We start from the raw sequence: 144,179 nt of genomic DNA, 5'->3' as shown, positions 1-144,179 counted from the left end.
CAACCTATCATTTTCCTAAGTGATGAACATAATCTGAAAACTTAATTTAACTAACAACTATGCGAAGTAGAGTAATACTAGTAAATTAAAGGATATCACATCATGATCCTAAATACATTGGTTATAATCTTACGGCTCTCATTGTACACAAGGACCTTCATGCGTTCACAGACATCCCATTTTCTTCTATGACAACAGAAATGCTTTGAGGCTGCAATGAAGAATATATGTTTATGCTGACTTCTTGCCCTTCATAGAAGTAAATAAGAGGTAGTGTAAGAACCATACACATTACATGGAAGTAATTCGAACAACTTTATTTTCACATAATGTGATTAGATTCAGCTTGTCAGTCTATTTCTTTCTGAGTGTGGGGTTGCACTTTATCCCATATTTTCTAGGGCTTTCTTACTTTAATATAAAATCACTAAGGAATAAGAATTTCTGTTCTATATTCAGTGGTTGATATATATATATATATCTGTAGATTTGTTTCCCAGGGTTTTCTCACTCTGTCTTCACCTGCCATTGACATATCTCTTAAATAAATCATGAGAAAAACATTGGTTCTGTGAGTAGAATCCTATAAAGTAATTGTGATACTTGATGTGAAAGCCACATGAGAATCTGTCATGGTGATCCTAGGCCTTGAAATGGTGCTTCCATTAGACAACTCATAAGAAAGGTCTCACTAAGGTGAACTGACAAGCCTGAACTGTGAATCTGAATGTTACTTTTTCTTCCAGAGTTCATTACTTTATGGAATATTTGAACCCAACAAACTGAAGGAAAAGATAGGCAGTCCAGCTGTAGAATGAAAACTAAAATTACAGTTTCATTTGCAGAATGAAAACTAAAATCTAAGCTCACAGTGAATTAATTTGAAATATGAGCCCCACTCCCACTTGTATATTAGTAAGATGCTATCTGCCTTGCCCTCTTAATTTTTAATGTAACATGCTGGTAAGCTCTTTCTGAAGCCCCCTCCAAATAACAACAACAACAAAAACCACCCCCAGTGAGGCAATACCTTGGCATGGCTGTAGGGCTTGTGTGCTCTGAAGAAGACTAGAGCTATGCCAGAGGTCCAACCATACTGGATGGTCTCATCAGAGGAGCCAGATGAAGAGTGCCTCTCCCATTAACAATATAGTGAGATGTAACTTTAATAAATCTATACCGGATCGGTCGTCGCCCAGGTCAACAAGGACCGCACCAGGTGCTGGAGTCCCTGGACATCTGATGGCAAGTGGGCAACAGGACTCAGGATCTTCAGTTGAGCAACCAGGGCTGGACACTGCAGGTTTACTGGAAGAAATGTCGCATAACTGGAAAAAATATACAAAAAATGCCAACAAGGAAATAATGATTTGCTATTACAAGTCTAGTCCAACTAGAAGAGGTTATTTAAAAAGAATGTACCAAATTTGGAAAGAGAAGCATCCAGATACAGAAATAACAGAACAAAGGCTAGCAGACCAGAGAAGATTCATAATAAGAAATAAAGTATTCACAGAAGTTGAGCTGGAAGAACCGCAAAGAGCAACACAGGCTCAAGATATGGAAGAAGAATTACCACCAACTGAAGAAGTTGCTCAGGAGCAGGTCAGGGAGGTGTCGGAACTAGAGGATGCCACTGTTGCTAAACTGTTTCAAAATCAAAACCAGGCAAACTCCCCTTTGCCTTCACCTCAAAAACCCAAATGCCGTTTAACAGAAAAGCAACAAGAACTAAAGCAAAAAATAACTGAGCACATGAACCAAACAACCACCACGGTTTGACATCCAGCTCTAAAAACAGTTGCCAAAAGACAACTTACTCAGGCATTAAAAGATGTCAATGCTGCACTTGTAGAAATCACAACCAATAATTTGCAAGAAACCAACCAACTAATGTACAGTGCAGCAACAATAGCAACACAAGAGCTCAGATATAAGATCAGTGGACCTGTAAAAAAAGAAAGTAGTATGTCACCTAAATGGAAGATTAGATTAGGAAATAAAATCACCAGTCTTACATCAGACGCTAATAAACTGAAAGATATGAAAGACAAGAAGCTGAAAAATGAAAACATCAAACAGTATTTGATCCAATACCACCTAGATTCAAGAAAAATTAGAGAAGTCCTGGAAATAATAAAGCAGCAAATAACAGCAGTGTCAAAGAAGATTAGCAGATATGAAGCTAGAATTACACAACACAGGCAGAATCTCCAATTCCAGTTGAATCAGAAATGTTTCTACCAAAGCATAGAAGGAGAAACTGCAAGAAACATAGAAACACCAAATAAAGAAGAAACAGTGCAATTCTGGGGGAAATTATGGGAAAATCCAATAGATTATAATAAAAAAGCAGGCTGGGTAAAAGAGGTCGAAAAATGTAACCAACACATGCAAGATCTAGTAATAATACCAGAATTAATAAGTGAAAGAGCAAAGAAAATTAAAAATTGGACTGCACCAGATAACAACGAACTGCATGGCTTTTGGCTTAAACACCTAATAAGCCTTCATAAACAACTATCAAAACAGTTCAATCACATTTTGCAAGGAGGTGATTTTGAACAATGGTTAACAACTGGGAAAACTGATCTCAAAATGAAAGACCCAGCAAAAGGTGCAGTTCCAAGTAATTATAGACCGATCACCTGCCTGCCAACCATGTTCAAATTATTAACTGGAATAATAGCAGATGAAGTAATGCAACACTTATTAACTAATAAGCAGCTTCCAGTTGAACAGAATGGAAACTGCCCAAACACCAGAGGCACAAAAGACGAGCTGCTGATTGACAAAATGATTTTAGAAAATTGCAAGGAAAGAAAAACAAATCTAAGTGTTGCATGGATTGACTACAAGAAGGCCTTCGGCTCATTGCCTCATACATGGATACTAAAATGTTTAGAAACAACTGGTGTCAGCATAAACATTCAGATATTTATTTAAAAAAGCAATGAGCACGTGGAGTACACAGTTAACAATCAATGGTGAGACACTTGGACAGGTTAGCATTAGAAGAGGTATTTTCCAAGGGGACTCACTATCACCTCTGTTTGTAATCGTCATGACTCCACTTTCACAAATACTAAACAAGACAGGCCTCAGATACCAAACATCTAAAACATCAAGTAAAATAAACCATCTGCTGTACATGGACGATTTGAAGTTGTATGGAAAGTCCCAGTCAGAAATCGAATCCCTGCTGAACACTGTCCGTATATTCAGTAGCGATATAGCAACAGAATTTGGACTAGACAAGTGTGCTGCATTAATAATGAACAGAGGGAAAATAAGAAAAACAGAAGGAATAGAACTGCCCAATGTTGCTTCCCAATGGAAGCAACATCAAGAATCTGGAAGAGAAAGAACATTACAGATACTTGGGCATTCTCCAGGCTGTAACATTGCACACTCTGAAATTAAAAGAAAAATTGGAAGTGAATACATCAGGGGAGTGGGAAAATTCTAAAGTCCAAACTCAATGGTGGGGACACCATAGAAGTCATAAACACCTGGGCTATACCTATTATCAGATACACTGCAGGAATAATAGACTAGACCCAGGCAGAGCTAGAGATGCTAGATCGTGAGACCGGGAAAATAATGACCATCAGTCATGCTCTGCACCCCCACAGTGATGTAGATAGGCTATACTTCCCTCATAGCTCAGGTGGAAGAGGAATGCTGCAAGTCCATCAAACAGTAGAGGAGGAGAGTAGAAGCCTTGAAGACGATATAAAGGACAGTGAAGAAGATGCACTTAAAATGGTCAATAACGAGAAACTATTCAACACCAATGAAACAAAGCAGGCCTATAAGAAAGAACAAGTCAATAAACAAGCAGAAAAATGGGAAAATAAGGCACTGCATGGTCAATATTTACACAATATAACTGGAGAATCAAACATCACCAAGACCTGGCAATGGCTTAAGAATGGCAACTTGAAGAAAGAAACAGAGGGTTTAATACTGGCTGCACAAGAACAGGCACTAAGAACAAATGCAATAAGAGCAAAAGTAGAAAAATCAACAACAAACAGCAAATGCCGCCTTTGTAAAGAAGCAGATGAAACAGTGGACAGCTTGGATGGCTTTAAAAGGAGGTTATACAAATTCATAGAGTACAAGTCTCTTAATGGCTACAAGTCTTGATGGCAACTAGTCTTGATGGCTTCCCACAAGCTGGAGATGTTAGTTATATTGTGACTGTTAGTTATGTTGCCACCACTCCTTGTTTCCTTACAGACCTGGGTCTGAAAAGGAACCTCCTTTTAATTGGCTACTAATAACAAAATAGTCTGGTGGGAGGCATTGTGGAAGAGATATACTGAATGATATTCTCACTCAATAGAATAACCAGGGTATTTCTAACATGCACAATTTGACTTTATCTGGGTAGTTTAATGTTATAAGATACACTAAAGGAAAACACACCGGAACATACAGAATGGGCTAATTCAAAGGCAAAAATGTACTATCAGTTATTTATAATGTAACTTAGATTCTCTTTCGCTTAGTAGAGATTATTGCCAAAGACTAACAATTTTATTTATTTATTTATTTATTCATTCATTCATTCATTCATTCATTCATTCTATTTTTATACCGCCCTTCCAAAAATGGTTCAGGGCAGTTTACACAGAGAAATAATAAATAAATAAGATGGATCCCTGTCCCCAAAGAGCTCACAATCTAAAAAGAAACACAAGATAGACACCAGCAACAGCCACTGGAAGCATGCTGTGCTGGGGGTGGATTGGGCCAGTTACTCTCCCCCTGCTAAATAAAGAGAATCACCATGGTAAAAGGTGCCTCTTTGCCCAGTTTGCAGGGTAACAAGCAGCACTGCTAAATCCACTGAGAAAGAAATTTCTCTTCTCAGAGTTAACTGCCTGAATCAGCTCAGAAAGAGAACAGCCAGAAAGCAACTATTTCCAACCCCTTCTCCACATCTATGCGTTATAATTGGAGAAGATAAGTCTTCTATTGATTTGACAGTTTCTGGAGCCATTCTTCTCGGCCGTTTAAGTTCTTTTTTTGGTACACTTACCAAGACTATATAACTCCTGGCTACAGGAATTGGCACTAATACTAGTTGCCAAGGAATAAATTCTAGTTGCCAAGGAATAAATTCTAGTATGGGTATACAAATTATTTATGAGCATTTGAAGTACCAGAGTTTATCTAGCATAGTTTAGTTTATCTAGTTAATAAATATTTTATCTGATCTACCTACACACTTGCAGAGTATTATGAATATTATGATTTGAATATCTTGTTTCCTAATGAGAACCTTTCTCATGATAGATTTTTTAAAAAAGGGTAACAACCTAATATATGAATACATCTTTCCATCTAAGTGTGTTAATACTGGGTGGTAGGAGATTATCTGTCCAGTTGCATTTCTCCATGTGACTAATTAACAATAATGAGGAATAGGAATGTATTTTAATTGAATATTATAATACAATCCTATTCCTCATTGTTAATAATAAAATTAACAAGAATTCATAAAACCATTTAAATCTAAATTCAGTTCAAAAATAGCTTTAAAAGTCCAATCCATGGGAATAAGTGTCCCAAATCACAAAATGGATAGGATGGAACAAACCCCAAAGATGCTATGGAGGTTCTTGGAGATCCAAATCAACCAAATGTTAGTTTCTAAGAAGGAGACAATCAATGTATCAAATGAAACCAGGTGTGTTTTCACCCAAAGATGGTCATCCTCAGTGCAATCAATTAGAACAATATTTATTTCCTTGTATGAAAGCGTATAAATATGAATAATTGTAACTGCTAGCAAAGCTAAACAGAAGTGTGTAAGTCTTACTCTTTTCCAGTACCTATATACACAAAGCTTTGCTTTGCTTTACCCACCCCCACCCCAATTCCTTACTTCACCCTTAAAACTAGTTACTAGGACCAGCAAAAGTCAGGCCTCTGTTATAACTCTTTGCTTCCTGCTGCAGGGGGACAAGTAGCCATCTGCTGCATCTTGTCTTATATGATTTTTTTTCCTTTCCCCATGAATCCAGGGAATAGTGTGGGTGTTCCTAGAACTGTCATTTTTGGGGTGGTAGTGGGGTAGAGGAATGTGTCCATTACTGCAGCCTCAGAAAAGACTAGAAAGAAACACACAATACAAAAACACAGCCATGCATACAACACAAATGCATACAAATACGGAAGTACAGAAACATGCACACAAGAAAACAAGCACACCCACACACAAACACGCAACACATGCATCTGTACCCACACAGAAACACAAACACACGGACATGCAACACAAGCACACAGACACATGGAAATATATTAACACTTGCTTGCAACACACACACATGCACACACGGAGAAACAAAAGCACTTCCACACGCAAGCTCAGTTAGATACAAATTCAAAGACACAAACCAAAACACAAACATAAACTTCCTATTCACAAACAATGGAAATTCAGTGGTCTGGTTTAAGAAAAGTTAAGGCTATTTAAATCTGGCTCAAGCTCCCAAAGCCAGGAAATTGGAACCTGAGGCTGATGCCTTAGCAGAGTTGGCAATCAAAAAACCAATCTTAATCCCAAAGACAGATTGCCATGCCCTGTGAAAATTCATTCATCCATCATATCTGTATACCGCCCAAAACACAAGTCTTTGGGCAGTTTACAACAAATCAATAAAAACAACAAGTAAAAAGGTTAAATTTAAAACTTAAATTGTTAAAACTATTAAAAATCATCAGACTATTAAAACAGTATCCAATTAAAAGCCTGGGTGAACAAATGTGCCTTGAGTGCTTTTTTAAAAGTTGCATGAAATGGGGAGGCTCTTATTTCAGCAAGGAGCATATTCCAAAGCCTCAGGGCAGCAATGGAGAAGGCCCATCCCCAAGCAGCCACCAGATAAGCCGGTGGCAACTGCAGACAAACCTCTCCTGATGATCTCAATGAGTGTTGTGGTTCATAGCAAAGAAGACATTCACTTAAACAACCAGGGCCCAAGCTATTTAAGGCTTTATAGGTTATAACCAAGACCTTGTATTTTGCCTGGGAACTAATTGGCAGCCAGTGTAGCTCTTTCAAGATAGGAGTGATATGGTCTCTCTGAAATGACCCAGAGACCAACCTGTCTGCTGCATTCTGGACCAACTACAGTTTCCAGACTACATACAAAGGCAGCCCCACATAGAGCTCATTGCAGTAGTCAAGTCTGGAGACCAGCAGATGTACTACTGTTCTGAGGTCATGAATCTCAAGGAATGGATGCAGCTGGCGTATCGGCCAAAGCTGATAAAAGGCACCTCTGGCCACTCCTCAACCTGGGACATCAGGGAGAGGTTTGTGTCCAGAAGCACCCCAGACTGCTTACCTGTTCCCAGAGGCATATCTAGGGAAAATAGCACCTAGGGTAAGCACTGGAATTGCGCCCATGTCCAAACATCTGACACCCATCTTTCAGATAACTTTACCATAATATCAGCTCAAAAATACAAGTCAAGCTCGTATTTCGCTTTCCTTTCACTGTCTCTACATCTGGACTGAATTTGGTGCAAATCGAGGTCCACAAGTCAGATCTCTTGCACCTCAAATGTTCATGTGTCTGTCATTTTGAATTGGGATGGATGTCATCATTACAAACTAAATCATTGAGTTATCCCTGTTGGGTGATCTCATAAGCCTACTGGAAAGTAGGCTAAGAAACAAAGTTTAAAATAGCAGCAGCTTAAGCACCCTATTTAAAAAGCAGTTATTTAAATAAGCGCTTACAGGAACAAAAGAGTTTTCACTGTCCATGAAAGGAGAGCAGTAATGGTGCCAGGGGTTTTTCATACAGCAGAGTTTACTACAATTTTGAAGTTGCCCAAAAAACCCACCGCAAAAAGTGGATTTTTTTTACCCTGGATATATATTGTGCTACACTCTAACACACAATGAAAAACCTGAATCATTTGTGTAATGCGCCTTGAGAGCTTGCAGGGACTTCGAGGTAAATCTAGTTAAGATGTGAACACACCCCCTCCATTCTGGCGGAGATGCGAGCTAAAACCCCTGTGTGAAAAAAACGCTGGGTGTTCTCAGGTTCATATGGGAAGAGGTTGTTCTGGAGAGGAGAGCTGGTCTTGTGGTAGGGAGCATGGTAGTGGTAGTGAACACTACTTGTGGTAGTGACCCTTTGTTAAGCAGGGTTCATCATTTGGATGGCCAACTACTAGTACTACTACTATTTATATACTGCTTTTCAACAAAAGTTCCCAAAGTGATTTACATAGATATATAATACAAACAAAGCAAGAGAGAGAGGTGGCATTAGTAGTGCACAGCCAGGGAGGCAATAAAGACAAGTAAATGTGTTGTGGTTTTGCACTCACTAATTATAATGGCCTTACCCCAGGGCTCTACTCAATTACTAGCTATGGATACTAACATTTATTATATTGCTCATCTGAAGTACACAAAGTGTTCCAGGTCCATGATCTAAGTACAATATCGTGGAGTAGCAGACTTGATACATATCTGCAAGGCTCCCTTTATTTAAAAAAACAAAACAACAAAACAGTTACTTTTCCTTCCTTCCCACACATACACACACTCACTTACTTTGCAAGGCAAATAGCATGTGTAAACAACAATTCTCTATGGCAGGGAAAAAGGCAAGACCTGCTTAAAGGTGCAAGAGGTTTCCCATGGCTACAATTCAAGCTTAAAGATGCTTTCAGGCAGCAAGCTAGCCTGAAATGACTCTGAAGAGCTTGCTCAGGCTCTTCGGAGCTTGAGGCCATGCCCCTTTGACATCACATGCATAGGGGTCATGGCCTCAAGCGCCAAAGAGCCTGAGCAAGCTCTTCAGCGTCATTTCAGGCAGGGCTTCCTGCCTGAAAGCATCTGTTCTTCCTTTTTCTCCCTCTCTGGAGGGAGAGAAAGAGGAATAGACGCTTTCAGGCGGTGAATGCTGCTGGAAATAAGCGGCAAGTGCTCACTGGGGGGGCCTCTCCAGACGGCAATTGGGGGCAGGGGTGGGGCAGGCACTTTGAGCCCCCCCTCTGCAGTAGCGCCCAGGGCACGTGCCCTGCCTGCCCCTCCCTCATTACGCCCCTGCCTGTTCCTTCTGGGGAAGTGTGACCCCATCCAGAACAGGCAGATCAAATTCAGCTCCCGAGTTCCAACCCCACATGATAAGTACCTCTGTCTTATCTGGATTCAGTCTCAGTTTGTCTCATCCAGCCCATCACCATCTCCAGACAGGCATTTAGGGAGGTTATCCCTTCTCCTGATGTTGTTGACATGGAGAAGAAGATTTGGGTGTCATCAGCATGCTGATAACACCCTGCACCAAATCTCCCAGTGGTTTCATGTAGATGTGAAACAACATTGGAGAAAATACAGAGCCCTGAGGGACACTATACCGAAGTTCAAATTTTAAAACAATAGTCCCCGAGGGACACCATCTAGAATCTGCCTGAGAGGTAGCAGTGTCTCCCATCTCAGCCCCCTCAGATGCTCGAGAACGATACTATGGTCGTTAGTATTGAAAGCTGCCAAGAGGTCCAAAAGGAACAACAGAATCACACTTCCTCTGTCAATTCCCAATTGGAGATCATCCATCAGGCTGACCAAGGCAGTCTCCACCCCATAGCCCACCCAAAAGCCAGTATGAAACAGGTCTAGATAATCAGTTTCATCCAAGGTTGCCTGGAGTTGGGAGGCCAACACCTTGCCTTGGGAGTTGGGAGGCCAACACAATTACCTTGCCCAACCACGGAAGGTTGGATACAGGCCTATAGTTGCTTAACTGAGGTATCCAATGCAGGCTTCTTCAAAGAGGTGTAATAATTGCCTCCTTAAGGCAAAGAGGCATCTTGAGCTCCCTCAGAGAAGCATATATGCTATCTACTAGGCCTTTTACAACAACCCCACTGCCAGATAGTATAAGCCATGTCGGGCAAGGGTCAAGAGAACAGGTGGTAGGCCGCACCATTCCAAGCAGCTTGTCCACATCCTCATGAGTCACAAACTGGAATTGATCCAGCCTGACCACATAAGAAGAGTTGCTGGACACCTCTGATTCAGACACTTCAGTAATTGTGGGGTCTAAATCCAAGTCGATTCAAATATGAGAGATTTTATCCACAAAAAAACTCATTAAACACATCATAGCAGGTAATAAATGGTTCCAAGTTCTGATTCAAGGGAGGAGGGGCACTCACTAGCCCTCTCGCAACCCTGAACAACTCCGCTGGGTGTGAACTTATGGACGCAATACTGGCTGAAAAGAATTGCTTCTTTGCCACCCAGAGCGTAGATCTTCAAATGTGCTTTATGTTGTAATCTGTTGGATCCAAGTTGAGTTTTCCTCCACTTGCGCTCCAGTCATCTACCTCGCCATTTCAGCCCCTGTAGTTCTTCCGTATACCAAGGGGCCAATTTTGAAGTGGATCAGATCAAACGCTTAGGAGCAATCATTTCTACTGCCCTGGTGAGTTTGCTGTTCCAATTCTCCACCAGGGCATCAACAGTATCACCTGCAGGAAAGAAAGGAAAGATTGTGCCATCAAGTCAGTGTTGACTCCTGGCAACCACAGAGCCATGTGGTTTTCTTGGTAGAATACAGGAGTGGTTTACCATTGCCTTCTCTTGTGCAGTATGAGATGATGCCTTTCAGTACCTTCTTATATTGCTGCTGCCCGATATAGGAGTTTCCTATATTCTGGGGAAAACATGAGCGGGGATTCGAACCAACAGCCTCCTGCTCCCTAGGCAGGTTGCTTCCCCGCTGTGCCATTAGAGCCAACACTAATACCCTCCAAGGCTTCTTGGAACCCTACTGGATCGAATAACACGCTTGGGCAGACCATTCTAATGGGCCCCTCACCCCTGCAAAGATGGGGTGTGACTGTGAGTCTAACCTCAACCAGATGTTCGTCCGTCCTAGACAATGGGGAAATCAGAGGAGTCCCCAACCTCGGAACACCACCCTGATCTGAGTGAAAGACCAGATCAATAACGTGTATCCATCCCGAGACCCCTTGGGATAGTTGTCACGGCTGCTATGAACTCCTGAGCCGCCCCAGACAGATTGGTCCCAAAGTGAACATTGAATTCCCCAGCACCACAAGCCTGGGGGACTCCAATGCCAAACCTGAGACCAAGTCCAACAGCTCAGCTAGGGACTCCATTGGGCAGCGGAGCAATTGGTACACCAACAGAAGTCCCAATTTATCCCTGGTCCCAAACTTAGGTATACACATTCATTATGGTCAGACACTTCAACAGGGATCCTGGTCAGGGAGAGGTTATTCTTCTTATAGACCACAGCCACTCCACCTCCCCGCCCACATCCCCACACCTGCTCTTCAACAGAGTACCCTGGAGGGAGAATCAGGGACCAGACTGGGCCCCAGCCTCCCCCAGCCAAGTCTCAGTAATACATACCAGGACTGCCCCTTCATCCAGAATCAAATCCTGGATGGTTTCTGACTTATTCTGGACAGACCTGGCATTACAGAGGAGCAAGGTGAGGGTCTTTGGGAGGTTGGCACTGCTCCCCAAGGTCAAAGAACTGGCAGGACGGCCAGAAGGGAAAACAGCTAATAGATTTCTGACTTCCCTTCCCCTGTAACAACTTGCTGACCTGCCAACTTTACTTTTTCTATTGCCCACCACCACCAGAATAGCCACTACATAGTCAGTGGAGACTCCCCCTGTCTCCCCATCCCCAGACAAACCAAGACACATCTGAAACACCCAGGACCTAAGTGGGTCACCCAAAGGGGTGACCTCCTTTGGTGTTGCCCCTTGGTTGGCGACCTGCTGGTGGCAGGCCTGCTGCCACAGGGCAACATCCCTTTTATAAGCCCAGAAAGATGGCTAGTCTAGGCAGATGGTCCTCAGGAACTGCTGATTCACTCCCCCTGGCCTCAATCATTCTGTTTCTAGAAACATTAACATCACTTTCAAATACTGGCAAATGTGAAGCTCCAAAACAAGTCAACAAGTAGAATTAATACCCTATTTGTTGATTTCCCTGTCAGCTCTCCTAATTAAGGGCAGTCAGGGGCGTAACGATGGGGGGGGGCAGGCAGGGCACGTGCCCTGGGCGCCACTCCGGCGGGCCACGTGGGGGGGCGCCAAAAAGTGGCATGCCCCCTGACACCCCCTGGATCACGCATTGGTGGCGGGCGGCGGGGGGAGTGAGCGCGGAAGTGGCAGGCGGTGGCGGATCACCGAGTGCGGCGGTGGCGGGAGGTGGTGGCGGGCGGCGGCGGATCGCCCAGTGCAGCAGAGTGACGCCAAGGCCTGCCGTCTGGCCCGGCGTCGCTTCCCAACTGCACAGGCACGCCTGCGCAGTTCATAGGGCATAGAATGAACTGCGCAGGCGCGCCTCGCAGTTGGGAAGCGGCACCGGGCCAGATGGCAGGCCTCGGCGTTGCTCTGCTGTACTGGGCAATCTGCCGCCGCCCACCACCGCTGCACTTGGCGATCTGCCGCCACCCGCCACCGCTGCACTTGGCGATCCGCCGCCGCCCGCCACTGCCGCGCTCACTCCCGCCACCGACACACTCACTCCCGCCGCCCACCACCACCCGATCTCCTGCCGCCCGCCACCGCCACGCTCACTCCGGCCAGCCCAGGGGGGCGCAATTTCAGGGGCAGAGCTTGCCCTGGGCGCCGTTTCCCCCCGTTACGCCTCTGAGGGCAGTCTTACCAGTTTGGGATGTTGGAGCTGATTTGGAAATATATTATGCATGGGAATATCTTGGAATAGGGGTAGCCTTCTCTCTTCCTCCTGTGGTTTAATACTAGCAATTTAGTTTCAGAGTTGCATCATCTCTAACACCACAACATAAAGATCAATTTTGTAGTATATTTTTCTGGTTAGATTGTGTGTGGATAAAGTTGATTGCTGAGAGCATTCCCATTGCTACTTCCCATGCATGTTTGAGGAGAGTGGAAAAACATGTCACTGGTTCTATTTACACATTAAGTTTAACACGTGTACAATTCTGTATGCATGTACAGTTATTTACATGCAAATGTACACTAGTACACTTCCTTTCTGTACCCTGTGTTTTGAAATGCATGCACAGTCATTCACAGAAGTGCATACCCACATGTACAGACATCTGTACGCACAAACGGTATGACTAGGGGGACTGTTGTTTATCATTCACATTCTTCCTCAATGCCTATTTCTTTGGTAAATACTCATTTAAATTATTAATCTCATTAATATGTTCCCTAACAGCAGGGATTTGTTTATTTTAATTATTTATTCATTACATTTTATATTGTCAATGCAACGTGTCTCTAGGCAGTTTACAAAAGTTTTTAAAATGATCAGCAAAAGTTTTGTAAGTGATCAACACTTAAAAAACATAATTAAAAAAAACAAGACAATTAAAACAATCCAGCACCAAATGCCTGTTTTTAAAAATTGTGTCTTTCTGGCCCTTTTAAAAACTGGCAGAAATGTCAAACCCTGCACCTCAGCAGGGAGTGTGTTACAAAGCCCAGGAGTGGCAACCAAGAAGCCCAAATCCCGTTGCCACTAGATGAGCTGGTGGCAACTGCAGGTGGACCTTCCCAGATTATCTTAATAAATGGTAGTGTTGATGCCAAAAAGGGCACTCCTTTAGGTGCCCTAGGCCCAGTGCCTTAGCCATAATTGAAAAAGTTGGGGAAAACAAATGTCCCTGAGGGAGGAGAAGCCTGCTGGATGGACAACAGCTTTGCTTTCCCCCCTTCCATTTGTGCCTTTCTGAATCAGGTGGAGGGCAGGGGCCTATCCTCACTTTTTGTCCCGGGACCCACTCCAAACTTTCTATGCCTCTGCCTGAGCCTAAGCTGTTTGGGGGGGTTTGTTGAGAAACCTGCAGGCTGCACTTGCTCAAATAAAAGATACCGATCCAAGTGTCCTAACTGTGGCATTCTCACAACAGAGGCATGGCCACATCCCAAAATGCCAGTGATCATGTGCAATTTTGTATGAAGCCACAAGTAAAGTAAATAAGTGTGAAGTGTCAAGGAAACCCCTTTGGATCAGAAATCCACAAGGTACAATTTGAGGATCAAACATTTTTTGTGCAGCTGTATTTGCTCACAGTCCTCCCACTCCCACCATCCTACATCACAGTTGTTGTGTATAAAAGTCCTCAGTCTCTTTCCCATCCCATTGATCTCCCTCCCTCCCCTCCCTCCCTTTCTCACCTATGACTTCAATGGCCCATTAATGCAGAGATATATCTGATTATCATTATGTGTGATGATTGTTACAAATTAAATGCTATGCCAGCATAATGAATCAATTAAGTAAGTAATAGCCATATGATAATGGCTTCCTTAGGCCCTGCTACTTCTTTGGCAGCAAGAAGATGCACTTGCAGAAAGAGTCTGAGAAGAAATTTCAGCCTAAAGGCAGAAGGCATAGTACCTACTTTTTAATGATTAGTATTTAATGTCCCAGGATTAACCTTACTGGCAAGTTAATATTTATAATGGCCTCCTGAACTTTTTATTATTATTATTATTATTATTATTATTATTATTATTATTATTATAAATTCAGATTATTTCACTCTCTTAAGAGTAGCAGCATAGTGGCACACTCAAAGCCACAATGCCAGTTTGTATTGGTTTTGCATAGGTTACCTTTCTCCATTTGTGATTTAGGATTTCATTACTCAAGAAAAAAGCCAATCATCTCTCTCCCGCTGCTGCATGTGCGTACAAGTGGCCCTCGTTATCCACGATTTTGGCACTCGTGGTTTTGCGTATCTGCAGTCAGGCTAACCCGGCTACATTATCTGTGGTATGCGGCTTCGCATATCTGTAGTTTAGAGCAGTTCTGCCCTTGCATGGTTGTGCTCTTGCTGCAAGAGCTCATGGGTTATGAGATGAGTTTGGAGGACAGTGGACTGCGTTGGTCTGCTTATTTTGAGTTTTTGTGCTTCTAAAAGCCATTTGGGGTAGCATTTGGCAGCATTTGGTACCCTTAGGGAGCCATTGGGAGCTTTCAGAAGCCATTGCTCTGGAGCTTTTTGGAGCCATTTCTGTGGTACATTTGGGAACCTTTTTTGAGCCATGCCTGTGGAGCTTCTTAGAGAACTTTGAATATTTTGGGGAACTGTTTGTTCATTTCCTGGAGCCTCTTACAGCATTGTGCTGACCTCTTAAGATGCTTATTATAATTTTTATGTATTTAATTTAAATTTTGATGAAATTTTATTTTTAATTTCAAATTTCAAATGAACAAAATTAATTTTGATAATCACAGTATTGTATTATTTAATTTAAATTGTAATTAAAATTCAATTTAAATTAAAAATTGATTTCAATTATCCACTGAAAATTGATTCTTCCCTCACTCCTTGATTCTCACACTCTTCTGTGTATGTTTACTTGAACTGGATTTCATTTTGTGCTGCATCTCTGGCCAACCTACCAACCAATCAGGCCAAGGGGTTTGTGTTGCTAAGTGCTGGACTTCAACAGTGGGGTGAGGAAACATTATGATTGTGCATTACTGGAGAAGCTGGGGGTGCATTGCTGGAGGAGCTGGGGAATGGGAGAGTAGGAGAGCTGAGGTAGCCAAGTTACAGTGCCGTGCTCCTTCCTTATTTCTGCCCTTACCCTATCTTTTTGGTGATTTTTTTGGTCATTCTCCTGGGCTCCGGAACCTATTGGAGGAGAGCTGGTTTTGTGATAGCAAGCACAAATTGTCCCCTTTGCTAAGCTGAGTCGTCCCTGGTTTGCCTTTGAATGGGAGACATGTATGAGCACTGTAAGATATTCCCTTCAGGGGATGGGGCCACTCTGGGAAGAGCATCTGCATGCTTGCATGCAGTAGGTTCCAAATTCTGTCCCTATCATCTCCAATATAGGGCTGAGAGAGACTCCTGCCTGCAGCCTTGGAGAAGCTGCTGCCAGTCTGTGTAGACAATACTGAGCGAAACGGACCAATGGTCTTACTCGGTATAAGGCAGCTTCCTATGTTCCTAACCCCCCAATTCTCATTGGCTTAAGTTTCCTGTATCCACAGTTGTAGACCAGAACCCCCACTAATAACAAGGGCCACCTGTATATAGCTTAGAGATTCCTGTGTCAGAGGTCAATATTTCGGGGAAATGTTTGTTCTTCTTCACAGATTAGTAGCACTTGAAAAGTTGTTCCTTCTTAGCTCTTAACCTGGCAATGAGAATAGCCTTTGGGAAGCGGACTGGATATAACTGATATATCCAGCTCTTTGAAAATTTGCATTGGCATTTGTACCTGCCTTTGAGGTCATATGACTCACAGAGTTCACTAACAATGGCATGTGAAAGATTGTGTCAAAGATAACACATACTATAAATGATGCAACACAAACACAGGGAATTAAATTATGAAAATTCAAGTCTGGGCTTCACCTATCTAATTTCTCAATGGAAGGAATACACTTGTGAAGGAATGAGGCCTGAACCCCCTCTTTTGATATTGATTGAGTGATCAATTTGATTTGATTTCTACACTGTCCTTCCAAAATGGCTCAGGGTGGTATACATTAAAAAAAAATTAAAATCAATTAACGATTAAATGTGAAAACTGTAAAAACAACATAAAACCATTATTAAAACAGTTTGTAAAACCCTGGAAAACCAGGCCGAACCTTTATGGTTTAAAAACAGTTGAAAAACCCTAGAAGGCCAGGCCAAACAGATAGGTCTTAAGGGTTCTCCTGAAGGCCAATAATGATCTCAGATTGTAGACTTCTGCTGGGAGTGCATTCCACAGGCCAGGAGCAGCTACAGAGAAGGCCTGGTTCCGAGTTGCCACCAGACATACCGGTGATAACTAGAGACAGACCTCCTGAGATGACCTTAACATATGGTGGAGATCATGCAGTAGAAGGTGCTCTCTAAGGTAACCCAGACCTAAGCCATTCAGGGCTTTAAACGTAATAACCAGCACTTTGTATTTTGCCTGGAAGCATATTGGCAGCCAGTGGAACTGTTTCAGAACAGGCATCATATGGTCTCTCCGGGTTGCCTCAGAGACCAATCTGGCTGCTGCATTTTGAACTAACTGAAGTTTCCGAACTACATACAAAGGCAGCCCCACGTAGAGCGCATTGCAATAGTCAAGCCTGAAGGTTACCAGATGATGCACCACAGTTTTGAGGTCATCTTCTTCAAGGAATGGAAAGTTCACAGCTCCTGTTCCACAGTTTGGTTTGGGAGGGAGAAGAATTGTACTGGTTTAATTTTGGAGGGAAGAAAGGTTTGATTTGACTGGGTATGTTTTAAAACAATGGAGGGAACTTGAGTTGTTTTGATTGGTTTGTCTGAAAAAATGTAGGGGGAAAGAGAATATAAGGAGGCTGCTCTCAGCAGATTTTTAGACTGCAAGTTGGATTACTGAAGAGAGTTCAAGTGAAGGAATTCAAGGAGTGCAAATTACTGTCACAGTCAGAGAGAACTGGAGCTGGTGCTGGAAAGAGAGCTGAGAAATCATGAAAGTTATGACTCTTTGGAGGACTGAACCGCTTCGAAAGCAGCTGAAGGAACAGTCTGGCATTGAATCCCCAGAACTAGGAGGAAGAGCAGGACCTGAGGCTGAGCAAGGGACAAGCCAGGCTTGCTTCAGAAGCTGACCAGGGGTGATTGCAAGAGAACTGAGTGAGGCCCCAGTATTAGTGCAGGATAGATTTGATGAATTTTTCTCTTATTTGATTTATCCCTTGTGCTCATATGGTTGCTGTTTGTTTGTTTGTTTGACTACATTTTCCAAAAGAACCATTGTTTTGAATTGAACTATTTTAAAGTAAAGTTTTCTTGTCTAGAAGTTAGAAATTGGTAGTTTCTGTCTGTTTTCCCACCCCATGCTTAGAAGCCTTTCCACCCTACCCAACTTAGAATGAGACAGAGAGGCGCTTCATATGATTGCTGTGAAGCACCTCAGTGAGGTCTGCGGGGAGAGTGGGCTTAGCCCTCTCTCCCCGCAAATGGTCAGCGGCGGAGCTCTGGGCACAGGGCATCCTGGAGAGACCCCTGAGCCTGGGAGGCTGCTTGCAGCCTCCCAGCCGGGGGTCTACTTGTGTGTTGTCACATGACACACGAGCAACAAAATGAGGTTAACGGAGTGCCTACTCCATTAACCTCATTTAAGAGGAGGGTGTTTTAGGCAGGCTAGACACCTTGGGAGCGCTGGGCTCGCCTGGTGGTTCCCACGAGCACTGAAAGGCGGGCTAAGATCCCTTAATCTGCTTTCCAGTACTCGTGGGAATAGCCTCAGAGGTTTGGAAGGCTGTTTTAGTAGACACAGCCAGAGGGAGCAAAACCCCCAAAGTCTACTTGGTGGCAGTGGAGAAGCTTAAGATCACGGGGCTGGTTGAGACCGGGCTGTGACAAATGATGGCAGCACAGTGGGATCTGTGACACTTGGTATCATGTCCTAGGCTAGAGATGGGAAATTGGAGTTGGAATCAAACCTGTTGTCAGAAATACCTCCCTGGGAATGGGATATCTTAAAAATCCCCCTCAACCTCAACCTACCCAACCTTTAAGATGATCTGTAATCTGAGGTCCAGCTCTGCCTCCCCAGCACTGTCTGCAGTATGGCCATGAGGGAAAACATTTTTTTCTATTGCAGCAACAAGATGTTGCCACAACTTACCATGGTGCCTCAGCACCAGTCCACACCACAGTTGCCATTTAGCTTTTTAAAAAACACAGGAGATCCAAAGATGGACAACAGTTAAACAAATGCTTGTTCAAGTACTTTTCGTGTGGCTGAATGGTAATTACAATTGCTTTATGAAAAGTAGCTCAAACTATGTAGCTAAACTACTTTTGTTAATAATTAATGAACAATTTAACTTGCAGCTTAATAACAACAATAGTAATTACTTCCACTCAGGGAAAAGAAATCCCCCATTATTTCAATAATTCATTGTTTATTATCCACTGAAAATGCTGCCAGACATGTCTGTGATTATCAGCAGAGGGTGTGGCAACCCCCTTCCAGTCCTACAGCTCATTGCTATGATCATGCTCAGTATGCAGCATCCCTAAAGCAGCTGACTGCACTCATAATATTCTAGCAGTTTAGTCTCACCTAATGGCGTAGCGGGGAAGTAACCTGCCTAGAAAGCTGGAGGTTGCCAGTTCAAATTCCCACTGGTGTGTTTCCCAGAATATGGGAAACTCCTATATCGGGCAGCAGTGATACAGGAAGATGCTGAAAGGCATAATCTCATACTGCGCAGGAGATGGCAATGGTAAACCCCTCCTGTATTCCACTAAGAAAACCACAGGGCTCTGTGGTCGCCAGGGAATTATTTGCACTTGGTTTCAGGTTTTGGGGTAAACGTTAAGTGAAGCCGCTTCGAAGTACACTCATGGCATTGAGGGAGGCAGTCCCTCCCTTTTGTTCTCGGTTTTGTTTTGAAACAAGTTCACATGCCATGCTCCATGTTTTACTTCTAGCCAATGTGGGGGGTGGGAGGGAAAGAGCTCCTGCAGAGATATATCTGCATTTCTGAAGAGAGTATGCCTCTTATCATGCTAATGATTGTAATGATCAGTGCCTCTCCCATTTGCTCCAGCGTTTTCAGAAAAAGTAGCTTAAAACCAGCATTTAAAAAACCTGTACATCGAGATAAGCTAGAATTTGTATCACAAAGCCTTGTTTGTGTGTGGAGTGGGTCCAAGAATCTCGAAGGGACTTTGAGGTCTGTTTGGCTGGTGTGTGAACGCACACATGCTCTTCTGAAGGAGATTTGGGGCAGAAGCCCTGTCTGTAAAGCCTCCAGGAGTCGACATCAACTCGATGGCACAACCTTTCTTTCCTTAGTCTAACCTAGCAAAAGAGCAGCCGAATTGGAAGGCCTATTTGTGGTTTGTTGTTTAAAGCCCTGTTGAATACTTTCAACATTCAAGGGTCCTTGAAAACATATTTCAGAGTGTTCTCAAACATGCCAAAAAAACCCATACAGTTTTGTTTTGACCTATTTAATAAAGCTTAAACAATGTTTTTATTTTAAACAGGGGTAGATGAATAAAGTCCCTGAAACTACTTAACTAGTTCAAAGTATTTATAAAAGTGGTTCCAATTACTTTTATGACAATATAGTTAACTAGTAGTTAAAATAAGTTTTAAAGTAATCATTTCCAATTGTAGTTAAACTACTTTAAAAGTGGATAGTGCTCATTGATGGGAGGATACAATAAGATATCTCCCAACATCTCTTCTAGCTGTACACTAAGTCATAACCGAAAGGAGGCAAGAATGATATTAAATTATGGCTGACATCTATATTAAAGAAGTGCTTGCACAAATATGTGCTAGTGCAAGGCTGTTGTGCTATGTTGCATTCCGGACTAATGTTGCACTAACACAAACATATTTGCAATTGAGCAACAAGGTGCACAGTCTGTGGTATGCCTCATATGTTTTGCAGGGAACTTAGCATAAGAGTGCAGTTTTAAGCATCCCCATGCTATCCATCTTCTTTCACTAATGTAACTTTGTTCATTGTGCAAGCACTACATCAGTCTGGATGTCATCAGTCTTTCTCAAAAGCTAGCCTTTTCTTGCTCTAGCATACAAAGCAAAAGACTGTCCTATAAGCCTCGGTTTGGTAGGAATCACTTGGAACACTTCTGTGTGGAAACTGTTTGTTTGTTTTGTTAACTTATTGAATTTATATACTGCCTAATATCGAAATCTCTAGGAGGTGTACAGAATTAAAACATAATATAAAATATAAAACATTTAAAATTCATAAAAAGATAAATATCATAATAGATGAAAACACATTAAAATCTAAAAATATGGTCTCAGCTGAAGGCCTGGGAAAATAGGTACATCTTCAGGGTCCTCCTAAAAACAAATAGAGAAGGAGATGCTCTTATTTCAGCAGGGAGTGAGATCCAAAGCCCTGGGGCAGCCACAGAGAAGGCCTGCTCCTGAGTTGCCACTAAACGTGTTGGCGGCAACCATAACCGGGCCTCTCCAGATGATCTTAATAGGCGACAGGGTTCACAATGGAGAATGCGCTCTCTTAAGTACCCTGGACCTAAGCCATTAAGGGCTTTATAAGTAATAACCAGTACTTTGTATTTCGTTCGGAAACATCGGCAGCCAGTGCAGTTCTTTTAGAACAGGTATTATATGGTCCCTTCAGGTAAACCCAGAGACCAATCTGGCTGCTGCATTCTGAACCAATTGTAGTTTCTGAACCACGTACAAAGGCAGACCCACGTAGAGGGCATTACAGTAGTCAAGCCTAGAGGTTGCCAGCATATGTACCACCATTTTAAGGTCATTTGTCTCCAGAAATGGACATATATGGCATATTAGCCAAAGCTGATAAAAAGCACTCCTGACCACAGCTTCAACCTGAGAAAATAGGGAGAGTCTGGGATCCAGGAGCACTCCCAGACTACGAACCTAATCTTTTAGGGTGAGTTCAGAAAAGGCAGATCTAAACCATCTCTTGGATCCCGACCCCCTACAGACAGTACCTCCGTCTTGTTTGGATTCAACTTCAGCCTGTTATCCCTTATCCAGCCCAATATCGCCTCCAGACAGGCACTTAGGGGGATCATGCCATTTCCTGATGAAGTTGGTATGGAGAAATAGATTTGGGTGTCATCAGCATCTTGATAGCATCCCAAACCAAACTTCCTGATGATCACTCCAAGTGGTTTCATGTAGATGTTAAAAAGCATTGGAGACAGTATGGAGCCCTGTGAAACACTACACTTTAGCTCTAGTTTTTCAGAGCAAAAGTCTACAAGCGACACCGTCTGGAATCTGCCAGAGAGGTAGGAACAGAATCATTGTAGAACAGTGCCGCCCAATCTCACCTCCTTCAAGTGACCCAGCAAGATACCATAGTCAATGGTATCGAAAGCCACCGAGTGATCTAAAAGGATCAGCAGAGTCACACTTCCTCTCGATCGCCAATTGGAGATCATCCATCAGGCTGACCAAGGCAGTCTCAGCCCCATAGCCCACCCGAAAGCCAGTCTGGAAAGGATTGAAATATTTTGTTTCATCCAAAACTGCTTGGAGCTGAGAATCAACCACTTGCTCAATCAGCTTGCCCAACCAAGGAAGATTAGACACAGGTCTGTAATTAGCCAACTCTGAGGGGTCCAATGCAGATTTCTTCAAATAAGGTATAATAATAGCCTATTTAAGAATAGGAGGCATCCTGCCCTCCCTCAGAGAAGCATTTATGATATTTACCAGACCCCCTCTGATAATATGATTGCCAGATGAAATAAGCCAAGTTGAGCAAGGGTCAAGAGAGCAGGTGGTGGGGCGTACAGTCTGAAGCAGTTTGTCCACATCTTCAGAAGTAACAAACTGAAAGTGATCCAATTCAATCCTACAAGAGGGGTTACTGGGCAATATGGATTCTGTCATCCTCATTATAGCAACTTGAAAGAGAGTAATAGAATAATATAATGTCAGAGTTGGAATGTAACTTGGAGATCTTCTAGTCTAAATCCACTGCTCAGTGCAGGAAACAGCTACAGCATTCCTGACAGATGACTATCCCAGCCTCCATTTGAAAGCCTTCAGTGAAGCAGAGCCCATTACTCCATGAAGCAGACTGTCCCCCTGTCAAGCAGCTTTTACAGTAAGGAATTTTTTTCCTAATGTCTAGTTTAGATATTCTTCCTTGTAGATCTTTTTCTTTGTCGATTCAACCTGTTGGTTCTAGTCCTGCTGTCCTGAACAACAGAGAAAAAGACTTGTCCTTCTTCTGTGTGGCAGCCCTTCAGATATCTGAAGATGGTGATCATATCTTCCATTATTCTTCGTTTCTCCAAGCTAAACATACCCAGCTCCTTCAGCCATTCCTAGTAGGCCTAGTAGGTTTCCAGAGCTCTCAACATCTTTGTTGTCCTGCCTTTTACCATCTTTGTTGCCTTCCTCTGAATTTGATCAGGTTTATCAATGTCCCTTTTAAAATGTGGGGCCCAGAATTATGAGTAGGTGACCGCTGAATGGACAGCCTCCCATGAAAACACCAATTCATGGAATCCACATCGCAACGCAATTCCTCCCCACTCCACAACCCGGGCTAGGAGCTTTGGTGTTCCTAAAGGTGATCACAAACATGAACTGTGCTTTGTATTAGATGGTCTTTTTCCATTGTTTGATGACAATTTTTTCATATAATGGTTTGAGACCTAGTCACTTATATGAGACAGGAAATCAACACAAAGAGAATCTGTATATTGATCTGCTTAACTACTTCAGAAAGCATGACAGCACATGAAAATGAGATCCAGCTCCCACTGCCCACATTTAACAATGTATACGTGATGCGGACACAACTCCTAGCAACCATTTTGACTTTGCTGAAGGATTGTTTTCCTCACTGAGGAACCTAGTATTTTGCAGAAACAAAACAAAAATTACTACATTATAGGAGTAATGAAGACACCATTTGTCTGAATTTGCTGAGTTGCTAGGCAACATGGGGTAGCACAGAGGTTGACTATTTCTTTTATGTAAATGAATGAGGTCTTTATGTATATTGTTGGTTTAGGCTCAGACAAAATCTTATCAACAACAACAAAAAGAATGCACACAACCTTAGTTTATGATTGTTGGGCTAAAAAACATTGGATAGAACCCAAAAATGACAGGCTAGCTTTGATCTTTTTATCCCTTTAAAAACTGCACGACTCTCTTAAAACAGACATTTGCTTCTCACCAGGGGTTCCTTAAATATTTGAGAGTGTGCTGATAATAGGATTGGTCAGCATTCTAACTAAGGATTGGTCAGCATTCCTTTGTTCCCTCAAAAGAGCTCAGGTTAATTGTGCAACATCCTGCTATGTTGAAAAAGAAAAGTGCTGAGTAATGCTTGAGCCTTTTCCTATGGCTGATGCAAACCTGGAGAATTTGCATCATCATTCAGCAATACTAACTTGGTATGACAGGAGCTTATATATATAAGACCATGCGGAAGCTGAGCCCGACTTCCAATGACAGAACAGCAACAAGCTCGCTGTGTAAAGGGGCAGGTGTTTCTGACTACTATTTAGACAGCAGGGAAAAGTAAAAGATACCTGAAGAGTTTTATACCTGTTGGCACAAGTGGGTTGAAAGGCTACAGGCAGTGTGTGTGCGTGTGCGTGCGAGTGAAAGCAATTAGCTAGACAAAGGCAGAGAGAGGAACAAAAAACCTGAAGTGCCTGGCGGAGACTTTAAAAAAAAAATCTTTCTTGGAGTGTGTTGGCAGCACTGAAGCATGTTTAGGAAACCTCCTGTATCGACAGTTTGTAATGGCAGCTACCTACAGGGGCAATCTAATGGCAAGTTTCCCTCAGTGTACACCACTAAGGCAGCCCACGAAGACAAGGTAGTGCTGAAGAAGAAAATAACTCTTCTAAGGGGGGTATCCATTATAATTGGCACTATCATTGGAGCAGGAATCTTCATCTCTCCCAAAGGAATCCTCAAGAATACGGGCAGTGTGGGAATGTCCTTAACAGTCTGGACTGTATGTGGCATCCTTTCGCTCTTTGGTAAGTTTGTGAAAGTTTATAATTGATCCTTGGGGGCTGTCAGCAGATTTTTTAAAAAAATGTTTGATACTGGGTATCAAAAGCTTGGTTTGAGACATAGAACTAATACTGCTCCCGTATTTGGGAGTTTATCTTGCCGCTTGGCAAACACTCTAAACTCTACAGATTGTCACACAAAACTCTGCTGCACAGTGTTATAAGGACTTTTAAGACTGACTGGTATTTCTTATGACTCCCTGAAGTGACTGGAGAGCGGAGTCTCCTTTATCACATCATAAAGTTTGCTGTTTGTATTGGCTTTCTGTTTGAGCTTTGAGAACACGTTGTAACGTGCTTGTAGAGTGCTGGCAGCTGGGGATAAGAACGACTTCATCAGAACACTTGTGAAATGTATACCTAGACTGACCCAGTTCCCCATTGGTTAGATTCAGTTTTAAATGGTGAAAACTTGAACTATTGTTGGCAAGAAGAGAGGAGTGGTCTGGGAAGACACATATTGCTGGAACAGAAGTTCTGAGGCCCAGGTCTTCCTTGATTTAGTGGATGGTGATCTGGAACCAGTGCTTTAATTTTGGGGGTAGAGGGTGGGGTGGTGACGGCAGAGGGCCTTGGGCTTTTCTAGTGTCCCCACCCATTCCCATGTTTAGGGCATCATTTGGCTAACATTTGGGAAATAATCTTGGGCTTATGGATTTTGTTAAGGTCCCCCCTGCCTTCTAACACTAAATGTGTGGGAACTCAGGGGAATTTTTTAAAATCTTTATTATTACATCTGTAGTTCCAGCACTGAGCCATGACATTAAAAGTAGATTCTATAGCTTGCATATTAGGCCCTGGGAGTCAATATTAGTAGTTGTCTGATTTTTTTTTAAAAAAATTATTGATTGTATTGCTTTTTTAAAAAAAATCAGCTTTGCCAAAAGATTTTTTCAATTATACAGAGTACACAAAGAATTACATTCAGACTAGGCATATTTCTTAGCCTTAAATCTATCAAACAATGCGTTCCTTGATCACCTTAATAGGTTAATCTCAATGAAATCTCACATGATTATTAGCCCAGACTACTTATTTTCTGGTATTAGGAAGCAGCATCAAATCTTAGTTTTAAAAAATGGAACATATGAATGTCAGCCTGTGTAAACTCACAGTGCACTTAAAAGATCAGAGACAAGGCTTCATCCACCCTTGCCAAACATACAGCTGGACAAAGTCAGAATGAATTTGATCAGAAGCTGAACATATTGTTCCTGAGCCAACACTAATCTACAGGGACATTTGAAGGGTCAGCTTCACAACCAATAACATAAGTAGTAAAGTATATGGAATTTGCTTCTAACTGAATTTGAACATCTTTCTGTTGTGTGATTGAAACAAAAAAACCTTCTAGAAGAGTACATTTATAATGTTATATTTACATTTGTGTATTAAAGTTTCTCAAAAATGACTGGTACAGTAAAGATCCTCTTTATGTATGCTGTGCAGCTATGGTTACAATATGCCTGCCATTGCCTTTCGAGTGTTCCATCTTTTCCATCATGAACTCTGCAAGAGGAGATCCTATAAGAGAATTCTTAAATTAAAAAAGAAGGTCCCTGTGTAACTCCTAAAATGTGATTCTATGAAGTTAATTTAGAGATCATTAATTTAAGAAGAGAACTTCAAATAGGACTTCACATTTTTCAGAAAAAAAGAGTATGTGCTTATTTGCTTTTGCTAATTAATTTCATTAGATTATGTACAATGCTGGCACTTTAACTATTATTGGTCAGTACTATCAATGTCCACAGTGTAATGAAAGACACTTTCCCATGACAATTTTAACACTTATTCTATTGGGTATGGATTTTACTCTAGGTTAAAAATTTACAGGGACCAAATTTACAGGGCCAGACCAGCCACAAACTTAATAAGGGGAATGCACCAAGAGTGCACCTGTCCTGATTAGGAATGTGGCCGACGGTGATTCGGCACTGGCGGGGGTGGTACTTTAAGGGCGGAAGTGGCTGGAAGTAGCGATCGCGTGTGCGGACATTGCGTGTGTACGCACGCTCATCTGCTGTGCATGTGCACATGCGCAACGGGCAGCAGGGCGGCAGGGAGGAATACTGTCGCCCTGAGGGGGTTGAAAATAATGGAACGCCGGCAGGGGAAATGCAGCGGGAGGGATGAGTACTCCCTCCCCTGCCTTTAAAGTACCACCCCCCAAGCCGAAACATTTTGGAGGCCTTTATAATGGCCTCCAAAACGTTTCAGGCTCAAGCCTAGTCCTGATGTCCTCCAGAGCATTCATTGATCACATGAGGCTGTACCATTCATTTTGGACAATATTTTCTCTGCTCAGATTGGTTCACACAATTAAGAAGAGGGGGTACCAAGAGTGTGCCTGTCCTGATATCTTTCCTGGATCCTTACATCTTCTCAGTGCATTCCTTTATCCTCAGTGTGTGGGGAACTATATTTGTTCAAATTGCTGCACTACATCATCATCATCATCATCATCATCATCATCATCATCATATATTATTTATTCGATTTCTATACTGCCCTTCCAAAAATGGCTCAGGGCAGTTTACACAGAGAAATCACAAACAAATAAGAAGGATCCCTGTCCCCAAAGGGCTCACATTCTAAAGAGAAACATAAGATAGACACTAGCAACAGTCACTGGAGGGATGCTGTGCTGGGGGTGGATAGGGCCAATTACTCTCCCCCTGCTAAATAAAGAGAATCAACATGTTAAGAGGTGCCTCTTTGCCAATGTAGCAGGGGTTAGCACCACATGGAACCCAAATGGTGACTGACATTCAGAGCAAGGAATTACAGGTGCTGTGAGAGGGCAGCCTAATAGAATTTCCCAAATATCTGCACTAGTGCACTGAGGAAGCATCAATTTTTTATGCCCTCTCCTTCCTCAGGAAGCCCTCTGTGTGCCACCTGAAAATATTCCCCAAGGACTGTGCAACCTTTGGGACATATTTTTGATTGGTACAGAGGGCTTTCTGGGGAAGGGGATGGTGTCAAAGATTGCTATTTCCCCAGTGCACCAGTGGGGAATAGTTGGGAATTTCGCTTAGGCTGCACGCTCTCTCTCTCTCTCTCTCTCTCTCTCTCTCTCTCTCTCTCTCTCTCTCTCTCTCTTTTACTTGTTCTGAAGGCCAATAATTAAATCTAAGTGTATTTGGGTTGTGTATAAAGCGGTGGTTTGGATAAACTCCTCCCCTCCCCCCTACAATAAAGGCGTGCACTGGGAGGATGTCGGAATGTTCAGGAAAGATTTCTGGATGTGCATGCTTTCTGCAACTCCGTTTTTAATTGTGTGGTCCAGTTCTGAGGGGAAAATTGTCCACCACCCCTTTTTAGAGGAGGAATAGAAACCTAAGTAGAGCCACACTGGATCAGACCAAAGATCCATTCAATCCAGAATACTGGTTCACATATCGGCCGTAGTATTACTATTAGATGGTTTTCAAAGAACAATTATTGGTTATAAACACATCATTTGATTGTATGTACGTATGCTGATAAATTTCATAAAATTATGGTTATTGTTGAAAGAATTGCTCAGCTCTTCTTAGTTATTATTATTATTTATTTTATTTTACATTTATATCCCACTCATCTTCCAAAGAGCCCAGAGGTACATGGTTATGTTTATCCTCATCCTCACAACAGCCCTGTGAGGTAGCTTAGGCTAGAAGATATTTGACTAGCCTAGAGTCACCCAGTGAGCTTCTTGGCTGAATGAGGATTAGAACTCGGGTCATCCCAGTCCTAGTCCAACACTCTAACCAATATGCCAAAATATGAAAGTGATTAATCTGTATTTTCAAAGCTACATTTTATATTAACTACACTCCTATAGGTGCTCTCTGTTATGCTGAACTGGGAACAAGTATCAAGAAATCTGGTGGGCATTATACATACATCCTAGAAGCCTTTGGCCCACTCCCTGCTTTTGTAAGAGTTTGGGTAGAACTGCTCATCATACGGTAAGTCAGCTCTGTCTTTTTGGGGGGTCATTTTTCTGGCAGGAGGCTTTTAAAAGGCAAAAAAAAAAAATTATATACGAGGTGGGCGGACATGGTCAGATATGTTCTGTTCCCTAATCTGTACTTCTGCTTCCAAAGATTTTACATTTTTACATTGTTGGGCAACACAAAAAGATTACTTGCTCTATTAAAAAAAATTAAGGAACTTTAAAATGCACAGTTTAATACTTTATTTCATTGGATCTAGAAAGTTCACAGAGAATATTAAACATATGTGTAAATTAAGTCAAATAGTAAGTTATTGTTTTAAATAAATCCAGGCTTGGAACTCCTCAGTCTGAAGTGTAATGCATGCTCATTTTTATGGGGCTTATTTTCATGTAATAATAACCACATTTCAGCAAATTCCCTGATGTACCCACAAAAGGCACATTTGAGTGCCATTTGTGGGTGCATACAAATGTGCCATTTGTGGGTGCATCAGGGAATCTGCTGAAATGTGGTTATTATTACATGCAAGTAAGCCCCATAAAAATGAGCATGCATTACACTTAGGACTGAGGAGTTCCAAGCCTGGATTTATTTAAAGCAATAACTTACTATTTGCACCTACTATGTGCACTTGCAATTTTTACTTTATTTCCAATTCTGTAGGTCTTTCTTCAGACAAGCTTAAAATTTGGCTCAGTGGTATGAGTAGCAAATTTCTGCCAATAAGAAAGGAAACAAAATGTGCAAATGTACATGTGCAAATGCACATCTATGTGCAAATGCACATAGAGGGTGTGATGTGTGTAGAAGATCATGGTAAATGCATGTAAACACAGGAAACCTAAGAAGCTGTTTGTCAGACCATTGGTCTATATAGCTCAATAGTGTCTACACTAACTGGGAGCAGTTCTCCTTCCCAGCCCTACCTGGAGATGCTGTAGATTGAACTTGGGATCTTCTGGTGCTCTGCCACTGAGCTGTGTGCCCACCCCTAATAAATAGGAAGCAGCAGGTAATAGTTTTCAATGCATTTTCAAGCCCAGTGGCTGACAGCCTGACTAAAATACTTGAAGGAAGTCCTATTGAAATTAAGTACAGTGGTCCCTCTACTTACGAAATTAATCCGTTCCGAATGCACATTTGTAAGTCGAAAAATTCGTAAGTCGAAAAGCGGTTTCCCATAGGAATGCATTGGGAACGGATTAATGCGTTCCGGAGCCTAGAAAAAAGACCCAGACCCCCAGTAAGGCTTGCAAACTGCACAGGAACATTTCTTTTCAAGAATAAACAGGCAGTAAACAGGCAGGCAAGTCAAGGAAACCGCATGTAAAATTTGTAAGTCGAGGAAACCCCATCTAAAAATTTGTAAGTCGAGGAAACCCCATCTAAAAATTTGTAAGTCGAAAAAACCGCATCTAAAACCGGATCTAAAACTGCCGTTTGTAACTCGAAAAATACTTATGTTGAGTAGTTTGTAAGTTGAGGGACCACTGTAGTCCTTTAGGGCAGGGATTCTCAACGTTGGGTCCCCAGGTGTTATTGGACTTCAACTCCCATAATCCCCAGCCTCAGTGGCCTTTGTTTGGGAATTATGCGAGTTGAAGTCCAATAACATCTGAGGACCCAACACTGAGAATCCATGCTTTAGGGCAGGAGTTCCCAACCTGTGGTGCTTCAGATGTTGCTGAACTACAACTCCCATCACCCCCAGTTACAATTTATTGTGGCTGGGATGTTGGGAGTTGTAGTTTAGCAACATCTGGAGTAACACAGGTTGGTAATCCCTGCTTTGGGGTAACTCCTGAGTAGTACTATTGTGCAACTTAATATGTCAGCCAATATCACTGGAGAACAGATATTTATGTAGTTATTTCTAAATTAATTAATGTTCTGCTTTCTCTGATAAAAGGGTAAATGTGATATGTATATTGTAGTGCATTGAGTACTAGTGGGTTGGGTCTGGCAGGCTGTGGTAGCACTGTGAGTTGTGAAAGTGTAGGTGGGTGGGTGGTTTAGGACAATATATCAACAATAGTTAAAGAGGAGGATGACTGACAGGTTTGACTGATCAGTGCCTGTTCATGTGGATGTGTGTCCTAAACAAATAAAAAACTTCACTTGTGGTATTCTTCAGTATTATGTGAAAATCTGTCTTAGACTCAGTTTGAATGCTGTTGTCCTGGGTGATCAGAAAATATTATGCTTCCTCTACCATCTTATTCACTGTGTGGAAAAGATGTAGAGCTGGCTAAACTGGTTCAGCACTACTAGTATTTTCTCTTTCTCAGAGATATTCCATTAAGAGTCTCAGCTGCCCATCTGTAAAGAACAATTTGCACTGCTAGTCTACTATAATATCAAATAACATGATGTTCAGTTGTGGGAATTACTTGATACTTAGTAAGTGACTGGTGTTTTGGTAGCTATTATATCCATACAAACAGACAGAGTTTAAGTGGCTAGGTAGCTAATCCGTTTACCTGTAGTTCATTTAGCCTCTTGATCTATTTACTCTAATTCTGTGTCTGATAAGATCATATTACTAAAAATTAATTCTCAGAAGTGAAACAAATATACTTCCTCATTTCCTTTCCCCCTGCCCAGCCAACCCAGACAACTGATTGAGTTGATATTATTGCTACATTCACATACGTAACATGCTGCAGTGACATGATTAAAAGCAACTGAAGTGCTAAGTCACTATGAATTTGAAGTTTTTTCAAATGAGTCATTTTCCTGGCCACACTAAGCCTCTGAATCAGTTACCAAATGCTGACCCACATCAAACCCATAAAAAGATTGTATGGAAATAAAGGCAAAACATCTTAAAATCATTAAAAATGGCATGTGATTTGGGACAGGGGCGTATCTAGGGGTAGGGCAGGCAGGGCACGTGCCCTGGGTGCCACTTTAAGGGGGGCTTTGTAAAATTAATTTTTAAAAAAATGGCTGCCAAAAACAAAATGGCCACCGTGCATGCTCAAATGGCCTCTGTGAGGCCCTAGGTCATGCCAGGCCTTGCAGAGGCCATTTGAGCATGCGCGGTGGCCATTTTGTTTTCAGTGGCCATTTAAAAAAAAAGATTTTTAAAAATAGCCACTGCACATGCTCAAATGGTCCCTGCGAGGCCCTAGAGGCCAGTGGGGGGAGGAGGAACCTTTGCAAACCCCCCAGCCTTTAGGAAGCCCCCTGAAGGGACTAAAGGTAAAAAAATAATAATATATAATATAAGTCACTGTACACATATTCAGATTGGCACTATGTACAGAGAATCAGGGCTTGTGAATACTGAGCTGATGCTTATGAGCTAGGATTGTATTCATTTGCTCTTACTTTGCTTCTTGTGATAAGTGAGTTAAATGTGATGTCTTGCTAATATGGCTATTAATGGTGAGTTTGTCTTTGAATCAGTGTGAAATCCTTAATATTAAGGCCCACTGGGAGTTTCTTGCTCTCTTTCTCTCATTTTAACTGTCTTTCTGAAAGACTAGAATATATTCCAAGCAGTGACACAGTTTACTCTGCATATCCTTTAATTATTTACAGAGTATCTGGGAAAAGTCAAATTCTCCATTTATTTTTAAAACTTATGTAATGGTGATGCTACAATACATAGTGGAGAATTAGACAGGCACTTCTGTTTAGTTTTCCAAGTACACCTCCACTTAGTATTTGGGTATTTCATGAGCCCCAGCATACTGAAATTTGTAGTTTTCCAGCATTTTTTGGTCTGGCTACGTCCACTGCTAAATAGTTTTTTAAATATTAAAAGATTAACGAGCTTGACTTGTATTCTTCAGCAGATATTATGGTAAAGTTATCTGAAAGATGGGTGTCAGATGCTTGGACAGGGGGCGCAATTTCAGTGCTTGCCCTAGGCGCTATTTTCCCTAGATACGCCTCTGATTTGGGAGATATGCCTGTTTAAACATGGAGTGATGAAAATCACTTTGAAATAATGCTTTGGATTTCTGCTAGAAGCTAATTGGTAGTGTTACAAAAGTTGTTCCCTATTAGTTCCTATGAATTTATCAAATGCTGACCTAACCAAATATAGGGGCTATTCTCATGATTAACAAAAATTCGGCTAGGAGAGCCTAGCCCGATTTTTGTTAATCATCAGAACCGCTGGGCTCGGCTGCGAGCCCGGTGGTTCTAGAGCGGGTAACTCGCTCTGGAACCCCTGGTAAAAAGCAGGTTTGCAGAGCAAGTGCTCCGCAAACCTGCTTTTTACAATTGTGAGTAGCCGCGACGCGCCTTCGCACTGCACCTACTCATGAGTAGACCCCCAGCCAGGAGGCGAAAAGCCGCCTCCCAGCTCCGGGGGTCTCCCCAGTATGCCCTGCGCACTCGCGCAGGGCATACTGGGGCTTGTGGGGGCCGCACGGCCCCCGCTTCCCCAACCCCCGTCAGCTCTGTCATGGAGCCCGCAACCATGTAGGTGGCTGATCCGGCCGCCCAGGGCTCCCTGCCCACTTGTCTGCGGGGAGAGCAGGCTTAGCCCGCTCTCCCCACAGTTTCTAAAAAAGCGGGTCTCACGGATCGTGAGACCCGCCTCATAATGCGCAAACACATATTAGATGATATTATTGGTCGACATCCAGTCCATGGGTGCTCCTAGCAATCTGCAGCTGCAATGTTTGCCCCTGAATTGGTGCTCCCACTCTCCAAAGTGTGTGTGCTTTGCACTCTTGTTGGAGCTTGTCTGTGCTCTGGAAGTGCAGTGTTGGAAGAGAAACTTGACTTCTTGAAGTTAAGAAGAAGATTGAAGAAGAAAGAGTAGACTCAGAGACCAGACCACAGAAGTGAACAGCTGGACACAACATGGGTTAAGCCCTAGACTGAGTGAGTGTACCCCATTTTCACACACACACACACACACACACACACACACACACACACACCCCTCTGGAATTCTGTATCCTTGGGGTTTTTTCCTGTTTGGAGGGAGGTTTGGGGTTGCAATTGAATTTAAAAAGTTTTGAGTTGTTCAGTATAGAAGAAGTTTAAACAGGGTTTCTTTGTGGGAGGGATCCCCGTTAGCTAGTACTTGTAGGTGGTTAGAAGCACAGTGTAGCCTCATTGTTTTAAAAAAACAATTCTGTCTTTTTCCCCATTCCAAAGGTTCTTTTTTTTTTTTTTTGCATTTTTAAAAAACAGAAGCCTGTTCTCCAGCTCTCTGTGCCCATAATATAGCAGTATTAATATTCTCTGCCCAGCAGGCTATAGGCTCTGAGTGGGCAGGAAGGCACAGACTCTAGCCTCCTCCCTGTGCCCATTTACCCCTCACCCCCACCCCCAACTGCAGAATTCTGAGGCCATGGCAAAAATTAACCCTAACCCCACTAACCCTTCCGCAGAGCACACACGCACAGGTATACTATGCTTCCCCTTCAAATCTATGTTGTGCCTGTATTTTGAGGACCTCATAGATGGGCACAGGACAGGTTTGTTCTCTCTCTCTCTCTCTCTCTCTCTCTCTCTCTCTCTCTCTCTCTCTGGACTTCTTTTCAATTAAGATTGGATCATAATGATGATGCTAGAAGTCACAATATTTTTATTCAAACTAGATTGCTTGCATCTACATTAGGTTGTGCTGGTGCCACAGGCCTCTGATCTGTTGCAGAAATGTCAAAAAAATGCCAGAATGCCAAAATTTGTGTGCCATTGTTGTTGACATCACTCTTTTCCTTGTGTAGGTGGGACAGGGGCCAAACCTTGCTGTTCCACTGGCAGAATGGAGGGAGGTCAGGGCACATCTGATGAGTCCCAGAGCCGGCAGTCATGCTTGCGTGCAGGGAGAGTGGGCTTAGCCCGCTCTCCCCACAAAATCGGCAAAAGCAGGTCTCACTGATCATGAGACCCGCCTCACTATCTGTGGTGAAGAAAGGTTGCCAAACTTTGAAACCTCTTTTTAGGAGTTAGAAACGAAACTGCTTTATCCCAGCCATTCTGCAACAGATTTGCACCAAATTGGAGGGTTAGTATCTCTTGCCCCCTAGTTGATGTGTGTACGATTTCAGAGGAATTGGGTAGATACGTTTGACTTTATAAGCAGCAGAATGTTCAGGGCTAATGGAGGAATGTTGGAAATGCTCCTCATCTTTATATTGGCTTGATTGTGCCAGGATAATTCTAACAGTCACAATTACAATATATATATATTTTTGAAATAATAAGATCTGGGACATATATTTTGACTGTATGAATGGAAAGGTTGCCACCAAGAAATGTTTTCATGGAGCCTATAGAAATAACTTTCTTTGCTGCTGCTGCAATGTCTGATCAGCCCTAAGCCATTAGTAATTAGAAAGCTGTTTCACCCCAGCACAGAAACTGGGAGGGGAAATGCGCAAAATCCTCAAGTAAATAAATAGTTGGGCGTCTTGTATTTATTTGCATGTGCAGATATTGTTATCAATCATAATTTCTGCTTGGTGTTAAGATATCAGCTATTTGTGATCTTAATCTTTTGTTTTGATTGATGTCATCTAATCTGTTTTACAAGCTTTGCACTCTGTGTAGCACTGCATAAATAACTTTTCTGTTCACTTGTGAAGTGACCATTCTTTCTGTTCTTGCTTTCTCTTTCTCTACTGTAGCCCTGCTGCCACAGCAGTGATATCCCTGGCATTTGGACGTTACATTTTGGAACCATTTTTTATGCAGTGTGAAATCCCAGATCTTGCTATAAAACTTATTACAGCCGTGGGAATCAGTAAGTAACAGATTTTAGGGGGAAAGAGGCAGATGATGAAGCAGAAGAAAATTAGAATACATTCTGCGTTCAGTGTATTCACCTAGCTCAGCTGCATTAATTTCTGCTTGATGACCAATGTAATGCAAATTAAAATGAAAGCATGTACATACTCTGAGTTGTTCCCGTGATCTCAAAATAGATTATTCTTGTAGATACCTTGCAACTACTAGTAGGTGAAGCCCATCATTGACCAGGAAATATTATTTTACATAGATTATACTTCTAGGCAAATTCAAGAAATTAAATATAGAATTTCTGCATGTTTTATTCATGTGCTGGAAAAAGTGAAATAAAATAACATGTTGAAATTTGTACGATTTCAACTTCAAATATTAATTTTATTGACTAATTACCATATATGGTAAATTTGAATAATAGTAAATTTGAATCTGAGAAAAATCTGCTTCTCGGGCATGATGTTGCTTTTGAATTATTGATCTGATTATTAAGTATGAAAAATCTGTTCAGAACAATAACAGATAAAATCTGAGGATTATATTCAGAATTTCTGCTCCAAAAGATAATTAAAAAAAAACCTTCCTCCCAGCATATTCAGGTATAAAAAGTAGTTCATTCAGCTAAATTCAGTGGCAAAAAGTTGTAAAAGCAAAATTTGGTATCCGTAGGTAATTAGGAAGTATAATTTTCTTTTGCACAAACACATCCACATACAAACTCTTTAAAATACGTAATACATATAAGTGAATCTAGAGGCCCATTCACTCATTATCATCACTTGTTCAATGAGTGTACAGTGTACATAGGTACAGAGCTGTTGTATGCAGGAACAGTCATTCATGTTATGCTGAACACAGATACAGAAGTAGACTCCCTATCTGCGCCATGCATTTGAAGGGCTTGTACCCAGGTTCACGTTACAGGTGCAGTAATTACAAGTACAGTGATTCCTGCAAACACATGTATGAGTGTACAGCCATCTGTCTGCTCGTACAGCATAATGTCTGAATTGAGCTTATGTGTGTCAGGTCCAAGAGAGGGAAATATGGGCAGGTTGAAACAAACGGCCTATACCAGTTGTAGAAATAAAAGCCACACCCTCTTGACTCATGTCAGGAGTTAAGGGGGCAATTCTCACGATCTCTGAGAACAGATGTGGTGGTGGTGGGGAAGTCTCAAAAGAGCTTACGTTCCCCGCAGGCAATCCAAGGATTGGTGGTGGGTGCATGCTCTGTGCTTTCCCATGAGCTGCCCTGCTCCGTGAAGCATGGAGCAGGAGGGAGGGATCTCAGGCTGGAACTTGTTGTTCTGGTTCCCGGGGATTGTGTGGTGCATTGTGGGGATTCCCCCAGCAATGGGAGAGCACCTGTCAGTGCTTTAGCACCAGCTGAAAGCAGCTGGCACTGGCACACAGTCCGATAAATGGAGTTAAGGGAGCACTTGCTCCCTTAACCTCATTTAAGAGACAGTCTCCCTAGGTTGGTTTGCCACCAAGGCGCTGCCGGGAGCTTCTCAGCTCCCACCGGTTCACCCTGGCAGCCAAGCTGCCCTAGCTCAGTCTTGGCTGCTCATGAGAGCAGCCTCGAGAGTTATAGCTGGGGAATGCACTAGCAGCATCTGGATGAGGCAGAATAAAATACAAGTGAAAATAAGGCTGGATTAGTCAAGTAAGGCACACATGCAGATATAACAAGAAAACATAATGGCTGGGATGTGGCAAGAGCAGAAGCAGACTGATCCTTTTGTTGATGAGACTGGAGAGCTTAGGAGACATAATCAATATATTAAATAGCTGAATCCTATCACTGGAACCTGTGGCTCATGTCCACCTGATTCAGAAGATTCATTCTTAGGTCTTCAAAAGGAGCTTCTTGCCAGCTGAAGTATCTGCATGGAAGCACAGGAATAAGGAACTGATGTGTACAACTCAGACTATTGGATCATTGGCACATGATACCTTGATCATTATAGACTGAGAGAAAAAAGGAATTGTGTTATGTTAACAGTTAGTGACCATGAGCCTAACTGCAGAGTCAGAAACGGAGCTGTGGGGTGTTCTGTGTTTCCTCTTTATAAAGTGTTTTAGAGAGGAAAGAGAGAAATACAGATTACAGAGAAATACAGATTAACAACTATGAGATGGCTGCATATGTTATGCTTGATGGACATATCAAGCTTGACACCACATGGGAAAAGCTAGGCCCTTTGCTAGCCAGTAAGGCTGTTCATGGAATCAGTTTGTGTGGTTCAGTCAAAATTTGGACTGGCCCATGGTCTGAAAAGCAATTAAGAACATAAGAACAGCCCTGCTGGGGCTAGATAGGCCTGAGCCTATCTAGTCCAGCATCCTGTTTCACACAGTGGCCCACCAGATGTCTATGAGAAGCCCACAGGCAAGAGCTGAGGGCATGCCCTTTCTGCTACTGTGACTCCCCTGCAACTGGTATGTGGAGGTATCTTGCCTCTCAGGCTGGAGGTGGCCAACAGCCCTCAAGACAGTAGCCATTAATAGACCTGCCCTCCATGAATTTATCAAAATCTTTCTTAAAGCTATCCAGGCTGTCACCACATCTTGTGGCAGATAATTCCATAGGTTGATTATGCATTGTGTGAAAAAGTACTTCCTTTTGTCAGTCCTAGATTTCTTAGCAGACAATTTCATGGAATGACCTCTGGTTCTACTGTTATGTGAGAAGGAGAAGAATGTCTCTTTCTCCACTCTCTCCACACCATGCACAATTTTACAGACCTCTATCAAGTCTCCCCTCAGTCGTCTTTTTTCTAAACTAAAAAGCTCCAGGTGCTGTAGCCTTGCCTCTTAAGAAAGGTGCTCTAGGCTCCTGATCATCTTAGTTGCCCTCTTCTGCACCTCTTGGTTGCACCTTCCGCACCTCCGCAAACCCGGTTTAAGAGGAGGGCTAGTTTGGCGGGTTAATGGCCTGGAAGCCACCGGGCTTGCCTGCGAGCACGGTGGCTCCCACAATCAGGCAAAATCGGGCTAGGCTCCCCTAGCCCGATTTAGCCTGATCATGGGAATAACCCCATTGTCTCCTTGCATGAATTTTGCCAGAGTTTGTTTTCCTTTCTGTTCTTTTTATTCGGACAGGCCTTCCAATTTCTGAAGGGAGTCTTCCCCTTTATAACTTCCTTGACTTTACTTTTTAGCAATGCTGGCATCCTCCTGGACTTGGAGGTACCTTTCCTCCTTTTTGGTATTCATTCTAACTTGGCTTCTCTTATTGGGGTTTAAAATAAACTCCATGCATTCTGGAGTGAGGTGACTCTCTTGATTTTTCCTTTCAAGTTTCTTTTTACCAAACTCCTCATTTTAGAGAAGTTTCTTCTTCTGAAATTCAAAGTGTCTGTGTTAGATTTCCTTGATGATTCTCTCCTTGCATGTATGCTGAATTTGATTATACTATGGTCACTGTTCCCTAAAGGTTCCATGACACTTGACATCATGCACCAGGTCCTGGGTGCCACTCAGGATTGAGTTCAAGGTAGCCTTCTCTCTGGTGGGTTTCATAATTAACTGCTCTAGGGCACAGTCATTCAAAGTGTCTAGAAATGTAGCCTCTTTGTCATTACCTGACTGTGAATTTAGCCAGTCTATGAGGCTGTTGTCATGTACATACAAAACTGTGCTAGGGAAGCCCAGCCCAGTTTTGAATGTGTGTGAGAACCACTAGGAGCCGTGCGGCTCCCGGTGGTGGTACGGCAGCAAGCCTGCAAGTTAATCCTGGCTGTTAGCCAGGTTAAGGGCACAAACACACCATTAGCCCGGGTGAACTGATTGTGTGTCATGTGTCTGTGCCCTGCGGCTTTGCGCAGCAACCACACACCAGCAGCTTTTTGGTTGGCATTGAACTACTCCCCACATTGCACTGCACACTTGTGTGGTGCATTATGGGAGTTCCAGGGGCCTCCCAGTCCCCAAAGTTCCCTGATGCCGGCAGAAGCCAGCAGTCATCTGGGCAGGCAATCTGCCCACCCAGAAACAATGAGAGAATAATCTGTGGGGGAGGTAAGCTTTTTCAGGCTTCCTTCCTTCACCCCTTCAAGCCCTTCTCAAGGATCGTGAGACAGGGCTTTATGTGTGAGTAATTGACTGTGGACTGGCTCCAGTGAAGGGGGTCTGGTATGTGATCGAACCAGTTGAACTGGCCTGGGTCACCGCAGACCAGTTAGATCATGGATCGGTTTGATCCAAAACTGGTTCGATCAATCGGTTCGATCCTAACCCCTACTACCAGTGCTAGCAGAGGAAGGAAGAGTGCCAGTTGCCCTTAATAAATAATTGAAGAAACCTGATTCTTCAACCCTGTTTCTAACCCTCTTTATGTAAAGTGAAGCAAGTGATCACCTTACAGCCTAGGATATACCTGGGTTACACTGGATCCCAGGACCCATGTCACTATGGTTTCTTATGTCAGTATAATGTTAAGATTTTGTTTATGACCCTGGCCAATGATTTGTACTTGGAGAGCAATAGTGTTAATTGTAGGTTATTGATTGTAGATTCTTTCAGTGACTGTTGATACCTCTGATAGTCTGTGATTTGTGAGTCAAATGTGGTAGTTGATAAAAGCTTCAGTTTCTCCTCTTAGCTCCACAAATTTATCTTCTCTGACTTCCCTTCTGTACAATTAAACTGCATACTCCAGTGCCAGTAATTATGCAGAGACTTGATATAGTTGTGGGGCTGAATATGAAAAAGCTAACTGTAACTGAATCCCGTCAAGACTGAAATATTAATGTCCACAGGTCATGGAGAAAGCATGGACAGTTGCCATCCATGGGAACAGGCCTCTTTATGAAGGATGCATGTTACACAGGTGCTCCAAAGTCATACTCTAGCATTCCATGCAAAAATCACATCTCTCTCTCTTTTTTAAAGTCAACAAGATAATCTGAACCTGTGAATAGAGCATGCATGCACAGCCTACAGCTGGTATGGGCACAGATTCTATTTACAGTTGGGGTTTTTTGTTGTTGTTTTGTTTTTCTTCTTCACTGACATCCATATTAATGCAGTACTGGTGCTGTTAATGCTGTTTTGGTGCTAAGGGAGAGGGGCAATTTTTGTTGATCTCCTCTTCTCTCTGAAGCCTACTGTGCCTTCTTAATATATGTCCCCCAGGGCTGTGCCACCCTCAAGGACATATTTTCTAGTGGCACAGTGGGCTTCAGAGGAAAGGGGAGAAAGATAAAAATCACTCTTGCCTTGTAGCACCAGCACTGAGTTAGTCTGGATGTCAGCTATTTTAAATATTGAACATAAATCTATTTGTGCTGCTTTACTCTAAACCACCCAGAGATGTCAGTTTGGGGTGGTATAGAAATATTTTAATAAATAAATAAATAATCATTACGCAACTATTTCAACAAAGATCAAATATGAAGGGGAACAAAGGTACTAAAAACATCAGTTCATTTAATATGCTTGATGATAACAGTAAATTTAAATGACAAATTTTCCATGGAGAATTCATACATCTCAATAATAAACCTGGCAACGTTATTATTATTATTATTATTATTATTATTATTAATAAACTGCCTTGGGATTGTTTTAATGAAAGGCGGTATACAAATTTAACAATAAATAAATAAAATAAATTAGCTTTTGAAGCTCATATATTCTGTATTATATTAAATACAGAGTTAAATATTGTCTTGACAAATAAAGTCCAAATGATTTGTTTGGACCCTATTCCTTACATTCTGAGCCCTTTTTTGCTATTGGAGAAAGGGCTCGAAAGGGGCAAGGGGAGGAAGCCTCAAAATGCTTACCCCCCCCAGATGATCTTCCTGCCGTTGCTGGCCAGTGGATCGCCCACCCAGATGGCTGCTGGCTACTCCCAGCAGCATGGAGGTTTGGGGGCCAGGAGGTTGATGCAAGTGTGTGGTGCATTATGGGGATCCTCTTGATGCAGGCCAGGAGGCTACTCATGTGTTGGTGCTGTGAGGAGCCATGTGGCCCTGACACACAATCAGTTAGCCAGGGCTAATAGCACACTCATGTCTCTAACCCTTGTTAATAGCCAGGGCTCCCTAGAGGGTTTGCCACCAGACTGCCACCAGGAGCTGTGTGGCTCCCCGGTGGTTCACATGAACAGCAAAGACCAGGCTTAGGCAGTCAAGCCTGGTCTTTGCTGCATGTGTGAACAGCCTCACTCCTCTGCCAAGTTAGGACTATTCTTATGGAAGTTCCTGCATTAAAAGAGTAAATATAATGAGGCTCTTCTCATGATCCGTAAGAAGGGGGTTTGCAGGGAGAGCCGCTCTCCCCGCAGATGAGCAGCAGTCTACTCTGGGCGGCTGTAGTGGCCGCCCACATGACTTCCGGCTCCATCACGGAGCCAGAGGAGGCTGGGGAGTTTGGGGGCTGAGCATACTGGAGAGACCCCCAAGCTGGGAGGCTGCTTTCGAGCTTCCCGGCTGGGGGGTCTACTCATGTGTAGCTGTGACTACTCATGATTAAAAACCCCTCACGATTAAAAAAAAATGAGTAGCTGTGACTACTCACGATTAGAAAAAGGGGGGGAGAGGGGTACTGTAGCGGGTGACCCGCTTTGACGGAACCAGGCTCGGCTGTGAGCCCAGTGAGTCTGACGATCAGTGGGGAGCGGGCTAAGCACCCTTAGCCCACTTTCCACTGATCGTCAGAATAGCTTCAGTGTATTCTGGGCACCAATGCTTCATTTTAACACGGTGTTAGAAGGACAAATTCATGGATTTTCTCACTTCCATATTTCAGTTGCTGGTTATACACTATATAAGTCTTATATATATGGCATACATAAATCTTAGTTTTAGTAAAATGCCATAACAAGTTGGCCTCTTTCATATAAACAGAAAATTAAGGGCATGGAAAAGAAGTGAAGTCATTCAAGAGCATTGTAGTTACATAAGCAAATACATTCATTTTGTATTTTCTTTTTGTATTGACCTTGAACTTCCATCTTCTGCAACACACAAACAAATGATAGATATGTTTTTCCATCAAGGAAAAAACAGAGAAAGAATTAATACTTGGCTACGTTTATTTCTTTCCAAATTATATTAAAACTCAAAGCTCTATAGGAGTAACTGAATTAAGATTATGGGTTTTAGAGGTTAACGCCTAAAACATTTCAGGAAAAATTAACAGTAAGATGTTTAAAAACTGCAAGATCTCTGAGACAGAACTGGGGTTGAAGGCAGGAAATTCTATTGACAATATTTTTCTAAGTGACTAGAATCCAGCCACAATACGTGAAAAATTTGGAATGGGATTTGATTATTAATTTAATGGGAAAATTTGTTAGATAAGCCAGGATATTACATAGTAATTAAAAAGAAAGGATCGGTATTGCAGGAGGGTGTCATTATCCTAAAAGAATGACCCCCTCTGCAGAAGATAGAAGTTAAAGGGGTTGCCATGGGGACCAGATGAGAGGCTGTGATGAGTAAGTAGGATGAACTGCTGCTTCAGTGAAACTATAGACTCCTCTAGTAAGCTCATTGAAGGTAAGCCATACTGCTGTCAGGAGAGACCCTGAAAGACATGGATGAGGGAGTAATTATAGTAAGGTGAACTGGGAGGACTCAGGCAAGTGATAGCAAACTGCAGGAGAGGCTAATTTGCCTTTGGAGAACAAAAACACTTGGAACCCTATCACCTAAGACAGTCGTACGCCAGCCCCATCCTAGGCATACAAGTGAGAGCCACTGTTCAAATCCCCTAAGATACCAGCACTGTCATATTGTTAAACTGGAATAATAGTTTGATAAATAGAAAACCCATTGAGTTTTTGCAATTCATAAAGTTAAAGTGCTTAACTTTAACTCAAGAATTGCATTGTGGTTGGATGGTCCATAAAAACTATACATTAAAAACAGTGGTTCCCCAAACATTTGTCTGTTGTTTTCATATAGACTAGGACTGCAGATGATTTTTCTTCCTACTTGTAAATGAACCATTCATTCATTCATTCGTTTTCTATACCGCCCTTCCAAAAATGGCTCAGGGCGGTCTACACAGAGAAATAACAAACAAATAAGATGGAACCCTGTCTCCAAAGGGCTCACAATCTAAAAAGAAACATAAGACAGACACCAGCAACAGTCACTGGAGGTACTGTCATGGGGGCGGATAGGGCCAGTTACTCTCCCTCTACTAAATAAAGAGAATAACCACATTAAAGGGTGCCTCTTTGCCAAGTTAGCAGGGGTTCCAGAACTACTTGCCTTTTATTCTGCTAACAGTTTGCTTGGACCATGATAGGGTGTGTGTATAACCCTACTAATACCATTTTCCCAATTTAAGTCTCCCACCCTAGAGGTGCTGTTGGAGGATGATGTGACTGAATTTCCTGACCCTCCCCACCCTGATATGATTTTGAAAATGGCACAGGTGAAAATGGTTGGTATTCTCTCATCCTCTGTTGCTGCCCAAGAAAATTATAAAATCAAAACAGGAATGTATATTCACTCAGAATGAATTTCTAAATTTAAGTTCGTGAGCAAACACACTGGATACATGTTTAATCAAACACACTGTTTAACATGCTTGGTTTGAAGATGGTTGAGACTGTCATGTTTGAAAACCTGTGCACCTTATAATGTACAGATGTTGATGCAAATGCCTTTTTTTGTGCTCAGGCTGTGCATCACAATGCATTGCTCTCAAAATGGAACAGTGTGTTGGAACAGAATATGTGAGTTGGGTCATAGTTTTGCAAATGTGGTAGCACAGGGCACACCTAAATTTCTAAATCTTAAGCAAGTGTATGTATGTATGTATGTATGTATGTATGTATTTTAACATATTTCTATATTGCCCAAGACTTGCATCTTTGGGCCGTTTACAATAGAAATCAATTAAACAATTAAAATTATTGAAACATTAAAATCATTAACATTAAAATCATTTAAAACCTAACATTAAAAGTAGTAAAACTATAAATCTGATTAAAAGCCTGGGTGACTAAATATGTCTTCAATGCCTTTTTAAAAGTTGCTAGAGATGGGGGGGGGGTGTTTCCTATTTCAACATGGAGTGCATCCCAAAGTCCAGGGGCAGCAACGGAGAAGGTCCGTTCCTAAGTAGCCGGAAGTCGAGTTGGCGTCAGCCACAGATGAAACTCTCCAGATGATCTTAACAGGCGATTATATGCATGACCTCACACAGATTTCTAAATGGGAATAACATCTAGCCGTTAGCACCCCTCCTTATCAATCTTTCTCATATAGTCTAGTGACAGGTTGGTTTATACAGTATATGGACAAGTATGGACCCACAACAAAAAGTTGCAGCATATGCTTGGTGTGCATTTGTTACCCGAGGCTGTGGCTGAGCATGGTGAAAAAACAAAAGTTAGCAACAAAGACAGGAGTAACTGGAGATTTACTTAATATGCAATTTCCCCCCTGTTTTCTGGTTGCGGGCGCACTGGTGCTTAGTCCCAGCTCCTTTACATCATGTTGTGACTGTCTTGAGGGAGCTGTTTTCAAGCTGAGAAACTTCCTGCTTTTCCTGCTGTTCAAGCCCTTCTATCACCTCCTCATCACTGTGTTCCTTTAGCTCCATCTACCTGGTTGTCTGATAAGTGCTCTCTGAGTCCATGCACATTCCACTCCATTGAGTCACATTATGGGGTATTTTCTCCCTCACTATATTTCCATGTCATCCTGATGAGTCTGCCATACTTCCCTTTCACCTACAGGTGCTCCGTTATGTGTCCATAAGGACCATAATTTCTAGCTCTTTCCCGCTCTTTTTGCTTTCACCTGTATCCTTGTTTCGTACTGGTATGACATTAGTTCTGCTGCTACTTCAGTAATATTCCATGTGGTTTCAGAATTGGAGCAATAGGAAATTGGACTGATGAGTGTAACCCTGTGAATATTCCTTTAATTAGTGATTACATATCCATGCCATCTTTCTCGTCTTTCACCTTCTATGCAATGCCTGCTTTTCCTAGCATGATGCTGCCCACCTTTGCCTTTGGGCTTCAGTAGAAAAGCTTAAAAAACAACACTGGGTAAGCTGTCCAGGTAGCTGGCCATGGAGATGCCATTACAAAAGCAACCCTGTGTGTTAAAATAGTAAATTATGACTTCATCCTTTTCCTCTCCCCATGTCAAAACTACAAAGCCACAACAGAACTGCCACAGAAAAGACTGGCAGCATCAGTACTGGTCTGAAACTTGTAAACTTGTAATGAACCTTGCTATAAATACTGATAAGTGGTGCTTATAGAGAATGCTGCTGGATTTCTCACTTAAACAAGTGTGAGTCATTTAAGTAGTGTGATTTATTTTATTCATTGGCTTGTTCAGGAGGAAGGCCATGATGAGATGCCGTGTGAACTTTTGCCATTCTTACAGCTCACTTTCTTTTTAGCTATTGTCTGTTGGGAAATCTAGTACCCCTTTCTGCAAGGCAGATAGCTGTATTAAAATAAAAGTATTGTCGCCAATAAGGTCTCATAGAAGCGAATATGCTCAGGCTGCCCATTTATCTTTGAATTATACAACAGCATCCAGAGCAGAGTCATTGAACTCTGCTTTGTTAGGTGTTTGCTTTAAAATATCAAGCTGGTATTTCAGCTGTTTGCAGGCAGTTCCTATCATGGCTTCCTGCCAGCTGATACACCATCTTGCAATTAGCCTGACAGAACCATATTGTGAATAGATATTACAATGCACAGTGCTTTTCTTCTGTGTATCGCATCAAGCTTACCAAGCTTCTGCCAGACCTGTCTCTACTTCTGGCATTTTATAACCAAAGATGCACTCAGTTGTGAATCTAAGTAAATTAAGCCGTTCTCAGATTAAATTAATCCTTAGGTTGTGAAAGGTGCCGTTTCATACTGAAGAGCCTTGTTGATGAGATGTATAAAGAGATACCACACACTGCCATCTTATAAGTATATAGGAAGATGTACACGAAAGAGTTCTCTGTATACTTACCCATAAACATAATAAAAATGTGTGATCTACAAAATGAGAAAGTGACAAGATACAAATTCATTGCTTATTTGTTTAGGATTCTTGATTTTATAATTCTAACCAGGAAAGAATGCAGGGATTTAGTGTTTGTTAACCTTCAATATTCAGACTCAGAGCCTGTGTTATACATTGACCCAATTAAATGAACTGTGCGATGGTGCTTTTTAGTTAACCTGTGTATTCTCCATATAGAACCACTGCCAAACCTGATAGTCCTATGTATGTATTTTCCTTCTTATAGGCTAGTTTGCATAGGTGTGTCATTTGGAGTTTTCTTAAGTATTAAGTTATTGATATCGTGAATCTGAATATTGAAGCTGTAGATAGGAAAACTTCACATGCTGCTTTTTGATGACCTGGGAATCTATCCATTACAGAAAAACAGTAATATAAAAATAAATAAATACTACATACCACTTATAAAATGTGTGTAAAGTACAGAGGTTCAGTTTGGTAATTTTACAAAGATAAGCATCCTTTCCATATATATACACATTTCACCTCAAACCCACAGGTCTGGGCCAGGGTGCAATTGTGGGGGTGAGGAGGAGAAAGACCAAAGGATTCATATACCTTCTTAATCATTCACCACGAACCCACAAATCTGGGCCAGAGAGGAGGTGGAGAGGAGGAGGAGGAGGAGATGATTTTGCAAGCCCCAATGGATTCACAAAGCTTTTTGACCCATTCACAGTCTAACTGGGACACAACATGTGTCCCTTGCTCAGCAGCTCAAACACAAAACCAACTTGGACATATAGTGCAAGGAGAGAGAGAGAGAGAATTAAAACCACAACGCATGGCCCTTTTTTCACAGTTCTCATGCAGACCATTTGGATCACAAACCAACTTGAGCATAGTGCTTTTGTTCTGTTTTTTTAAAAAGAAGTTTGTTTATTCAGATGTAACAGTTCCACTTTTACTAGAGGTGATGTACTCTATGGACAGAGATAATCCTTTCTGGGAGCTTTACTGCACTAGGGAAAAATTCATTAAAAATTATAGGATTGACCAGTTTCCTTGAAATAAAAATACACAGAGCCCAGTGATTTTGGACTACATGTGTGTCCAATTTCAGACTCTAAGCCCAGCCATTCTGTAAATGTAATGGGTTGGGAAAAAGTGTGGGGGCATGCTGCACTTTTTAATGAGGGCAATGGGCAGATTCCTTCACATTAGGATGGAATGATGGTCCAAGCAGGGGCAGACGTTTTTGTAATTTTCTGGCATGAAACAAGCCACTTATATGAATATGAATATGATGAATATTTATATACTGCTTTCCAAGAAAAGTTCCCAAAGTGGTTTACATTGAGATAAATAAATAAAATGGCTCCCTGTCCCCAAAGGGCTCACAAGTTGAAAAACAGACACCAGCAACAGCCACTGAAGGGATGCTGTGCTGGGGATGGATAGGGCTAGTTGCTCCACCTGCTAAATAAAGAGAATCATCACTTCTAAAAGGTGCCACTTTGCTCAGTTAGCAGGGAGTTCTCCACACAGCAGACTTTACTGTGAGGATTTACTGCAAACTCAACACTATCCAAAAGGCCCGAGGCAAAAAGTAGTTTTTTTTAAAAATCCCAGATATAAATCGAGTTGCACTCTAAGAAGCAGTGAAAAACCTGAATCATTTGTGAAGTGCTCCCTGACAGCTTGCAGGGACTTCAGAGTGAATATGCTCAATATGTGAATGTGCCCGCTCCATTCCTGAGGGTGTGGAAAACTTCCAGGGGACTTTGCCTTCTTGTTTAAAGTTTTTTTAAAAACAAAAATATTTTAAAAACCCATTAAAAATCAATTTATTGACTGATCAACTTCAAAGGAGCAGGAAGCTCTGTCACCATGATTGCCCATTTCTGTGGGGAATTCATTACATTTGCACTGGTTTGAAACTAATATAAGTATAAATAAGTATAAGTTAAGTATGAATGAATGAATGTGTTTGCAAGGATGAATCACATTAGGCTTGTGCTTTGGCTGCTTTGAATCTGAATAAAGCGTATGGGTGAATGGCCTAGTTGCGATTGCTGGCATTTCTGTGACCAGCAGGCTGGGTCAAGCTACCCCTAAAATTTTGAAAGGGTGGAGTCCCAAGTGTTAGGACTCCTTACAGAAATAGGTAGGTTTCTTATACCCATGTCTGTGAATGCCTGCGAATGCCTGATCCCTACTAACTTGTCTCTATAGAGGAAGCCACAAACAACCTTCAGAAGTATTCAGAGGTAGAGAAAGCTTAATGTGAACCCTGAGCTTAATGTGAACATTGCAGAACTATAATTGTGAGGATTTGAAGCTTTTGATTATTTTATTCTGTCTTTAATTTTTCAAATGACATGCAAATCTACAGTTAAATCAAACAAAGATTACAATTGAATGGGGATGTGAAATTAATTTTCAGTTCAAAGACAGAATTATACGCACCCATCAATTATCAACGCCTAACAGTTCTACCAGTAAGGGGGAAAGCTTTAATATCTTCTTTTGAAAGCTTGCAAACAGATTTATTGGCTGGTACAATGGCAAAGAGAGAGTGGCTTAGCAAAGCATGTTGAGGAGAGTGTGGGAAGATGACAAATGTGAGTTGTAAGAGGGCTAGTTAAAGAAATGCTTATCAGGGCATCACTAGTTCTGCAAATGCCGAAAATACTTTGTGGAGAAACTGTCCCTTGACAGAACGCATAGTGCTTTTGGATAGATAAGTGACACTTCCCTTTAACTATTCTCTCTCTTTCTTCCCCTCCAGCAATCGTAATGGTCTTGAATAGCATGAGTGTCAGCTGGAGTGCCCGCATCCAGATTTTCTTAACCTTTTGCAAGCTCGTAGCAATTTTGATAATTATAGTCCCTGGAGTTATGCAGCTAATTAAAGGTATGAAATGAAAAATAAATGCTATTTTAAGTGCTTTTATCTCCCCCTTCCCACCCTTGTCCCTACCAAATAGTGCTTATGCCAGCAAAATCTCTTAATTAGTCTCTGCTTGTTCAACTTAAGCTCCACACTGTCATCTAACTAACTGGAAGTGGAACTATGCTGAGAAGAACTTATATTTACAGCAGCTTGCTGATGAGAGCATACTGAGGCTGGAACAATAATTTTTAAATGAAAGACCAATGAACTGCTCCTCTCAGCACAAAATGTATTTGGGGGGGATACTTTAGAAGGGGACTTCAAAACACTTCTAATTGTAGAGCTCAATACATAAGTTCTATTTACACATTCAGCTCAACACATGTACAATCTGTACAGTTTATGCATGTGCAGATCTGAGCACCTATCTATATCCTGCATTTCTGAGCACCTGTACCCAGGTTCAGTTTTAAAATGAAGCATATGCATTCATTCACACAAAAACATACATGCATTAACAAAAGCAGTCATGGTGGATTAATCCTTTCACCCATGTTGTTTTCCTATCAGTCTGTTTTTCTGGAGAGCCAGTGTGGTATTATGGTTAGAGTGTTGGATTAGGACCAGGGAGACCCAAGTTTAAATCCCCAATCAGTCATGAAACTCCCCGAGGTCATTCACACAATCAAAAAAGCGTGTTCTACCCAGGTTTGGGAGCTGTGTGCACTCCCAATTTTCAGTTGTGTGGTAGCAAGGTAAGAGGAAAATCTGGGTAGAAGATGGAAGTGATTGGTGGAAGCAAGATAGGAGAAAAACCTGGGTAGCTTTTCTTCCACACAATCACTTCTACCCAGGTTTCCCTCCTACCTTGCTTCCACACAACCAAAAATTGGGAGCACACACAGCTCCAAAACTGGGTAAAACACAGTGGACCGGGTCTCATGATCAGTGAGACCTGGTTCAGCAGGGTGCACGGGGAGGGAGCCCTGGGTGGCTGGATTGGCTGCCCCCCCCAGCACGGGGGCCACGTGGCCCCCGGAAGCCCCAATATGCCCTGAACGAGTGCACAGGGCATACTGGGGAGACCCCCGGAGCCGGGAGGCGGCTTTTCACCTCCCCTCCAGGGCTCTACTCGCAAGTAGCCATGGCTACTCACGATCAGATAGCCCGGGGTTGCGGAGTGCTCGCTCTGCAAACCAGGGCTAAGGGGAGGGGTATTTGATTTGGTTACCCGCTCTAGAACCACCGGGCTCGCAGCTGAGCCCGGTGGTTCTCACAATCAGCAAAAATCGGGCTAGTGGAGGCTAGCCCGATTTTTTGCTGATTGTGAGAATAGCCCCAGTTTTTGATTGTGTGAATGGCCTTTCCCTCCCTCTCTTAGGGAAGTTTCTCCCTCTCAGCAATTTTACTTAGGATTGGCTCTGGTTTTCCTAATAGTATGCAAGCACTAGTAGTAAACAGTATAGATATGTATCCTGTTGCGATAGGAATACCTTGTATACCACAAATATTATCCCGTGTTCCATCCTGATTATGCTCTACTTTCAAATATTTTAGTATCGTTAGTACCTTATTAAACAGAAACTAACTGCAGTACTTCATGTTTTTGTACAAAATTGCTTCCACAAAACCCATTTGCACCCCAAATCATTTCATAATATTCTTTGAGGTCATTCACACAATCAAAAATTGTATTCTACCTGGGTTTGGAACTTGTGTGTGCTCCTAATTTTTGGTTTTGTGCAAGCAATGTAGGAGGAAAACTTGGGCAGAAGTGACTGTGTGGAAGCAAGGTAGGAAGAAAACCTGGGTAGCTTTTCCTCCTACTTTGCTTCCACACTACCGAAATTTGGGAGCATACAAACCCAAGTAGAACTCAGATCTTGATTGTGTGAATGACCTCAGTTTTTGATTGCATGAATGACCTCTTTGTCTCAATACTTTCCCTTCATTACTAAAGTTTTTTTTTTTTAAAGCTAGGCCTTTTCTTTAACTTGAAAAAAGTTATTATCATCACAGAAGGCTTGCCTACACAGTAAAACAGCCAAAATCCCTAAGGCAGGATAATTCATGGAAAAACTGTTGACTGATAAATTTTCCCTTGTCTTAAATAACATTGTTTAGCTTCCTTTGAGAATTCTGAGCGTTGTCTTTTAGCTGAACCCTGAAATGAATTTGTCTTTTTTGAAATTTTGGGGCCAACCCTAATTGTAACGTAGGTGAAGTAGCTACAACGTACCCTGCAAATTCTGACAAATGTGCCCCACCATCCTCTGTGCATCCAAGATTCATTACAAGATAACAAGAGTTGGGGCTTCCCAATCTTGCAAGAGTTGGGATTCATATCACAAGTGTTGGGATTCATATCTCAGTCACAAGAGTTGGGATTCATATCTCAGATTGATGCAGGAGTCACTCGAAGTGGGAATATGTGATTGTTATTCTGGCCAAACAAAGAAAACATTTTTTTCTGGACCTATTTCTGTATTTCTAACTTATTTTACAACTCCCTTCTTACATATTGTACAAACATTGGATCCTGAAGTGAAGTGTGCAAAACAGATGCTAATCGATATGAGTTTGGTCCAGGTTTTAAAAGTGTTAATATTTCTATCAAGGTCCCTGCTTTGCTTCGAAATGTCCCCACTTTGCTTCAGGCTGAACCCTTTGCCCCTCAAAGTTTTGCTTTGTCTTCCCACCCCTCATCACTAGGGATGTGCACGAACCGGTTCAGTGGTCTATTCACAGACCACTGAACTGGTTCGAAAGACTGATGATTGAGACAGTTCGAAGGTGTGGGGGATAGATTTAAGGCATGGCGAGGGTGTCCTTACCTCCTCTGCCATGTTTCCCCTCTGGCACTGCTTCCAAAATCGCTGACACGGGGTGGCTGTATACCCTTGTGCCACCCCGGTCAGCATAATACTGGAAGTGGCCAGCGTGTGTGTGTGCACGTCACGCATGCATGCTGGCCATGCAGGTGCACTGGCCACTTCCGGTATTATGCTGACTAGGGTGGTGAGAGGGTACATAGCCACCCCAAAGCAGCAGTTTTGAAGCAGCGCCGGAGGGGGAAATGTGGCAGGGGAAAGGACACTCTCCCCCCACTTTAAAGCTACCCCACACCTCCTGGAAGTGCACGGAACTGGTTCTGTGCAGATCCCTACTCATCACCCACTCCAAAAACTACTTATGGGAACTAGGCATGAGGCGGGAGACAAGCCACTGTCCTCTACTTTGGTTCACAGCTGGAAGAGACCAGGCAGCCCTCTTCTATGGCTTGACTTTTAAAAGGACTTTTTTCTTTCCCCTGGAGTCCTGGAAATGGACAGATGCTTCTGGGAAATGTAGTTTTTTCTGAGGCTGTAGCACTCAACAGCACACTTTACTTTTAGCCATTGACTACAGATTCCAGGAGCACCCATTCCAGTCTCAGAAATCCAGGCAAAAGAAAAGAAAAAGTCATTCTAAAAGTAAAGCCATGGAAGACTGCTCCCATCCTTCTTCCTTGCAGCTGGTAGTAAAGGAAGAGAAACTGGCTGATTTGAAACTGGCCCACTGCCTGCAAGTAGATTTTGGGCCTTAAGTAGTTTTGGGCCTTAAGTAGTGCCTTAAGTAGTTTTGGGGGTGGGAGAGTGAGGGGTGAAGGGTCTAAAGTAAAGTTTTGGCGTGCTAAGGCTTTGTCTCACTTTGTTTCACTTCACCCCAGCTTTGGCACCAACCAGACTGTGCTTTGCTTCAGGCTAAAGTAGTCTGAAGCTGAATAGGCCCCCAAAGCTTTGGACTGGCCTAGTAATAAGTGTGGCCTTACAATTTACTTGGGTAAAATTCAAATGCCTTTAGGTATAACAAATTAAAACAGGATGAGAACACTTCAGAATTTGGCTGTTGAAGGTTGGAAAGATAGCAAGATTTGCAGCCTAAAGTTTCTTTGGAAATCACAGGTAAGATCATCCTTGAACAGCATTGCCCTTACACTATATTTGTAATGTTGTACAGTAGCTTAATAGGGAAAGCAAAACCATGTTGCTTGAAAACATTGCTAAAATGTTAGAGGAATGGATTTGCAATGGCTGTTGTCTGAGTACTCCCCATGGCAAATTTTCAGACAATCTTCTTTTGTCTGTCACAAAGGAGATCAGTCTAAACAAACTTATACTTATTTGTGGAAACTCTTTATTGTCGCTTCTGAGTTTTTGTGAAGGGGAAAGTAGCAACACTGTGCATTCTTGAGATAGGAATGTGCAAGTGCCTGTAGGGAAGGAATTGTTTTGTCAATAAGTTTCCCTGCTAGCTTTTCTTAAAATCAGCATATCTGCTTTCAAAACAATCTTCACAGGAAATTAGGGCTGGAGGGTAAATATTCTGAACAGTTGGTGGCAAACATGGGCACCCATCCTATTATTATTATCTCTGTGTAGCCACTTCCTGGGCACCATTTCCAATATGCTTACCCTTACATGTTTGTTCCGATAGAGAAGTTTTTCTTAACAATGTGTTTTTTATAGCTCAATATCATGCAATATGGTAACTTGCTTCATAAACAATTGAAACATTTTAGTCATTGTATTAAAATTTGTCAGGAGATATTTTCTGTGAGGCAGTGCAAAATGCAAGTCACTGCAGCAATCAGTGAGACTGACAACAGGTGGACCTGATTGGCAAACCGTAACAGGGTCAAGTGAGCTGGCTAGACGCGATTGGTCAGGGCCAGTATATTACAGAAGCCCAAGCAAGAGGCATTTATCCACAGTGGTCCACGCTGCTCCACTGTGGTCCGTCCGGCTGCTGTGATCTATGTGACTATTTGGCTGTATCCATGTGTTTCTGGACTGACTAAGGACTGTATGTCATGTGAGTGTTTTCTTAACTCAGTACAAGCTACCTGTGATTTTATCCTTGCCTTTGAGTGTTCTTACTACAGCTAAGCTGGGGTTAGCAACTATTATTCTGCTACAACGGTGAAGTGCCAACAAAATTGTATTGCTGATGCACGCTGGATAATTGAGAAAGCCACAGAATACAAGAAAGAAGTCAATATGTGCTTTATTGACTACAGAAAAGCCTTCGATTACGTCGACCATATCAAGTTGTGGAATATTCTTAGGAAAATGGGCATCCCATAACATCTCATTGTTCTCATGAGAAACCTGTAACAGGATAGGAAGCCACAGTCCAGACAGAACATGGTGAAACACAGTGATTCCAGTTCAGCAAAGGAGTAAAACAAGGCTGTATACTTTCTCCTTCTTTATTCAATTTATATGCTGAACATATACTGAGAGAAGCTGGATTGGAAGAAGATGAGTATGGTTTTAAAGTTGGAGGAAGAAGCATCAATAGCCTACGCTACACTGATGACACCACTCTGATAGCTGAGAGGTGGATGATCTGCAAGCTCTTGTAATGAAAGTCAAGGAGCACAATAGCAATAGCACTTAGCAATAGCACTTACATTTATATACCGCTCTATAGCCAGAGCTCTCTAAGCGGTTTACAATGATTTAGCATATTGCCCCCAACATTCTGGGTACTCATTTTACCGACCTCGGAAGGATGGAAGGCTGAGTCAACCTTGAGCCCCTGGTCAGGATCGAACTTGCAACCTTCTGGTTACAGGGCGGCAGTTTTTTTACCACTGCGCCACCAGGGGCTCTTGAATGAAAAAATGAAAAAATTGGACTACAATTAAATGTAAAGAAGACTTAACTAATGACAACAGGTATAGCAATCAGCCTCAGAATTGACAATGAAGACATTGAAGTGGTGGATACTTCTGCCTTTTAGGATCTACCGTCAACAGGAAAGGATCCAGCAGTCAAGAAATACGCCGCAGACTAGCACTTGGTAGGGTTGCAATGAAGGCCTTGGAAAGGATATTTAGATGCCGTGACGTGTCTACACCTACAAAGATTAGAATAGTTTGGACAATGGTTTTTCCCATTATACTTTTTGGATGCGAAAGCTGGACTTTGAAGAAGCAAGATAGAAAAATCATTGACGCTTTTGAACTTTGGTGCTGAGGAGAAGTCTTTTGAGGATACCATGGACAGCCAGGAAAACAAACAAATAGATCATAGAACAAATCAGTCCAGAATTTTCACTTGAGGCACAAATGTCCAGGCTAAAACTATCATGCTTCAGACACATTATGCGAATACCCAGATCCCTTGAGAAGTCCATAATGCTGGGGAAAGTTGAAGGCAAGAGAAGAGGACAACCAGCAGCAAGGTGGATGGACTCGATTACGACAGCAATGAATGCACCACTGAGAGACCTTAAAGGCCAAATTGAAGATACATCATCCTGGAGAGAATCTATCTATGTCGTCACTAAGAGTCTTCATCAACTTGACGGCACTTAATCAATCAATCAATCAATTTTTAAAAATGGCTCCTAAGAAAAACACCAGAAGTTAATTGAATGGTATGCAGAATAAACACAAGGATACCATCTGAATGGTTGCATCTGATCCATTTTCTATTGAATATACCACTTTTGTATTCAGTACTTGAGGTGTTGTTACATCTTTATTATCACATGACATATGATAGCCAATATATGACGTTTATTACAAATTTGAAATAATTCTGTTGAAGTCATTGGAGAAAATACAGTTTGAAACAACTATGCAGAAGAATGTTGGTGTCGAGGGGATTAGGCATTAATCAGATTGTGTTTTCATATGTCTATTTATTTGCCTTAGATGTCTCCTTTACTTAAGTATGAGGGGTTGATTTATACTCCTGAATTGGTTTGCTTTTGGGAAACAGACTTTATCTCAGACTACTGGAATATATAATCTTCACCCTTAGTAATTTTATGAATATTTGTAATTTTCACCCTTAGTAATTAGTATTTATTTATTAATTTAACATATTTATATACCATCCAAAACTTATGGGTTTTTAAAAAATGAATTAAAAAAATAACCTCTGTTTTTCAGGTGAAACTCAGCACTTTAAGGATGCATTTGTGGGGAATGCAGCCAGTGTTAAGGGACTGCCTCTTGCTTTTTATTCGGGGATGTATGCCTATTCAGGCTGGTAAGTAGTGTGGATTATATTAATTGATTGTTTGCTTATTGAACTCAGTGTGCCACTAAGCAGTCCAGCTAAACAGGTTCCTTTACATAAATTAGAGTACAACAGGAGTTTGTGACATGGATAATAAACTTATGATCCATACTGTACATGAATTTTCCCATAATGGGTTTCACTTGACATTTTCTAACTTTTGTTCTCATGCTTTAAGCCAGGGGTTCCCAAGTTTGATACTTAGGATGTTGCTGAACTACAGCTCCCATCCCCTCATCTCAATTTATTGTGTTGGGAGTTGTAGTTCAGTAAACATCTGGAGTACCAGAGATTGGGAACCCCCTGCTCTAAGGTTCTGCTCTTCCAAGTCAAAGCCTGTCATGACTCTGGATCTCCACCACTCAAACTGAGGGATGAGGTGGACAGTTCAAGGGGTGAGATAGGGTAGGAAGAAATGATGACCCAGATCTATGCCCCTAGCACCCGAGGCTTTCCCAGATGGCAGGCTTAATCACAGGATTGCATGACTAATTCTAAGTCGCATAGAAGCCTCAGCCTAAAGCTGAAATAACAGTTCTGGGGGTGTTCACATAGGGCTGCTGGGATGTGGTGTCCCCTTCATTCCTTTCTAATTTTTCCCCAGGGGCAGGTCTACCACTTGCTCCCGGGTCTTCCTCTGGCCAGTGGTTTTCTAGAGAGTAAGTGGGATGCCATGGCTCCTCCCCCCCCCACCACTGTGCACGTGTGGTGTTCGCTTCTAAGAATGTTCATTTCAATGAATAATTTTTTTAAATTTATTTTTAAAAATATATATATTTAAAAACTTGTTTTTAGGGGGTCTTTTGCAAGGTCATCCAGTTGGTGGACTCCTTCCATTCCGCCAACTGGGTGACCTTGTGAAAGACCCCTTAAAAACAAATTTCTGGCCCTCCTGGCCAGAAAGCAGCTGCAGAGGAGGTGGGGAGAGAAAGCCAAGCCAGCCGGGTGGTCAGAGAAGCACAGTGGCAGACACACAGATCCATTTTTCTTTCCATTTCATCTCCCCTCTCCCCGTGGTCTTGTAGAAGACTAGTGACTTGACAAAGATGGTGGTCTTGTGAGCACCTGCTCAGCAAAGTCAGTGGTCTTGCTGGTGTTCTGCAAGATCACTCAGAAAAATTTAAAAAAATGTAAAAATTTTTTAAAAAAGTCACAACTCTATCATTATGGCCCCTCCATACATCTCAGAAGAAATGTCGGGGTATTTAAAAAATAATAATCCAAAAAGCCTCCATAGAAAGTAGAACTTTTTAGCACTAGGATATTCAGGCTAAGCTCCAGTGCACAGGGGAAAACCCAAATCATGTATGGAGTGCTCCCTGGTGCCTTGCAGTAAATCCCTCTGATGTGTGAACATGCACCCACCATTCCCAGGGAACTTTGAAGTAAATTTGCCATCTGGGAAAGCCCCAGGTAAACCAAAGAAACGCATGCCAGCACACTTCAGAACAATGATTTTTACTGTTTACAAGTTGGGGCCACTTTGACAGAAAACCTTCAACGTAAGAGCCATTTCCCACTGCACAGTATTGCACTTTTCTCAGCGCTGGAAGGGCCCTTTAAGAGAGATGGAGCCCTCTCTTAAGAGCTCTGGAGGAAAGCACAGAGAAAGGCTACCCTTCTCAGCACTCCGTGCACATCTTCCAAGATCGTGCAGTGACTGAAGGGGGTTCTTTTTCCTTTAAAGAAGCTAGGCAAGGTGCAGCACTGATATTCTTGATAGTCTTCACATGTTGCCAGTCTTTACATGTTGTCATGATAGAATGGTAGTCTTCATATGTTGCACAGGGACTATAAAGAGTATTCAGTTTTGGCCGAAGCTTCACATAGACCCAATAAATGATTAGTCAGATCCAATCACTTAAGATTAATGGGTTACTGGCCACACCCACCCCCGGCCTTACAATGAATAAAACTGATTTAGAATTAGGGATGTACATGAACAGGTTCACCACACCCTTTCTGGAGGGCTGAACCTGTTTTAATGCCAGCGTTTGAGCCAGCTCGATATGCGGTGAGGGAGAGACCTTTAAAAAACAGGTAAGGCATCTCTTATCTGTTCACCCCTCCCCACCACTCCCCTCCCCAGCGCTCGATTTTGAAAGAGAAGTGCAGGGCTGAAGAGTTCCTTCCTGCAGCCCAGATTGGCATCGGCACACACATGGCCAGCTTGCATGCTGAGGCCAATTGGGGCTGCAGGAAGGAACTCTGCAGCGCCATGCATCTCTTTCAAAACCGAGCACCAGTGGGGGGATGGCGGCAGGGAGGGGGCGAAGAGGTAAGGAGTGCCTTACCTGTGTGCTTAAAGGCACCGCCCCCTGTTGGCCTCAGGTAGTTCATGAACTGTTCGTGCACATCCCTATTTAGAATAACTGAAAGTCAAAGGATAACTAAAGCAATCGTTTATTCATTGCCTTTGAATAACTTATTATACAAGTCTGTTTTGCTTATCATTTGAATGGATCAAGCCAGTTGCCCTGAAGATGAGTCACACAAATCAAACTGATTAGGCCATAAATTATTCTCAGTGCACTTTGAGGTCTGCTTTGCTTTGCCTAAGCTTAACCCACCCCAAAGAGATGTAGTGAATATAAAGTAAGAATTATGTTGTGTGCTGAGGGATGCAGTATACATAATAATTGTTTTGAACTTTGTTTATATAGGTTTTACCTCAATTTTGTTATTGAAGAAGTGGAGAACCCTGAAAGGTATGGGTCTCTCTTTCCCCGCTACTTAAAATTTTTTTTTTAAATTTTGTGCTGTTCCAGAAAAAAATATGCTGTGCTCTATTCAAATAATTTTGTATGCTGATCAGGTTGCTTTTCTCCTGCAGACTTAATGTCTATTTGACTGTGTTGTTGCTTGAAGTTTTGCTATTTTTGACTTGGATTGACCTGAGTAGGTGTGAAGCTTTCCTGTGCATGGAAAGCAGAAAAGAAAGTAGTTCTCTGGGGCTCTGATTCTCCTCTTCAGCAGATGAGTAATTCTCTGTGGAATCATTCCATGGACGTCACTGACATGTCCCTGAGGGAGGATCAGGCTCTGAATGCAGCATTTTGTGACAGAGCTTTGACTGTTTAAATATTGATTCAAACTGCTAATTATACACTGTGTATCAGTCTGCTCAATCTCACCACACTAAGGCCCAATTTAAATATGACAAGGCCATGTATAAAACTTACCTATGTAATTGTTCTATGTACTGTAGCTGTTGCCACGTTTAAAAGGCATTTTGCACATCTGTCAGGCCATTCACATGCAGTGGCACATGCCAACAAACAAGTTATAGAAGGATGTTTCACTGGTATGCTAACGTTGGCACAAATGGTCCCATCTATACATAGTTGTTGTTGTTGTTTTTAAATGAGATGGCAATTCCATGGAGCACTTGAATGGGTCAGCGTTTGCTACGTGAGCTTGAATTGAAATTGGACTGGGCAGAGCCAGCATTTGCAGGAGCACATGTGCAGGAGCTAATGTAATCATCTGCTATTACAGCATACTGTAATTGGAATTCTATGGCCCTCCAGTTGGTATACGCAACCACAGGGTTGTTACAGAGAGCATGAGATAATTGCATTTCCCCAGTCACTTTGGACAGAATGTGCCTTATTCACATGTCTATATCAAATGGTTTACATGTCTATATCAAATGGTTTACATATACATACAAATTGTTTACACCACACATCCATGAGGTGATGCATGGATATAAGTTCTCAATTCAGCTCAGTTTCCTTCTGATCTCTGAATGAGCACCTCTCCTAATTACCACCTTGTGACTGTTCATTCCTTATATTAAGAGGTAACCTATGCAATACCTTTAAAACACTTACTTTGCAACGAACCCAAAAGCAATGGTAATGTAATACCTTTTATTAGGACCAATATGCAGTGGAGGCTCTTCACTTAGGGCAAAGGAATTGTTATGCAGTCTTCATTTGATTAGACTGAGCTAGGTACAAAAAGCTTCCAGTTGAACCAAGAGTTACTGGGGCACAGAAGCACTGATGGCTTCCCTTTGAAAATACAAGGCCCAGATTAGATGACCTTGTATTTTCGTTATGGTCTTAGCCACGGGGATGGATGTGTGGTCCAGGTATTTTCCCCTTTTAAGGTAGCAACCCTGGAAGTGTTTCTGTGTGTGCCATTTGAATTAGGTTTATGGCGTGGGTAGACAGGGGCTTTAACTCTTTACACTCCATGCTACATTCTTGCTAAAAATTGCCCCCCACAACACCTATTCGTCATTCATTTGTTGCAGTGGCATGATCAAGGGCAAATAGCTGCTGGTGGGGGGCGGGGCGGGGTTCTATGGGAACACCAAAGGGGGTTGCCCCTTTGGGGGAGCCACTTCGGGAGACAGCGAGGGCGAGGGCCTCGCTCTTGGCCTAGGTATTTGTATGGGGGGGCATTTAATAGTGGAGCTTCTGTTTTAATTTGTCCTGGGTGAGACAATCTTAGAATGTGTCTGGGCTTAACTGGAGAGGGGGAGACAGGGGGCGTGTCCACTGACTGTGGGGCGGCCATTCCGGTCGTGGTAGGGAACAGAAGAAGGAACGTTGGCAGGTCAGCGGGTTGTTATAGGGGAAGGGGACTTGGAATCTAATAGCTGTTTCCCCTTCCGGCAAAACTTCTGAGGTGTGAATTCTCATTCTATCATAGCAAATGAGATATTTTTCAATTAAACAACTCTCATGACCCCACTTTCACTTTTTCACACTTTCCTTTACTATGAATAATATGAGGAAGTAATCAATTTAGCACACTTCACCTTATGAAGACAAACCTCATACAAATAAATTCACCATAATTCACCCCTCTGCCCAATCACTCTTAAATTGGGGATGGGTGGTAACCTCCACCCATTAGGCACTATCTACCAGCCCACCCCACTCCTTTGGGGCAGATCCACTTTCTGCCCCCAATCTGCCCCAAAGACACCCAAACTTCAAAAATTCTCAAAAAATCAGCCCTCTGCCCAATCCCCCTGAAATTGGGGTGGTAGCCTCCACCCATTAGGCACTACCACCCCACCCCACTATTCTGCCCCAGGCCCCACTTTCTGTCCCAATATGCCCCAATCTGCCCCAAATACATGAAATTTTCAGAAATTTACCAAAAATCAGCCCTTTGCCCAATCCCCCTGAAATTGGGGTGGTAGCCTGCACCGATTAGGCACTACCACCCCACCCCAGTACTTTTGCCCAGATCCCATGCTATGCCCCCGAACTGCCCCAAAGTCACTAAAACTTTAAAAAATCGCCAAAAATCAACCGTGAACCGAATCACCTGAATTTTTTGTGCCCGAAATTCGGGTGATTCGGCTCGTGCCCGAAAAATATCGGGGGACATCGGGGGTGATTCGGTTCGGCCCTGAATCACCCGAAATTGTTCATTTCGGGCACAGATTGTTCTGTGCCCGAAATTTTTTGCACATCCCTAGTCTCGGGGCCGACGCACATTGCTGGTCACACACTTTATTTGGTCTTTCACTCTGATCAGGGTGGTGTTCCATGGGTGGGGAATCCTATGATTTCCCCATTGTCATGGACGGACCACCATCTGGTTAAGGTTGGACTCACAATCACTTCCCACCTTCGCAGGGGCGAGGGACCTATTAGGATGATGCGCCCGAGAAGGTTATTGGATCCAATTGGATTTCAAGAAGCCTTGGAGGGATTTAGTGTTGGCTCTGCTGGTGATCCTGTTGATGCCCTGGTGGAGAATTGGAATAGCAAACTCACTGGGGCAGTAGACATGATTGCTCCTAAGCGTCCTCTCTGACCTGCTTCAAAATTGGCCCCTTGGTATACAGAAGAAATACAGGGGCTGAAGCGGCGAGTTAGACTACTGGAGCACAAGTGGAGAAAGACTCCGACAGATTGTGACATAGAGCTCATTTGAAGACCTATGCTCAGGCAATACGTGCGGCAAAGAAGCAATCTTTTCTGCCCATATTGCATCCACAAATTCATGTCCGGTGGAGTTGTTCAGGGTTGTGAGAGGGCTAGGGAGTGCCCCTCCTCCCTTGAATCAGAATATGGAACCATCGATTACCCGCTGTGATGTGTTTAATGAATTCTTTGTGGAAAAAATCTCTCGTATTTGGGCCAACTTAGACTCCGTCTCCACAATTACCTCAGTGTCTGATGTGGAGTTGTCCAGCTACTCCTCTTGTGTGATTAGGTTGGATCAGTTCCAGTTTGTGACTCCTGAGGATGTGGACAAGCTGATTGGAATGCTGCAGCCTACCACCTGTTCTCTTGACCCTTGTCTGACATGGCTTATATTATGTGGCAGGGGGGTTGTTGTCGAGAGCCTGGTAGAGATTATAAACGCGTCTCTGAGGGAAGGTAGGATGCCTCCTTGTCTTAAGGAGGCAATTATTAGACCGCTTCTGAAGAAGCCTACCCTGGATCCCTAGGACTTTAACAACTACAGGCCTGTCTCCAACCTTCTGTGGCTGGGCAAGGTAATTGAGAGGGTGGTGGCCTCCCAGCTCCAGACAGTCTTGGATGAAATGGATTATCTTGACCTGTTTCAGACTGGCTTTCGGGCTGGCTATGGGGTGGAGACTGCCTTGGTCAGCCTGACGGATGATCTCCAATAGGCAATTGACAGAGGAAGTGTGACTCTATTGGTCCTGCTGGACCTCTCGGCAGCTTTCGATACTATCAACCATAGTATCCTTCTGGAGTGTCTGAGGGGGTTTGGAGTTGGTGGCACTGCTTTGCAGTGGTTCCGCTCCTACCTCTCAGGCAGGTTTCAGATGGTTTCCCTTGGAGACTGCTGTTCTTCAAAATCTGAACTCTTGTATGGTGTTCCCCTGGGCTCCATATTGTCTCCAATGTTGTTTAATATCTACATGAAACCGCTGGGAGAGATCACCAGGAGATTTGGTGCAGGGTGCTATCAGTATGCTGATGACACCCAAATCTATTTCTCCATGTCAGCATCATCAGGAGAGGGCATAACCTCCCTAAATGCCTGCCTGGAGTCGGTGAAGGGCTGGATGAGGGATAACAAACTGAGACTGAATCCGGCTAAGATGGAGGTAGTCATTGTGCGGGGTCAGAACTCGAGAGATGATTTTGATCTGCCTGTTCTGGATGGGGTCACACTTCCCCAGAAGGAACAGGTACGCAGTCTAGGGGTCCTTCTGGATCCAAGCCTCTCCCTGGTATCCCAGGTTGAGGCGGTGGCCAGAAGTGCCTTCTATCAGCTTCGGCTGATACGCCAGCTGCGTCCGTTTCTTGAGGTGAATGACCTCAAAACAGTGGTACATCTGCTGGTAACCTCCAGACTGGATTACTGTAATGCGCTCTATGTGGGGCTGCCCTTGTAAGTAGTCCGGAAACTACAGCTGGTCCAGAATGCGGCAGCCAGGCTGGTCTCTGGGTCATCTCGGAGAGACCATATAACTCCTGTATTGAAGGAGCTACACTGGCTGCCAATATGTTTCCGGGCAAAATACAAGGTGCTGGTTATAACCTATAAAGCCCTAAACAGTTTGGGCCCTGGGTACTTAAGGGAACGCCTTCTTCGGCATGAACCCCACCGCCCACTGAGATTTGCTGGAGAGGTCCGTCTGCAGCTACCACCGGCTCGTCTTGTGGCCACTCAGGGACGAGCCTTCTCCGCTGCTGCCCCAAGGCTTTGGAATACGCTCCCTAGTGAAATAAGAGCCTCCTCATCTCTGACAGCTTTTTAAAAGTCTTTAAAAACACATCTCTTCACCCAGGCTTTTAATTAAAGTTGTTTTAATTGGTTTTAATGCTGTTTAAACATATTTTTTTGAATTTTTAAATTGTTGTAATGTGTGTCCCCCACCCATTTTTGTCTTAACGAATGTTTTATTTTGTTTTTATTTTGTTGTAAACCGCCCAGAGATGTAAGTTTTGGGCAGTATAGAAATGTTTTTTTTAAAAAAGGCATGGGAGAAAAGGGTTATAGTGCCAGCATGGTGTAGTGGTTAGAGTGCTGGAGCAGGACCAGGGAGACCCGAGTTCAAATCCCCATTCAGCCATGATACTAGCTGGGTGACTCTGGGCCAGTCACTTCTCTCGGCCTAAACTACTTCACAGGGTTGTTGTGAGGAGAAACTCACGTATGGGTGGACTGGACAGTTTCTTTCTTTTATTTGCCAACACCAGTGCTTTTCGGCATGCCTGGAAATCTGGTTTAGGATTGAGCTGTGGGCCTTCAGCACTATATCTCAATGTGTAGTTCTACTACCTTGCTGTGTTTGAGGATTTGCCTATCTTAGCTTTCTGATTGTGACAGGTTGTCATAGGGCAACTATACATTATGCATAATTGTGTTTAACTTTTCTTCAATATTTGTTTTTATAATTTTTTTAAAGCATCTGTAGGGGTATGCAGCTTTGAATGGAAGTTTGGTGAGGGCAGAGGTGTTCTTACCCCTGGACTTTGGGGCTGAAGTCCAGGGCCTCCACAGCTCCTGGGGGCCCCCATATCCTCTTTAGTCTGTCCTGGGTGGTGTGGTTGCCTGGCGGAGCATGATGATGCTTAATTTGCAGGGGATGGGGGCCTCCAAAGACTTTTAGGTCCAGGCTCCAAAATTACCTAAGTGCACCTCTGAGTGAGGGAGATGGGCTGTGTATCACTTTCCTCAGGCTGTTTTTCTGCTCAAAATATTGTGCACTCCTTACTGCTTTTTTCTCCTCATGGGGGAAAAAAAAATACAAGCCCCTTTGTAAGTATAGTTGTGTGCAATTTGCAATTGGTCCAGACTGAAATTGTACATGTCACACTGCTCAGTAAACATTGAGTTGAATTGTTGTGAATTGTAAAACAGCAGATTCTGTTAGTGGCAGAGGAGCCAGATGGTTCATTTGGTATAAGCAAGAAATTGTCATACACAAAGAGCAAAAACTATTATCAGCGGGCTGGTTGTATATATTTGCTTCTAGTCACTCTTGCTTTTTGTCTATCTGTGGAACCAGATCTGGGAATTGGGCCTTGTCTATGTAACCTTCTGTAATCTAAACTATCTATTATAGTTTATTTATTTTATTTATTTAGCAAGTGTATTGACCACCTGACTTCCTTAGACTCAAGGCAATTTACATAAATTAAAACAACAACGAAGACAAGAGAAGAAGGGAGGAAAGGGGGGGGGAAGAAAAGAAAAGAAAGAAAAAGAACCCCCCACCATGTTAAAAACTAAAAGCCTGGCAAAATAGCAAATTAGATAGGTTTACAGGAGCTTCTTAAAGGACAGAAGGGAGGGGGCATTATGAATCACAGGAGGCAGAGAGTTCCATAGGGAGGAGGCTGCAACAGAGGCAACCTCTCATTAGCTCAGTCCTCACATACCTCCACTTGGTCTGGAACTCTGAGAAGGACCACCTGAGGCGACCGCACAGGGTGGGTTGAAGTTGGACGGGAGAGGCGGTCCTTAAGGTACAGAGGTGCCAAACCCTGAAGGGTTTTATAGGTGATAACCAGCACCTTGAATTAGTTTGTCTATCTGATCTATATAAGAACTGGTACAGACATTACTTCATCCAACTAACCCCAATAGATAACTGTTCATTTGAATGGTCTAGCTGTGTGAACAGTGTAATGTCTGAAGTTGAGACTTGCACAAGATTAGACTTACTTCCATGATTAGTAAGATAACAAGATGTAGGTTTTCTAATCACAAAAGGAGCTTCTGTGATCATCTCACTTCTTCACTTCAGATAATCATTGAGAGATCACACAAGAAAAATGATTTTTTTTTAAAGATATGTAACATCTGCGCCAGTTCTAGCTTTTTAGAAACTAGTCTAGCAAAATATCAAAAGAAATCGTAGTCACATATAGTCATTGCTGTTTCCCTTTTCTTAGAAAACCATTAAGATTAAAATATATAGTATTATCATTATTCCTGTTCATAATGTGATTGAGTGCAAATTAAACTAGATGCCATTGTGTTTAATTCTGCACTTGAGAATTAATTCTTTGCATGAAAGCAGAAATACATAAGAAAAATTTCCAAGATTATTAAATAACCATTAGAATATAAGCAGGCTAGCCCAGTTACTACCTGCAATGCAAACCAAGACCTTTGTATTGTCAGTAAATTACCTGTAGAAGTGTTGATTTCATTAGAGATGAGCCCCTGGTGGCGCAGTGGTAAAACTGCCGCCCTGTAACCAGAAAGGTTACAAGTTCGATCCTGACCAGGGGCTCAAGGTTGACTCAGCCTTCCATCCTTCCGAGGTCGGTAAAATGAGTACCCAGAATGTTGGGGGCAATATGCTAAATCATTGTAAACCGCTTAGAGAGCTCCGGCTAGAGAGCGGTATATAAATGTAAGTGCTATTGCTATTGCTATTGCTAGAGTCTCTAAACAGAACCAATTAAATCAAGCAGTGGATATTGCTCTTAATTCGGTTTCTACATTCACTCATTGCAAGATGCAGTCTAAGCGATTCTGGAAACAGCTCAGGGTCCAACTAGTTAGATTCTTCTCCCAGTGAGTAAGAAAAATAAGTGCTTGCCTAACCCATGTGGTCAAAAAGAGGTCGATTAGATAACAGCTGTGCTCTAACCCCCCCTCACAAAGATAGCATTTTGATGGACTTCATTCATTTTTGGATGAAGCCCCTAATGAACAACTGGAGATGGACAGCTTGATTATTTGAACAGGCGGGTTTGGAGGCTCACAGCCACAGGCATTAGCAGACATGTGGCTGTATAACTATCTTGTTTGCTTTGCTGTAGGTGCTTTATTTAAATCTTCTGCTGTAATTCACATTGTATAGGTTTACTGCAGAAGTTCTTTGCACAGTGGAATTTAAATTGTGAATTGTTTATTGCTGTGAACAGGATCAAGTTTGTAATTCTTCCAGATGTGTAATTTGAAATATTTTGTAAAGAGCTGTGCATGCAAATTACTGCCTGGAACAAGGAAGTGTATAATGATTCCTTCTGCAGTGCCAAAGTAAATGTTTTGCTTCAAAATCAGTCACAGTTGTATGTTTCCAGGTGCACTTCACCATGTAGAATAACTGGCAGCTGGTATTCCTATAATCAGTTCATGCTCAAACAGTGATAATTAATCTTCTGTAACATGTAGGTTGAAAGTGTGCCTGAAAAGAGCTATGTAGCCAACACAGATATTTTCATTTAGAAATAGTAAGTCTCTCTATTGCAAAGGGATGCGTTGAAGCAGTGAATTTGGCAAAAGACTATATTGAATCATGTAAAAAATAATAATTCTGTAGCTCTTTTAGCCAGTCATCCGGCCCGCCACCTGAGCAATTCTGTGAGAAACTTAGCATGTCTTTCCTTTTTTACCAATGCTGACAGACACTTGCCAAGGTCAACTTTTGAATCTATGATTTGGCAAAGATTTAATGAAGGTCTCCCATGTCCATAATCAGCACTGTATCTATTAGGGTGCATGTGCTGTTGCATGTTTAAAGCAACCTTTTAAAAAGTATACTGTTAAACAATCCTATTTGACAAGAACATTATACTGCTTCCCCCCTAGTTTATATTTTAGATCTTGGTCTTACCTGTGTTACAAGAAATACATAGAACAGACCAGGGTTTTTTAATCTGTTTTACGTAGGGCAGAGATTTGAAAGCTATTGCTACATTTTTCTTCTGTGCTATAATCCCATCTTCATCAAACCTCAAGGGAAATGTTTGGCAGACATACTTCATCTTAAATAAACTGATTTCAGGCCACTTTGGTACATTTGCATTTGTTAATTCCCCTCTGTCTCATATGACATGGAATAACCAATGACCCATCAAAAGAAACAATAGATATTGCCCATTTGAATCTGCCAGAGTCCTCCATTCAACGTTACAGTCCCTGCTTTTGGCCACTCCATGGATTCCACTCATTTGGTTAGGACTAGGATTAGGACCATTTTGTTTGTGGTCCCTCAGTTTTGGAAAGCCCTTCTTGAAGAGCTTTGCCAGGGTCCTTTTCTGATGACTTTTAAAAAGCATGTAAAGACTCACTTCTAAGAAGTGAGGGACCACAAACAAAATGGTCCTAACCCTAGTCCTAACCAAATGAGTGGAATCCGTGGAGTGGCCAAAAGCAGGGACTGTAACATTGAATGGAGGACTCTGGCAGATTCAAATGGGCAGTATCTAATGTTTCTTTTGATGGGTCATTGGCTATTCCATGTCATATGAGACACAGGGGAATTAACAAATGCAAATTTTAAAATAATTTAACAGTGCATTTACTGCTTTTCTGCCAGTCTATTTATTTGTCTTTTTAAAAAATGTATGCTATTTTATTCTGAGCTTCCCTGAGCAGCACTTGGTTGTAGGGGCAGTTATAAATATTTTAGATAGATAGATAAGATAGTGAAACGAATGAAGAAAACAGTATGAAGTAATTTAATAAAGTGAGTGATGAATAAGTCATCCAATAACATTTGCAAAATTTTACAAATGAATGCAAAACATTTTTGCACTCATGTTTAAAATATATGTAACATTAAAATATATCATTAAACTGATATATGAGACATTATATATGGAAATGTCAACCATGTCCTCCAAATATTTAGTATTGGGAATTAGTTTTCAATGTTTTTGGCATAAAAGGATGAGGTCATAGGTAAATGCAATGATAAGACCCAAAGGCAAAACTTCTTTGATACACAGAGAAGCTCAGAGCTCTGGAAACCTGTTCTCAGAAATGCCTTTGATGTTATAAATCCCTGCTAGCATTTATGGCAAGATGTGTACAGAGTTATTCCTTGTTTAAACATGGAGTGGGCATTCTGAAAGTTTGCAAATGTTCTGTTTCCATTTGTTAAATAAGTTTGAGGCCATCCAGGCAATCTATCATTGTTAAAAAAGTTACACAGTGCAAAGAATGTATTATTGAGATGTATAGTGTTTGTAAGCTTACTCTCAGATTGATAAATCATGTCTAGTGCCTGTTGGAATACAGAGAATGAATTGCTCTGCTATGACCTTGGGGTCTGAGATTAGTCAGTTTGTCTATTAGACTTTCCCCATGTTCTTCTCACTTCATTTATTCCTTCTGTTCTTCTGAGCCAAGATGCTGCAGACTTAGAGCAAGTTGCCAGGGCTTGATATCATCAGTCATTTTGGAAAGCAGAGTTATCAGAATAGCCTGAATAATTTTTGTGGTTTTTTAATATCAGGTTTAAATAATCTGAGTGTCATATTTAATTAATACACTGTCTGCTTCCACTTTATATTAATTAATGGCTGAAAGTCACAACATCTTGAGTCAATGAGAAATGAAAAGAAGAAGCATAATACTGGAGATATTTCCAGACTTAAGGAAGGTGATGTAGACACAGATAAATGAGAGTAAAACAGCTTCCCAAATGTCAGAGCGCTTCCAGCACATTGGTAGATTCCAGCCCTTTAAGTTGGGCATGCTGCATTTGATGTACTATCACTCCTGGTTAAATCGATAACTCATACGATGCTTTAAATATCAAGTTTGATGGATCTAGCTTTTCAAAGACACTCTGCCTAGCTGCACTGGCATTCTTGAAAACTGGGCAGCTGTTGGGCGCTCAACGTTTTTAGAAACCTTTCCTTTGGCATATGAATGGTAACAGATCTACACATTTGGGGAGCTGAAATCCTGAGAAGGGCTTCATTGTGACTGAGAAGTCTAATTGTGACTTCTTTTGAAAATATGGCCTGTCTTCATGACATGCAAGGAAACTGTGTTTCCCAACAGATATACAAGCAGTAGTACTGCAGTTTATCCTTAGCTTTTTTATAGCTTATTGGTGCCATGTTATCGTTTAATTAAGTGAGTAGGGGGAATAGTACCTTAGCTTGCCAAGAGATGGTCTCTTGGCTTGCCAAAACATGCCAACTGCTCCTGAATCCCACCCTCACAACTGCATGCACAGTAGACTCAGCCAAAGATCTGTTCCAGTAAGTAGTGATAACCTGCACATGCTAGAGTAAGGTTACCTGAAGAGAGAAAGGATATGCTGCCCATTATGCTGGACTGTAACATAAACTTTAATTACGGACATGCTGGCCAACCCTATATGAGCTTCTCTTCGATTGTTCTTCTAGAGTTTATATCTCTTTGCAGTTTCCTTTGTCTGCCAGATGCTGCCACTTCACCTTCAGGTATTGGCTTCTACAGGGAAAGTTGTCTCCTTGCATAGTTGTTGATCAGTCATGCTGACATAGCAACTGAGTTATAATGGCAACAACCATTGACAGCAAGGCCATAGAATCATAGAGTTGGAAAGAACCATAGAGCTGGAAAGGACGAAATTTTGTTGTTGTTGTGAAAGATAAACTCAGGTATGTAGTACACCGCTCTGGGCTCCTTGGAGGAAGAGCGGGATATAAATGTAATAATAATAATAATAATAATAATTTTAAAAAAGATGGGACCACATTGAGCCGTGAGCCGAAAGCAGACATTGTGAAAACTTGCCTACAAAGCAAATAGCAGGAGATGATTCATGCAAGTGAGCCAAGTCACATACTACAGATAAAAGCCAAACATTCCCTTTCAAACAACATGGTGTCACCAGTGTCATGGTGGGCCACTGCGTGAAACAGGATGCTGGACTAGATGGGCCTTGGGCCTGATCCAGCAGGGGTGTTCTTATGTTCTTATGTTCTAATAATCATATGACTTGAGGAAAAATTAAGCCTCAGATATGTCCATATCTCATATTCTGCACATGAGTAAAACCCATTCATGAAGTCTTCCGAGTGATGCATCTCCAATCCATACTGCCTTTCACTTTATTTATTTACCATTTTCACCCAGTGCATAAATACATTTTTTAAAAAGAGATCTAGCTATACTTAAGTGCCTTTCTATTGATTTTAGTGGGAGATTTAAGCATGTATATCTATAGCTAAAACCTTGTAATGTTTGTTTGTTTATTTATGAATGTTGCCTATTTCTTCATGAATGAATAAGTAAGTAAATAGGCAAGTTATACAATTCATTCATAAAATGAATTTTAAACAGCTGTTTAACATGCAACATATCAAGTACATATCAGTAGCATGAACATATCAGGCGGTATAAAAATACGATAGATAAATAAACATTATTGTTTCTCTCCAGTCACATATTTAATTGTCTGAGTATGGGCACAAGTTATTTTTGTCTTGGTGTCTTAATATATGGGATATTTCCATGCATTAATGTGTTAAAATCTTCATGCTACCTATGAATAGTCATCACATTATATTTTCCTCTTTTTAACCTTTTATTGAGACAGCAGTGTCCTGTCTTAAGGAAGACTTTAAATACCCTGTGATCAAAATCCCTTTTGCATTATTCTGCTTTAAATATGCATAAAAAACACATTTGGCTCAAAGTCAATTTGTTCGTTCCTCTAAGGCCACAGTGCCAAGCAAGTCGTGCAGAAATTGTAGGATTATATTGTAATATTTTATCTTGAGGTAATCAAAGGTGACACATATTAATCCCTCAAATGCTTTCTAAAGCTCATTTGCTCATGTAAATGTAAAAGGTGTTCAGCTACCTTAAAATAAAATTGAAGGGCAAGCCTGTCAATATTTCCTTTCACTCTTATTCCATATACATTATGGCTCCAGAAATATTTTAGTTTTTTAAATCAGGAAATAAAATCTTGTCTTTAGATATAACTTTTCACCTAGGAGCCTTACATTTAGAAGTCTACCCATACATTTCACAGATGAAAATAGGGATGAGCCTGTGAATGTGTAGGGGGTGTGGTCAAGCAACCTGGCAGGTGTGGTGTACCAGTGAGTAGGGGGTGTAGCTAAGCAATCTGGAGGCGTGGTGTACAATGTGTAGAGGGTGTGGCCAGGCAACCTGGGAGGCATGAAGTACAATTCTGACTGTGGGCATGCCATGGTTGGAAAGTAGACAATTAAGTGCAAGCAGAGCACATTATTTCAGATTACCAAAGCAGATGAGCCAAGCCCACATCAAATCCTGTGCATTCTTAATGAAGCCAGAGCTAATCAAGCAAAAGAGTATTTGAAGTTAAAGAGACCCTCTGAGAAATGGGGGGCGGGGACACTCTGAATGCAATCAAGCCACCCTGAGCCAGGGCGATATATAAATTGAATAAATAATAAATAAATAAGCGAAGTTCCAAATCAGTCATGTTGATTTAGAATAATAGTGCCCTTTTATTCTGTGTTTCTTCTAAAAGCCACCTCCTCCAAAACTGGTGAGGAGTTGTTCCTCAAACTCTGTCTGCACCCCTGCACTCCAGTCCAAGCCGATCTATGCAATGGACGAGGCTAATTCCGGGCCCAAAAAAAGCAGTGCTAAGCATCAAAATGGTCAGTGCATAGGGGATGGGATAGCATCACTTTGCCACTAGAACAGAGGTTCCATTTACACTGAGACCTCAGTGGTTTCACAGTGGTAAGTAGGGTTGCCAACTAGGGACTTTATAGAGGACATGCAACTATTTGGGGGATCAAGCAACCTTTTTTGCATGTGTGGTGGTGTCCGAAGTTCAGGGGAGCAGCTGGAACATTTTGTTTGCTCAGAACACTTTGCTTTCATGATCAGCTTATCTCCCTCTGCCTCCTTCCCCTCCCTACTGACCGTCCACTCAACGGGGAAGCCAGAGTGGAGTTTCTGCTTCAGTGGCAGGATGCAGAGCCACGTGATGCAGGAGCATGGATAGGTGGGCCTGGCAGCTACAGCTTGCTTCCTTCATGTGGTGGCGGTGAGAAGTTAGCAGTTAGCTAACTCACTTTACTCAGCTGCCCCTGCTGACTGAGCAAAAAGGCACCTTTTAGTGTGGTGAATCTCCCATTTATCATTGGGAGAGCAACTGGCCCTGGCCAACCCCAGCACAACATTCCTACAGTGGCTGATGCTGGTGTTACCTTGTGTTTCTTTTTAGGTTGTGAGCCCTTTGGGAACAGGGGAGCATCTTATTATTTATTTTTCTTTGAAAACCACTGTGAAACCTTCTGTTTAAAGTCGTTCTATACATGTTTGTAGTTGTAGAGAACAGCAAGCGAGTGGGAGATCGTGCATGCACCACGGTACCAGCACACAGAGTGGCTGGCTGCCCTGCCTCAAGCCAAGAGGTGAAGTTCCTGGCCTGGCTGGGGAGAGCAGGCTGTGTGACCCATGAGGGAGGAGGGCAGAGGACTGTGTGTGTGGTAAACCTAACCCTTATATGAATTTATGGTTAAGAAGCAGGGATCGTGAGAACTCTGCACCTAGACAGCAGACTGAATAGACATACAACTCACCTGGTCATCAGGTGAAACTCGGAAAATTAGAATATCGTGCAAAAGTCCATTAATTTCAGTAATGCAAATTAAAAGGTGAAACTGATATATGAGACAGACGCATTACATGCAAAGCGAGATAAGTCAAGCCTTAATTTGTTATAATTGTGATGATCATGGCGTACAGCTCATGAAAACCCCAAATCCACAATCCCAGAAAATTAGAATATTACATGGAACCAAGAAGACAAGGATTGAAGAATAGAACAATATCGGACCTCTGAAAAGTATGAGCATGCATATGTATTCAGTATTTGGTCTGGGCCCCTTTTGCAGCAATTACTGCCTCAATGCGGCGTGGCATGGATGCTATCAGCCTGTGGCACTGATGAGGTGTTATGGAAGACCAGGATGCTTCATTAGCGGCCTTCAGCAATTCTGCATTGTTTGGTCTCATGTCTCTCATCCTTCTCTTGGCAATGCCCCATAGATTCTCTATGGGGTCAGGTCAGGCGAGTTTGCTGGCCAATCAAGCACAGTACACTGTATACTTTTCAGAGGTCCGATATTGTTCTATTCTACAATCCTTGTCTTCTTGGTTCCATGTAATATTCTAATTTTCTGGGATTGTGGATTTGGGGTTTTCATGAGCTGTACGCCGTGATCATCACAATTATAACAAATTAAGGCTTGACTTATCTCGCTTTGCATGTAATGCGTCTGTCTCATATATCAGTTTCACCTTTTAATTTGCATTACTGAAATTAATGGACTTTTGCACGATATTCTAATTTTCTGAGTTTCACCTGTATATGATACCAATAAACATATGCAAATTTTATGCTAGGTGGAGACTTTTGGGAGACTTCTTTTTGGTGAAGAGCGTCCTCTATTTCCACTTTTTTTGGTGATGGATATCAGCATTTTCATCATCTGGACCTGGCAATCCTTATGCTAAGCATGATTTCCTAACTGCAAGAACTGTTTGACAGTGGAACAATCCACCTCATGAAGTAATTTTGCTCTCCTTTGCTGGAAGTCTTCATCTGTAAGGGATACTGTAAAAGATTCCTGTACTGAGCAGGATGTTGGATTAGAAGACCTCTGAGGTCACTTCTAACTCTAAAATTCTGTTATTCTAAGCATAATGGTTAGTCCAACTCCCACTGGATGAAATTAAATACATAGCCTTAAATCCAGAGAACCATTGACTTTCTCTGTTTTGCAGCCCCCTGTGCCTCTGCAAAGTCAATCCTGAGAGACCTCAGGAATAGTATGAGGTATGGCATAGAGAACCTTTGTTGGAGGAGGGAGCTGACCACCCTGCCTTGCATGAATAGACATGCTGTTCTGCTTGCACAAATTATAGTTGGGATCTATCTATGTACACCCTTGATTTCCAGAAGCTAAAGATATGATTTGTATTATTAAAGGCTGCAATATGCTTAAGCCATAAGTAATCAAGGATGTTTAGACTGAAGTTTTACAACCAGGTCTTTGTAATATATTAACCACACAAGAGAACTTGCCTAGTATAATCTATAAAGCAGATTATCTTGGCATTTCCTGCTCAAACAACATGAAGATCATTATTAATCCTTGCACACTCACATGCTTTTTAACTGGGCACATTGAAATTCAGTGAGTATGTGTTTTATGGAACTAATTTGCCGAAGTGAAAATATTTCTTTCCAAAATGAGAATTCATGCATGTTTTTGCCCAGCAAATTGGCTGGTGGCCCAACACTAGCAATATTAATTATCTGTTTGCATTTCCATTACAGCCATCTATCTTTAGAACTTCATAATTTACCAATAAGGTCCTTCTGCAAGTTGACTTCTGAGCTTTAATTGGCCTTTAAAAAGACAGCAGGAGAGGAGATAATTTATTTGAAAACTGGCTGTTCACTATTGTTAACTTTAAATTCTTTTTTGGAGTTAGATGTAGCTAAATGTAGCACACATTCAATCTCATACAAACAGGGGCACAGCTAGGTAATTTTGGGGCTTGGACTGCCCCTGCTGCAAGGCCCGCCCCACCGTGAGGCCCCCCGAAACCTGCATTTTGGGGGTCTTCTGCCATGGCGAACCTACATTTAAAAAAATTTCAGCCACCGTGTAGCCGAGGGGTGTCTGCCGGGTAGTGAGCTGAGCAATCCTTCTCCCCTCCAACAGCAGCAGTGGTGGCCGGAGCAAAGCTGGGCCTCTCCATTTGGCTCAGCTTCTCTTGCAAACTGCGAGGCGCACCTACACAGTTGAGAGAGATCATCGCAAGCCCTTGACATCACGGGCTTGCAACGATCTCTCTCAACTGCACAGGCGTGCCTCACAGTTAGCAACAGCTGCTAGGCCAAATGGACAGGTCCAGCAGTTGTTCCGGCTGCTGCCGCCGAGGATCACCACCCCGCCTCTGGCAGCCACCCCTTGGCCATTCGGTGGCTGAAATTAAAATGAAAATCACTGTAGGTTTGGCATGGCAGGCAGTGGTGTGGTGGGCACTGGGTGGCTGCAGGAGGCCCCTGGACATTTGGGAGCCCCCCAGACCTTGGAGGCCACGGACTGGGGCCCCAAGGTCCAGGGGTTAGAGTGCCTCTGCATACAAAATATAGATTAGTTCACAAATAAAGACACCATTAAGATTGTTGGATAACAAAAGAAAAAGCATGGTGTATTTTTAACCATTTGTCTGTCTGCAGTTACATACACCACTAGTTGTCAGGTTCAGGCCACCATAGTCAGGCAACCACATGTCCATTGCACCCCTGGTTAATGGCAGTTAAGTCTGGCCTTTGGCAAAGAATATTCATGTGCAAATTGACATAATTTAAAAAATGGGATGGTCTTAACATGGAAGACTGGCAATCTTGTGTCAATTTCTTATATTCATATGTTTCATATGGAACAACCCATATGAGAATGTCAGATGAGAATCCTGCATAAATAATTGGTAGTTAAGAATACATGGGTTATTTTCCAAATGCTGTGCTTGTAGGAAAGCCAGTACCATTTGACCAATAGTCAATGATAGTACCAAAGCAGCAGTCTATAAGACAGTTAGGATGGAGTGCTTATATTGAACTTAATTTAGTCTTATCAGTTTGACCAAAGCATTCAGTTCTCAATTAGGATTTGTTCTCGTTTGAGGATCTTCTCCGTGACAATGTTATTGTTAATGCTGCATGTATGTGAGCCCTGCACAAATTGAATCTTGCCTGCCAAATGCAACCCACTAGTTATGCATCATGGCTCACCAGGAGTTCTATGATCCTCCTCCTGTGTATCTTGCACTGCAAAAACAGGTAGCACAGCAGTAGGAGTCCATTCAAGAATATGGTGTGTGGTGTGGCTCTGCTTGGCTGAATTTACCTTAGTGTGATGCAGCAGGCTGTGCAGGGATGGTGTAGGGTGTGTGTGTGTGTGTGTTCATTTGTGTTTAGAGTACTATGAGGTGGTAGAGGGGGTGTCATTTTGTAAAGCAACTCTGCCACTTTAATAAGAATGTAGAGAAAGAAGAGCATTGTCCTGTAATTATTTTTAAAAGGTTAAGCTTTTCTGTTTTCATCTTTGGGTACTACTCACACAGCAGAGATAGAAAGCGCCAGTGGTATTTTATGCTAGTGAACAGATGGAAGTGGCAACCACTTAGTGCCAATGGTAGCAACAGTAATTACAGCAGATTGCATGAACCAGATGGGCCAGCTCGATGGGGCAATTAGCATTTCAAAACAAGAAAACCAAAATTCGGGGAGAAAGTATGTATGGTGGTGGTGGTGGGGAGTTTTTGTTTTCTCCACTTGACCAGTATGTTTCAGTTTAGGGTGCATTTGCCTGGGAGTTTTGAAGGGCCTTAAGACACATCCAACCCTTGAAGTCCAGGGAGGTTTTCTCATGGTGGGTACACATCTGCTGAAGACAGAGGTGCCTTTACATGCGGCTCTGTGGGAAGTACTTTTCTGTGATGTTATTCAACCCTGACTATGTGATTGTGTCATTTACATGCAGCGCCCATGCTACATGAGACTGCATCATAGATTTCCCTATGGTTGTGCTGAGGGTACCTTAGAAATCATAATAGACTTGCACAACTGCTGACCCATCAAGCTGTACACAATCCAATTGAGCATGCATGCTAGCATAGCAAGGCATGTCTTTGCTGCCTGCCTGCCTGAGATTGCAAAAAGTATGTGTGTGAGAGAGACAGAGACAGACAGACAGACACTGGGCAAGTCCCAGTACATCTTTTACAGCCTGGGTTTGGCATCGCATCTCACTATTTAGTAAACATGTTTCATACCAATAATATGATAGATGTTTCCTTTGTGTGTGCTTTTCCTTTTCTTCATTTCCTATCTCAGCTTTCTTTTTCCAGGCTTGTTGGGAAATGTCCACGCAGAGAGTCATTTGCTGTAATGTCATGCCATGGGAAATGGAAATTATCTCCAGTTGCAGCTTTAAGGCATTAGTAATCTCAGTCACTGGAGGATATTTTGTGAAAAACCTATCTGATATTTTTTGAATTGGTTTTCTGAGAAAAGAGCTCTGAAACACTTAAAAATCAGATGACTTTCTAACCTTCTGTTTGCAGCTCCAACAGCATTGTCTCTGTATTTTAATGTATAACTTACAAGAGGGTAGACCCTCTTTAGCAGATTGTTTGCCTCTGTACAGCTATCTGTGACAAAAGCTGAGCTGTAATGCCTATCAAGGTTGCTGTGTCACAGTGCCAATCCTCAGTACTTGGGGTGTAATACTGCATGAATATTCAGTTAAGTTGGGATTGATTTGTTTCTGTGATAGCAAGTTCATACAAATTAAAACTATTTGGAAACAAGGTAATTGTATACAATCACTACTGTCAAAACCATGGGATCTCATTATGCGGAGTTTATGTATTCAGATAACAGAGAAACACATGGATATCCACATAGTTTTGTCTGGCTTTGGCCAAACATATTTTAAAAAGTGGCCTATAGCCCTATAGTATCTCTGAGCAATGCTCATGATGCCTCAAAAGCTCATTCTTCTCAATGGGACAGCAAAGCAAATCATCAATGTGCAGCCAAAAAAAAAAGGCAGCAAATAATAAGATTTTCTCCACAGATAAAAATACAGCATATCACAAGGAATAGTTTTATCTTCCATTTAATATGGTAGATTGCAAGAATTTGAGATGAGTCAAAGCTTTCCTCAGAGTGTACTCATTCAGAACATTTAGATAGTTTTCAAGGCTGTGCTGAAAGTTGAACACACGATAGCCAGAGACAAACCTAGGGAAGACAGATTACTCTGAGTGTAAATCAGTCCCTTTTTGATTTCCTATTTGTCATTGGAAGCAAAGTGGTATATCCAGTAAAATAGCTAAAAAGCCATTAAGAATTGATAATTGACATTATCCCGTGATACTAGGTGTTTAATTTAGTCAAGGTGGACTGAATTTGTTCAAGCAAGCAAAGGTTTAGAAATCTTCTCTCTGGTACGAACACTAATTTAAACCAGTTATTTAAAAGTTGCATTTGAACACTTATTTCAGGAACTCTGAAAAAGACTGATCATATATACCTGGCTGTATGCTACACAGTACTGTGTTCAGCAGCTTGTTCTGGAAAAAAATTAAGACCAGATGGTCCATGGTGCCCTCAAATCTCTGCACCATATAGGAGCATACTCTATAGATTTTAAAAGATAGAGAATGATCATGTATCTATATATCCTTCAAATCCTTAGGACATCCTTTCCTTTTAAATGCCAGGCTGTGGAAGCAGGGGTACCTTCGTCAGAAGAACAGCACAGATGCATTGACTGGATAATCCTGGATAGGAACAACTATCCAGTCTTCAATTGTGCACTTTCATGATGCTGAGGTTCCCCCTTTTGGTGTTTGAAGGGAAGGGCAGGAATTATCTTCCCCTCCCTCAATTGTTTCCTAGGAGTTGGTGGCACTTAAGCCACCTAGTGAATCACCTAACTAGCCACATTGCATGGAAATGGTGAAACATTTGAGTCAATGAGAGACGAAAGTTTGGGCAGTATATAAATTTGATTAAATAAATAAATAAATAAATAAATAAATTAATAACAACCAACTGCAATCTCACGAAAACTTATTTTTCATTTCCATGTACCCATATCTGTAATTACTTTCTTTAGCAGAAATGTTTGGCATATGTTGGCATACACCGCCTGTTGATAATCTAGGGAAGGAGGTCCGTGTGTGGTTGGTTGGTGGCGACTCTAAACCGGGCCTTTTCTAGCGTTGCCCTGGGACTCTGGAATGTGTTTCCTACTGAAATTAGAGTTTCCCCTTCTCTGAATGTTTTAAAGAAGGACCTAAAAACATACCTGTTTAGTCAGGCTTTTAGTTTATAGCTCTAAAGCTTCTGTTTTAGAGTTTTTATTTTATTTTAAATTGTTTTAATTATGTTAATGATTTAATGGTTTTATATTGTGAACCGCCCAGGGACTTTTTTGTATGGGGACTTTTTTATATATATAAATGTACTAAATTAAATAAATAAATACATTGAGGCCGTACACATGAGCAGCCCTACCCTGGCTTGCAGAGATCTACCTAGGTAGGGTTGCTCTTGTGGAGCTTTGGGATTGGAATTGATCCTGGTGCTGCCTCTCTGGTTAGCTTGAGGTTTTCCCCTGGGCTATTATGCACAATTGTGCCCTTCTACCTAGGTACCTAGCCATGTGTCTGCTTGGGCTGCAGGCAGCCCAAGCAGATCCAGAGCCCAAGCAGACTCAGCACCAGACCCTAGAGTGCCCAGCTTTCAGGGGTATCCCCCAGCACACCATGCTTGTTTCAGCTTGAAGTGTATGCGGGAAGGCAAGATGGCCCCTGCCTCCTCCCCACCCACCCCCAGCCAGGCAAGCATAGGTCATGTGAACAGCCTTTTTGTGTACTTTTCTTTAAAAAGAAAAAAAAATCTTGCACTGAATTTAAAAAAACATAGTCTTGGGTTTTGAGAGTATTCGTTTTAGAGAGGACTCAGTTCTGTTTGTGTTGTTAGGCTTTATATTGCAAAACTGAACTTCCTGCTAGATAGGTGGCTTCATATTTAATCTTCTGAAAGCCCATGGCCATACTGATCTCCCTCACATAAACAGTGAAGGCTAAATTCCTTTGTCAGCTTTGCTGAACCAGTTGCAGATAAATAGGTTTTACCTTGGCTGTTGTGAAATTCCCTTGGAACTTTTCTGATTCCTTATAATAACCTGCACCATCCTTTGTGAAACTCTAGTGTGGCACTGGACCAAATATCCTAAACTACATGTAACCATTTAGGTCACAGAATTCCAAGAGAGACTGACTGATGAATAATGCTAATTTAAAAATGGAATATATTGCTAAACTGAATTAAGAGTAAGGTTAGGTGAAATATTATTCTGTTTTGTTGTTATGGTGGTGGTGGTATTTTGAATGCCAGAGAGAAGCTGGATATGAGAACATACTTTTGGACTGAGGGGGAGTAAATATGATGACCTTTTGTTCATTTCCAATTGGTTATGTTAGATGTTTTCTATAATCTAGCAATCTCTTCTTCTGGACAGTTTTTTGAGGTCCAGCAGAATAGGAGGTGGAATAGATTCCACCACCAATTTGCATCTCTCTTTTTTTTTGTTAAGGTGGGAAAGAAGAAATAAAATTTATTTATTTATCTATCATATTTATATGCTGCCTGATATATTCATCTCTAGGTGGTGTATACTATCCAAATTACAATATAAAAACAAACATAACCCGTTCACAGGGGGGGCGGGGGGAGTAAAAACAATTCACAGAGTGAAACAATATAATTTCACAGGATAAAAACAGTTATAAAAGTTTAAAATTAATTTTAATTGTGGTAAAATTCAAAACTGTGTTTAAAAGTATAGCTAATATTTATCTTTATCATCTTGGACATATTTGACAGGTCTAATATGACAGCCTGAAATAATTCAGTGTTTTGTTGATCTTAAGGTGCCTGCCTGAATAGTGTAGGCTGACCAGGTGCAAAGAACGATCTGTCTCCTGCACTTTTAATAGATGTTTCGAAAAGGGAACTTTGGCAGGTGTAGCTTGTCAAAACAGGGTGAGAAAACTGCACCTGCTGGAATGAAATTCTCTTTTATGCAGCAGTTAAAGGTACAAGAGACCTGTCTTCTATGCATGCCTTCATCATTATATGTTATGTGTGTGGGGGTGGGGGATTCCCATCCTACAGCTGGGGGATAGTTCCTTGTTCCACCACCTCAGCACAGTACCTAGGAGCTGATTGGTCAGGGCTCACTGGAGGATGGGGATCATGCACTGCTCAAGTGGCTCCCGCACCTCCTCTTCCTTCCTTTTCCAGCCGCTCCTTAGAGGCTTTGCAGGTCAGGAGCTTTGATTCACCAGGAAACCTGCTTCAGGGCTTCATAAACCTTAAAGGCTGAGCAGCCTAGGGGGCCTGAAGCCCTAGAAGTTGCCCTGACCCTGAGGAGTTGACAATGAGGGGGATGAAGCAGGTTTATCCCACTTCTATCCTGAGTCAGGGTGTGTCGGCCATTTTAGGCATGGGCGAGGACAGCAATGTTCTAACCCAGCCTTAGTTAGGCCTGCGCAATTATTATTATTATTATTATTATTATTATTATTATTATTATTATTATTATTATTATTACATTTATATCCCGCTCTTCCTCCAAGGAGCCCAGAGCAGTGTACTACATACTTGAGTTTCTCTTTCACAACAACCCTGTGAAGTAGGTTAGGCTGAGAGAGAAGTGACTGGCCCAGAGTCACCCAACTAGTTTTATGGCTGAATGGAGATTTGAACTCGGGTCTCCCCGGTCCTAGTCCAGCACTCTAACCACTACACCACGCTGGCTCTCATACACCACGCTGTCTCTCATTGCGGGGTGGAGTCTGTTGCACACAGTTCACTGATTGTACCACATTAATACATTTTTTGCCTTTTTGTCCAAGCCGATTGTGTCCGTGTCTTCCTTGGGACTGGTGTGTCGGGACAATGCTCTTTCTCTCACTTTGCCAATGTCCTCCTCCCCTCCCCTTCTGCTTTTGCCCTTTTATCATTAATTGCATAAGAATGGATAACAGAATGGAGTAGTCTTTATAGCTAATACATAACTTTTGCAGGGACAATAGTAATGTCCTGCAGCTCAGTTCATATTGGTTTCTATTTTATTATTTCGAAGTACCTTCCCGCCTGTCAAAATATAAGGAAATACTGATCTTGGATCGCCTGTATCGTGTCTTGCTGAGCCCTAAATCCCTCATTTCTCTCTCTCTCTCTCTCTCTCTCTCTCTCTCTCTCTCTCTCTCTCTCTCTCTCTCTCTGTGTGTGTGTGTGTGTGTGTGTGTGAGAGAGAGAGAGAGAGAGTTAATGGCATTTACATCCTCTGATTTTGAAATAAAGGACCATATTGTATTGCCAGGAAATCATTCTGCTTTTTTTTTTTTTTTGAAGTGCAGTTCCACAGGTGTAGTTGAGAAGTAGATTCTCTTGTGATCCTGCAAATCACCAGCAGCAAAGGAACTTAAAGATGAAGCTGGCAACCCCTTTAAATAGCCTCCCAGTTGGTATGGTCTACATTACTCTTCGCTATATATACTGTATCATATTTTGCCTGAGCAGTATAAGGCCATGGTTGGAATATTTTGGCTATTTTATTTTGTGAAACAAGTTAAGTGTTTCTGGAAAAATCTGTTTCAAGGTGATCTAAATAGAATGTTAGCTGTGTCATGATTTCTGAAAAATGTCTAAGCTAGTATCAGGGCTTTATTTGTGTACTAGATAGGTTTTTTTTAACGTTTTTGGAGTCATGGAGTCAACACATATATTCTTTGTGTGCAGTTTCCTGGACCAGCAGTTAGTAATGGGGTCAGCCCCCCACGCCCCCACCCCCGGAACCCTCCACAATGATTTTGAGCCAGTGAGGGCCACCACTGCCAGGAGCTTTCCAGAGCTCAATTTCTAGGCAGGCAGCCCTTGATGCTAGGATAACGCTCATTTTGCTTCTTCTAAGAGACAGCATAAACTCAGTGCAGTGGGGGGCTGGAAGAGAGACCAAAGTCACACACTTGAATAATGCATAATAATCCAATCCCCACCCCAACTATTTCCAAAGCACTCAATCAAATCCCTTCAAAAACACCAGGTTCATCTATATCTATATCTATATCACACACTCTCCCCCTAAAAATGAGCTCTGGAGAGCTCTTGGCAGCGGCGGCCCCCACTGGCTTGAAATTTCTTCTTCTTCTTCTGAGGTTTAATTCCTCATGGACCAGCATGGACTGGCAATCAACTCTTCATGGACTGGCACCAGCCCACAGACCAGCGGTTGAGAAACACCGTACTAGATGATCCCTTTGTTGCACAATATTGTTAAGAAATCTTGTTTTAATTTCATTTGAGACCTTGCTCACCAAGAAATGACCTTTCAGGGATCCGTGGATACTAGTTTTCTCATTTGAAATGCCTTCAGTATCTTTCCTTGGTGAATGATATTTCTGTTTCTGTGGAGTTTGTTGTTACTGGCAGATGAGAGTAGAATTACTGTCAGGTTAACTTTTTGGTTCAAAAGCTACCCAAGAGTGTGAAATGGTTCATGGAAAAAGGTAGCTTTCAATTTTTTACATTCTCCCCCCCACCCCATGCTTGTTTGCAGTAATTATATTATATTATATTATTTATAGTGCCATCTGAGTGCATGGTGCTTTGCAGAGAAGAAGAAGATAATTCATTGTCCCAAAGGAGCTCACAATCTTTAAAACAATACAGAAGGGAGACAACACAGGAAGGGAGAGGAGTTGAGGCATGAAAAAAGGCAGGTGAAAAATACATGCCTATTTGATGTGCATGACATACTATTTTATTTATCAAATTTCTATGCCACCTACTACCAAAGTCTGTAGGCGGCTTACAGCATAAAACAAACCAATATTTTTTTTAACAGTCAAATTAAAATACCCATATAAAAACACACCCACTAACTAAATGATTCAAGTTCTCTCCCTGGCTTCTCCAAAATAGGGCTGAGAGAGATTCCTGCCTGCAACCTTGGAGAAGCCGCTGCCAGTCTGTGAAGACAATACTGAGCTAGATAGACCAATGGTCTGACTCAGTATATGGCAGTTTCCTATGTTCCTAAAAAGTTTGGCTGAAGAGAAGAGATGTGTCTTTAGTTGTTTCCTAAAAGCCAACAGGGATGGAACAGCCTTAATTTCAGCAGGAAATGCATTCTACAGTCCTGGGTCAACTACATGGGCTTTGTTTCTGGACCTCTGAAGCAGCCAGATAGAAATGTTTGCAGGAGGATACAGTAATTGGAAAGAATGAGCTCCGGATTGCTCTACTGAATTGCTGCTGCTTGGGTTGGGAAGAAGAATATCCATTGCTGATGCCACTGGACTGCTCTCCCTCACACTGCAATGTGCATCTTTTCATTAAAAGTAATACACTACCAAAGAACAAAATCTGCATTAAGATGTGAATTTTATGTGCATCCAAATGCACTTGTTACTCTTCTACACTGTACTCTTTTTAGAAAATGTATTTTTGGATACACATTCCAGTGGGGAAAGTGTTAGCCTGGTTGCCTTGGTAATAGGGGCACATTTATTATTCCCTCTGACATCCATACTTTACAAATAATTTCTCACCTTTTTGTCAATGGGTGCATCAAAATGCCAAAAGGAAAGAGGGCTCAGTTTTTGCATAGGGCTCATTTTGCAGAAGATATTCACTGAGTCATCAAATTTTAGAGTCGTAAGGAACTTTGGAGGTCTTCTAGTCCAATATCCATCTGAGTGCAAGAAATGGCTAGAGGCTTTGCTGGAAAACCTCTAGTGAACAAGAGCCTGCTAGTGAGCAAGGCAGACTGTTCCCCAGTCAAATAGTTCTTATAGATAAGAAATTCATGGAATGCAGCTGCCATTTTCCACTCAGCACTACCAGCTCTATTCATTCTGCATAGCACAAATATCAATGGCAGGATACAGCAATAATTTCTTGTCTTTGTGGAGCCTCCTTTGTAAACATTGTCAAATAATATAACAAACCAGTAAAGTTTCATTTAAATTTTTTTTTTTCACTATCCTGGGTTCATTTTTCCTCAATTATTATGCTATTTACCCACAGTCTACCAGATGTTATTGACTGGATTTGGTATTTTAATTATTGGGCCCTTTCCAAGGGTCTAGGATAGCTAAAGAAAAATTAAAGATAGCCTCGTAGTATTCGTGATGTCCCATGTTAGTGATAGTGTTTTGCACTATCCTGGGTTAATTTTTCTTCTATTGTTTTTATTTTTTATTCGATTTCTATACTGCCCTTCCAAAAATGACTCAGCACAGTTTACACAGAGAAATAATAAATAAATCAGATGGATCCCTGTCCCCAAAGGGCTCACAATCTAAAAAGAAACATAAGATAGACACCAGCAACAGTCCCTGGAGGTACTGTGCTGGGGATGGATAGGGGCAGTTACTCTCCTCCTGCTAAATAAAGAGAATCACCACGTTAAAAGGTGCCTCTTTGCCAAGTTAGCTGGGGCATCCTAACCCAGGCACCAATCCTTTACTGCCATCAACATACATTATTATAACATAGTATATAATCTTAAAAAGATTCAGATACACAAAACCTTTTTGTCACTTAACCAAATCTCATTTGAACAGAACATATTGAGGCTATTCACATGGATGTGCAAAGCAGGGCTAGCCCAGTTTTGCACACCCGTGTGAACTGCCAGGATTGGGCCTGATCCCGGCAGCTACACAGCAGTAAACCCGCCTAAGTAGCCCCCCTTTCTAAATGAGGTTAAGGAAGTGGAGTTAAGCATTCCCTTAACCCCATTTTTGTGCTTGTGTGCACGGCTGGCACATATGGGGTGGGGGGGAGGGGATCCCAATAATGCACCGTGCACTTGCGTGGTTCATTATTGGAGTTCTGGGGCAGTGGGGCAACGCACGACTGTGCTTCCCTGCACGCTGACTCTTGGAGCTACCAGCAGGAACCGGTGCTCATCTGGGCGGGCGATCTGCCCTCCCAAGGATGGGCAGCTGCTGGTCTGCAGGGAAGGTGAGTGTAACCCCCTCCCCCTGCGGACTGCCCTGGAGCTCTTCTCACTGATCACGAGAAGAGCTTCTTTGTATCTACCTTCCTAGCTGCAAAACTCTGTTTGAATCAGAGTAGGTTATTTTCAAAATTCTCAGCTAGTCAATCTCATTCTCTTCTATTACATTGCTTTGCTTTGGGGTTTTGCTCTTTGCAAGTGTTTGAAGCTCAGTAAACCAAACCTGCAATACTGTCTACATCACAACCTCATCTGCAGTCAAAGATTGCAATAAATACAGTGGCAAGGAATTTAAATCTGACAGCCTCATTTATTTCTCAATGAGATCATCTTCCCTGCGCTGTGTTCTTGCATCTCTTTCTCCTGGCCGTGATATTATTGAAATTCGGCATTCATTCTCTCTTGGTTTTGCTATCCAGTGCTGTGAGACCCAATCTGTTCTTTCCCTAGTTGAGACACCCTTATTTCTACCTCTAAGGTCCACATGAGTGAATGCCAGTTCATTGCCTTTTCATACGATTCTGCTGGTAAGTTTGATATTAAACTTCAATAAGCTTCTCTTTCCCTCCACTCTCCTTACTAAAATGATTTTGGCTGGGGGCACTATAATTCATGCTCATAAATCAGGTGCTTTGAGATTTAATCATTCTAAATTCACATGAGAATCTAGTGCAATAAAATATTTCTCCTTCTGTACATGCTTTCATTTTTTTTTCTACAATTATGCCACCATACTTTTAAGTTCCAAGAAACATGAGCATGAAGATATGTCAGCATAGAAAAGCTATAGATGATTAATCCAGTTTGGATTAATGATATTGATTTTTTTTAATGCATTTTAAGAAAGTTGCCACTGTAGATTTTCCCTTTAATATACGAATTTCCCTATCCTTTCTTCATAATAATATGTCACTGAAGCAAAAATGTTGTTTCTAAATTACTTCAAGCCTGTGCCCAGAAAAGCTAGATCATCTGATACTAATACTTTATTATGTTCCACTATGACTGAGAGAACACTGTGAAAACGATCCCCTAGGTATGTTGAAAAGACAAAAGTTTACATTTGCAATCCTGTTTTCACTTCTGTCTTCCAACTGCTTTGTCTTAACATCAAGTAAAACCAGTATCCTAACCTATCCTGCCTCACCAGTGGCAGCCAGTGAAATGGGACAGGGAAATGGACAATGTGACATCAGAATATAATATATCCTATTTTAAAAGAACTACACTGGCTGCTAATACGAAGTGCTGGTTATTACCTATACATCCCTCAATGACTTGGGCCCAGGGTATTTGAGAGCGCTGCCTTCTTCATGAACCCCGCCACCTATTAAGATCATCGGGAGAGGTCTGGTTGTGGTTACCACCAGCTCGCTTGATGGCAACCCAAAACTGGGCATTCTCTAGGGTTGCCCCAGAACTCTAGAATACACTCCCAAATGAAATCTGAACCTACCCATCTCAGATGGTTTAAACTGACTCTTGAAAATGCACCTTTTTTTTGGTAAGGCTTTTACTTTATAATGTGTTAAAGGTTTACTGATGGTTATTTTGTTTTATATGATTTAAGGTTTTAATTGTGTTTAAGTTTGTAAACCACCTAGAGATTTTATATGGGGTGGTATATAAATGCAGTAGTAATATTATTATTATTATTATTATTATTATTATTATTATTATTAACAACAATAATAATAATATGATGCAAAGCACCAGCTAGCTGGAGAGTGCTTCCCCTACTGACCAGTGAGTTAATATGCCATCAAGTTGAAACATTTTCATAGCAGAAAACCTTTTCCAAAGAAAGGCTACCCAGGGCATTCCTGTATCTTGGAGATCATAAGTTAATCTGCTTATAATTATAGGCAGATGGCATAATGGTTTGCTCCAGGCCAGTGGTTTGCAAATTGAGTCCCCGGAAATCCTGGTGTTCCCTGGAAGTTTATTGGTGACTTTTGAATAAGGAGATCAGTAGTGGTGGCCAAGCTTCATATGACTATATGGACATATGAAATTGCCTAATATGAAGTCAGTCCATTAAATCTGACACAGTGTTATGTGTTCTGACTGGCAGCAAGGATATTCGCATGTGTGTGAGTGCACGCATCTGGTGTGCGCATGCACGCCAGGTGCTCCTTGTTACTTCTGGCCAAAGAGGACACAGGGCAGCAGGTTGGTATGCTGCCGCCCTGACGGGCACTTTTAAAATGGAGCACCAGTGCGGAAAACGTGGCGGGAGGGGTAAGGGCACCCTCCCCCGCCCTTAAAGGTATGCCCCTCGCCTTCGAACGGGCCAAACAGCCGGTCATTCAAACCAGTTTGGAGGCCCTTAAAAGGGCCTCCAAACAGGTTCATGCACATCCCTAATGTAAGCCACATACAATGTTCAATGCATGTATAGTAGTATCTATACTGTATTTGTACCCAGGTTCAGTTTTAAAATAAGCACCTGTGCAGTCATTCACACAAACATATGTGCATGTGTACAGACACCTATATGCACATAAAATGATAAGGGTTCCAGACTTCTAGAAGTTGTAGTCCTCATGGAGCTATGCTGAGGCCCAGTAGGCCTGACCAATTAATAACCTGTGTGAACTGACTGTGTACCCTGTGCCCAGAATTTTCCTTAACACAAAAGCATTATTTGGATATTACATAGAACATGTGGAAAGGACTGCAGAATTGGACACACCCAACCATTCTATGTTTAGCTGAATGTGTGCATAGAACTTAACTACATAGAACTACAGAGCTTTTTCTGCACAAATCTCACCCCAAACTGGGAAATGACCTGACCCAGCGGCTCCATATAGATGTTAAAGAGGACAGGGGCAAGAACTGAACCCTGGGGAACTCCATAAAGGAGTGGCCATGGGTCAGAGCATCTGTCCTCAATGCATAACGACTGGACATGCTCGCTAAAGTAAGAACAGAACCACTGTAAGACAGTGCCCCCAATACCCAACCCACGCAGGCGGTCAAGGAGGAGAGCATGATTGATAGTGTCAAAAGCTGCTGAGAGATCTAGAAGGACCAGGAGAAGGACACTACCCTCATCAAGGTCCCGAAGAAGGTCATCTACCAGAGCGAGCAATGCTGTCTCTGTGCTATGCCGAGGCCTGAAACCCGACTGATAAGAATTAAGATAGCCAGTTTCCTCTAAGACCCTCTCAAGCTGGGTACATACAACCCTCTCTAACACCTTCGCTACAAAAGGGAAGTTGGAGATCGGCCTATAGTTGTCAAGGACCTCAGGTTCCAGGAAGGGTTTCTTCAAGTGAGGATGAACTATTGCCTCTTTAAGGGCTGCTGGTACGAAGCCCTCACTTAACGAGGAGTTAACCAACTCCCGTAGCCAAGAATTAACATTCCCTCCAGCTGTTCTAACTAGCCAGGAGGGACAAGGGTCCAAGCAACATGTTGCCGCACCCATACCCGAGAGAATCATGTCCATATCCTCGACCTACTCAAAGGTGTCCCATATAACATTGCAGGGGGGAATCTCCTCTATCTGATCAGATCCTACAGAAGTAGAGTCCAACTCTAGCCGAAGGTGGGTGACTTTATCAGCAAAGAATTGAGCAAATTGATCACAGTGGCCTGATTGAGCATCTACCGGCTCCTCTCTCCTAAGAAGGGAGCAGGTAATCCAAAATAAGGCCACTGGACGAGAGTCAGCTGATGCGATAAGAGCGGAGAAATAGTGGGATTTCACCACTCTTATCATCCTAGAATATTCCCGAATGTAAGCAAGTAGTCGTATCCGGTCATCTTCAGCACCAGTTTTCCTCCAACGGCATTCCAAGCGTCTTTTGGTCTGTTTCATCTCCCTAAGCTCCTCAGAGAACCAAGGGATACATGGGTTTTAATTCTTTATTATCCATGGATACTGAAATTGGATGTGAATTAGACACCTGCGAATACGTGAAACTGTGTTAGTGGTTGTTGATTTTTACCCACAATAGGTAAAACAGCAGAGCACTAAGGAATGAGCACACATTCCAGTTACAGAGTAAGTAGCAGAGAATGGTTTGGATATTGCAGCTATTTAGAGAAAACACATGGAGATCCTTGTGTGACTAAACACTAAACATTTATTGGTTAAATACACTTAGACAGGAAAGACCTATATCTAATCTAAAAGACTACATAGTGGATAGGTAAGGAGAGAGAGAGAGATGTTTCCATCTGCTCTCTAGGAGGAAAGGAAGGATTGTGACTCAGCACAGGAAGTGCTGCAGAGTCAGTTCAGGGGTCATAGAGTAGGGACAGATAGGGAGACCCTTACTCACTGTCTCTACTTCCAATGCCCCTAGTGGTCATTAGGACAGTTGGTGCAAAAGGTCAATGCACTGGAAGTTCATCTCCAACAAACTGCAGATAGAGAATCTGCATATAATGGATTTCTCCAAAACTGAAATAAAACAAACATCTATTATATAGTCTGAGGAATCTGGTTGGTTGATTTGTGTGAAATAAAGTCATAAAGTCATACCCTTACCATATATAGTAATTATTCAATAAAATTAATAATGGTGGCAGTTAAAATCCTACAATTCTCAAAATGTTCTTTTACTTCCCCTTTGCAAGCACATTAATTAAAAAATTCTATGACATATACAGGTGACCCTCAAATAGAGGTTTTGCCCCTGTATACCAATTTTGTTACTGCAGGGGGTAGTTTTCAGTTATTAATGATTTTCTACCCTCTCAACTAAATTGGTATACAATTTAAATAGCCACTCTCCCCCCTTCTCAGCTGGCACATCGGGAGATTTAAAGAAGTGGCACGAGGCACACACGTTGGTCCATCCGCTCTTGCCTCTTGTGCTGCTCCTTTAAACCTATGTGCATGCCAACTGAGAGGTGGGGAGAGTGGTTATTTAAACTTTAAACCTTTTCACAAATCCGCTGGGAAGGGTGGGGAGGTGTAAAGTTTAAATAGCCACATTCCCTGCCTCTCGGCTGACCCATGGGGAGGTTTAAAGTTTAAATAGCCACTCTCCACATGCAGGCTGCTCTGAGTACTCTCACCGTGAATTGTTTAGCTAAGGAACCTAACCTCATTTGGGGGGTTAGGTCAAGCACTCCAATATTTCATTTTCCACTAACATTACCCCCACGACATTAGAGGGCCTCCTTGGTTCCATTTCTTGAACTTTCCTAGCAGTGTAATCTTTGCCCAGCCAATGGCAGGCCTCACTACTAGTTATATATAAAGAAAGGTGATGATGTTGTACAAGATTCTGGAGAACTGGCATAGGCTTGGCAAAGGTCTACTCATTCTGGTCACAAATCTCCCATTTTCCAGAGTCCACCTTCCCCTGTATCCCATTGTCCGTGATGGGAGTGCTACTTGGCAAGAGATGAGTCAAGGCACATTCTGCTAGTCTGGCTCCACTCCTCAAGGAAGAACAGTAGAATTGTTCTTTGACACATATCTTTGCTGCCTCATGGTGGCCTGCAGGATGGGAAAGCAGGGGAATTTGCAATTTCACAAGTGTATCTGTGAAGGAAGACTGCCAAATACTTCAAACAGAAAAAAAATACTCTAAGGCTCTACACATGATCAATGTGTAGAGCTGAAAGGGGTTCTGTGGGGTGAGTGGACTTGACCTGCTCTCCCCGCTGCCGATCAATCATCCCTCCCTGGGCAGGCAGATCACCCTACCAGACAAGCAGCAGCTTCTCTCCAGCACTCCTGTGCCCAGCCGCTATGGGGGTTGGGTGAAGGGCACACAACACTCTGCCCCCTGGAGCCCCAGTAATGCACTGTGTGAGTGTGCATTGCATTCCTGGGATCCCCGTCCCTTCTCCCCCTCCCTGAGTGTGCCCGCCGTGGCTGGGAGCAGCTGCGGCAGGCAGGCACACAATCCATAAACCCATTTTGGGGGTGTGTGCTCGCACTCAAAACCTGGGTTAAGCCGTGGGCTTTGTAAGCGGGCTTGCCACCGAGCCGCCAGTGGGAGCCGTGTGGCTCCCGTTGCTGTACATGAGCAGCAGAAACTGAGCTGGGCTCCCTTAGCCCAGTTTCTGCTGCTCATGAGAACTGCCTCTCTATGTACTTCCTTGCAGGAAAATACGATTTTCCAACTGAAATTTGTAGGAAACACTTGAAATGCATTTGATGGTACTTTAAAAAAAAAACTTACTAAAGTTGTAAATGGTCTGGAAGTTTAGACTAATGGAAATCAGACTTCAGTTACTGTCATTCTGGCAGTGTGAAGGAGCTTAAGACACTTGCTGATTAAGGTTTACTCAGCTGTGACATTAACTTCTGGCCATTACTGCAGAACTCAAATGATACTGGGCTAATTTATTTTGGGTTTGTTTTATTTTGACATGCTAGGTTGGTTCAATAATTTTTTAGTGGGTAATCAGTCCAAAACTGCTTAATTTAAAAACAGGAACTAAAATCCCAAGGCTTAATGGTAATGGGGCCATTGCTTCACGTTAGCAATGAAAAGTGTGAATTTCCATCTAAATACAGTTGCTAGATTAGCAATAAAGGCTATTTTCACTTCACAGTTTTTACTTGGGGTTGATACTAGGATTACAAGATTCAATTGATTAATCAGATTACTTAATTGAAAACTATTTGATTGATTAAAATGTGCCCTGATTAATCAGGGAGCAGATCTGTTAAAAAAAAACACAAGTCCTTATATAAACAGTAAATGCTGTCTTAGAATAGATATTGGACCGGGTCTCATGATCAGGGAGACCTGGTTTGGGGCAGTGAGCGGGAAGAGCGGGCTAAGCCCGCTCTCCCCGCTCATGAGCAAGCAGGGAGCCCTGGGAGGCCGGATTGGCCGCCCACACAATGGCCGGCTCCGAGACGAAGCCAGTGGGGGTGGGGGGAGCGGGGGCTGCGTGGCCCCCGGAAGCCCCAGTATGCCCTCTACTCACGAGCAGATAGCCCGGGTTTGCAGAGTGCTCGCTCCACAAACCCGGGCTAAGGGGCGGGCTACAGGAGCGGGTTAGCCGCTCCAGAACCACCGGGCTCCGCTGCGAGCCCAGTGGTTCTTACGATCACAAAAATCGGGCTAGGATTTTCCTAGCCCAATTTTTGTGATCATAAGAATAGCCCCATTCTGTCCATAGACAGAAAGCACTGCTCCTTCTAAGATAATACCTACTACAACACTTGTGTATAATAAAAAAATAAAAGTATATAATCTCCATCACATTTTATTTATGTGTATGATCAGCAAATGTATAATTTGCATTTTTGTATCAGAACATTTGTTTTATTCATATGCAAATGTAATCAATTAAATAATCAATTAATTGACTAAAACATATAATTTATCAACTAAGACTTCTTTAATTGCGTGACAGCCCTAATGGATACCTAACTAGAAGATGTTGCTTTACATCCCTAGATATTGTGTATATATGTTTAAATCATAGCTTTTCTATGCAAACTTCGCTTGAGTCATACTGCTTTTTATGTGAACATACTGTGAGCTTAATGTAAAATTGTTCCCATAATGAAACTCTCAGTACTCGGGGGATAATTGCTGTTTGTTGTGCAGTTTGGAAATGTACTCTGCAGCTGTAGTACATCCTATCTAATTTTACAACCACTTAGGATTCTTTAGCTACATCTCATATTCAGATAATATTAGACTCTGAATGCTCAAAGCATAATTACATAACAGTGGTTGAACAAATAATCATTTTGCATGTTTAATTGTTACTTAATTGTAAATTCTAATCTCTGCTGTATAAAGTGTCCTGTTTGTTTTATTTACAGTATAGATATTGCATGTATAACTTCTTGGGAAAAAGTTACTACTACTTGAATGATTTTATTGAATGTTTTTGTAAAGGCAGAGTATGTTTAATCTAGGCCTATTTCCATAACCAGACTGTCATGTGGAGAATGGGAGTTATATGGATCCATGCAGAATTTGCTTTACATGCTGAAATAGTGTGTAATACTTTAGTATCCACGGCTTGCAGTTCAATCCATGCTTACAATTCAGGGTCCCATTGTTGGCAATTTTGCAATGGAATGGTAGATGTAGGGTTTTTTTAGCTTTGAGTCACTGTATTCCATACTCTGCACAAATCCTTTCAGTTCACATTTCAACCTGATTGGTTGTGTGAATTAGAAACAGAGGCGGAGCCACCATTGAGTGGACGGGTTCAAAGATCCCAGGCCGCCGCCCCTCAGGGGCTGCCCCTTGTGCCCCAGACATGCCCTCCGTGTCTGATGTCAGTTGGGGGGGCATAATTTAGCTCCCAAACGGGGCCCCGTTGCCCCGTTTGGGAGCTAAATACTCCAGCGCTACATTTGCAGTGCAGCCAGGAGCGGCTCTCCCTGCCTTTAAAATTATTTTCAGCTTGTGATGGTCTCCGTTCTGAACACTTGTGGGACAATAAAGCTTGTGTTTACTGGGATATGAACAGTAGGATTCATATCCCAGGAGTTGTTAGGGGATGTTCATAACCTGAATTATTGCTGCTGATTTTCCTCATCCCTGTTAACTTTATTCTGCTCCCCACAACCCCCAGTATAGTTCTAGACTGAATATCAGCAATACTGGTGGTGAACTGAGCATCAGCAGAGCAAGCCTCTACAGTCAGATAATAGACTCTGGTGCAGTTCAATATGCTTTGGGAGCAATGGCTGACAACTTGACTAACAAAGCAATGGTGCTATGAGAGAACCACTGGAGTAGTGCTTCTGAAGACTTCCAGACTAATGCTGCACTGGTACTTGTGTGAGCAGGTGAATTTTGGTGACCTCTCTTCCTCCAGAGGTACCCTGTACCACCTGAAAATACATCCCTGAGGGCTGCACAACCCTCAGGGCACTTCTGGGGGAAGGGCAGTAATGGAAATTTAGCCTCCTCCAACCACTGCTTGAGCAGTGAAGTTGAGTTAGTTGAACTCTTCAGAAGTACCAAAGTTTCTCCCATAGCCCTGGTGCTTTGTTAGTCTGGGTGATCAATTTGATCAATATTGTATTGCTTTCCGCCCAGTCCTGGTTGCCATGCTTTCTCAATATGATGCTTTCTGAGATTGTTTAGTGTTTTTGTTTAGCCCTTGTTCTGCTTCCCAGACTTCAAAGGACTGTCTGCAGGAGATTGCCTACAGTTTCGTAATACAAACCAGACAAAAGTTCAGTGTCCTTAAGCCCCATTTGAAATAAATGAACTTGATAAATATGCCCTGAAATCAATGGGACCTATCACACCTAATTTTCTCTAGATTTCACCTTCTGTGAGAATCCTGCTGTTTTAGTGTTTCTCTCAACCATCTACCTTGTAGAATGAGAATAGGTGCTTTACGTTCCTAATACATATTGGTTTTCATTGGCCTCTTTTTAGTCTGTTGATTTAGAAAAGGCATGTGTGCTTTTTTCATGTTAGTAAATTCCAATATCCAAAAAAGATAGGATTCTTCCTCCTGTGCGTGCAGGTTTTTTTATCAATTTTTAAGGAGGAATTTATTAGTAATGAGTTAATGAGCATTGCAACTTCTGTGGCAGTAGAAGTCAGTATATGAGGTATATATGTACAGTGCCGTGACATTTTACTGCAGAATACCTAATTGGTGGTCTCCTAGGCAGAAACAGTGTATTTTCTAAGTGCACTAGATGACATTTTCACACACAAGCTAAAATATGAGCTAAGATTGCACAGTGATTGAAAAGGAAAATATGTCTTCAGCTGAAAATGAAGAAGGGTTGGATGGCTCATTTCTTAAATTTTGAAACCAGGTCTTTGATTTCCCTTTTTGCGTTTGTTTTTGGTTTTTGTCACTGCAAGATGCCAACTAACAAGTAACACTTGCTGGTGTTACATGCTAATGGACTGCAGCCCCCTAAGGGTGTGATTGTGTTGGGAGGGGAGGAAAAAAAGGCAGATAAAGCACTGCTTTTACATTAAAGCATTCAGACCTCAGAGGTCACACAGCCTCTTATTCTGCTCAAGGCTTCTTGGAACATGGAGAGTCCCAGTCTTTCAGCAGAGTAATGAATGGCACTTGCTGACTAGTTATTTTATTTTATTTTTTATTTTTGCTGTCAGCAGGAGCTAGTGCTGTATAATGAGGCCCGACTCAGTGTGCCAAATACACATAACACTGAGAGTCCTTTTTCGTTGGTTGATTTGGAACCTCACTTTTATTTTTAGAGGAAATCATATTAAGACATTGTACTAGAAGTGCCTTGTAGTGCTTTTCTTTACAGGTTGATAAGTGCTGTAAATGCAGAGCAGAGAGTGAGAGATCAAGGGCTTGAAAGCATGGTTTGCTTGAACTTCAGAGAGACAACAGGTGGTAATTCCACAACAAATGAAAAAGAGGCTGGAAAGGGATTTCTAGGGTCACTAATCTCATGAATTTTTCAAGTAGGATTATTTGGGGGAGAGTTTACACTGGATGTGGCGTAAATTGAGTTTCTTTCCAGAGCTCTTGTATTGGATTGGTGATGTGTATAGTCGGACAAATTCCTTCTTTTCATTTAAATGGGTGTTCTCAGACATAAAGGTTTCATTCTATGTTAAATGCAATTTTTACCATGGCTCACCAAAAACCCTCATCTTGAAGATGGCTTGATAGTATTGTGATAATTATTCTATATTCTTGTGATGGCTGTTAGGAATCTTCTTGGCTAGGAATACATGGCCCTAATTCAGATATGTATGAATTAGGGGCCTTTCATGGCTCCAGGGCTTTTCACGCAGGGCTTTTGGCTCACATATCTTCCGGAATGGAGGGTGTGCTTTCACATATCGGCCAGATTTACCATGAAGTCCCTGCAAGTTATTGGGAAACACTTCACACATGATTCAGGCTTTTCATTGCACATTGCACTCAATTTATATGCAGGGTTAAAAAAATTCACTTTTTGCAGCATTTTTGGAGGGCAAATTCGAACGCGCAGTAAAACCTGCTGTGTGAAAAATGCCCAGGTCTGTGGAAGGGCTTCAGCTGCTTTGTTTCATATCCTGTTCTTCCAATGATCATACCCTGTTATCATTGCTATCCACCATGATACCACTGAACCTTTGTGGGAGCACTTACAGGCAAAGTTACAATGGTATACTTGTATCAATGGTATCAATCAATCTTTATTACGGTCTTTGACCAGCATGGTGGACAGAACTCCTGCTATCATATCCTGTTCCTTCACTCATTTTCTGAGGCTATTTTCATGCACACCATAATCTAGGCTAGGGAAGCCTAGCCTGGGTTAGGCTGCACATGAGAATTGCTGGGATCAAGCCTGATCCTGGTGGGGCAGTACTGCCTTCCCCAGCTTTTTAATCTGACCCTTAACCGGGGCTCCAGGATTGTGTGTTTGCTGGGTCTGCGTTCAGCCCTAGCGGACACTGAGATGGGTGCCTAGAGCACCCATCTCCTGGGGGAATCCCCAATGCACCATACAGGTTGTGTGGTGCATTGTGGGATATCCTGAGGCCAGGACGCAACAACCCGGCCTCCGGAGCTCTGCGCTGCACCATGCAGCGTGGATCATCTGATATTAAGTCGGCGCTCCTAGCAGCATTCCATCTGGGGGGAAGGTGAGTTGGACCAGTCCCAGCCCACCTGTCTCCCTGCCTGCTTGTTCATGTGAATGGCCCCTTTCTCCATCTGCTCTTGGAAAAACTAGAGTCCTACTACTTGCTATAGGAAGTTTATTGCAATGCTTTCAACCACTCCCAAAAATGTTCAGTGTGAATCTCAGGAGCTATTAAAATGGGCTTTTATTGTACTCGCTGGGCTCCAGGATTGTGTGTCTATTTGTTCAAATGAACAGTCAGAACTCACCCAGCTTCAGTTTGCCAAGCAGCTACCCTGATTGCCAAAGTGATGCTATCAGTGTTCTTAGAAACTCCAAGGATGGGATGGCAGAACAAACAGAAGCACCAAATGCACCTGCAGTCGGACAAATACCTGGGGAATTACAGAGGCCAGTTTGGCTGATATTGGTTCTATTGCTGGGGTGACAGGGGTAGATCTGTCAATGGCAGGAGATCAGGAACCTAATGAGAGGGAAGTTCCTCTTGTTAAAAAGAGAGGATCCCCATGTGTTTGAACATATTGTGAGAAATTATATAAGGCTATAGCCATTGGGGTCAATGAGAAGGAGACTCTGATGGCCACACATACTGAGGTGGGTCTCACAATCAAGAAGACCTGCCTCCATAGGGTTTGTGGGGAGAGTGGGCTAAGCCTGCTCTCCCTGCAGACGACCAGGGACACAGCCCTGGGCGGCCGGATTGGCTGCCCACACGACTGCCGGCTCCGTTACAGAGCTGGTGGGGGCTGGGAGGACTGGGGTCTGCACAGCTCCAGGAAGTTCCAGTATGCCCTGCGCAAGCACACAGGACATAGTGGAGAGAACCCTGAGCTGGGTGGGAGGCTGCTTTTCAGCCTCCCGGTCGGGGGTCTCCTCTTGAGTAGCCATGCCGCAGCAACTCACGATTTCAAAAACCGGGTTTGCAGAGCGCTCGCGCCACAAACCCAGTTTAAACACTAGGCTGCAGAAGTGGGTGACCCGCTTAAGAACCACCGGGCTTGCAACCGAGCCTGGTGGTTCTCATGGTTGTAGAAAATTGGGCTAGCAGGGGCTAGCCCTATTTTCTACAATTGTGTAAATAGCCTCACTCAGTTTCAAAAGCTGTCAGCTAGAGGCTGAGCCCCAGGGAGGCTGGTGACTCAGGGGAGGGATTTAACTCTACAGTCAGCCCTCATTCACATCTGAAGCCTCAAGAGCGTTGGTGTAACAAGCAATTTTTTGGACTATTTGTTCAAATAAACCCCTCAACATTGCTTATATTGGCCCACATGTTCCACAATTCATGTGATTCTGAGCTGTCCACATAGCAAGACTGCAAAACTTAAAGTGGAACACCAGCACACTGGAAATGTCATAGTATTCCTGAAGTACGGGTGCATGGCTTTAGACATTTGCTTTCTTACACAAGGCTTCCTGTGGTTCTTTGGGAGCCTGTAGCAGCGTGTGTAGCTCAGAACCGCCTGTAATACTCTGCAGAACATATGGGTCACTATGCTTATACCCATGGTAAATATGGTGATATTTACCATGGGTAAATAATCTATTTTATGCTGGCCAAAGACCATAATAAAGATTGATATCGTGGGTAAGTATACCATAGTAACCTTGTCTGGATGTGCTCCCACATAGGTTCAGTGCTATCATGGTGATACCATTAAATTTATCTTTGGGTCAGAGGGCACAATGGAATATTGTGTTGAGACACTCAACATATTTGTTGAGACACTCATATATGTCCCACATATTTGTCCCCCACCCTACCCTGGGGTAATTCATTTTGGTTCTGGGATGACCATCACTTTTGAAAATTTTAAAATATCAATCACCAACACCAGACATGCACACATTCCTCACCAGCCTGCATTCCTAGTAATATATCAGGTGGAAATTTACTAGAGTTCCACTTTGTATCTGATCAGTAATATTCACAAATGAATTATCAGGAGCTGGTAGCATTATTAATAATGTTATATAAAGCACTTTAAATGTGTCAAGTGCTTTAGAGTCATTTATCACTACGACAACTCTTTGAGGCAGGGCAGATATGTATTAACGTTTTTCAGATGGTGAACTAAAGCTGCTAATGATGTGCCTAAAACCAACCAGTGGTCCATGGATGAGCTAAGATTTGAATCTTAGTTTCCAAGTTAAATCTTTTGCTTTCATAAAGAAGTGTGATGCTGCAATGTGGAGGTCATTCTTGAGAGTGGTTGTGAAACTGTATACTGTAGCCCACTGATGCAGAAACAAATCTTATGCAACCTGTAGATGAAAAAGTATTTAGGATCCACCTGGATAGTCGCAGCCTTCTGTAGTAAATTAACGAGATGGCAAGGCAAAAATGGCCATTTCAAAATCACTTGCCCTGATACTGTTCTTATCCTTAAGCAACAACTGGCACATGCTGTGATGCTTGCAAATATTGTTGAAGTCGTATTTGTCTTCTGTTTGATTTATGTAGTTAAGATTACTTTTATCACAGAGTTAGAAATAAGTTATGTGACCTACAAGGTTTAATATTTGTAGGCAATCAAGAGCCATGTAACAAGATTTATTTAGTATACAAAAGTACCATTCATAATGGAAATGCAACAACATGAATCAAATGTCTTTCCCAGCCAGATTGCTTCTGTTTTAGAGTGTAGATGGATAATAGTAAATTTCATTCTGTCTTTCAGAAATGTTCCTCTTGCCATTTGCACTTCAATGGTTATTGTCACAGTTGGCTATGTGTTAACAAATGTGGCCTATTTTACCACGATCAGCCCAGAGGATCTGCTAGCCTCTCAGGCAGTGGCAGTGGTAAGTCATGATAGAACATATAAGTAATAGTGGGTAAACGTTTCAGAATAAGTTGCTTAATCATGGTGAAAGATGGATCCATTCACACACACACACCCCATGTGCATAGGTTTTCTATAGAATGAGAGGATAGTTCTCTGTCCCAAAGAGGCTTACAATCTAAAAGGAGATAGAAATGAGAGAACAGAGGAAGGTGGGGGGAGTGGAAGCAGGGGGAAACAGGCGACTGATGTTTCACAGTGTACTTCCCTTGCTAATTGAGCAAAGAGGTACCTTTTTAAAATTGGTGATTTTCTTAATTGAGCAGGGGGAGAGCAACTGGCCCTATCCAACCCAGGCATAGCACCTCTCCAGTGGCTGTTTCTGGTGTCTATTTTATGTTTATTTTTAGATTGTGACCCCTTTGGGCACAAGGAGCCTTATTTATTTGTTTGTTTGTTTGTTTGTTTGTTTGTAAACCACTTTGGGAACTTTTGTTGAGAAGCAGTATATAAGTATTCATACTACAAGTAATACTTAGGCTTAAGTATAGTATCATACTGGTCCTTTCCAGGCCAGTGGAGGGCACCTTGATGTTTAGCACTCCACAGCAGCTAAGTGGAAATGGCTTCATATGCAATAAGATGCACAGAGCATCAGCTAGGAACATAGGAAGCTACCTTATACCAAGTTAGACCATTGGCCCACCCAGCTCAATATTATCTACACTGACTGGCAATGGCTCTTAGGTTTCAGGCTGGAGTCTCTCCCAGCCCTACCTGGAAAAGCCACAGAGTGGAACTGGGACCTTCTGCATGCAAGCAGATGTTCTGCCACTGAGTTATGGCTCCATTCCATAAAGGGAGTATCTTACAGCAGACTGTGTTTACACGTAACCACTCCTTCAAATACCAACCAGGGTAGACCTCACTTAGCAAAGGGGATAATTCATGCTCATTACTTTAAGACCATATCTCCTCCTCCTGATTAGGAGGCCTTCTGAGATCAGGCACAGTATAGAGACATCAATTATTATTCTTGCTATTCATTTCTTGACATTAATTCCTGTTTTTCTCTCTCTTCTACTAGACTTATGCTGAACGTTTACTGGGAAGTTTTTCTTTAGCCGTGCCCATTTTTGTTGCACTGTCATGCTTTGGATCTATGAATGGTGGTATCTTTGCTGTATCCAGGTAAGTCAATGTCATAATAAATCTGGGTGAGGGTAACGCAATCCGTCATGAGATACTGAGGCTGTTCTTACAATCAGCAAAAAGGAAGCCAAGCCCTGTCTTGGCTGATCATAAGAACCACCGGCAGCCTCACGGCTACCTGTGGAACTTCAGCGGCAAACCCGCCTGTGCAGCTACCCTCTTAAATGAGGTTAAGGGAGTGCTCTCTCCATCAACCTCACTTCCTTGCTCGTATGCAGCACCGGCTGATTTTAGCTGGCACTGCTGCAGCGACAGGGTGCCCGCCTGTCGCTGCTGGGATACCTTGCTTCTGCACTTGTGTGGTGCATTCTTGGAGTTCTGAGGGCCAGGAGGTTACCGGTGACCATCTAGGTGGCCAATCTGCCCACCTAGGAAGAAATGAGGGATTGTCTGCAGGGAGGTAAGTGTCAGCAGCCTTCCTCCCCACGCTCCCGCAAGCACTTTCTCACTGATCATGAGAAAGGGCTCACTATATTAAAAATACAACCCTATACTTATTTGTTCAAAGGGAGGATTTAATATTACAGCATAAATATGCAGGAAACTTTGCACATTTCCTCTCACTGACTTTGATGCCACATTATTAATAACACTGAACACAATTCCGTGGCAAATGGAATAGTAACTAGGCAGAAATGCAGCTACATTCTTACAAAGATTCATGTTTGGAGTTTAAACAGAAATTATTTGGTGGTTGTTGCTGCTGACTTATACTTCAATGATCATTGCTTATTTTAAATGAGAGAAGATTGAAGCTGTGCAACAGTGTCTAACTTTGAACACTGACAAAAATGGAGGCTGTGGTTCTGTTTTAAAAATTCCTGTTTCCTTGGCTTCTGCATTGTTTTCTCATATTATTTTAAACCAGAACTTCTGATGCTTGTCTTAAATAGGAACAAATAGTACTGCCGAGGATAACTTTGAATGTGCTCTACATCTCTGGTGAGCTGCTTCCATTCATCTTGGTAATGAGTGTCTTTAAAAGCTGTCCACATTTATTTTCCCACCAGGATGTTCTACGTTGCATCCCGTGAGGGTCACCTTCCGGAAATTCTCTCCATGATTCATGTCCGCAAGCACACTCCTCTACCAGCTGTCATTGTTTTGGTAAATCATACAAACAAATGTCCCTGTAAAAGGCTGCATAGTACAGGCCTGCTCTGGAGGATTGAAAGACTACTTAAATACTTCTTGAATCTCAGTTATTTATTTCCATTTCATATGTTGGATGTGTTTGGAGAAGGGGTGGAGAGTAATTACAGGAGTGATCTATTCTAGAGACTCCTCCTATGATTCTCCGTTAGTGGTATTTAACTCTCTCAGGCTGGCACCTAAATCACAGCTCATTAAGCTTTATTTGAAAGGTTGAAAGAGAATGATTAGCTAAGTCCCCTCTCTATGGAATTGATCTTTCTAGATAGCGATGCAAAGTAATAAAATTCTTCATAAAAGTTACACACTAGTGTACTACCCATGAAGACTCTGACATCTTGTGACAGGTACCTTGCAGAAAAAACGCAAGCAACAGTAACAGATAATGCTGCATTATCACTCGCTTCAGGGAGATTGTGAGATTATAAACTAATTGTTTTCTGATTCTTCTTGTTTTCTATGATTTGGAGAATCCAAGTCTGCAATCCTAAGCATGATTGCTTGAAAATAATTTCTGTTAAGATCTATAATGCTTTTCACAAGTAACCATATTAAGGATTGGTTTATATAAATAAAACACATGAACTTTTACTTTGTGATTCATAAATGGTTGCAATTCTCAATTTTCCATTATCCCATACCACCAAAATATCCTTACTATCAGTGCAATAGCAGCAAAGCTATTTTTATAAATTGCTACATATTTGGATTCATATTGTTTATAATAGACTGAAAATCTTGCATACAGAAGATTGTAGCTCAGAATCTTTGAGGAATGATATTTTTGTATAGCTATACAGTCTGTTAAGGTCAAAGTAGCATATCGAGCCCAAAGATAGATGATAGGAGATACAATGTGCATATAACATGTCGATGTGTAGAAAGAGCCACTGGATAGGGATAGTCGGGGTGTGTGTGTGTGTGTGTGTGACTTTGAAATCAGATTTTACATCTTTGCCCAAGTCTTTTGGAAGCTTAAGATTTTAAATATGAATAAAATCAGAGCTAGTTTCGTCTCGTTGTGACTCCCTATATTAGACAAAGCAGGGGTGGAGCTTGAGGTTTTCTGTTGTTCTGTGAATATTTCCCCCTCTGGGCACCTGGGCCTCTGGGGTGTACAATCATGAGCCCCACATTGTGCCTCTACCCCATACCATACTCTCCCCATCAGTGCCACACTCCTCTCCCCACTACCATGCTCCTCCCGCAAGCTGCCTCTTTCTTTGCCGACTCCGGCTCCTGCCACTGGCAGGAGCCAGTGCTGGTGGCAGAGGAAACAGTGTATCTGGCATGAAAAAAGCCAGTTTGGAAACAGCAGTGGGCATCCATGGGTGCCTACCATCCTTTCCTGGCTGCCGTTTCGCACACTAGGCACACTGTTTCTTTTGCTGTTGGTGCCACAAGAGCTAGCGGCAAGGGTAGGAGGCAGCAGAGGAAGAGGTAGTGGGTGCTGCTGGTAGCTGCTGGGGGGTGCGATTCTGTGGTGGCTGTTCTGCCCACCACCCAAAAATAAAATATATTTAAAAATGAAGAGGTCATTTAATGAACATAGCCCCCTTCAGACCTTGCTAGGCCACTGAGAAACAAAGAGCCAGCTCAGACGTCATAGTTAAAGCCTGATTCTGCATGACGTTCTTGAGACTTAGGAGCTTGCACACCTTGCCTTCAAAAGCTCTCAGGAATCAATTGAGGTTAGGCAGAAACCAAGATTGGTTGTGATATCCAGTTATGTAAATTATGTAAAAGAAGCCACCTAACAGCACAATGGGAAATGACTTGACTAGCGAGCCAGAGGTTGCCTGTTTGAATTCCCGCTGGTATGGTTCCCAGACTATGGGAAACACATATATCGGGCAACAGTGATATAGAAAGATGCTGAAAGGCATCATCTCATACTACATGGGAGATGGCAATGGTAAACCCTCCTGTATTCTGCCAAAGACAACCACAGGGTTCTGTGGTTGCCAGGAGTCGACACTGACTCAACAGCAAACTTTACCTTTACCTTTAAATTATGTCAAAGAATTTACATATGTGAGTGTGTGTGTGTGTGTGTGTGTGTGTGTATATATATGAAAAAATGTATTTCTTGATAGAAATATCTAGGCTAATTTCAAGCTTCGGTAGTGCATATACTAAAATTGGAATGTAGTTGCCTGAATCAGCCCATTTTCATTTTGAAAAAGAATAAAATCTGCTATTTCCAAGCTGCTAGTTGGCCACCTTGTTCCAAATCTTTCCTTCAGATGTATATGTGCTGTAAACTGCCCTGAGCCAATATTGGAAGGGCGGTATAAAAATGGAATAAATAAATAAATAGTTCCATAGCTATATTCCAAAGATATGGTATTCACAAAGCTGAAAAAGAGCTATGTAAATAGAAGTCATGGGATGAACATATGGAAGAATATACCATGATAGATAAATCAATAAGAAACTCTCACACTTTTCTTCTTCTTCTTCTTTTTGCAGTATCCTCTGACAATGGTCATGCTCTTTACCAGTGATCTCTACAGCCTCTTGAACTTTCTCAGTTTTGCCAGGTGGCTTTTTATAGGATTGGCAGTTGCTGGGATGATTCGTCTTCGATACAAACGCCGTGATATGCCTCGTCCTTTCAAGGTAAGCTTAAGAATGTGTCTGCTTCAACAATATTTTTCTTCAGAACTCACACCTTTCCGCCACATCCTGCCCCAGTCCTGGAGCAGCTAAAGGATCATCTGCTGGTATCCTTTTCATGGAAAACAGAATCCTTTGTAGGTACATGAAAGTTTTAAAAATATAAATATTTTATTAAAGTATATTTTTTAAAGTACTACAATAAACAGATAATAAACACCAGCCTCACACAGAGAAGAAAAATATATCATATATTTATACCATATAGGCAATACTTGCTGATGAGCCTTTTCATTAGCTTTAGTCAAATTTCAGTATATAATAAATGGTGGTTTGATTAAAAAGTGTGATCCTGTCTGGTTTGTTACTTTTCATAAATACTTGCAGAAGGTCAATTTGTTCATTAACATGGTATGCCATTCAAGGAGTGTGTACTCCTATATAAATGTTTGCATTTTCTAAGATCATATTCTTGGACCTTGGTCCGGTGCCCATGTTTTCAGAGATTGGATAGGTGGCAACCTGCCATTTTTGGAAGGGTGGTTTATAAATAAAATACTTACTTACTTACTTATAAATAAAATACTTACTTACTTACTTACTTAATAAATAAAGACTGCAAGTTATGGAACATTTCCCCCAAAATTATTCATTTTGTGCCAACTGGACTCTATTGCTGACAACAAGTTAAAATTGTTTTATTCTCTGCGCATTTGATAGATAATTTTTTAATGCTGTTGCTTCCTGTTGCTAATTTTAAAAATTTAATTCCATATTGGATTTTTATATGGTATATTTGGATTATATTGGCGATTGTTTTGTCGTTGCTGTTGTGAAGCACTATATTTGCTAGCTGAAAGAGTGGAGATTACTTATCTGTTTTGAAGATGCCTTCATGATATGTAAGAGGTTATTCTCCCAATATAATGCACAATGTGTACTGTCCCCATTTACATAGCCCTTTTAAAAAAAAAACCCTCAAGGGTGTATATGTGTCAATTATAAGGGCTAATATAAAAGTTAGATTAGATTAGTTATATAAGATTAAAAATTAGATTAGAATTTTTTTTTTAGATTGTGAGCCTGTTTAGTTTGTGAACCCTTTGAGGACAGGGAGCTATCTATCTATCTATCTATCTATCTATCTATCTATCTATCTATCTATCTATCTTTGTAAACCGCTTTGGGAACTTTTGTTGAAAAGTGGTATATAAATATTCATCATTGGAGTTGTATAAGGCCCACGGACTGGATCTGGCCCCAGCAGCTCAATTGCCCGGCCCCTGAGCAGGGGCTAGCAAACTTTAAAAAGGCAGTATGGGTGGGGTGGAGGTGGGGGAACAGGCAGCCAAAGAGGAAGAAGAAGAAACTTATATAGCTATATATTTATTTATTTAGTTTCATGCAGCTCCTGGAAAGTGCATTTGAATCAAATCCAACCCACCACCCACCCAACTGACACTCCTGCTTTAGGCCTGTAATATTCAGGATTTTTTTTTAAAAAAAATCCTCTTGTGAAAGTTTGCCTTATTAAAGTTCCACCATACATGCATAAAAAACTGCAGTACAAATCTGGTAGCTTAAAGCTGACATATCAGGACTCTTAACATGTTCCTGTTCAATACTCTGATTGAGAACAAATTGTTAGCTATGGGTCTGCTCATCATGGGTCTGCAAAAGCATCACAGCTTTTCACTAATGCTGAAATTGCACTTGCTACATAATGTTGATGCGGATGATCAAGAGTGACTCTAGTGTTCAAGATCCACCCGTGCATTTGCTGACATACTGAGCAGCACCACATAGGCATTGTTAGTGGTATGGCAGCTGCTGCAAGCTGGTAACAACAGCATGCATATAGTTGTGCAAGAGTGCTCTTACACTAATGCCAAAATGTTGCATACACAATTATGCAATGGTACTAGCTGTATCATTGTACAACTGTGTTTGAGGATTTCCGTTTGTGCAAGAGCGCTCTTCTGCAACTGCATGCACAAACTCTTACGAACACGCAGCAGCTCCCACAGTTTTAACACCATCAACTGGTTGCTGCACAGTATGACATCCACTGAATTTAGTTTCTGCAAATTCTGGGTTCAGCGTACTCTAGACTCTAGGAGACAGTGAGGCTGTTCTGATGAACATACAAAATCAGGCTAAGAAAACCAAACCCAGTCTCAGCTAATCGCTGCGTGGTTCCTGGCAGCAAACCCACCTCTGGAGTCCGCCTTTAAAATGAGGTAAAGGGAGCAAGTTCTCCCTTAGCCCCAGATAGAGTTGCTTAGGCTCTAGCCTTGGACAAGTAAGCAAAGTGAAACAAAACTCAGTCGAAATCCAAGTATGCTCAGTCTAAGGCATTTGTCTAGTATACCTCCAATCCAGCTAGCAGCACCAACAAGCCACGGTGCAAAGGATCACTCTTGAAACCTAAAGTTAATCTCAAATTGCTGGTTTTCCTTCGTTTTCAAAAGATTGAAGATAATGTTATCAGTTGCAATGATGACTGAAGTACAGAATTATCCAAGTACATGATGGCTGCATAATGCTATCAGGCATCTCTATCCATGACCCAAATGGTGTTTAATTTGGCAGTTTCTTGCCAGATTATTTATTGTACCCGGGGGAAGAAAATCAATATATACTTAATCGTTTTAAAAGGTAGCCAGTAACCCATGTGCCTTGTAAAATTGATTCCCATAGGTAATTATCAAATATGCCCTCTTTGCCACTGTTGTTCCTGTCATCTAATAGAGGACAGGGAAAGGGACTTTGTATTAGAAAATATGTTTAAAGTCTGTCAATTTAAAGGCTCTAAAGCAGCATAGTGTTTGTTTGAGTGGGCAATTAAACAGATGCTGCGATGCCTAGTGCATAAAAGTGCATTTAATTTGCTTTCTTTAGTGACCCGTGTTTCGAATGTCCTGTCCTGAAACCTGTATTACTGCAAGACTTGTAGTGTGCCGCTGTGTTTGAGCCAATTTACATTTCATGGAACATTAAATACCAGTGTCATTCATTGCCCAAGGTCAGGGCTCTTGCAATCATATCTTTTGGTGTGTGTTCCAGATGCCGCTCTTTATTCCTGCTCTGTTCTCCTTCACCTGCCTTTTCATGGTTGCACTGTCACTTTATGCTGACCCTGTCCATACTGGCATTGGTTTTGCAATAACACTGACTGGTGTCCCAGCCTACTACCTCTTTATCATATGGGACAAGAAGCCAAGGTGGTTTAGACAGCTTTTAGGTAAGTGGCTATTGGGAATATTCCCCCTTTTCCCCTCTGTCTTACCTATGAGGTCAGTTTTGCAGGGAAAAGCAGTTTGGGGAGTGGGTATTTTGGAGAAGAGAATGAAAACAAAGGATGCTTAACTTTTTCGCAGTTACTCTACTGCCCCAAATTGCCATTTCCCACAGTGGGAGATGGCAATTCTGTGGGAGATGGCAATTCTTTCTCTGTGGGGTTCCAGATACATATTTATTGCAGTCATATGTCTAAAATCCTTTGGGAGAAAATGAACTGGGGCGAGTGAATTTCATTAGAAAAGCAATGACTGGGGGAAGGATTGAACACTCTTTCCCATGCAGTTTCTCCACTCCAAATTGTTACCTACTAAAGCCATTTTACTCTGCAAGAGGTAGGCCACATTATAGGATTTTTCAATAATGAAAAACAAGTGAAGTTGTGTTTTGAATTCCTTAAAAATATACTCTTAATTGGCTTACTGCAAATTATAAATGCTCTTTATTTATTTTTTAAAGAGTTTGTCAATGAATTAATACAATGGTCTCCTACTCAGACTGGCAGTAACTCCCTAGCTCACCAGTTAACCAGCTCACCAGTTAAGATCCTTTAACTTATCAGAGATATCAGAGGTTATAGGCACCTTCTGCATGTAGAAAGCTGAGCCATGGTTTTAATTGTTTTTCTAAAAAAATGTGTTTGTGTAGTTATACATTTATATAAGTGAGTTTACCACAAAGTTAGGAAGAGTCAAACAACTTGATTCATGAATAATGAACTTACTTGACTACTTCAAGTAATACTGTAAAATGGAATATTTGTTAAAAATAATCAGTTACATAAAAGTGGCACAGGAGTTTAGTATTCCCATTAAGGTTAGCATTTCAATTTATGTAATGATTTTATTACTTAGTGAAGATTCAGGTGTAAGAATCTATTCTCTTTAATATTTTAATAACCATAACAAGAATAAAATATTAGCTGCTAGGATCTGCTATCATACCCTTTTTTATTTGTGGAGAAACAGTTTTCATTAAGATATAAATAAATATCTTTTTAAAAAATAAGCATTGATATAAATAAAATGAATTTAAAATCATTTTTAAAAGCATAATGAATTATTTAGAAATAATCCTGCTATTAAAACCAAAAACTGTAGTCATTAATTTTTCTCATTCTGGAAGAAAGGCAAAGGAAGAAATCTCATATTTCACTTGGTGGTTAGATTCCTAAAGAACTAGGATTACAGTTTCATGAATGTCTGTGGCCACAGGATGCCAGTATTGAACCATTTTACTCAAGCAAAGAGAAAGTGCTCCTTTTAAGACAGTGTAGAGCCCGGATTTCTTCTAGTGACAATACAGCTGATTCTTCTAACCCTCTTGAAATCGCTAGTTTCTTAAGCAGGACAAACTCTAAATTCCTATAAATGAGACAGACGTGCAAAGCAAACCCAGCTTAGAAAATGCTGACAGGCCCTACTCGGTGGGTTAAACAACAGAGGAGTGCAGTGTTTTTCATTCTGTTGACCATTCATTTGCATTATTTAAAAACTGGTTAGTTCTGATAGTCATTCAACTCCCCCCGCCCCCAATTTAGGGACTGATTCAGAGTTTTGTTTTTCATTTTGTTACTCATAACTGTTTTGGTCTTCTCTCCTCAGTTTTTTGGGTTAACAGTTGCCTCTGCCTGTGGCAAGCAGGGGAGTTCCTCTGTGCAGCAGTCTTTGGGCAGCTTTCATTTCATTTCTCACAACGCACCAGACTGACATTGTATCTGGTTCACTGTGGGAAAATGGGGGCTTCCAGAAATTATCTGGCTTCACAGAGGACCTCTGCTGCCCACTGGACAAAGTAAGCACCCCCAGTTCTGAATGCTGAATAGGTAGTGAATGGGGTTTGGCCAATGATCCCCTTCATAAACATACATGAACCATCACATTCTTTTTGGAATGAATAGAAAATGAACCAAACAAACCCTATATGTTTGTTCCAAAAACAATGCACACCCCTATTTAACAGCTTGTTCATTTTGTCACTGGGCTGGTTCAAATTATGCCTGCAGTAGCACACTTGACGAAGTAGGGGGGCATACCAAGAACATGCCTGTCAGGATGTCAGGCACAGATGTCCTTTCTGGAGCATCCCTTGATCATGTGTGTGTGGGAGCCAAATGGCCCCTAAAATATCCTCCAAATAAAGGTAAAATGTGCCGCCAAGTCGATGTCGACTCCTGGTGACCACCGAGCCCTGTGGTTGTCTTTGGTGGAATACAGGAGGGGTTTACCATTGCCATCTCCCACGCAGTATGAGATGATGCCTTTCAGCATCTTCCTATATCTCTGCTGCCCGATATAGGTGTTTCCCAGAGACTGGGAAATATACCAGCGGGGATTCAAACTGGCAACCTCCTGGCTTGCTAATCAAGTCATTTCCCCGCTGCACCATTACTTAAACTTTAAATAGGCATTTGGAGCATGCGCTTAGGGGCCATTCAGGTGAACACCTCCCACTCACAATCAAAGGATGTGCCAGGAAGGTGTTAGGACATCTATTGACATTGCGATGGGTGCACTCTTGGCGCACTCCCCCATTCTTCACATGTGCTGCCACAAGTATCATTTGGACTGGCCCATTATGTTTCTCTGTAGTAAGACTATGCTGAACACAATGTCTTAGTGACATCAGGGCAGGTGTGTTCTTGCAGTGTCCTCACCCTCAACATGTGAGCCGGTGGATGCTCTTCCAAACCACCTCAAAGAGATACAGCAGCTGATAGTCGATGACTGAGCCAACAACTAAGGAAACATGTATGATTAGGAAGATAACAACCTGTAAGTCTATGAGACCATTTAATAAAATTCCATAGACAGGGCTCGGGAAATGCACTCATCTGCTTGTCAAAGAAAAGTGCAAAATGAAGTCAGATGAGTGTAAATGCAGCTCCCCCGCCCCAGCCTCAATCCTTATGCTATCATGGGGGGGGGGTCGGGCAGGGGAGACCCCAGTCTTTCGTGAAGGCATCCTCCCTCTTCTGCTTTCTTCTGCAGCTTGAATACAAATCCAAGCTGCAGGAGAAGAAAGCAGGGGGAAAGGAGGGGCTGCCTCCGCGACTGGACTTTGCCTAAGGGGAGAGTTCAGTCACCAAGGCTGCTTTTCCCCTTGTGTCTGGCTGCCGTGGAGGAAAGCAGGTCAGAGGCGCTTTAGGCAGAGCTCAGTCGTGGAGGCAGCCCCTCCCTCTCTACTTGGTGAGCCAGCGTGGTATAGTGGTTAGAGTGCTGGACTAGGACCGGGGAGACCCGAGTTCAAATCCCCATTCAGCCATGAGACTTGCTGGGTGACTCTGGGCCAGTCACTTCTCTCTCAGCCTAACCTACTTCACAGGGTTGTTGTGAGGAGAAACCTAAGTATGTAGTACACCGCTCTGGGCTCCTTGGAGAAAGAGCGGGATATAAATGTAAAAAACTAAATAAATAAATAAACACATACATACATACATACATACATACTTTTCTCCATTGAGGCTTGGACCTAGGCGCAGAAGAAAACAGGAGTAGAAAGGCTGCTTCCGTGACTGGGCTCTGCCTATGGAGAGAGCCCAGTCACCGAGGCAAGTGCGTCTCCACGGTGGCTAGATGCTACAGAGAAAGCAGTTTGCAAGATAGGCACTGGCGTTGGTGACTGAGCTCTCCCAGGACAGGGCAGAGCCCTGTTGCGGAGTCAGCCCCACCCTCTCCTGCTTTCCTCCATGGCTGCATTCATCCCCACTTAAAAAGAAAGAAAAAAAGCTCCCACCACCAACCAGCAACATCATCATCACTGACTGGAGGATTGTAACATGATTGCTTCTGTGTGTGTGTGTGTGTGTGTGTGTGTGTGTTTACAGCAGACTCACTGAAAGAATAGTACTTAAATTGCAGTGCCATCTTATGCATGTCTACTCAGAAGACAGTTATGCTTGTGTTTATGCAACGTGTGGCAGGCTAGTGTAGCTTCTTCCCAACAGCACACATGTACCAACATAGCTTGAGGAACCATCGGACCAGTAAGATTTTTGTCTGGCTGGTGAACTGAGTCAACATTTCATGACCCCTGTTCATAGATACTGAAAGTGCTGTTCCACAGTAACCATTGACAATTATCCTTCCTATGCACAGGCCTATTTAGACAACAATTTTTCTAGGACCATAAATGAATTGCATTTCAGTTGACAGATATGCCCAAAGCCCTGATATCCTCAGGCAGCTGCCTTCTCCCCTCCCACAGAAGGGCGGCCTGAATGAACCTATCTATATATTTAATTCTCTTGGGACCATGTGTGTCCAGGATTTGGTGGCGGAACTCTCGTGACACACTGCGAGACTTTGGAACTGAGGGAAACGTCGGTTGGGGGTTGGAGGAGCCCAGAGGAGGCGGCCAAGGGGGTGCTGCTCAGGTGGCTGGGGGCGGCTAGCGAGGGGTGGCGAGAAGAGTAGAGGCGGCGGGTGGCTGAGCCGCGCCGCCGAGAGGAGCCTGGCTGGGTGGGCGGCGGGCTCCTAAAAATAGCCAGGCAGAGGCTGGCGCAGCAACTGGGGCTGTTGTGGTGGGCATGGGGGCTGGGAGAGGGGAGAGCAGTGGAGGAGGAGGCGGGCCCTGGCAAAGGTGGCGGCCAGCCAGCAAAATTAATGGGAAGAGATGGGGGTAGAAGGGAGGGGGGGATCCATAGGAGAGACTAGCAGCGCAGATGATGTGCGGCAGTTCAGTTAGTCAAGAATATTTAGCTGGGTACTTATTTTGTATCTCTGCCACTCATGTCTTCAAAGTCCTAGGTTACTGCGTATGAATTACAAGCTTATGTATTCCTTAGTGCAGGAATCTGTTGCCACATTTTAATAAGTGAAGACAAGCTAGTGTAATGTTCAAAACTCATTAAAGGTATATTGCATTGTTGTTCTTTTCTAGCAGGACCTTTCACAGATGTTTTTAAAAAACTCACCTATATGTTTATCCTTTACAGAAAAGATGACATCAACATTGCAAATAATCTTGGAAGTTGTTCCAGCGGAGGAGAATCCAAGATCATGATCTTCTATGACTAGAAGAAGCAGTGTGGACCAAGAATACATTTTTTTTTCATTTGTCAAGGAAAAGAGATTTCTTCTCTTTCCTAGGAAGCTTGAAAAAATTACATGAGCATCAATTTTAAATTGATATCTGATAATGAACTGCAGATGGAATTGTTTTATGATTTCAAGCATTTTAAAGTGTGGTTATCTGCTACTACGGATACAGGCCACAGTCTTGAAAGAAGAAGCTACAAGACCTTTGTGGAACAAAGGCATCTTTGTCTTTTATGATAATCAAGTCAATGTGATATGAGATTCCTTTTGTGATATTGTATCATATGAAGGATCCAGCTTTTCACATTGATGATTTTTATTTTAGTGTAAATGAACATTTGTTTTAAAAATGTTCAAAATATTTAGAAATAATACAAGGGAAGATGTTTGTATTCTATGTATTGGGCCTGAAAAAAAGGGCAGGAATAAAGAATATATCTATATCTATATATCCCAATACCATGCACTGCATTCTTTTCATACTTTCCTTTTTCATTGTAAAGAACTGCTGGGTACAAACATTTTTACCTTCTCATTTGTTGGTGAATGGGCATCCTGATCCTTTAAAGGTGCATAGCTGTGCAGCTGCAGAGTGTGGCCAGTGCTAATATAACTACAGCAGCATCCTGAATGAAGTGACTGAGGCAGGTTTCCACTATGGTGCTGTCTCACAACTGTCAATCAAAATGACACACTGGATTGCACTGATGGACCTGAATTGTTGGTGACACTTCATGCTATACTAGTGATTAAAAAGCCTCTGGGATGGTGGAGTTGGTTGTATCCAATCCTGTATCCAGCCCTACTAGCAGAGGTGCAGCTAGGTAACTTTGGAACCTGGACCTAATGGACTAGGGGCCCCCTTTACAAGATAAGCATCCTCTATATATACTCCAAAGATACTCCTTCCCTTATATTAGCTGAATGCACTGTTCTTTACACCAGAACATGCTCAGGGAAAGCTGGAAACTCCCGCACCCTATCTGGAGTGTGACAGTCCCAGCAAAGGCAGCGGGTGGGGGAGAAACACAGTAAAGAAACTCTTGATACCACCACTTGGTACTGGTAGTGGGGTGGGAGGGGGAGAAACACGCTAGCAGTGGCAGTGGGAAGCAATGAATCTTCTCCCCTCACTGTCCCCGATCCCAGCAGCTAGTGGGGACGTTGACCCATACTGCTGCACCAGCACAACATCCGAAGTTTTGAAGCAAATTTTCTGATTGATACTACATATGAATTAAAAGTATAAATTAACATTGGCTTAGCCTATAAGGGAGGTTGACATCTTTCCACTATCTGTCACTAAACAACAACAATGTAGTAATGCATCATAGTAACTGGAGTGTTCCACAGATTTATTTTTTAAAAAATTAACTCCTTGAGCATTCAAAGGTGTTTTCATGGCAGGACATGGATGATAGTTTTAGTTGTTTGATAGGGTTAGGGTCTACTCGTCTGAAAGCAAATTATTACTGGATCTGTTTTTGCTACAGATATGGAATTTTTCTGAATCCCACAAACATGTTTTAAACGTGGCAGCTCCAATGGGTTGGCTATTTTCACTCTAGGAATCTCTGAAATGGCTAGAATCCAAAGAACCTTGAAAATGCAACCAGGAAGGCTTTGGAGTGGACTACTATTTCTCAAGCACCAATTTCTCATGCAATATGGCAAACTCTTTGAAACTGAGGGGAGTCTTATAAGTAATTTGGATATGAATATTTATTGAAAAAGTTGTTTTAAAAGTTCACAAGCCTTTGTGTCTAAGTAGCTTGGTAGGTCCTGGCACTTATCTTGTAAGCATTGTAGTTGACAGAAATGTCAACTAAAGTTAATAAGAAATCTTCACAAAAGGTTGAAGAATTTCCATAATGTATTTCCATTCTTTAAGTTTCACCTGGAGTTTAAAATACTGGTTTCTCTCTCTCTTTCCTTCTCTTTCTTGTTGTGTCCATGCATGCACACACACACACACACACACACACACACACACACACACACACACACGTATATACAGTAAGTCATTTCCACAATTGCAATCCTAAGTACACTAGAGTTGTGCAGGTCAACTATAGTCAATATTGTATAGCTGCATCAATTCACAACATTTTTGAAACTGCACTATTGCATAAACATTCCCTTTGCAATGTGTAGGTATGGCAGAGATGGTTCCCCTGTTGTGCAAGCACAAACATGCTTGCTCTCTCGCACAACACTAGTCTGCAGTGCAAGCCCCAGACTTAACACTAGTAACTAGTGCAGCAGTCTTGCACTAGTGCAGCATCCTTGCCCAAGTACATGTGGGAACATGTGAACCCAAGGCTTTCCACAACTTATTCTTGTAATCGGAAAACCTGGTGCGCCAGTTTTTAATTAACAGTCCTAGTGCTGCTGTATAAACTTTCAGTTATAACATTATTGATGGGTTAGACTGTTGACATTTTTTAAAAAGTATTTATATTGTATATGTATTTTTCCCCCTTTGTTGTGCTGTTCATAGACCGTAATAAACTTTGAATGCTGAATGCTGGTTTGTTGTTATAGTAGTACATCTGAACTGTACCTATATGTGGAATCATTTTTCAAATGCGCTATGAAAATAATCCAGAATCTACTTCTGCTTAATATCAGCATATCTCCATTCATAATATTTCTGAATGCAATAAACACCATGATAATGCAGCTGAAAAAACAGTTCTAGAAACTGCTCACATAAGTGGATATATTGCACTCAAACTATACTGTATTTGCCGAAATACAGTTTTTAATTATAACATTACAACAGGGGAAAAATTGGAAGGAAATTACATGCTGTATTTTTGTAAGTATGTAGAGGTACTTGGTTTTCTTTAATAGACAAAGGCTGGCATCTATACAAATGCTGCACTTGCAGAAACACGTTGAGCTCCATTATGAGCTTGCGTTCCAAACTAGGGTTGGAACAGGTCCTGTCTGTTCCACTGTTGTTGCAAAATTGCACAACTATGTGACAAAGTATATTTACTTATTTGTGCAGACCAGACCAAATCTGCACAAATTAGGGGCAGGAACAGTGGGCACACCTGCGTCCGGGTCAGCCTCTACACATTTGCTATACATTTTTCAAAAACAATATTGTGGTTTTTGAAATATGGTTGGTTTAAACTTAAAATAGTAGAAAATGCTGTAAATTCTGGCTAACAAAAAAAGTTTACTTTCCACCAGTCCAATGAAGTCTAACTAAACCAGAGTATTTGAATTTAGAAGATTCAAAAACTCTGCGGGATTCAAAGTACTATATTTTAAACTGAATTTTCGGTTTAACTGTACTGACTAATTCAGAGTATGAATTCTGCATAATTTGAGTGTCTACTAAGAAACCAAAGTAGTGCAAGGCAGGGTCCTTATTGCCTTCCCTTTGAGGGTCACTATGCATGCAACTTGCTTTAAGGTGGTGTGATTTTGAATCTCTTTGGAAACTTTGTAATGCTCTGTACATAATCTGATAGGGAGTTTGTGCTAAAGAGAACCAGGCCATACAGCTCTTCAGCAGGTAATATTTATTTAGAGTGGTCTTCTATAGATGTGTGCCCTTCCAGAAGGGCTGCCCCTCCCCCTAACAACTATGCATTCAGTACTGCATCTGAAAAAGGAACCTACATATGTACAACTATGTCAATATACAGGGAGGCTCTCCACAAAACTGGCAACCCTGTACAATTGTACAGCTATCTGCACATAGTGCCCCATTTAGGGTGACGATGGGGAATGGCCCTGCTCTGCCTTTGAAGTTGGATATCCTTTCTATAAACATGCCGAGGTATGTGTGAAAATGGCTTGAATGGGCAGTGAACATTATCAGTAAAAAGTAAAGGTAAAGTGTGCTATCGAGTTGATGTCAACTCCTGGCGACCACAGAGCCCTGTGGCTTTTCTTTGGTAGAAATCAGGAGGGGGTTACCATTGCCATCTCCCACGCAGTATGAGATGATGCCTTTCAGCATCTTTCTATATCACTGCTGCCAGATATAGGTGTTTCCCATAGTCTGGGAAACATACCAGTGGGGATTCGAACCGGCAACCTCTGGCTTGCTAATCAAGTCATTTCCCGCTGCGACATTAGGTGGCCCTTATCAGTAAAACATGGTGTAAATAAAGCAATTTTTCATGAGGAAAGTTGACTGTATAAGGATAGGCAATTAGTAATTTTTAACAGGAATTCAGCTGGATCTCTGGGAGAAATGTAACGAATTAATCTGGATCTTACAAATAATTATAATAGTACATCTGAAGACTGTGCTGTTTCTAGATACTACTTGAAACTCGGTTCTTGATTAAAACTGAAATAAGTTTCTTAGTTTTAAAGAAACAATTGTCCATGGTCAAGATTTTCTTGAAAGTAAATTAAAGTCTTATCCTGTTCACATCTGTGTGGAAAAATTCTCTTCTTATTTTTGAAATAAAATCGTAACCTTAGGGATGGAAATGTTGAATTTTTGAAATTCCAAGAGTTTTTGTTTCGCGCTATTTGTGCCTGTAATTGCTCCTGGAGTAGCTTTGACAGCCAATAACTTATCTGCTCTCAGCCATTACACATTCTAATGGGATTACTGTAACATCCTGTAGGGTTCCTAGTTTTTCATCATATCAATAAGAACATATGAACAGCACTGCTGGATCAGGCCCAAGGCCCATCTAGTCCAGCATCCTGCTCCAGACAGTGGCCCACCAGATGCCTCTGGGAAGTCTACAAGCAAGAGCTGCGGGCATGCCCTCTCTCCTACTGCTGTTCCCCAGCAAATGGTATTTAGAGGCATCTTGCCTCTGAGGCTGGAGGTGGCCTATAGCCCTCAGACTAGTAGCATTGATAGACCTGTCTTCCATAAATTTAACTAAATCCCTCTTAAAGCCTTCCAGGCTGCTGGCTGTCACCACATCTTGTGGCCGTGTTCCATAGGTTGATTATACGTTATGTGAAAATGTACTTCTTTTTGTTGGTCCTAAATTTCTTGGCATTCAGTTTTGTGGGATGACCCCTGGTTTTAGTGATATGTGGGAGGGAGAAAAATGATGATCTCCATGTTTGCATGATAGCCCCGGTATAGAGAAGCTGTATGTGATGATGAGCTAGAAAGCGAACACTAGTGCTACTGATTAACTGAGTATTTAATTAAAGGCTGTTTCAAAGTGGTCACTAGATAACAGAATTGCCAGCTCAGGAAATCTGTGTTCTCACAACGAGCTCCATGGGGGTCAGATTTCCTGGTTAACTCTAATCAGAATTGCTGTGTTTGTGAGAATACAGCCTAGTTGTAGGCAGGGGCCCGCTGGCGGCCCGTGTGCGGCCGCGGCGGGCGCCCCGATAGGCCCACCCCCTGCGTCTGACGTCAGATGCGCGGGTGTGGGTGGTCTGGCTCCCAAACGGAGCCTTGAGGCTCCGTTCGGGAGAAGCAGCTTAACTGCTGAAGCGGCTGCACAGCCCCTTCGGCAGTTAGACAAAGGCTGGTGCTGCGTTCGCAGCGCAGCACCAGTCTTAGCTCCTGAAGGGGCCGCGCGGCCCCTTCAGGAGCTAGTTAGGCTGGCGCTGTGTTCACAGCACCAGCCAGGAGCAACTCTTCCCAGGGAAGAGCCGCTCCTGTCTGGCACTGCGAATGCAGTGCCAGCCTTTGTTTAGCTCCTGAAGGGGCCGCGTGCCCCCCGCTCGGGAGCTAAACTACCGCTCCCGCGTCTGACGTCAGACCAGGGGGCATGTCAGGGCCGCAAATGGCGGCTCCTGATTGGGCACGGCTCGGGTTCTTTGAACCCTTTCGTCCAATTATAGCTACGCCCCTGGTTGTAGGTAAAGAATGCTATGTTCACTGGTAGTGTTTTCCAAGAGAAAGACTAAAAAACCCCAATGATTGTGTGTGAATGGCAATAAATGCAGCATGGAAATCAGGGTCGTAGCTAGGGGTGAAGGGGCCGTGTTTATCCCTCTCTCTGGTGGCCCCCCAGAGTGAGGGAGATAATGAAGAAAATAGGGAGGGAGGGAAGTGGAGGGCCCTCAGACGCTGGGGGCCCATGTTCTTTGAACCCTTTTGCTCAATTATAGCTATGCTCCTGATGTTTATTAGGACAACAAATTGTTTATTTGTATAATGTGTAGTGCATGTAGAAACTTCACGTGATAATTTCATTGCATAAAAAATCCAGGTCAGCTCATTTTTTAATCTGAACCTTATTTTAAATGAGAATATTTATATGTTTGTTTCTCAAAAAGCAAACAACATTGGAACTATCAAAGGTTGCTTTGTAGATGAACAAAACTGGAGAATGAAAATTAATCGAAGGGAAATATATAGAGTGGAAATGAAAGACGGTTATGGTCAGATAACAGTCCTTTCCATTTTTACTCTAAAGTTAGAATAGCACTATATACTAGATAAACAGATGGATGAAATAGTTTTTCTGATCCTGACTGGACATAGGAACATAGGAAACATAGGAAACTGCCATCTACTGAGTTAGACCATTGGTCTATCTAGCTCAGTATTGTCTACACAGACTGGCAGCGGCTTCTCCAAGGTTGCAGGCAGGAATCTCTCTCAGCCCTATCTTGGAGAAGCCAGAGAGGGAACTAGAAACCTTCTGCTCTTCCCAGAGCGGCTTCATCCCCTGAGGGGAATATCTTGCAGTGCTCACACATCAAGTCTCCCATTCATATGCAACCAGGGCAGACCCTGCTTAGCTATGGGGACAAGTCATGCTTGCTACCACAAGACCAGCTCTCCTCTCCTGACCCATTCCCTATGGATGTAGCTGTGTAATAAATATGCAATTAGGTTTTATTGTATTGGTCTTTGATTGCTGGCATTGATGACTGCACCAGAATTAAATACTTGAAACATTCTGCAGCTATTTATTCCAACAGAGTGGCTGGAATAGGAATATCAGACATTTTCTGTATGTTTGTGTAATCTGTTCCATCATTGGCTGTTTGGGGGAAATGCTGACAGTGCAGCTGTTTCATAAGTACGAAGGAGAAGTTGCTGCAATCTAATATTTTAGGACAAATACAGATTACTGCCAGCAGGCTCTACATTGGTACTAGGGATGTGCACAAAACTGGTTTGCTCAGTTCAGTTTGAATCCAAACTGGATTCAAACCAGAACAGGCATGTTGGGTTTTGCCCCCCTCAAATGGGGGCCACGGCCCAGCTTGTATTTGAGTGGGTTTAGGCCTAGTTTGGAGGGTGGTGGGGCAGGTTTTCTCTATTTTTTTTTTCATTTGTGTGTGGAATGAGTTTTGTTCTGGGTGGCAGTATGAAGGCAGCGTGTGCGCATGTGCATTCAAAATGTGGCCTTCCAGATTCAACCTGAGCGGGATCTAAAATTAACTGATTGGACATCAAAAAATGTGTGAGTGCGCACGCACGCACGCGCACGCACACACACACACACACACCTTAGAGCGAACACTGGGTGGGGGTGTAAAAATAGTCTAAAACAATTTTTAGATGGCTCCCAAAAATGGCCACTGTGTGCACAGAGGGCTGAAACAACCCTGAACTGGGTTGAGCTGGCCTGGGATACTTGGGGAAGGCCGGCAGGGGGGAGAGGGAGCCACAAGGCATCCCCCGGCAACCGCCACATCTATCCCTGAGGCCACCACAGCTGCCAGCAGTGGCAAGTCATCCTTTATTTTAGACCATTTTATGCCCCCGGCCACCCTTGAACTAGGTCAAAACAAGAGGTTTGGTTCGATCTCAGACCTAACCAGGTCCAGTTTGGTTCAAGGTCAAACATCTGAACTGCCCTGGTGAGGGAGAAAAAGGGAAATGAATACTTCCAGCCAGCAAACATTCACCGGAAATGAAATTGGGCAGCCTGGGGTGATTGGGCCATGTAATTTTTGCATGTGATGTCATGTGCAAGGAGTAGCCCTTTTCATTGGTGGTCCCTGCTGAGCCATGGTGTCTCCACCCCTGATTATGTTCCTTTAGACAGTGCCCTGAGTTTTAAAGCAGACTGTGGGCTCATGTGACTGTGCTCCTAGGGAGCCAAAATTTGACCCAAAGAGGCCAAAGGAAAAGCCAAGAAGGTATGTGTGTGGGAGCAGAGGAAAAAGTTCACTTTTTGGATATTTGAAATAACAAATATTTGGCTTCAGGTGTCTTAGTCAATAATGTTTTCAGATCAGATTTTAGCTATTCTACCACCTGAAACCTTCTAGATTTGAACTGAACATTTGGGAAAGCATAGGAATCATAATAGTGGAAGAGCAAAAAGTGCCCCCATTTGGGTGGTTTCTGCTGAGAAAACTGAGAAGTCCACTCATTACATTGAAATCACAGCTGGTATAGTGTCGATGGAATATGCATGATGACAGCACAGAACAGTTCTCCTTTATAGACCTTCTTTACTGCTGAAACCTGGGTTAAATGGTAAAGAGGAACTTAGAGAATTCAAAGATACATTGGCTTCTAAAGGGTATACTGTTTAACTTGTTCCTTTCCCTTCCTCGTTAGTGCTGAGCTCGGAAAAGTGTTCTTATCTCTTCTCTGTGCTTTTCGCCAGCTTCAGGTGATTGGCTGGGAAAGTTTTAGTTTTGCTATATAGGAATGCTGGTTCAAACACTGTTAAACATCAAGCATTGAAAATGACTTCTTTATATCAAAACGTTTGCTTTTAACAGAATCCTGTTGGATTAACCCACCCACCCCCACCATTTATACTCCATAAAGAAGGTCTATAAAGGAGAACTGAAGGCACAACCATAGATATAAATCTGTTGTTACAGCAAAATGGCTTCCCACACCATGTGTTAAAACTTGCTATTACGTTCTGAAATATTCTTGTATACTATTTTATTCCTGGAAAGATCAGGATGGGGATGGGGCTGTAGCTCAATGAAAAAGCATCTGCTTTGCATGCAGAAGATCTCAAGTTCATTCCCTGCCATTGCGAAGCATGGCTGAAAAATACGTCTGCCTGAAACTTTGGAGAAGCTGCTTCCAGACAGACTAAGCTGATGACCAATGATTTGACTTTGTATAAAGCAGCTTCCTATGAATGCAATGGTGGGATTCCTCCCTCACTCCAGCTCCTATTGGCTGCGTGGGCTGTCCTTCTGTGGACAGCCAGTGGACAGCCAGCTCCCCCGCTTCTCTGCAGTCTTGCTGACTACAGTATGACTGTGGTAGGTCTGAATGCACAGGGGATATTTGGGGGAGGTGTGGAACTGCAGGTTCACTGGACCCGTGTTTCTGTATTTCATCTGAACCAGCCCAATGAGTGGAAGTCAGTTTCTGAACTCCATCAGCCAGTTCTGGTCACCTGTAGATTCCAAAAAGATTCTTCTTACATGTACATACAGTCATGGAGCAAATTGTTTGGATGGTTTTTGCTCTTAATTACTCACTCTAGAATAAATACTAATTTTAAAAAAGACATGTGAAAAATTAAATACATAATATCCTTAATATGCTGTTCTTAATCTTTCTTTAGTTGTGTTTCAAATTGTGACAAATTGCAGATGGTTTACTGCAACAGCACCTATGATATTTTTTCAGCTAGTGTCTGGAAACCATCTGGTAACAACTATGTTTATTATTATTTACCTCACAGTTCAATTAAAATGAGTGAAATTAGCATTGTCTATATATGGAAGATGGTTCAACTCTAGATCCATGAAAGCTTATTGTCAATTAACTAATTATCTTGCTACTTCATAATTAGTATTAAACCTTGTCAGAAAATGATAAATCCAAATAATCCATAGTAGCACAATCCCTTTGACCAGAAGTATTTATCAATTACTCCATGTATAGCTGTGGATGGAATTGGAATAATAATCAAATCTGATTTGATACTGCTCTTATCAGCAATATTTGGAAATATATCATCTCCAATGTATAATTGCTAATCTTTGCAATGCCAGATACGATATTTTCTGTTATTGTATTAGACTGTATCAAACTCCATCCAATGAACAAAACGGTCTGTTCTAAGAAAACTCAGCTGAATTAGGGGAACAAGAGTAGAATGGGTCTGAGTATGTATATCATATCCCGCACAAAGTAGAACATGAAAGGAGCCATTCTAATTATGAAAGGCTCATTTCATTTCAAGCAATTATTTTAATAATTTTGAGTGGTGAGAGCTGTGATTCTCAGGACAGTCTGGGATCAACTCTCATAATAACCTTCAGTTGATTATGCAGTAAATCTCCCAGTACAGGAAAAGTGTACAATGCTTTTTATTTTTTTAAAGGGGGAAGGCATTATTATTACCTTGTACAGTCTGTGCTAAATATGTTATGTATCCAAGTGAGGGTCTTTAGTCCTCAAGATGAGTCATTTGGCCTCTTTTATGAATACAGTGCTCAAAAAGATTCAGAATCAATAAAAACAATTTCTGTAGGGAAAGGAGAAATGTTATTAGGGAAGCTGAAATATGTTTTTGCATTAAAGTGTCTCTTTTTCAAGATTATATGGATATTTCAGAAGCACAACTGCCAACATTAAAAAACAAAACAAAACCCTCCAATGTGTTATAAAACTTTGTTCTGTAGCAGAACAAAATATGCTGGCGAAAAAATGGTTTTTTGGTGGTGTGTGGTGTAAATGTACAACTAATAACATTGTGTACACTAATTCTGGGCTGAAGGCTATGCTCTGCAGGGAAGGAGTAATGGCACTGCAGCTGGAGAATTGCACTAACTTTCAAGTAAAAGCTCTAATATCAATGAATTTGCTCCTAAGCATCTTCTGTGGTTTCTGAGATGTTGCTGCTGTAGTATGTGATATTCTCCCCAGTGGTAAAATTAGTAGGGTGAGTTCTTGAGTGGTTGGGTGAAACCAGACCTGCAATGCCAAAGAAAAGGTCACAAAGAAGTTAGCAAGTGTTTTGAGTTTATCAAAACTCTTTAACAGGCTCCATGTGAAACAAAAGGAAGGGGAAGGGTGAAAGAAAACAATGTTGCTGGGTTAGATGAAAAGCCCATGTCTTAAAATGAGGAGATGCAGTGTTCTCAGTATAATTGAGGAAGTGTTCTGCAATACTTAGTTAGTCCTCCTGATACATGTATCACCTTACTGTTACTGTTGGTTTTGCCAACAAAGTGACTTGACTTTTTGTAGCCCTGCAATGAAGTGCAACTCCAGTTTGCTATATATGGTTATAGAAATTGTTACTGGTTGTGGCACACAATTCTGATTTGCATGCAAAAAATAATAATCACGACATTGTGTAAGAATCCCATTATTGCATTTGAATGTGTGAAAGTGCCCTTGTGGTTAGGTATCTAACTGTATTTTTATCCACTTCAAGAATTAAGACAGCTTCTTAAGAGCATACAGTTGCATATAAGTAGTGCTTCCATCACTCAGATGGATACGTGAAGCACTTCTACCATGCAAAATGCTCCTTCATATTTCCTACATTTTTTTCACCAATACACCATGCAGAATGAGGGTGAACACATCGCACAGAGAAGAAAAAATGTAGCTACAATGTATTTGTGAATTGAGCCTAAACTAATGCAATTGCATTCAAAATGCAGTAAACTGTAAGGCCATTCACACAATCAAAAACTGTGTTCTACCCAGGTTTGGGAGCTGTGTGTGCTTCCAATTTTCAGTTCTGTGAGAGCAAGTTTAGAGGAAAACCTGGGTAGCTTTTCCTCCTACCTTGCTTCCACACAATCGAAAACTGGGAGTATGCACAGCTCCCAGATCCGGGTAGAATACAATTTTTGATTGTGTGAATGACCTCTACATTTGCCACAAAAATACGTGTTTGTTTAAAATATTCATATACTACCTTTATGCTGATTACAGACCTTCAAAGCAACTAACAATCAGACATAATTAATATTCAAAAAGATGTAGAAGAAGGAAGAAATGCAGAATATTCTATATTTTTCTACAAAAATGTAGAAGAAGGAAGAAATGTAGAAGAAGGAATAGTGGCTGACATCCAGACTAAAGTTGCACTAGCACAATGAGAGACATTGATAGCACTTAAGCTTGCGGAGTTCCAAGATGCTGCACAATTCCTAGTATAAGACTGTTTTATAGCTGCTTCCCTCACACACACAAGGGAAATGTATGTAAATCCAACTAAAGGTTTATTCAGCAACAACTCCATTTTCTCCTTCTCCATTTCCTCCCTTTTCCTTTCAGACTCCTCTCACACACTCTCTACAGGATCCCCACTGGGACAAATGTCCAAACTAAATACAAAAGATTACTGGACAGAATACAACACATCCCTCACCTTTATAACAACAAAAAATGAATTGATTTAAAATTTAGTGACAAAGTTTTGAAGTTCTGTCATGGTCTGAAGTTCTGTCAGTGGTCTGTCATGCACAAATCTTCTAAGACCTGGGTCCTCTGGCACAGAAGCTGTTTGTTCTTCAGGTACTGAGGATTGTTCACCACTTTCATGAGCCTCATCTGTGAGGCCAAAACTAAAGGAAAGATCAAATTCCTCTTCAGTTCCTTTCTTGAGATCAGACTCCCTTTCTGCTTGTCGCATAGTATGTATGCTGGAAAGTCTCCAACTGCTCCCTTTCTTTCCATCATTCAATATGACAGAAACTCCTCAGATTTTGATTATTTGTTTTGGACTGGAATATAGGGAACATTCCTTTCTAATTCCTTTCTATTCCTTAATCCTCGTCTTCTGGGATCTCCTGTTGGCCTGGAAGTGGAAGTCAAGATAAGCAATCCACAGTTGTATTCCAAAGACTTGGAAGATATTTAAAAGACAGCTGTACTAGAACAAAGTCCTCCACCTGAAATGACTGCTGTTTTGCACCCCATTTCTGATCTACATACAGTTTATATTTTTGTTGCTTCTCCCTTACCCAATAACAAATCTCTACATTCTCATGGTAAGATGACATGGAAAGTCCAATCAGTCGTTGCCATTGAGTAAGCTTGGTAGTAGCTTTGCATGCTCTCAGTAGTTCAAAAGGTGATTTTCCAGTAGTACAAGGAGAAGTAGTTCAGTTAGCAAATAGCTTAATTTATTGTCTCTTTCCTTTCAACAACAACCTTTCCAGGGTTGTTTTTGCATAGTAGCCAATTGTAAACTTTCTTTCACTAATCTGTTCATTCTTTCCACTAAGCCATTCCCTTGAGGATGGTTCAAAGAAAGAGTATTGTGTTTTATCCCATGGTTATGCAAATATTGCTCCATTTCAAATTAGGTATGCTGTGTCCCACTGTCAGTCACTAGTTCTTTAGGAAGACCTTCTCTCGCAAAACCTGAAGGCATGAAATGGATCAGCAAATGAAACTTCTGGTCATCTGGATTAGTAATCCACCATCACTATAATAAATCTTTGTTTTGTGGGTTGGTTATCAAAAGGCCCCATTATGTCCAGAGCAAATGTTTCCCAGGGATCATTGGGATACTCTACAGGAGTCAAGGGGGAGGTAAAAGTATTTTGTGATTTGTTAGATAGAGCACAAGTCTTACAGTGCCTGATTACATTTTCAATGTGTTTGTCCATAACTGGCCACCAAAAGCTTTATCTGATTCATCAAGGTCATGTTCAGGTTCCCTTCATGGGCAATTACGATCACTTTTGCTAGTAAGGAGGTTGGCACCAACAAACTATCAGTCCTAATCACCAGCTCATTGAAAACGGACAGCTCAATCGCTATGTGCATGTATAATTGAAGATGTTCAGGTAACTTGTTTTTGCAAGACCATCCATTAGTTATGTAATGTTTAAGTTCAGCACTTGAAGACATGATCACTCCATGAGTCGATGAAGTGATTTGCACAGTTGCTATTCCTTAATCCTCATATTCTGGGTTCTCCTCTTGGCCTGGAAGTGAAAGTCAAGATAAGCAACCCACAGTTGTATTCCAAAGACCTGGAAGATATTCCACATGGAAATCAAAAACTATAAGTCTGGTGATCCATTTGATTATTCTTGCAGTCATTGGACTGGATCCCTGAGTTGTAAATAAAACAGATAGAGGTTTATGGTCTGACCATAAAGTGAATTTTCTGCCCCAAAACAAGTCCTGAAGTGCCTCACTGCCCAGAACATGCTAGAGCTTTTCAAGCCTTTCAGGATGAATCTCAGTTAAATGCTACATTCTTCTTTAAAAGAAAACTCCATGGAGCAACTTTAGAGTCTAGCATAAAGATGTAGCGCAAGGATGCTGCACAAAGGCAAGAATGCTTGTTCCAGACTATTTCTTACACTATGCACATGTTAATAAATGTACAATACTATGCAATGCAACTGGTTGAAAAAGATGTTCCACAACAATTTACAGACTTTGTATGTGTTTCAGAGAAGGTCTTTGTTGTACTCTATTTAGGAATGTCCATCTAGGGATGTGTTGAAAAAAATTTCAATTTTTTTTAAAAAAACATGGCCACCGTGCATGCGCAAATGATCTCTGCAAGGCCCTGGGTCATGCCAGGGCTCACAGGGGCCATTTATGCATGTGTAGTGGCAGCCAAAATGGCCACCATGCGCACTTACAGAGGCCTGAACGGGCCTAATACAAGCATTTTCCTGGGCTGTGACAGTGAATTAAGAGGGTGGCGGTGGGAGGGGGAACCTTCACGGACCCCATCCCCCAGCCTACAGGAAGCCCCCTAAAGGGGTTAGAGGTATTTTTAATTTTAAAAAAAAATAAAAATAAAAATAAATGCTGACTTGTCCGGACCAGACTGGACCGGGGGCATTCGATAGGGACTAGACCAGACTTGGCTTGTCAGGTTCAAGTCTGGTCTGGACTTGAGTCCGCTCTGGACTCAAACCGAACTGGGCCAGCCGGTTCCGTGCACATGCCTAACTCTATCCAATAATCCTTTGTATTTAATTGTTTGGACGTTTGTCCCCTTGGGGATCCTGTAGAGAGTGTGCGGTGGGTGGACTCAGAAAGGGAAGGGGAGGGAAAGGAGAAGCAGAAAATGGAGTTCTTGCTGAATAAACCTTTAGTTAAATCTACATAAGTTTTCCATGTGTGTATGAGGGAAACAGCTGTGAAACATTTGATGACAAGATTTAAAACTATCTAAGCATGTGAGCCTGCAAAGCTAGTGAATATTCCATTTCCTTGCATTATTGGGCCTACATCCCCGAACTGCTTTCTACTTTCACTGCTGTTGATGGTTTCTCCAGCTTCTTGACTTGCACAACCCCTGAAGGTACTTGAAATAGCCTTTATGCTTATCTTTATGCTAGCACAACAATACTACATTGTGCTATGTAAACATAGCACAACATAGTGCAACAGCATTATGCTTGTGCAACACTAGTCTGGATATTTGTCCAGTCTGCAGTGGATGATAAAAGGCTCTGGATGGATTATGATGAAAATATCAGTTCCCTTGACCTTGGATGTTACTTCTATTCATAAAATGTTAAGTTACAAAGACATTCAAAGACTCTTCTAAAACAAAACTTTCCCAGAAACCCGACTGCAATTAAAGCTGGTGTCAGGGGTCTGCAAACTTGGGCACTGAAAGCTCAGAGCCATGAAAGGGCCCATGGCCAATCCCTGGAACCCTAGTGGGAAAAATGGCGGCTTCCAGTGCAGCTGCATAGAAGTGCTCCCAGCTGCTACTTCCCCCAAATCATGTGTGGGTACCTTAGCAGCATCAGCCGTGGCCTGGAGTGCTCTTCAGCAGTTATGCTGTTGCTTGCAATCTTCCTTTACCTATAATGTAAAAGGTAAAAAACAAAAGGTAAGGTAAAAAAGGTAAGGTAAAAAACAAAACACTGAAACTAGGTGTGCTTGCAGAAATAAGACCCAGCATAAAGATAAGTTTAATTGCCTCACATTTTTGGCATTATTATAAGGCGAGCTTGTTCCAGTAACCAATGGTGTGTGAGGTAAACTTGATTATGGATTTTACATTAACATCCTATTTTCCAGAAACCCCATTCTCTTCATTAACAAAACACAGGCCTGATTTGTATCATGGCATTGGTGCTGTTTTGATTTATGAGTCTGTTATTGTAGGAATTGATTACTGCAACTCTGTTTGAACTGGTTTTGCTATAAATAACTATGTGCCACATTTAATAGGTTTTCCAAACAACAATTCATGTTCACCTGATATGGGTCAGGAAACCTAGTAATATTTCTTCATTTCCCCCCCTGGCCTTCAGCACATCCATGTTTACTAGCCGATAACACTTAGGTTCTTGAGTATGGTTTCCAGTTGTTGTTTCTGTCAGATAACATCAGCATCATTTTAATTTACTTGTTAAACAGCTTATTTTTCTGTTCTTTGCCATAGCTTTTTTTTTTTTTTAAGGCAGAGTTTAGCTTACAGTGGCAGAAATGCTTCTTCATAAAGAATTGCACCCTAGGGCTTTCTTCAAATGCAAATAGATGAAACTTCACAATTTTTCTTCTGAATAAGTGGTAGATTGTCCTACTCTGCATAACCATAGATTTAGGCCAGAATCCAGATGGCGTCTCTGGTGTTTCATACACGGCCAGTACTTTTCTGTCCTACATGCTCCATGAAAGATTAGGCTACTGTAATGTGTTGCATTTGGGACAGCTTGTGAAGACTTCACAGAAGCATCCATTGGTTCAGAATATAGCTAGGGTTACCAAATTTGATTGACATTTGCTCTGGAAACTTGCTTCTCAGTATTTTTCTCTGTGTCAAGCCACTGAAACCTCTACATTTGATTTCACAAGTCACATTGAAATTGGTGCTGATTTCTGGAGACTTGATGCCAGTCTTGGGAGATTGGCAACCCTAACTATACTTACAAAATGGCTAAGTGGGACTAGCTACAGGGACCACATCTTGTTAGTTTTAAACCATTTCCACTGTCTATTACTCCATTTCTGGGCACCAGGGTGTAGCTACAATTGAATTGGGGGGAGCAATGTCCCTGGGTCCCTGAGGTAAGGAGCGCTGCTGATTTGGTGACAACTCGCCTTTCAGTTTCCCACCTGATCTTTCATTCTCCTGCTGCGCACAATTCAAAGTGATGGTCATTAGCGATAGGCCCTAAATGGCCCAGGACCCAGGGTATTTGAAGGACTGCCTTCTCTCTTTTTCCAACTGTTACAAAACAGGGCCCTTCCCACCATAAACAAGTGGTGAATGGAGATAAGGCCTACTAGGTCATAGCACCCAATTTCTAGAATGCCTTTCCCAGAAAGGCTCACCAGCACCAAATCATTGTTTTTTAGCACAAGGAGATATAATTTTTAACTGCCCAGATCTTTTAGCAGTTCAGTTAGCTGATATTAATTGTGTATGCCTTTGCCTTCTGCTGGCTGTATGAGTTTCATATTGTTTCTGCTATTCTGATGTGTTGTGTTTGATTGGTTTCTGCTTACATTTAATATAGAGGCGAGTCTAACGATCAGTGAGACTCGCCGAAATGAGGTCTCGCCTGCAGAGCGATCGCCCATGGAGCAGCAACACACAAGGAGACCCCTGCCGAGAGGCTGGAACAAGCCTCCCAGCCCTGGGTGTCTCTCCAGGATGCCCCACATGCTCGCGCAGGGCATCCTGGAACTTCTGGGTGCCATGCGGCCACCATCCCCCGTGACGGAGCCGGCAGTCACGTGGGCAGCCGATCCAGCTGCCCAGGGCTGCAGCCTGGATCATCTGCGGGGAGAGCGGGCCAAGCTTACTCTCCCCGCAGAACCCCCTCCAGTGAGTCTCACTGATCGTGAGACTTGCCTCAATATTTATTAGCCTACTTTTCAGCAGGCTTATGAGATCACCTGGTAGTCTCTGTGTGTGTGTGTCTGTGTCCCCCGACAATAAACTTTGCAACGCCTGGACCAATATGAACCAAATCAGATACAATTGTAGGGACACATAGGGACACCTCAACGGTATAGTTTGTGATGATGTCATCCACCCTGATTCAAGATGGCGGACGTGTGAATTTTTGAAGTGCAAATGCACTAACTTATGAACCGCTTAACAAATTTGAACCAAATTTGCTACAGCTATAGGGGCATATCGGGAACCTCAGTGCCGTAGTTTGTGATGATGTCAAGTACCCTGATCCAAGATGGTGGACGTGTGAATTTTTGAGGTGCAAATGCACTAACTTGAGAATTGTCTAACTGATTTGGACCAAATTTGGTACAGTTGTAATGAATGACACACAGGGACAACTCAATAGTGTACTTTGTAATGATGTCATCCACCCTGATCCAAGATGGCGGACACATGGACATTGAGGTGCAAGAGATTTAGCTTGTGGACCGCAATCTGAACCAAATTTGGTCCAGTTATAGAGACAGAGAAAGGGAAGTAGGCTGATTAGTTCTTACTAGAACAACTTGTTTGCACTGTCAGAGTCTGGCCCACTGCCAAGATGTCAAGAAGCTATGCTGCCTTGTCTGGGTCGTAATATCCCCACAACTTGCTGTCTAGGTTTGAATCTGGCTATCAGCTGGCTAGTATAGCTACCACACAATGCATACCCATGAGACTTCAGCCCTATTCACATGGGGAGGAGAACTACTACTGTGGTAGCAAGCATGCATTGTGCTCTTTGCTAAGCAGGCGCTACAATGCCCCCTCTCTTATTGTGCCTTAGTCATATGTGGCATGGGAAATTAAATACCTTCAACTAGCATTCCATATAATCATATGCAGATTTAATGCTGAAATGCACCTGCTTAAATGAAAAGTTTTTAAAGCAAATGCTGTCTTAGAGCTGAATGTAAAGAATGGAGCAATTATATGTATGCCAATGTTTGCTGAGGCGATGATTAATGATGTTGTCCAACATGTTTCTGTACATGATTCTGGACATGATTCTGTAGATTCTCCCTAGCAAAGCTGGTCATTCCTTGTTTGTCATGGTACTGTCCTGACTAAGGCACAGTACCTGCATCGAACAGGCCTTTGGAAGAGTTTGCTCAAGTTTTATATGGCTGCTTTAATGGCCTAGCTAGTGTGCTTTTCAAGTATGGTTCTTAATCTGACTCTCATTATAGCTCAACTGCATGAAATGATATGAAGCTCCAAGCTAGATGAATAGGTACTTCATCTGCAAAATGAGCACTGTATTGAACTCTGGTCTTTTCTCTGGTGCAGCACAACGAAGCTGTAGAGATGACTTATGAGGCAATTCGACTATATTAATTTAGATGACACGCTCTTCCTTCAGAAATAGCCAAGGCAGTCTTCTGCCCACACTGCAAGTACATTTTGCTGATTCAGCATAAGGGCCATTCTTCATTTCTCTGCCATAAATTTAACCAGCAGGCAGTAACACGCATCGACAGGGTCAAGGTTAATGTTGGTTTTAAAACCAGGTGTTGTCATGTTGCATTGCCCTTTTGATGTTTGCTGGGGCATTAATTGCTCATCTGTCATGTACTTCAATTAAACATCAGTTCTCTGCTGAAGTAATGCACAAGCTCAAAAAGGAAATTCACAACAAACCTAGAAGTGTGAGAAATGAGGTCTAGAGACAGTTAAACGCAGTTGAAATCTGCGTTAAGTAGTTTAACTCGATGGGCTGCTGATATTCTGTGCTCATATTTGTTTTGAAAGCCAAATCTGCAGATCAGGACCTACTTACAAGGCGTTTAGTGTTCAGCTAGAAATCAATTTCATTATGAGTCCAGTTGTGGGCTGTATTCCCTCCTGTCTCCCCCACCCTAAGTGTAATGGAACCAGAACTCAGGGGCTTGCATGATGCACAGCATTTGACAGAGTAGACTCCAAAGGGTAGCAAAAGTGTACATAGGAACATAGGAAGCTGCCATATACAGAGTCAGACCACTGGTCTATCTAACTCAGTATTGTCTACACAGACTGGTGGTGGCTTCTCCAAGGTTGTAGACAGGAGTCTCTTTCAGCCCTATCTTGAAGAAACCAGAGAGGGAACTTGGAACCTTCTGCTCTTCCCAGAGCAGCTCCATCCCCTAAGGGGAATATCTTACAGTGCTCACACATCAAGTCTCCCATTCATATGCAACCAGGGCAGACCCTGCTTAGCTAAGGGGACAAGTCATGCTTGCTACCTCAAGACCAGCTCTCCTCTCCTTTGTGCTTGCAAACAAAGACATTCATGTGATTCAAGGAGAAAGAGCCACTTAACACATTTCCTCACATAAATTGAAGGTAATGAGTGTTCGCCCAAAATATTTCCTGTTCCCACACCCACCAGATGGAACTTTACAGACAAGTGTCAGACAATGCAGTCATAGAATATTATGCCCTGGAGCTTGAATTGATTAATTTTAAAGGCCTCTTTTCTTTAAAGAAGTTTCATTCACTCATTCTTTTACCCCAGAACAAGCCGCAGAAGTCAGAGCAGCCAAGTAGGTAGGAGATGCCTCAAACCACCAAGGAGCCAGGTGAACCTGCTTAGCTTCCTTTCTGTCCAGGAACTGGGCTGAATAATACCATGTGTGCAGGGACATTTCCCCTGCAGATTTCAGCTGCTCTTTCTCCCCACTCCAGTCTTTCCTGCCACATGGTCTTGGAAGGAAGCAAAAATTAGCCTGGAAAGCAGACCGGAAAGCTTGACTTAATCCCAAAAGATACTGAGGTGCTTCACACGATTAGTGTGAAGTGCCAGGAGGGTTTGTGCAGGGAGAGTGGGCTTAGCCTGCTCTCTCCACACACGAGCAGTTGCTCATTGCTGGGTGGTCAGATTGGCTGTCCAGATGAGCAGCTGCTCCAGTCGGGTGCTCCTGCCCCTGGCCACAGCTCTGTTGGGAGGTCCAGGGATCAGGGGAAGGGGAGCGCTGCCGTGTGGTGCCACAGCCCCCCGAACCCCAGCCTTCCTGGGGTCCCCCTCCCCTCTACCCCCACCCCGAGTGGGTCAGCCACGGCTGACCAGCTGCAGCTGCCACATGAGCAGAAAAACAAGGTTAACAGAGCGCTCACTTGAATAACCTTGTTTAAGAGGTGGGGTTGTCAGGTGGGCTAGCTGCCATGGAACCACGGGCCTCGCCTGTGAGCCCAGTGGTTCTAACGATCACTGAAAACTGGTCTGGGCTCCCCTGATCACTCCCTTCAGTGATCATCAGAATTGCTTCACTATTTCCTAAGAAGAATTGGCCCATTTTTGGAATACGTTTGAAAATCTCAAGGAAGCATCAGTCATTAGCCAAATACTAGCTACATTAATTAACTAACCACTAAGTATTTAGAGTGCAGCAAAATCATCACTTCCCTAATAGCCTTCTTTGCCACCCCTTAGCTCCTCCAAACTAGTTGTTCTAGAGTTGCCCCTCGGAACAGACCTGCAATGTTGTGCCCTGGGACTAGGGGTGTGCACGGAACCGCACAGCTGCGGCCCGGCACTGTGGGGTGGGTTCCTTTAAGGGCAGGGAGGGTTTACTTACCCCTCCCGCCACTTGTCCCCCTCCAGCGCTCGTATTTATTGTAAGAATTGGGGCAGCAGGATACCTCCCTGCCACCCCTTGCCCCTCCACAATGCATAAGGCTCCGGCAAGCCTTTTGCGCATGCGCACGTTGTGCCCTGGGACTAGGGGTGTGCACGGAACCGCACAGCCCCTGCCGGTGGGTAGACCGGGCCTCCGGGGGCCGGAGGCCCGGTCTACCCACTGGGACGAGGCTGGGTAGGCTGGGCCTCCAGCGTCGGGGAGACGTGAAGCTCGCGCACGACGTGCGCATGCGCAAAAGGCTTGCCGGAGCCTTTTGCATTGCGGAGGGGCAAGGGGCTGCAGGGAGGTATCCTGCTGCCCCAATTCTTACAATAAATACGAGCGCTGGAGGGGGACAAGTGGCGGGAGGGGTAAGTAAACCCTCCCCGCCCTTAAAGGAACCCCCTCCACCCGGACTGAACCAGCCAGGTCCGAACCGGTCCGGACGGTCCGGAGGCCTTTACAATGGCCTCCGGACCGGTCCGGACCCATCCCTACCTGGGACTGTTACATACTCCTAAACCAGCAATGAGGGAAAGTGAATGGGAAAACTGTGGAACCACTGCTCCCACAACTTCAGAACAGCATCAGAGCTGCTTTAGGCATCAACAGCAGCTTTGGGGCACAGTGTTACAGCTTTGTAATGCTGCACATCATGTAGGCCACTCTTACTGAAAGCATTTGCTTCTCATGGCACTGTACAGTGGATGATGAGATGAGATGAGATGAGATGAGATGAGATGAGATGAGATGAGATGAGATGAGGTTAAGTTTATTATGGTCCAAGACCAGAAAACGACAGTGTATGTTGTGTTTCAACCAGTTTCCCCCATCTACTGATATTGGTTGACATGGTGAGCAGAGTAGCATGGATAGTCCTCCTTCCCCTCAGACCGCCCTGGAGCTCTTCTCACAGATCGTGAGAAGAGCTCTGTTATCTAATCAGAGCTTTCAACACTCACACCTTTAATTACTCACACAGCTACAACCTTCATGTATTCCAAATCACCTTATACTACAAACTGATTTTTTTTCTGAATTTTTTTCTGTCAATGTTGCAAAAGAAGAGATCCCCGCAACAACAAGCTGCTTTGGAGAAAGTTGGCTTATCTCACAGTGCTAGTAAGTTAGTTTGACACAACAGCAGAATAAGTCTGGCCCAGTACAATGAGCAAAGCACTTCAAGTTCAACCAGGACAAAGTGTAAGTTAGTAAGTCATTGTGGCTATTCCCCAATTACAGTTACTAAGAACTGTACATTTAATGTACAATACATCTTGTTGGGGGGAGGGAAGGTCTGTAAAGGTTTGCCAGGCTGAACCGTTGATTGGGGTATGCATGGAACTGGCTGGCCTGGTTCGGTTTGAGTCTGAACCGGACCTGGACTGGACCGGGGCAGTTCGGTCTGGCACCTCCTCAAACCCCTTTGTTCAGTTTGGTCCGGTGGGTTTGCAGAACTTTTACTCTCTCTCTCTGTGTGTATGTGTATATATGTGTGTGTGTGTGTGTGTGTGTGTGTGTATATATATATATATATATATATATATATATATATATATATATATATATATAAATAAATAATTTATCCCGTCTGGGGGGCTTCTCTGAGGTGGCGGCGGGGGGGGGAGGTCTGTGGAGATTCCCCTTCCCCCCCACCAGCCTTCCTCCTTTCAAAAATGGCCCTGTTCAGGCATTCTTCAGCCTGTTTGAGCCTTCCCCCCCCTGGCACGGTGGCCATTTTGGAGGCTGCTGTGCCTGCGCAATGAGTCTTTGTGTGGCCTGGGTCAGGCCATGCAGAGGACCATTGCACAGGTGCGGCAGCCTAAAAAATGGCCAATGTGCTGGGGGAAAGGCCCAAATGGGGCCGTTTTTGAAAGGAAGGTGGCCAGCAGGGGGAGGGGGAACCTCTGCAGACCCCCCTGCCACCTCAGAAAAGCCCCCCAGAGAGGGTAAGTTTATTTTTTAAAAAAATCTTTTTTAAAAATAAAAGGTCTGTGACCCCCCAGAATGGGCTGGGGGGGGGCGCGGTTTGGTCTGGGGTTGAGCCAAACCGGGGGTGGTTTGGCTTGACCCCTAGCCTTCAAACTGGTTCGGTTCTGAACCTGCTTGCACATCCCGACAGTTGATCATCAACTCAAGGCTACAAATGAATGACAGTCTTCCCTAGATGTCAGTCTGCTTTGTTTCATGTCTGCAACCTTGACACCTTTCAAATGATATCTCTATCCTAGGGGTGGAGATAAAAAGAATAGTAATGTGACATAGTTTCTGAGAATTTGGAGAAGTTTGCATTTCTAAAGTGCTTTGTGTAAAATGTTTTGTGTGCTTATGTTTCAAAGTGTTTTAAATATATTATCCCACTAACCCTGACTAACAGTATTGCAGATGGTGGTGTAGGCGAGACTGAGAGCTCTGCTAACACCAGCTGATGAGTTCAGGTCTGAGGTGAAATTGGAAACAGCAATTGCTTCGCTTGTGCTTATACAGCTCAGATGCCCATGAGGTCCAAACAGAAGAGCCTTTAAAACAAAAACAAAACCTGAGCAGTTGTGTGGGGCTGCTCATTTGATCAAGGAAGCAGAACTGGGGAAGTACCTTTCCTCTCACACCCAATGTCTAAATCACACATATTTTTGAAACTTCTTTTAGTTCTGCGTGGAAAGACATACAGGAAACAAAAGGTAGTTGCTTCTTCCCACCTGCAGGGTGAATAGTTGGGAGGGAGTTAGATCATGTAGAGATGAACTTAGACCAGGGCTTCATAATTTTGGTCCTCCTGTAGATGTTGGGAGGAGAGAGAAAAATTGCGAACCCCGCCCCTCCCGGCTGGATCGACCGCCCACATGATTACCGGCTCCATCACTGAGCTGGTTGGGGTGGCAGGGATCGGAGGCCTCCTGGACCCCGGAAGTACCAGAATGCCCCGCAGAAGTGCACAGGGAATTCTGGGGAGCCCCCTGATGTGGGGAGGCTTGTTGTAGCCTCCCTGTCAGGGGTCTACTCATGAATCGCTGAGACACGGTGACACACGACCAGGAAAACACGGTTGGTGGAGCACGTGCTCCGCTAACCTCGTTTAACTGGGGGGGGGGGATTTAAGAGGGTGGCTGCCCGGAGCCACGCAGCCCCCACTGGAGCACACGGCCGGCCGAAACCGGGCTGGGCTCCCTTAGTCCGGTTTCAGCTGTTTGTGAGAATAGCCTCTTTGTTTTTTTTTTTTACTGTCCCTTCTGTGCTGTGATCAGGGAAAAAAACATTGAGACAAATCATAGATAAATTCAAGGGCTCAGATGTAGAATGTCTGATTTACCTTCTTGCAGATGTGATCCCATATGTTAGCTACCAAGTTGCCACATAAGCCTTGCTTTCTTTTAAACTTAGAAAGAAATTTACATCTGTTATGCTTTGTTTTCAAACTACTGGTCTCAGCTTAACTAATTCTGTATCCTTATTTGTGGAGTGTTATTGTATGCTGGGTTTTGTTTTTAACCTCGAGCCCACCCTTCTTTTAATGTTGAATTATGACCATTGTTTACAACAATAAACTTATTTCTTACATTTTACTGTGATACATGATGACATAATGCGGTGCAGAGGAACCTGTGGTGTGATCTACCACTTGTGGTAGGTTTTGTACCTTAAAATATACCACAAATCTGGTAATGTTTTGTGCCCCAAAACTTACCACAAGGGTACCACAAATACCTTCCTTCAAAATGTTGCCTACTCCCATTAAAAAAAAAAAATCACCAATATGGTTCACCCATTTTCAAAGTGTTTGAATAGGTTGGTATAGAGGCCATTTCAGGCCAAGCCTAACTTAAATTTTCCACCCCCAGTGCTATTTCTCCAATCAAAGAAAGGCCATGGGGTCCTTTGAAGAAAAGAGGAAAAAGAGACACACAGACAGAGAACCCACAGATGCTGATTATAGATATCTCACAGCACGTCTAGTTAGTTCTTCAGAACTACACTGTGCTAGCCCTTGGAACAGGGTTTTCTTTAATAGTTAATTACATGTGCTAAATTTCTGAAGGAATTTGTCACACTGCAAACCAGTATGCTGGTTCATCAATGCCAGTTCCTGGTCAAGGGCTGAGGGTGGATCTTGGGGTTAAAAGCTGTGATGAAGGTATATTGCCTTGCTCTTCCAATTACGTTGCTTTGTAGAATGATGAGAAGAGTGAAGCATGAAGGCTGCTGTGGCTGAAAACGTTCCTTTCCTCACAGAGCACCAGCTGAAGGAGATAACCATTTTAAATCTATAATTTCTTCTTACCCGGGGAATATGTGGCTGGTACATCTGTTTCATTTGATTTTTCTCTTTGTATTAGACATTCCAGTAAGAGATCACCTCTCCTACCGTCACTGTGGATGGCTTATCTCTCTATCTCATTTTATAATGGCATTTTCTCTCTGATGTATTTTCTTCAAACCTGTACTTTTAGGAGAGATGGCTTTTCCTGAGGTTTAAATCTACCTGTAACACAAATGTCCTATTCTATTGCTTTGATAAGCAGAGCTCAGCCAGCATGCTGTATGCTGAAAATTAGGCATATGCTGTTAAATACTCGAATGTAAAATGGTGCAGAACATTTATGAGCAACAAATACTGCTGGCCACTCATTTGACTATAAGATTGTTGGGCCACAAGATCAGGGATTTTATTTATTTATTTAGCACATTTATATACTTTCAAACACATGCAACCTCATGGCAGTTTACAATTGGTTTGAAACAAAAATGCAATCCGCAGCTAAAAAATTTATTTATTTATTTATTTATTTATTTATTTATTTGATTGATTGATTGATTGATTGATTGATTGATATACCACCCTTCCAAAATGGCTCAGGGCAGTTTACAATTAAAACAAACCACTAAAACAATAAAGAGCGAAAAACAAATTAAAAACAATATAACAACAATTTAAAATGTTTAAAAACATTTTAAAACAATTAAACAATTACAGTGATTAAAAGCCCCAACATCGGGTTAGAATATTAAAACATATTTAAAAACACACTCCCCTCCAGTGTGTGACTGGTGCCGACAAAGCTGATAATACCATCTATCTATTTCATACTTCACCAAGAGGATTTTTATCCAATAGCCTTAGGGTTGTCCCATTAATTTAAACCCACAGGTGAGAACATTCAAAAGCTGTCTCCCACACTTTGCTTGTAGTAGGGAGCATTCTGTTTGGTCCTCAGTTAGTCTGGAAGGGGGTCTAGATGTGGGGGAGGGAGGCTTTAAGTAAATGCTTGGAAAGAACCTGCTTGGTTTTTATTATTAAATGGCAGTTGGATTAGGACACTGGTGTGTGTGTGGTGTTTAACCTATCCTTGCTGGTTTCAATTTGGATTTGTCCCTCACAGATGCTATTTACCAAATTAAAAAGACTTCTTTTTGTAGTAGTGTGTAAATTAATGTGCAGTTTTACCAGTAATTGAAATTAATGTGAGTTGCCCTTGCTAAATTAACGTAATTATATTGAGTACCTACATTAGTAATGTTCATGTCTGTACACAAAGCTACCAATATATCAGTGGCAGCTGGTAGCTTCTGCGACTGGGTGGGCACTAGGCAGAGCAGGTGATAGGCAGAGCCAGGGGTGGGCAGTGCTGGAGCTGGACATTTTTTATCATGACAAGAGAGAGAGGAAGAACAGCTTGTGCCTATCTCCTCTTGCCACACCATGCATAATTTTATAGACTTCTATCATGTTTCCCTTTAGTTGTCTTTTTTCTAAACTACTTGTAAGTTAAATGTTCTAATATCTAGTAAGGAAGGCAGGCCTGCTCAGCTTAGGCCCCCCAACTGTTTTTGAACTACAACTCCCATAATCCCCAGCCACAGTGGCGAATAGCCAGGGATTATGGGAATTGTAGGACAACAGCTGCAGGAAGACCGAAGCTGAGCAGCCCTGAAGTAAGGTGATCATCTTGATTGCCTTTTTCTGCACCTTTTCTGTTCTACGATATTCTTTTTGAGATATGGCGACCAGAACTGTACACAGTATTCCAAATGTGGCAGCACCATAGATTTGAATAATGGCATTATAATGTTATTGCTCATTAAGGGCCAACTCTTTTCTGCAGGCAATCTAACTTCAGCAGAACAGTGGTAGCAAGAAGAAGTTACCTCTAGGAACCTCCAGAAATAAAGCACTGAGAAAATGTCCTTATCCTTATATTTTATTTCATTACCGTGCAATGTGTAAGGACTGCCTTATCAGCTTCCTGAAAACCACAGTTGTTGCTGAGCCTTACACAATTACATAGGCACAACATATAAGTCCCTGCTCTGAAGGATTAGGCAATCTAATATAGAGAATGGTCAAAAGAACAGAAGAACAGAGAGACAAGAGTAGGGTGGGAAGAATGTGGGCAGATGCTATAATGCGTATGTAATGTTTGGCTATGGCTAAATGACATAGTAGCATTAGGGGGGATAGGAACATAGGAACAAAGGAAGCTGCCATATACTGAGTCAGACCATTGGTCTATCTAGCTCAGTATTGTCTTCACAGACTGGCAACGGCTTTTCCAAGGTTGCAGGCAGGAATCTCTCTCAGTCGTATCTTGGAGAAGCCAGGGAGGGAACTTGGAACCTTCTGCTCTTCCCAGAGCGGCTCCATCCCCTGAGGGGAATATCTTGCAATGCTCACACTTCTAGTCTCCCATTCATATGCAACCAGGGCAGACCCTGCTTAGCTAAGGGGACAAGTCATGCTTGCTACCACAAGACCAGCTCTCCTCTCCAGACCAGCTCTCCTCTCCAAATGGGATCCAGATGGGAGTTGTGGTAGAGGTAAAGAGTGAAAACTTCCTTCTCCCCACATCATGGTCCTGATCCTAATCAGGGCCCCACAGATACGATCAGAGGCGCTCTGGACCTACACACCCCCTGGGAGCCACCAAATCCTTTTTAGTCTGTTCCGGGTGGTGTGGTTGTGTTAAAAATGTGTGTATGGGTGAGAGAGGCCTGCAAAGGCCTTTAGGTCCAGGCTCCGAAATTACCTAGGTGTACCTCTGAATACGATGTTAATGGGGAACATGATTATATGGAAGAACTGGTTTTTTTGTTGCTGCTGTTCTGTGTTTTGTGTGGTGTTGTTCTATTTTATTTAAAATAGGTTTTTAAACTTTTAAATAGAGATATATTATTTTTATATTTAAATTTAATATTTGTACTTTTCATTGTGTATTTTAATTGTGCATTGTTTTAATTATACTTTAAACCACTTTGGAATTATTTTAATGAAAAGCAGTACAGAAAATACATAAATAAATAAAATTTTAAAATAATGAATGGCCAATCACATGCCTAACACAATATGTAGTTTGGTGCTTAGAGTTTGGTCCTTATCCACCCCAACTGATGAGGCCTTCTTCCAAGCTCTCAGCATAAGCCACTATGGTCTGGTTTGGACAATATCTTCTGGCCGATTGGACCTGTTGTATGGAGTGGAGCAAGGATGTGCCTGATCTTCTGCTTGGTGCACTGGCCCTTGCATCCATGCAGGGACAGCACAACCCAAATCACTCTGTGTAAAATTGATTATTATAGGCTTCAATTACATGGTCAATTTTCCAGAAAATATACTGGAATTAACCATGCAATTAAGATACATGCACTCTAGGCATTTCATAAGAACTTAAGAACAGCCCTGCTAGATCAGGCTGAAGGCCTATCTAGTCCAACATCCTGTTTCGTACAGTGGCCCACCAGATGCCTCTGGGAAGCCCAGAAGCAGGAGGTGAGGGCATGCCATCTCTCTTGCTGTTGCTCCCCTGCAACTGGTATTCAGAGGCATCGTGCCTCTGAGGCTGGAGGTGGCTTATAGCCACCAAACTAGTAGCCTTTGAGGCTGTCTTCAGATGTATTCATCCCTTAGTGGCCACGTGAGGCTGGTGGCGGCTGGAAGGACATCCTTTGCTCTGCTCCATGGATGGTCCAAATTGGTCCAAAGATAGTGTCTGAACCAGGCTTAGACTGCACCCTTTTTCATTCTGAATGCAGCTTCTTCTGGAGAAAGAAACATAAAATGTATTTTTGTAGCAGGGAATAACAGAAAGCTGGTCAGACTGTCTCATCATAACTCCCTTGTGGTAAATTGACTGGAAGTCTGTGCTGTTTGTTCGGTAGCAGCATAAATGAAACCACAGAAGATACATGGCATTCGTATGGCACAGAGCTGACTTGAGTTCTGCCACTTGCTAAGCAGTCCTATTGATTCTAGCGCTGTCTTTCATGTCCTACAGTGGCAAGGAGGCTGGGCACAGAATAGCAAGAGATAAAGCAGAGCAGCACTAATAACTAAAACAGAACTGCTTGGGTGGTCAGGGGGGACGACAAGCTGGCTTCTGGTTCTAGGTTTTGGAAGTTTTGGTTTTTGTTTTTGTACCTTTTATTAGCCCCCTTAGTATCACTTTCTTTTAACTTTCTTATGCTGGTCTATGGCTGTATTAAGGTTGATTGACTGACTAATTGATTGATTTTTGTCTCTCTCTTGTTGACCATTGCTCAGTACTGCTTGCATCTACCGATACCTAATCCCAGTAAAAGTGGCAGTGCAGTTTAGTGGTGTAGTGGTTAGAGTGGTGGATCAGGACTAGGAAAACTCACGCTCAGATCTTTTCCCAGCCATGAAGCTCACTCATTGGCTCTAACTCAGCTCACAGGGTTGTTGTGAGTATATAATAGGCAGGGGGAGCATGTATGCAATTCTGACATTACTGGAGG

The 144,179-nt window shown here is 42.3% G+C and overlaps 1 protein-coding gene across 1 annotated transcript; it reads left to right on the top strand.

Annotated features, from left to right (window-relative positions):
• The first annotated feature begins 23,780 nt into the window (after window positions 1-23,780).
• On the top strand, window positions 23,781-114,532 carry SLC7A11 (solute carrier family 7 member 11). Its single transcript, XM_053251231.1, has 12 exons — window positions 23,781-24,528; window positions 28,394-28,520; window positions 35,114-35,229; window positions 48,974-49,099; window positions 56,025-56,124; window positions 58,818-58,862; window positions 100,659-100,782; window positions 101,851-101,954; window positions 102,986-103,082; window positions 105,600-105,749; window positions 108,813-108,990; window positions 113,983-114,532. Exons 1-12 carry the CDS (start codon window positions 24,252-24,254, stop codon window positions 114,048-114,050), a joined length of 1,512 nt encoding a protein of 503 aa, XP_053107206.1. The 5' UTR covers window positions 23,781-24,251; the 3' UTR covers window positions 114,051-114,532.
• Window positions 114,533-144,179: the final 29,647 nt, after the last annotated feature.

Source organism: Hemicordylus capensis, chromosome 5 (assembly GCF_027244095.1).
Source record: "Hemicordylus capensis ecotype Gifberg chromosome 5, rHemCap1.1.pri, whole genome shotgun sequence".
Classification (NCBI taxonomy): Eukaryota; Metazoa; Chordata; class Lepidosauria; order Squamata; family Cordylidae; genus Hemicordylus; species Hemicordylus capensis.
The sequence above is the reverse complement of the archived record's forward strand: the minus strand, read 5'-3'. Positions and strand labels throughout refer to the sequence as shown.

Bases quoted from the DNA above. Each gene is read 5' to 3' on its own strand.
- SLC7A11 (XM_053251231.1), top strand. From the start codon at position 24,252: ATGTTTAGGAAACCTCCTGTATCGACAGTTTGTAATGGCAGCTACCTA. The intron at 24,529-28,393 runs GTAAGTTTGTGA...ACACTCCTATAG, and splicing joins TGGCATCCTTTCGCTCTTTG to GTGCTCTCTGTTATGCTGAA. The intron at 58,863-100,658 runs GTATGGGTCTCT...TCTGTCTTTCAG, and splicing joins GAAGTGGAGAACCCTGAAAG to AAATGTTCCTCTTGCCATTT.